Below are 123,876 nucleotides of genomic sequence, written 5' to 3' on the forward strand. Positions count from 1 at the left end.
GTGTGGGTAAGGCCTAGAGGAAAGTACCTGGGCTCTGAAGAGCACTGCTTGTTTAGAACTGAACATCACATCTGATGACTTAATGTCCAGAGGAGGCCCTGACCCTCTCAAGAGAGGACTCTCCTTCAGGAGGTTCTTCCAAAGGTCGCCTCTACCTTGCAAACCCACCCACGTACCCACGAGACATTTGCTTACTATCATCGACATCTTTTCACCTTTACAAGGAATGAAATCTTGCATCTTCCCCCCCCCCCCCCTCAAACTCTCCTCCCTTCCACTTCTTTGAAGGCTCAGTGGGATTCAGTCTCGGTAGATGTGTGGTCTGGCCCTGTTTGTCTAATCAGGTCTCCTCCGGCAACAGTCGCTGTTCCTCGTACGAAGGATGATTCCCCACAGAACAGCGTTTCCCACCTCAGGAACACGGATGTTTTGCATAAATGTCAGATTGAAGTCATTTCACAACCAGAAGCAGAGATAAAGTAACGCAGCCCTTTTTCTAGCTATTTTGACAGCATTTCTGTGCAAAGCGACATTAGTTTCCCCTGCTCGCTTCCCGTAACATCTCAGACACTGGCTGTCTCCCTATGCAACACGGTGCTAGCGGCCCAGGCAGCACGGCAGCTTGCCCTCACCCCCTGCCACCCCCGGGCTTCACCTCCACAACCTTCTGCAGCCATTTGTCCTACAGCTTCACCTTTTCCCCCATGGCCAAGGGTTCCCAGTGTGACCATTCCACCTCCCGATAGCAGACATCTCTCCAGCTGCGGCCGCCGACTATCAGCCACGAATCCCTCGACACTGACAGTCAGCCGCTCCGCAGCCTTCGGTGCCTTTCTGCATTTGGTGGTCTGGAGAGAAGACCCACCCCGATCCCCCAAAGGGATTTCAGCTTTCAGGGGCTGAAAATGCAATTCTTTCCAGCGGCTAAAGGAGACAGATGCTCCGCTTTCATCTCTGTGCGAATGCAGCCTTGTGAAAGAGATGAACCAATAACTAGTGTCCTTCAAACAGGAGGCAGAAGCCGAAGAAACCTCTGACCTGCCTCTTCTCTCACCTACTTGCACACTGAACAAAAGCTAAGAGATCCATGCAAGACTATCCGTCAGTAGGTGAGCGCTGGTATTTATTGTGCTGTAACGGACAGTGCTGGTTGAAAATGGACTAGGATTTTTGTTGTGAATCGAGTGTTGAGGCCATTCCTGTGTGTCTCCCAGAAGCGTGGAGCAGAGCTGAAGGAAGAAAGAAGGGGTGAGAGTCGGGGAACCGAGTGCAGAAATGTGCTTCAAACTGTATCAACAACACTGTACATGGGCACTTCTCAGGTGGCAAGGGATACAGTTCAAGTGCATAACTCATTAATTAAGCAGAGCAGCTAATCTTAGCACTAATGAACTCTAGCTCAGGTAATGTAACATTTAAAATTAACAAATTGGACAGAAGTCATTCACAGTAAAGATTTCCATTCCCGGGTTAGGTGAGAGCTATTGTTATGATTAGATTACTGCCAGCCAGGACCAAAACAGTACACCAGGGTAATAGGAAAATAATCATCCATATGGATCAGCTCCAGCTGTAACAAGACGCGCTGTGGATCTGAATGAGGCGCCGGGTGCAAATGTGAAATCTCACTACTGTATCAAAACAAACATCACTGCGTGGTACACGTAGAGCATAGCATGCCGTTTCGCCGGGGTGGTACCGACCACTGCTCGGTGGCTCGGGGCGGCGGAGAGCAGCGATGCAGCAGAAAGTCGCTTGTTCTTTTTCTCCCCCTCCCTCCTTTTAAAAGTCACGGGCTATCACAAGGGCACTGCAGTTCGATTCAAAATTCATCTTCGGAGCTGTCAGCTAAGAGCATGACTCGGTCTTGCATGCTGTTAAATTCCCTCTGCTAGGGGAAGAAAAGAAACATGGAAGAGCTCCACATGCAAAAAGGAAATGAAGAGCATTTGGATCCCCCCCATACTCTAACTGAGAGGTCCCAGGCGCTTCAACCCAGACAAACCATAACCATAACCAGGCTGCACTCTCTCTACAGCCAAAATGAGAGTGGGTGGGATTGGGGTTTTCCTTTGCGGTTGTCGTACCTTTCTTTTATGTCTCTTTGAGCCATTTCTCCTTCGGCGATTCATAATCTTAATGCTGTAGAGTGCTCCTAGGATAAAGAGAGCTCCGGCTATTCCGACTCCTACAGGAACCAGCATCCCCGACATGTATCCTGCCTATGCAGAAAAGAGAAGCAGAGCAGCACTCACAAGACCATCCTTTCAGAGCTGTTTTGCACCAGTCTAGGACTGCAATATATCCCTACGCTGCTTTCATCAAAGTTTATTGTATTTCAGTCCCTATCACCCGCCTGCATCAGATGAGCCCTGCTTCCAGGACTCCTAAGCAAGCCCCCAACCAGCCCCACTCCAGGACCAAGCTGGTAAGCACCACAGGAGCTTTCGCTCACCATCAGCTTTTGCTAACATATACTTCCTTACGATAGCTGAGACATCGCAGTGTTTGCCCGCCTTTAGGAGAGGGAGCGATTTTGGTGCAGTTGCAAGTGCTGGGATGGAATGTCTCTCAATACAGGTGTGCACGTAAAGGAAAACCTCAACTGCCAAGGGCAGGCAATCCCGAGCCACAGCAAAGACCTGTGAACACCCAAACAGCTTCACTACATGCTGGGTAGAGTACGCTGAGTGCTGCTCCGAGCTCCCCAGGTGCTGCCAGCATAAATCAAGACACAGGTATATGTCTGGCCACGTTCAACAGAGCTCAATCCGGACAGTCAAAAGCTGCCATTACGCTTTTCGGCACGAATCTGGACTAGCAGTGCGGTGCGGAGCGGTACGGTGACGAGTGCCTCGGCATCCCGCTGCCCGCAGCTCTCCGTGCCGCAGCCCTGGGGGCGGCAGGAGCAGGCAGAGCAGACGGGGTGTAAGAAAGACCCACCAGGCGAGAGGGCAGGCACCAGCCGGGGAGCGGGCAGAAGGGGCGAGGAGCTGTTTTTGGAGAAAAAAAAAAAAACCAAAAAACCAAACGGCTGCGACCTCCGTCGTGGGAGGTGGGTGGGAAAGGGACCCAACCTCCTCCTGGCCAGCTCTGATTGCCGGAGTATGTCTTCACCGTGGCCAAACTGCTAAATACGCCTCCAGTAAAGAGTATTACACTGCTCCCGTGCTCCCCAAACAGAGACACGTTGCATGGGGAAGCCAATGCCCTGGGACACTAATGTCACATCTCAGCACGGGGATGGCAGAAGCTGCTCCCGACACCTGCAGCTGGGTCTCCGAAGGAGCTGAAATGCCGAGCCAGGCTGTGCTCACTTTTTGCAGGAAGAAGCAGCAGTTTGCCCTCTCCCTGTCCAGCCCAGCCTCAGCCTCCTCGGCTTCGTACTCAAAATCTTTGAGCCAAACGCTTTCACTTTGCATGAGAAGGGGTCACTTGCATGAGCAGGACAATGACATAGAGGGAGGGCACACACACCTTCAGCTGTCCTTGAGGGAAGCACAGCAAACGTAAATCAGCTCTAATTCAATTGCGGTGATCTGTAGGTTTGCATTGCCCATTAAAAAATAATATAGATAGCATGACTAATTCAAAATTACACTTTTAAACATTTCAAATCCTTTGGAAAATAGTCCCGAGTGCTTGTTACTTTATATTTTACTGTTTTAAATTAAAATTAACTTAGGTTTTAAAGTGCCAGATTGCTTCAGCATCCTCTTCAGCACCCTTACCTAATTCAGGCTGGGGGACTCAGTGGAGTAAGGGAGGCAGGTACAGCCTGGCTCCCTCCCTCATTAGCGCTGCCTTTGTTCACTCTGCAGCAACAGAGTCCTCTGCTGTGGCACTACAGCTTTACCCTTTGCCATCTACACCCCCCAAAATAGATTTTACACCTGCCAAGGGACACATGTGCAATTCAGAGGACTATCAGACAGCTCTTAGCAAGCCTCAGTCCATTGCTTACAACTACTCATCTTCATCTGCATTCCCAAATTGCAACGCAGCTTAACAACACATGCTCACACCGTAATTGCTTTTCTGCCATAATCCACTGAGTCGGGGCAGGGGGAAAGCTATTCAGTGCACACTGCCCTGGCTTCATACACTTACCTGGAGAATAAAAATAACTGCTTTCATCTAGGGCAGATACAATGCTAACAAGGGCTGTTTTGCTCTCCCAAACCCCTCCAGATGCTGTTCGGTGCTTTAAATAGTAACACCTTTGTGCCTGGATCCCAAGGCTTAAGGGATGTTCAGCTGCATTGTGCAGGTTCCCTGAACGCCCTCCCAGAAAACCCGGCCCCGCTCAGCACACATGCTCAGAGGGGGGCTGCATGCCTTCACCCCAGTTCCCAAAAAAAGGAGGTTAGTAAGAACACAGCTAAGAGACTGTATCTCCGCGAGGCAATTAAGGTGCCTTAATTGGGTGACCTAATTAGCGCAGTGTGGGTTTTTCTATTTCTGGAACTTTGCTGCTGGCGTGGGTGGTGAGGAGAGACTGGAAACGGCTTTTTAGCTGCTGCCCAGCTGAGTTTCCGTATCAGAAATCACTGGTTTTAATACAGTGAACTCTCTACCCCGTCCGTGAGCCTTTATCACACCTGGCCAGCCCATGCCCTTTTACAGGCTTCCCCTAACAGCTGGACTGACGATTTCTACCCCAAAAGTCTGCAGTGTGAAGCAGATCCAGGACGTGTTCTCGCAGCCCTTCTGTGTCACACAGCCCAACTCACGAGAGCTTCTGCACTTGCACCTACCCCATTTCACAGGCAGCTCCGAAGCCACTTTTCTACCCCTTGCCCATGGGGAAGACGCAGCTTCTTTACAGATCCTAGGGATGCTTTTAATACACTCAATCCATGACCATGACTCTTCTGGCTCCACTGGACTTTGAGATAACCAACAAAGGACTTCAGAGGAACCTCATGTCTGTTATTCGGCATACCAAATGCAACATTTGCACAGTGTTTGCAGGAGACCGGACATAAATCTGTCACTGACCCATGCTCCCGGTCCCATGCTCCCCACAGCCTTCCCTCTCCCAGCAAAGCAGCCCTGACGGACACAGCAGGACACATCTCTCAGGGAAGGGGCCATCATGTGCCAGGATCCTCTTCTGGATGGAGGGATTGTAAAATAGAGGGGACAGGGCTCTGCCAAAAGCATATGACAGGGGCACATATGACTGATGCTGATAAACTCAACAAGGAAGAGGAGGAAATGGGGAGAGCAGGTTTATTTGCAAGTGATTTGGTTGGGGTGGGGGAGTGTTTTTTCGTTGGGCTTTTCTAAGGGAAACCGTGAACAAGGTGAACGATCTGCCTCCGCACATCTGCCGTTCCCCAGAGGAGGGAGATGGCTCAGGGCCGAGTCTCTCTTTTAAGGGGACACTAGCAGACCCTCAGTTATACCAATGGGTGTGCTGGGCACTGCCGTGCAGTCCAACATCTACCTGCAAGAGGTTCAGACTCTACAGAACACCTCTGCTGGAGACTGGAACGTGCCCCCCCCCTCCGCAACGGGGAAGGACAGAGGTAGCCAACAAGGTGCCAAGAGGAAAGAAGTGAAAGCTACGGCCTCAGTGAGAAGGTACCTGATGTCCCTGAGCTTGTGTTGTGCTGGCTGGGGTAGGTCTGGCATGAGCAGGTGACCCATGCACGTTACATTCACTCCAGGCACTCAACCAGTCTTGGTGTCTGCTTTTTACCTTCATCGGGAAAACCATTCTCTGTCCTTTCAGCGTTCGCTCTGGCTGAATCCCAGGCCAAGGTGCTCTGCTATGAGCATAGATCGTACTAGACATGCCTCCTTCCTATTGTAGGCAGAAAAGCAACTCAACACGGGCTGGGCAGGAACCCACCTTAAACCCTTCCACTCCCCAGTCCTGGAAAACAGATACCCAGACCCCATCTCTCTGTTCAGACTTGACGGTAAGGTGCTGCCGGAATTTGGTGGGGATCACATGGGAAGGCTGAGCTCATTGGGTGACAATCTGCTTAAGCTTAGAGATGTATTTTCACGGGCTGGAGTTTCCTATTAAGTCATTATTCCTTGTGGTGTTTTTTTTGTCTATTGACTCTGATCCTGTTCAAGAATTTCCAAGCCCTGTTGAGTCACAAATTGTTCTTGTCTTAAAACATTACTGTCACCTCATTTCTAGCTTCATGGCTTTGCCATCATGAACACAACATTTGGAAGGCTTCACAACCATTTCAAAAAGTTAATATTTGCTCTAGGGCAGCAGACCCTAAGAAGTCATCACTGCCTGTGGCTGGCACAACTCTTCATTTCGTGTACCACCACCCTGTAATGCTGGGGAGAAAAGATCAGGGTCTGTTATCTTTTCAGTCTTCCTGTGTTCGCTCTTTTTCTTTCCAGGAATTTGCAGCTCTTCTTGCACGTAGAGGCAGGAAAGGTCTTGTCCAGAGGTGCCGTCGGGGCACGCAGCCTTTCACCAGTGAGGATCACCAGATCCTCTTGATTTGGATCCAGAACCAAGCTTAGGACTTAGAGAAAAGGGGTGGAGGTAAGTTAGAGAGGGCAATAAAAAAAGTAACTCAGGTAGTCTGAAGAGCAGGTCATTTTCTAGTGCAGAGAAGTCTATCAAACACCTCTGACCCTCCTACTGCTCTTAGTTACTACTCATCAGGGATGTACTGTGGATTTACACCACTATATACAACAACAGTATCTGGTTCATTTGCCTCCCAGAGACAATTTTAAGCCCTTTCTCAACTGTCTTTGTAGAGATAAAGAACTGCACTGACAAGAGTTTATTTATTCCTGCAAGTAAAAATGTTTTTGCTTTTAAAGTAGTTGAAATACTGAGTCTCCTACCTTATCTTTCAGCTTCTCCATCCAGCTTCTCACTGAAAAATAAGACAAAAAAGCTGTAATCATGTTACTTATGTTATATTAATTAGTAATGAAGGATAATGATAGTATTAAAATAGACACTAATTAACTTGACAAGCTGATAACACTTTTCATTAGATTTCCTCTCTTCTCGTTCATGAAAGAGACCAAATGCAGCAGATCAACACCAGAAACTCTTCAAGTGAGTTGGCAGGCAAGAAGCTCTCTTTTGCCTGTGCAATTCACATCTTCAGAGCGATTAAAAAGGGAAGACGAAAAACAGTATTTCAGGTTGTGGGGTTTTACCCAGCCCTTCTCATACACACACTGGGATGTCTGACAAGGAGAAAACCTTACAGCATGGCTATCCCCTTCCACTGCCCTCCTCCACATAGGTATTCTTCCCTCTATTTGGCATAGCCTGTAATGATGCCTAAAAAAGTATTATTCCCTGTCTTTTATTCCCCTGCTTTTCTGGAAGCAGCTACTGCCTGCTCTGGGAAGTCACCAGAGGACTGGGATAGCACTGGAGGTGCTAAATTACTAAACCAAGTAAATTTATACTGCCATCACAGAGACTTTCATTTCCTAACAGTCAATATAAGTCCTATGAAATATGATACCCAAGAATTGAAAGTCTTTAATGGCATGTACTTTGGGATGAAATATTCAGCTAATCTCAAAGAACTGCAAGCGCTTTGCAGCGGGTGCACGACTCATTAACTCCACAGGTGACTGGATTTGTCTGCATTGCACCGAAGAGAAAATGCTCTGCCTTTGAGAGACCTGCTAATATTTTAACAAATTCCTGCTCATAGGAAAGAGGCATGTAAACAGTTAAATGTTGCTTTTTTCAGGGTTCGGCAACTGTGTTTTAAGCCCTAGTCAAGGATCCCCATTTCTCCAGGAGGACAACGTGACAGGCACAAGGGGACTCTTGGATGCACCATTGTCCTTCTGAGGGATAGTTCTCCCAGGATGCATTAAATCCCAAACGTAACACACCGTTTATGGAGTGAGACCCTATTTCCAAGCCTGCTTTCTTACAGAAGCTCCCTTCAAAGATTGCATTAGCAGTATTAGTCTGCACACGCACGTATAGCACTCAGGGTAACCACCCTTCTGAAATGAGAGCCTTATTGTGAGTGGGGAGGGTGCAGCAGTAGGGCCATCAGTAAATGACAGTTTTATGTGTCAGATACAATACAGAGAAGCACAGCAGCTAGGAAGTAGCAAGACTCAGACCAGACGTCAGCATCACTGAATTAAGCTGCATTATTTTAACAAGTTCAAAGTGATTTGAATAATCCCTTTTTAACTATTAGTAGCATAACACTTTCCAAACAGATGGATCCCAAATTACCTAGAAGTGAAAAAGTGTGAAACAGGCACAGGAGCATACACGCAAACTCACTTTTCTCTGACAGGTAGCTAAGGAAAAAAATTAGTTATCCAGGAGACAGACACCCACAGCACTAGAAGAGGACAAGAGGTCTTCTTTTATGAACTCTTCCCACCATTAGTCCTGACCTGCATGGACTAAGCTGTAATAAACTCAATTTATGAAGGTGCCATCGTCATCTTCCTCTGCCAGTCCAAGCCTGCATGCCTTCAATGTCACTCCCAGTGGAATACCAGAGAGGAAGGAAACACATGGTTCCCCTGGGCTAGGTTTCTCAGCTGGGTTTCTAGATGTAACACTAGAACAAATACTGGGTGTAAACATCACTTAGGCTTGCAAGGAGAGCCCCTGTGCTGCTGCCTTGCTGACAGGCACAGGAGAGACCAAACACTGGGAAGATTCTGCTTAAAAACACAAATATTGCAAACCAAAGGGATTCATCCCAAAATTCTTCCCAAAGAACCTTCTCATGGCTCTCACATTTAACGATGCTATCGTGTTTTACTCCAGGCTGCCAGAAGGAGTGGTGACAGTGACCCACAGTCACACAGTAACAGCCACAGCTTCAAAACCACGGTGCACATTTTGGGGCTTTGGACTGAGGTCCTCCATGCACATCCAGGCAGCTACAGGTGTACACGCAGTGCGTGCACACAGCCGGTTAAACACGCTATGATGCTCAGTTGGCCCTAACTCAAGCTAAGCACACAGCCTATTTTTACATGTCTTTCACAATAATTATACGGGATCGGTAATCTCATCAATAGTCGACCCACTTTCTTGCAGCTGAACAACGGTGTCTCTAAAGCAGCAATGAACTCCGGAGTATTTCTGACAAGTCAGAGGCAGGGACTGATCTAATAATATTCTACTACCTATTTTCAATGGACACAAATTCTGACTTCATTCCCTCCTGCTCCACAAAACAACAGCAGCATGTCCATTGGGACCCGCTGACTCTATAGTACAAATCTTTATTTGCTATTTATACAATTGCTTATTATTAAAACCAACCTTGTTTTCAGCCATGTAGAGCACATGTCAGATGCCTTCGTGAATCAACCCAAGCCACAGAAAAAACACCACAACGTGATTTCTCCCAGGCTGGGCACCTCTCCGAGAGACGCGCTAATGCAGTCGCAAGCTGGCTGACAGCCTCTGACCTGTGCTAGAGGAAAATAATGGTCCCAAATTCAGGAGGTTAGGGCAGCAGGAGGTCAAAAACCTGGCTGGCCCTTCAATGTCCTGGCAGGACTGCACCGACGTGCAGCAGCAGCGGGTCCAGCTCTCCTGGGCAGGAGTGGAGGGTGCGGAGCAGCCGCAGCCATGGTCCTGGACCCCCTGGTTCTGTCGGGCTGGGGCCATGACAAGTCAAGGAGCACCGGATTACCGTAAGTTACAAACACTTTTAATGTCACTAATGCAAAAAACTGTTTTAACACCTTTGAGGAGGTGACAAGCCCCTCTGTCATTAAAACTGAGCGCTTACTGCTCCAATTATTCACCCATATGTGGACACTACGGGGTGTGGGTAGGAGATAAAGCACTTTTTCAAGTTGGAATTGATATCTATGCTAAATAGCTACCGTCAATTAATTCTGGACTTCAGACTCTAATTATGCATCATTATCCATAATTAATATTCTGAACTTGGTCTTGGAAGAGGAACATTGTGGATGGCATCTTCTCATAAAAGTGCAACACTCTCTGAGAATACTAGATGACTTGCCAATAAGGCCAAGGAAATAATTAGAAACAAATACTCTAGTCCATGTATTTTTCATCATCCCCTTTTTTTTCCTTCCCTGATCACTGAATGTCCTGAACAAATGACAACAGTCTCTGGGTGTGAAATCACTAACACGTGTCTGCAGTGCTGGCTTGTCTTCCATGGCATTTTAAGGACGGTGACTAGTCCAAACTCTCAGCCTCGGCTTAACTTTGATCCCTTGGTTTCATGGGAAGCTAAGTTAGATGAGCACTTCTGAAAATTACATACGTAATCTGACATTTCCTCAGTGATTTATATAATGTCTGCATCACTGCAAATTAATTTTAAATAACATATAGCTTAAGATTAAGCAGGTCAGGAGCATAGAGGAGGAGCATGGCTGTCTGGCATTGGCGTCAGAGCAGCCCAGGATGAATTCAGACAGTTACAGATGCACCGTGCTATTTTTAGCCATTTTTACCCAGCTTTCCCCTTCAAAATGTGCAGCCAGCTATTAGGAAGCCACGATGCCGACTAAAGAAGTTAGGCTAATTTGCAGAGGTAAGCAGCAGCCTGTGGTGCCTGCCTGGCTCTTCCTTGGAAGAACCTGGTCCAAAGGGACAGTCAAAAAGTCCCGTGAGTGAAACCTTTCTGAAAGTTCAGATTTTGCCAGATGCAGGCTGAAGGCTCAGGAGAGGGGCAATAGGTGACATCTGAGGGTCTGTGGTACATGGCACTGGATGGCCCAACATCTCCTTTCACCACTGAACTCTTTAATGCTATAAATCCAAACTAATCCTCCTGGGAGATGGCTCTTGTGTTCCCATCCCTATCCTTTCCACTGTGTTCTACAGCTTTGCATCCCCTACAAGAATAGATTCAGCTAGCTTACCCAAGCTGCTCAATTGTTTTTTGCGGAGCTCCTCTTTACAGAGGGGGTGATCAGATATAATTTACAATGGAGAATCAAAGAGGAAGAGGTTTGGAAGCTGCTTGCAAGTTCAGCTGGAATGATCCTCTGACAACAAAGCGTTTGCGTGATTTCTGTCAGGGAAAAATCCAGTATTTGCTGCTTCTGACCAAAGAAAATTAAATTAATGTAGCATGACAGACCATATTCACTACAAGTCTAAACCGCAGTCTGACACTTTCCTCCTCGGGAAGAGTCTGACCTCTTGGTGCTCTGCTCAGGGATCTCGCAGCATCCTCAGCTTATGGCCCTGCAAAGTCTCGCTACAAACAACTCACCTGAAAGGAGAGGGGATGTTAACTGAGGGCAAAGATCTGGAAAAAGCACACAAAACATTTACTACACAGTAACTCCCACGGCTACTGTGCATCCCCACCACAGAAAAAAAGTGGGGCCACATGTACCATTATTAGAATCACAGAATATAGAGTGTCTCAAGTTGGGAGGGACCCATAAGGATCATCGAGTCCAACTTGCTCTGCTCTCCTTCCCTGAACCCTTACCGGTGGCCTTCACTCATGATGTCACTTCTTGTCGCTGTTCTGAGGACTGTCCATCTTCAGATAAGTTCTTTCTTATTAGCCAGGTCTCTTGAACCCCCTTTTGTTCTGGAAACTGCAGGGTATGGGCTGCCAGAGCCAGGCTCTTTCTTTAAGACTCACCATAACGCACCATCAAATCTCTCGCCAAAGGCTTTTCCCCGCTTCCCTCACCACCCCCCTCTGAAATCAGGAGCACAAGTCAAGTCCTCTGGGCTTCATGCTTTGCCAACTTTTAGTAATCCTAATTGCCTAATTATCCACTCCAATGCAATGATAAAGCTGCTTAATAATTCTGTTCACTTCTCATTCATTCTCTCCCTTCCCAGACAAGAAAATGCAAAGACTTTACCTTCTGGTGGAGATTTCAATCAATAATTCATGCCCTCCTGCCATCAGTTTCGTCTTGCCCTTCCCCTCTTGGATGCCCTGCTGCTTTATCTTGTCACTTTAATTTCATCTTACCAGCTCTTCTTAATCATATTCCTTTTTTTAATCATTGTCCAAAGCAATTGTGTTTTTCCATGGCAAAACCGGCACATAATCTGCCCAGTGCATCTTGCTGTATTTCCAAATCCAGCATTTACATCTTCATTCCGGAAGTTCATCTTGATACTGATGAAGGTACATCCAGCATCATCTCTTTTAATAATTCTCCACCACGACCACCAGACCAGTGGTGAAAATGTGGCACCTAAACTCCTATACACTCTCCAAAGGGCAGAGAAAAGGACTGAAGGATGGTTTTATGGTTAAGAACTAACCTGGAGCTCAGGTAACCTGACCTGACCAGTACATCTGCAATTCCTTAAATGCAATAGGCTGAGAGAGCTGCATCAAGCTTCATTCTGTGAAATCAGAAAATATCAGTCACCCCAATACGCTTAGGGCATGCAAAGATTTTGATCTAACAGCTACCGTTAATTGCTTTCACGTCTGTCTGAAATCAGAGACCTCCCTATCTCAGGAACCAGAGAAGCTGTTTAAGGACAAAGCCCCCACTGCAGCAGACGACTGTTCCCACCGCAAGTGATCTGTGTGTGGGACAAGATGCAGGTGGATGGAGCCAAGGAGCAAGGAGAGCAGCTCTTTTTACACACTGGCGGTGCCTGCCAGTTGGGTTTGTTCTGCCTTCCTCTGGCCAGGACAAGGTCTTCGTCCCCCCAATGGCTACGGTAGTTGTAAGGCAAGAAAAGGCCAGCTTGGCATATTTGCAAGAGTGTGGAAATTGTACATGAGGTTTTGTGTAGGTCACGGTACAGTGAAACGTGACTGCACCTTGCAGCTGAATTCAGCACAGCCTCTTCCATGCCTGCCCGCTACCCTGCTCTTCCCGTTCCCTGACATGAGATGGCTGGGGTCTGCTGTTGCTTCTGGTTGGGGCTGACAACCGGTGGCAGTCAGGAGGCGCAAACTTCGTCCTTGATGTTTAGACTTTGCTAGAGACCCCGCTGCCAGAGCAGCTACCTGTGTAAGCCTCTGCAGTGAGAAAATGGGATGTTACTGTCCTCCAAAGCACCTATTCAATCTCCTTTATGTACATCAGAGCAAGCCATTTGCTATAGCTCGTTTGCCTCTTCCCTCACTTACATGCGCAATTTCCAAGCTGTATTCCTCATTCCAGCAAAGGAGAGCTGGTTAAAGTGTAAAAAATAAAGAAAAGATCAATTACTTTAAATCAGTCTATATACTCCAAGCAATCTGCCCTATTACATTACAGATTTCATCCCTTTCTTTTGCAGGTGAGACTTTCCTTTAAATGAGACTAGTAAGAACAACTTTGCAGAAATGCTCTGTGCTTCATCTGCTCAGCTCTGACAAGTTAATGGCACAAGGCTGCATCGGCTCCTTTTCCTTAAAAAACGCAATTGCCAATTTACTTACTGGCACAAATAAATAATACAGAAAATAGCATTTGGTTAGAAGGCAGCATATTTTTAATACCAGAAGAAAAACTACTTGCTGGGAATTTTGATGAATGCATTTCCCCCCATGCCCAACTCAAGAAGACTTGAACAGCTGGATAATCAAACAAACATCAAAGTGACAATTACCATTTAGTTTTCAGAAAAAAAAAATTTTGTTGGGTGAACTTTGAATTAACAAAGTGAACTTTAACAGTTAGCAAGCAACTGTCTGGTTTATTAACTGTACCAACTACAACCTTTTCCCTGTCTGCCCAGCTACAACCCAAGCCTGGCTGCACACTGCTGCCTGCCATGACCTACCCAAAACTCTTCAGAGAGAAAGGGAGATGTGGAGGACAACTCGCCACGCTCACCCAGAAAACAGACGTTAAATGGGCTTCCAAACTCCTTCCCTGACCTTACCAATCCTTTTGACACTGCCTTCCCCATGGCATTAAGTCAGGTTTCTCCTTTTCCTTTTCCCTTGCACTTTTTAAGCCATTTTCCACTTTGATCTGCCCGCACCAAGTAGCCACCTGCTGAGGCTGGCAAAGGCACTGCCCTTGTGCCTTTGCATTTCTCTGTAAACGCAGTTCTTCTGCGGTGCCCTGGAAACACTTGTTGGCATAGACAAACTATTTGTTTCTCCCTAAGTGATCCCAGACAGGCGCAAGATGTTAAAACAAAGCCAAGGTAGAAAAACTCTCGCTATCCTAAGAGTAAAAGGCATCAGCAGGACGTTACAGTGAATTGGCTGTCACAATTTGTTGTATGATTAAACATTTACTGTATCACACTGTGTCCAAAAGCTGCATGCACTCTGGGTGAGGAAATGCAAACTTTGCTTATGGAAATGCCAGAGCACATGCTGGACCAGGTTCTCCACCACTCTGCCCTGGCACAGCTCCTAGAGCAACACACAGACTTATTTTTCCTCTGAAGAAGTCCTTCTCTTCTGCTGAATACAGACATCTCAGCAACTCTGATGCCTCACTTAGCAGGGAGGCTCCTGCACCAAATTGCCTGGATGTTTTCAAACAGAAAGTTTCACTTGGGAGAAGCGCAAAGCATAGAGACAAGATGGGTGAGGGTGAAGGAGGAAGCACGAAGGCGGTGAAGCCAGAGGACCTGGAACGGAGCACACACAATACTACTATTGACGTGTATTGTGATTTACTGCATACAGAAGCTGCCTAATTCCTGCTCTGACTGCGATACTATCTTCTGTCCCTCCCTCTGTAGTCCAGCCTCCATACCATTAGTCTTACTGAACCAAGGAGAGAAAGAGAAATACCTTAAAAACACCTAAAAAGACCTAAAATGCAATGGCCGCTCTACAACCTAAATGTGCCATGACTGCAAGATCTAATATCCTGAGGCTAAAAGCAAATACAGTGTGGCCTCATAGGCAATGGTGAAAATCTCCATTCAAAACCCCAGCGCCTGTGTTCCCTTGGCAGAGACAAAACAGACAGCAAACCCTGATTTGGGTCTCAAGGGCTTCCAAGCCTGCCAGAAGGTCTTCACGCTGCATTTCTTCTTCAGCTCCTCTCCAAGGGAAGCAGCACGCACAAAGCGGGGTAGTGCTTTCACGGCAGTTTTGGGTTCATCTTGTTGCTCTTTGGAGATTTTTAATCCATTGTCTGCGTTACGGGAGTCCAGGTTAATACCATTCACCTGGTCCTCGCAGTGAGCAATGAGGGCACTTGCACAAGTCCATCCCAGCCCAGTGTGATTTGGGCTGCGGGAGGGGGAGCCGCAGAGGGACTTCAGCTGGGTGGCAGAGTAAAACGTCTGTACTGTAAAATTTTACAAGAATTCAGAGCGCAGGGATTAGCACAAACTCTGGAAGAGATATATTAGTGCCCTGAGAAAAGCACTGAAGAAGCCCATGAAGGCTTTCTTTCATAGGACACATGGCTCTTCAATTGCTGCTTTTATGTAGTAATATTTAGACGGTGGTAGGTAAATAAACAGCACAAAAAAGCTGTCTTAAAAAGGTTATTAAAGCTGCAAAGTCAAGACTCATGAGTAAAGAAACGCTCCATTTTGCATGTTAGGCAGGATACCACTTCTAATTGCCCATTATTTTTTTCTCAGAGGTCTCCACTAAAAAAAGTATTGATGGTTTATTTTTCCCCTCTCTTTCTACACTGGAGCAGGTGAACTCCTTTAGCTAAAATTTTCTTTAAAAGTGTGGGGCAAGCACCATGGAAAAATTTCAGTCCAAACAGTTAAAATTTGGTAAAGATATCAAGAACTAGAATACGGCAGAATAGAAATCCAACAGATTTAACGTTTGGCATGGCTGTTATTGCCAGGCAAGCCACACACATGTGCAGATTTACAGGGCAATGCCTTATGGGGGAAGCATTACCCTTCCACCGTAAGCACATCTCAACCTTAACGATAGATTTTTTAAAAAGCTTTAAGGTACGTTGAGATCCTTCGTTCGCCGTTTCCTGATTTACAGCAGCTGAGGACGTGGCCTTAGAACATAAATTCTTCCTACCGTCAGCGGGCTCTGTGTTGTGTTTGCAATCTGCCCAAGTCATCTTGGGGACTAGAGAAAACAAACCGCGATAAATGACGGCGCGGAGCCGCTCTGCGGCGGTGGGGAAGCTGTGCCATCTGATGCCACCAACACCGGGAGCCAAGCTGCAGAATGGTTCAAGGATCTTTGTACTTACATTAAGCCAATCTTTTAGCTCTTTCTGGCAGCAAGTCCCCCTGAAATCGCCGGTGGTTTTGCCTGAGCTACAACTGTAGGATTTGACCCTGTATACTTGTAGAAAAAGAACACGAAATGGAAATCGGTCCCATGCTACCTTTTAATGCCCATTTTTCAACAAGCCTATTTTCCGCTCCATATCCCAGCACCCTTTCACATAATCTGGGAAAGACAGATACATTTTTGCAAATTAAAACTAAATGTCAAATCACTGTGATGAGGGGAGTGAAAAAGCCGGAGAGGCTGCAGATGGAGAATGCCTCACGCATCCCTCTGTTCTAACAGCATCTCATTTTTGCTGCAGCATGGCAGCAAAACAACGGTCCCTGTTATTTGACTAAATACCTTCCAAATCTCCAGCTGAAGCCACGTGATCTTCCCTTCTACAGAGAGGAGAGGGCATTTCTTCATGCAGCTACTCAACCCACTCGTTCAGCCCTCTCTAAATGCAAGCCACATAGACTTTCCTGCCCTCCTGACAGAGCCCGCATCCTTATCTACTTTAAAGAATCAGCAGCTAAACTGCAAAATTTCTTCCTGTACTTCAGTTTATGTCTGATATTAATCAGGTTCAGAAAAGATTCTCGGTTTGCTTTTTTCCTTCCATAAAGAGCAAATGTAATTTTCAGAATCATTTTTCCTGGGCATTCTGTATGAAGGTTTTGCCTGCAACAAGCAAGGCTGAAATAGGGTATTTTCCATTTTTGTATTCAAGAAAAATAATGTATTTTTCTTATTCCAGGTTTTGGCCTTTATTTTGGTTGGCAAGATGCACCACTCTTCATGAAATGACATAAAGATCAATAAAGTACTAAATGGTTGGAAATGAAAATGATGGAGTTGACCTTTAAAGGAAAAAAAAAGATATTGAACTCTCTTTTCAGCAAACAATTATTCTAGTAATTAAACCACAAAGCCCTGAGCATCAATTAGATGCTAGAAATAAAATCTGATTATCTCAGAGCCTCATTTTCATGCAAATACTTAGGAACATGAGCACTGTCCAGTGTTAGTCGCAAAAGGAAAATGCACATGCTTTTATTTGCTAACAGAAAAATTCTGACCCCACATTCCTCTTGCATCAAGAATGGAACATCGATTCCCACTGTGATTCAATGCTCTTGTGATAAAACACCAAATGGGGACTTAAGGTTCCTGATGCTGGTTCAATAGCTTTGCAATTGACTTCTTGTATAACCACAGGCAAGTAAATTAATCTCTGTTATTCCATTTCCCGTCCTTGCCATGGGAATATTAAGGGTATAATATATAATATTTAGTAGGTCTTTTCTGTTTCCGTTGTGAGTTGCTTGTGTCAGAGCCTCTTCCTACATATTTTAATAGCCCCTACTGTAACACCTCCATCTGGATGTGAAGCTAATACAGTACAAATATTAAATCACAGTAATTTGATCTTATTCAGAAACAAGTGCTCTTTAGGAGGTCATTATTTTAAGTATCAAAGTCTCTAGGGTGTTAAGGAAAAACAAATATATTCTCCTTTCCCTACCATTAGCATCCACTCAGACTGTATTACCTATTCTTGAAGGCAGAACATGCAGAAAATTTTTTAACAAATGTTTGCAAGGAGAAACAAATTGTCAAATAAATAAAGGACTAAAGAGGGAAGAATTCTGCTGCTCAGAAAGCTGCTCTGAGCATGTACTTGTGACAGAAATTGAACCTGATCTTACTCCTCCTCCAGGAAGGAACATGAAATGTGGGACAACAGACCACACTCAGCCTTTCCCTACGTGGGGAAACTCCACTAACTTCAGCAGAATTGCACCATTTCCACCAGAGGATGTGACCTGCCCAGGTGTGCTGCCCCATTATACACCTGTAGTGTCCACTGATACCTTCAATAACTTAAGGAAAATTGTGCATACTGCCAGGAGAAGCCCGGCTCCAGGGAGGAGGTGATACCCAACTGCTACTCATCACTCTGTGCCTGCCTGGACTTCGTACTCGGTGCTAATGAAGGGTCCATGACAAGATGCTGTTTCATTTAATTCACATAAGGCCTCACCTACTGTCCACTAAGGTCAACACGAAGCTGACCGAAGACTCAGACACACTATACGTTAAGCCCAAAATGGTCAATACCCATCTCAACTTATGGCAAAATTCACAACTGGGAAGGCTGAGAATCTGTGGAGCAAATCACCCTTATCCAGCTGGGGAAGAAGGAAGAAAAATGAAATAATTAGGCAGGTGAAGAAAGTAAATGGGTTTTCCCAAAACCTCTCCCAGCTACCTGCGATATTCACAGTAGACCTATGGGAATGGGCCCTAGGGAAATCACAAAGAGGGGAAAGGGAATGAGCAAAGGGCAAAGCAAACCAGTGGGGACAGAACGTGGAAATGGTAGGATCTTGCTAGTAGTACAGTAATTTTCCAGTGTGCTTACACTTCCCAGTGATTTATTCCTGCTGTCAACAAATGGCCTCTGTCACTGGCAGATTTTATCCCCTAAAGACCAGAAAAACTCCAGAAATTATGGCACTCTTTGGAAGGCAGGTCGCTGAGAAGGTTGCAGGAGAGCCGGGTACCCGGAGACTGCTGATTAGACTCTGAGCTCCAGGAAAGCGATGGCACAAAAATACTTCATGCCTGGAAGTGAGGCAGACAGGGAGGTAATGACACGCAGCATCACGCCAAGGCAGCGTGAATGATGCCTTCTACTTGCTGTAATGCATTTTGAATGAACACCCTAAATTTATAGCATATGAAGCGGGGGAGGGAAGTCCTCTGTGTACATCCCATGAAGTCATGTAAGACCAGGCTAAACTAGAAGCCAAGCGACAGGATCTGGTGCATCAGAAAGTGTTACTACAGCACTTACTAAAAGGAAATACAAATCAGAAATGTAATTCTCGTCGTACCAGGCTGCTTGGTGCCTACAGGAACCAGAGTGACCGTGGGCAATCATCCATCCACAGAACCAGGGTGATGGATCCATTCGCAGCAGAAATCGGCCCCTCCGGGGGGGGAACGTGCTCCGCTCCACACTGGTGGCAAGTCCCACATGGAGTCTGGCAGCTGTCTGAAAATGATTTCCCATGGAAAGGGGCTCAGGTTAAGGAACATTTGGAGGTGATTTTGGAGTTGAACAGTCACCTCCCAGGCAAAGGCTCTGTGTCTTATTGTATACTGTGCCCAACACTGCAGAAGAGCAGAATGCCTGGGATGGGATGAAGGTCAGCACTGCAAGTCCCTTTTTATTTTTTTTTTTGACATTGTGACATCTTGTAGCTCTTTTCTGACTGGACACTGCTCTCTCCACGGGACGCTACACTTTCGGTCTTTGGCCACAACATGGCCTCCACATGAATGTGGGTTCATCCCGTGCCAGTGGTGTGGTGTCAGATCAGATGCTGTGCAGCCTCCCCCGGTCAGAGACCTCTGTCTTCTGATTTATAACTCCAGTCCTTGGAAACTGTGCAATGGAAAAGGCAGCTCCTGAGACAGCAGAGCCCTGACTTGCTTGGAGAGTCAGTGCTTGACAGCAGCAAGATACATTCATAAAGTGCCACCATATTATAACAGAAATCACATCGCTGCTCCAACAGGCCAAGGCACAGAACAGTATCATAGGAGGACGCCGAAGGCTGGCTGAGCTTTCATTAGACCCAACTTTAACAGGCTCATTCAGGCCAAAAATGCTTGAATCATTCACGTCATATCACCACCTCCCCTTTAGAAGCTGTCTTTGGGCAGGAGGAGAGTTGCAGACACCACACTGGGCTTGGGGAGATGCACGTCCAGCCGGCTGGCTGGTCCACCCCACCACACCTCAGATGGACAGGATGGACAGTCCCTCTGGGCATGCACATATTCAGTGAGCCCCAACACACATCCAATAGAGGTCCTCCACTGCAACTAAAGCAGTTCTGTTTCCCAGCACCCTGATCCAAATCTTAGCTCAAGATAGCCAGTCACTTACGATGGACCACATTTGTCATCCACATCATAAGGCTGGAGTTAAATATAAGGGATTGTCCCAGTTTCGGCTGGGATGGAGTTAATTTTCTTTCCAGTAGCTTGCATAGTGTTATGTTTTGGGTTCAGTATGAGAAGAATGTTGATAACACACTGATGTTTTCAGTTGTTGCTAAGCAGTGTTTATACCAAGTCAAGGATTTTTCAGCTTCTGATACCCAGCCAGCAAGAAGGCTGGAGGGGCACAAGAAGTTGGGAGGGGACACAGCCAGGACAGCTGCCCCAAACTGGCCAAAGGGGTATTCCATACCATGTGATGTCATGCCCAGTATATAAACTGGGGGGAGCTGGCTCAGGGTGTGGATCACTGCTTGGGTTCTAACTGGGCATCGGTTGGCGAGTGGCGAGCAATTGCATTGTGCATCACTTATTTTGTATATTCCAATTCTTTTATTATTATTGTCATTTTATTATTATCATCATTATTAGTTTCTTCCTTTCTGTTCTATTAAACTATTCTTATCTCAACCCACAAGTTTTACCTTTTCACTTCTGATTCTCTCCCACATCCCACGGGGGGGGGGGGGGGAGTGAGTGAGCATCTGCGTGGTGCTTAGTTGTTGGCTGGGGTTAAACCACAACAGGGATTTGTGGTGAAGTGATAGCATATCCCGATTTGATCCATCACCCACTTTCCCGTGAGATCTACAAGCTCTGAACGAGCAGCAGGTACACCTCCCACTCCTCAACAGTAAGCTTGCAAGCTGTTTGGCTGATCCTACCAGCCAAACAGTCCAGGAACGGTGAAGCAATGGCATGCTGTGGGATGGTGTTACAGACATGGCAGTGTCTAGCTTTGCTTCTTCTGCACTATATTTTTACTGTTGCCCTTTGATAGAGTGCTTGAAAGCATCATACTGACGGCTGCACTGTTAGAGATTTAGGAATCCGTGCTTCCCTCCCATTTCTCAGGCCCGCAAGAGCCATGGCCAGCAGTGGAGTGAGCACAAGGAAAAGTGGGCAGCACTTCTCCATTAAGGCTTTTGACCATGCTGTGCCTTGCTGGTGAATGCAAACTCACAACTGTACCGAGAGGATGATGCAGTAAGGAAAAAGGACCTGCAACGGGGAGAAAACCCTGCCAGTGACAGCACGGGGGGCTATGGGGACATGGTGCTGAGAGGGAAGAGGCTGCTCTGATCGTTCCCAAGCACTTGTATGGTGAGGTCCCGCTCTCAGCTGGCTCCTAGGTGCTACCAAACTGCCAAAGAGCAGAAAGGGAGAAGATTTCTTCCTGCTCTCCTCCAGGCTGGGCTGGCCATAGGACAGGTCTCGGTGGTCAAGTCCACCAAGGCACTTAGGGATGTTCCCATCCAACACTAGGTGGATGTAATGAAAGATCTGGTCCCAAAAGCTGATAAGCCCTAAATACAGTCTCTCTAAGCTCATTTCTGAGACAAGCTGCAATTGTTCTGGCACTGCAAATGCGTACTTATACCAATATAAGCTGAGCAGAAATGACTGCATCATTTGAATGGCAGTGATTTATTCGCATCTCATACCAAAGGAAACGGCTGAGCCAGGCTCAAGTTAGCCAAGTCCCTCCTGCTTCAGTGCTTCACCTCTGCAGGCCATTCCCTCCTGATTTCATTACAGGAAGCTGGAGACTCACAACTGGGTGACAGGACAATGTCTCGGTAGGAACACAACAGAGAGAGCACTTTCTTCTCTATTGCTGTCACAAAGTCAGGCTGAAGCTCGTGCCAAGCTCTTAGGGACCCTTTCATAGTACAGAAGTCTATTCTCAGCCCTCTTCCTCCAGCAGCTTGTCTGTGTTAACAAACAACAACTCTGCCTAAGATTTGGCCAGTGCCGACTGCTGCATGCATCGCTTCCCACTGGCCCACCCTATACCCACGTCACCTTGCTCAATCCTGCCTTGGGCATCTAGGTCTGCAAAACAGACAGGGAAACGCATGGCTGCCGTGGAGATGTGACTAACTCAGAGCCACCGACCAGACAGGGCTGGCATGCAGGCAGGCAGTGTTCTCACCACAGTGAGATGAGCGGCAGTGCTTTCCATTTCACCGGCTTCAAACTAGCAGCCCAGGACATCTCGTGTTTGACTGAAAAGGCTGAAGTGGCTCTAAGCATTAGCTGCAGAAGCTGCTCAAGGTTTTCAGCAATGGCATGCCGGCAGAAGTGCACTTCAGTGCTCTCCTCCAGCTCCCTCCTCTGCGCTCAGCCTCCCCAAATCAGGGTAGCTGGAGCTGTCACAGGCAGCACAGGCAGAGATTGCTGCTTATGGCAGGCACTGTGCTGATGTCTGTCTGCAGATTAGTGTTAATGCTCTGGCAGCGCTCACGCCTTGTCAGTCCTGCCATATTTCACAGGCTGCCTGGTGCAGTGAACAAGCTTGAGTTGGGATAATTGAAAGCGGTGCCCACTGATTTATTCCACTACAAACACATTACATGCCATCTCCTGGGCCCTGAGCCTCGCTTACGAAAGGGAGGAACTCAAGAGTATGATGAGGAGTGAAAAAGAAACAGTCTGCCCCATTTTGAGGGGTTGGAGGGAGGTGAATCTCTAATTTGTGATATATCCTAATACAGAGGATCATAGTCTCGTACTCGGCACTGGAACATCTGTCTGTCCCCAAAGCTTAGCACATGCCTCTGCCCCACACTACTTATCAGACCCTTAAGATATTTGTAAAGCATCTCCCTGTTGCTGGTGTCCCAACACGTGTCTCTGAGTTGCATCCACCTTCCCCAATAGGTAATGAAAAGCCACATATAGGAGATGTTCATAACAGATGTGCTCAAACTGTCTCAGTGGTAGGATGCAAACCCAGAAACTATCTTAAAAGGAAAAGCAAAAGATGCTTGGCTTATTCAGCTACAACAAAGGCTGAAAGGGTGCAGCATTGCGCTCTACAAGCACCAGGACAGGAAGAAGAGCTATGGAGATGAGGTAGTTAAACGAAATAATCATGTTGCTCCAGGGACAAAGAGACCACAGAAACTTGCGACTGGAAAGTCAAAGGCTTCTCATTATCAGAGCAACAAGGCTCCTCTCATAACATTGGCCAAACCTCAAAGTAGCTCTGAGAAGGAGCTTGCTGGTGGAAGCGGATGGTACGGTACAGCTGTCCATCACAGAGAAGTGACTTGTTCACCAGCATCTCCAGTCAATGCGCTAGGACCTCTCCCTCCTACTGTTATGCATCAAAGCTTCTCAAAATTGCCTTTTGCCACCCCGCGGAGAGAAGCCCAGGCTGGGCTGCCCCTGTCACTGGATGGGGCAGGACAACAAGAAGGGATGTAGTTAAAACGCAGGATCAGGAACTATCTCATCTATCAATGCAATGGAAATCCACAATTGCAGCAGGCAGGGGAACTCAGAAGTATCACAGTGCTTTGTTCCAAAACAGCAGTTATGGGCTTCCTATCATACCAGGACTTTCCAGGCCTTAGATGAGATTCTCTTAGAAACCCATGAAACTATCCCATCACCACCAATGGGAGTCAAATCCAGCCTTGATCAAGCAAAATCTCTGCAATATGCCAGTGAATGGCGCTTGAGGATCATCTCCCTGACTACGATAACTAGGACAAACTGGGAAACTTAGTGCCAACCAAAATGGTGGCTCTGGCCGTCTTTTGCACTCTAAGAGTGACAAAGAGAAGATACTGTCCAGAAGGGATCCAGGCACCAGGAGCAATGCTAGGAAGTTACTTCGTGTCTCTGAGTCTCAGCTCCCCAAATGCAGAAGAGAGTTAATGAGATCAACCGCCTTTGAGAAGCATCTTGCACAAGACCTGTTCTGCAGAGGGAGCTGGACACTATTACTTGTAGAGCTCTCCCTGGAGCTGCACAATGAGGATAATTATTCAGCTCTTCTATTTCTAAAGAAGCCAGTGCTTCGCAAGCATTGGAAAATGATAATGTGTTGTTTGCCATAAATGCGGTAATTATATCTAAAACTCTTCATTAACATGGAAATGACAAATAACAAATTAGAATCAAGCATCTACAATTAGGCTCAAAAGCCATGGCAATTTGTTGTTCTTTGCAAGAAATCATTTTTCACATCATTTACTGTGAATGAGGTCTCATTATGTAATGATATTTAGCTCTTCCACTACTTTTCAGCTTTGCAGCTTTATTAATTGCACTCACAACAGTTCTCTAACATAAACAAGCAGTGTTATCTTCATCTATTGACTGGGAATCCAAACCTGAAAGCACCAACGGGATGTATTTACAGCCAGATGGAGGCAGGAAGACCCAAAGCCAGTGAAGAAAGCAGAGGCAAAATCTGCAAATATCTTCAGCATGGTTGTAATTCTGTTCCAGCTGAGTAGAGGAATTTGCATTTCATCACAAAGAGGTTCAGACCAGCGCTGAGTTCTTCTGCCAATCTCACCCAAAGTCCTATTTTGCTGTCATAACTAAAATTATCTCAAAGACAGTTCCCATTCAGTTAATAGCAAAGCTTCTTAATGAAACTTGGGCCATGAGGCAGTGAGTGTTCAAAGTCAGTGGGTATTTCTCAGTAATAATGACTCAGACACCTGATGGCGATCCAACCAAAATGGTTTCACTGAGTCTGTACTGGCTGAGCATAAAGCGAATTTGACAGACAAAAACTCTCCTAGGAGGCAGAACATGACGGTCTGAAACTGAGCTATCCAAATGAAGGAGCCACAAATATATTTGGTAGACAAAAGGTGCAGAAGGCAGCTCCCTTTGTAGCTTGTACAGGGGGAAACGGCTGATCTCGAACACTTTAACACTGAAAAGTCTCTGAAGGGAAATGCTTTGAAGGAGAGGAGGAATTTTGGTTACCGGCTAGACTGGCAACTTCAGGGTATGTGCCATGGTAGGACCTGGCTTTTTTTGTTCTTCATGAGGCCAAATTCAACCCCCTGACAAGCAGACCCGGTTCCACGGGGCCAGCGGTGTAAAACCGTACTGGTGGGACTCAGCACTGCGAAGCAAACTGGTACAGCGCCTCGCCATCACCTGGACCCTGCAACTCCTGGTTCCTCCTCAGATTTCATCTACGCCCTGGAGAGGTGCCCTGGCTTGAGAGAATAAACTCCAAACCAAGCTCCAGCCCTACCTCCATGTCCCTCTGGCCTTGTACCTTCAACCTAGGTCCTCATATATTAAGTTTAATTGCTGTGGAGTGGCTATTCCAGGGGCTGCAGAGAAGCAAAACCTCCCTTTTCTTTGCAATACCTATTAACAGTTATGGGTGAGGCTTTGCAGACACATTAATATCCCAAAATCTTGTTGAAGTTTGCTGCCACCCACTGAACCTTGTAAAATCAGCTTTATCTGCCAGACAGCTCTGCATGGTGCCGCAAGTGAAAGGGTTAATTTATCCTCAGATCATCTGTTGTCTGCATTTGCATTTATTTCACATATGGCACAGAGCACTGTTCCCGCTCAGCTGAGAAGGCTAGATTAATGTCTGCGTGACTTCAGTCTCCGTGGGGTTTGCTGCTGCCCTAAAGCATCTGCACCCGGTGCTGTGGCATTCTCCATCCCAATCCTTCCACTCAGAAATGAATGGATCTGGTGTTCCTCCAAGCAGATTAAGATAATCTGCAACAATTTACTTACACTGAAAAGGCATTACCCTGATTGGAACTGGTCAGAGACCATTCTCTGATTAGGACAGTGATATGATGGGGCTCTAAGAAGACATTTTGGAATATGAATATCTCTGAATAAACTCCTGATTTTGCTGCCATCATCTGTTCAAATAATGAAGAAATGATTTGACATGCGAGAACCTTCACAAAATTATCTGGATAAAGCTTCAGAGCTTAATCCACTTTCAAAGTAGCAGAAAATATTTATTATCTAAATGCTGATGGCCACCCTGTACTGCTCAGCTTCCAAAGCTGGCGAAATGGGCCAGAAAGTTTTCTGTTGACTTGACAAGGATTGTGTCATGTCCTCTAGGAAAACTCTGCAGAGACAGACACATAAAGAAGGCACTGACAAGCCCCAAGGAAGAGGACACTTTTTAAACTCATTTTTGTAGCAGCCTGATTGCACTGTGGTTTTAAAGGAGAGTAGATACACTGAAGAACTGAATTCACAGGCTTTCCAACCATGCACAACCTGATTTATTCTTGATGACCACCTCCCTAACATGACTCCATCCTTACATGCCAGCGGATCAATGCTGCAGGCGCTCTCCTCCTCCGTGGCCCCATGCACCAGGCAGGATTCATTCACCCCGTACTGACCGGCTGCTTCACGCCCTCCAGGTGAGACGGGCAACTTGGTCAGAGCTCAAAGGGAGCCGGCCCATGCCCACTTGGGGGCAGCCGCTCCTCCTGAGACCTCCAGGTTCTTGCCAGATGATGGGATGCCTGAGGGTACATAGTCCATCACACACAGAGTCGTTCGCACCCCAAGCAAATGGGTTGATGGGAGATTTTTGTCCAAACTCACGGCAGGTGACTCTCACCTCCAGGCTGGAAGGTTTGTAGCGCACGGCGTCACCCACAAGATAAGAAGATGCAACAAAGGTCAAAAAATACAAGACGCAGCAGCAGGAGAAGGCACTATGAAATATTTAGAGACCTTTGCCAGGATTTTATATCTCCCAGCGTGCAGATAAATCTCCATGTTATGCGTTGAAAGTAATCAGCCTGGAGAAAGACACGGGCATCTCATCAGAGTTCAAGCAGGGGGCTGGCTGCTTATCTTCCAACAGGTCTTGCAAAATCCTGCAAACAAGTCAGTGAGCAAGCTCTAATCTCAAAGGCAACGTTAACAGCCTTCCCTGAGAAGGAAATTGTTATCCAACAGCATATTTCAGAAATACACAAAGCCAAGAAAAGGTTGGGAACTAGAAGTTTCTTTTGGCTGTTTTGAAGGTATCACAGTCCATCAGTCAGGAGAGTGCTTTGCCTGAATAAGCGGCAATTTTGGTTTATAACTGCAAATATTCTTCACAGGGAATTCCCAGAGGAAAGGCTGCCTTTTCCACAGCACAAACAAAACCTCTACAGGCCACCTAAAATCTGCAATTCTTTGTAGGTACGGAAAACAATGAAACTGCAGAGCACTTCTGAAATTTAGTCCTAAACATGAAAGATAGATTACTGGCCTTATCCTATAATGTTGTAAATCGGTTGACAGATTTAGGCAATTATTGATCAAGCCTAATTAGGACTTTGATCAATGGACCAGAAGAACTGTTGACCCAAATGAGTTCATCACAACATCCTGATTTATAAATCTGTCCCTTGACAGCGAAATGCTATTTGTCCACATTTAGTTGAACTCGAAGGGATACAGAAGCTTAAGTTTAATTTTCAAAGTCCATTTCTAAGAGATAACAAACAGATCTTCCAAAGCCAAAGGAACAACAAACCACGCATTCCCGTATGAGCTGTTGGATCCATAACCCAGACAGCTTTGGCAATCCACAGCCAATTTGTGCATACAAGAAAATTTCCATTCCAGTATCTGTGAATAGCAAACAAGACCCTGCGAAACAGAGCAGAGCAAACCTATCTGGTGCCTTGCTGAAAATGCCATTACTTTCTATGCTATTGCACCAGCTTTTCTGCATTGAAGACCTGAGATAAGATCCTGCCTGTGCTGCAAGCAGGAAATTAACTCAGCCCAACAGCGACAACAACTGCAGGGCAGACCGGCCGCAAAGGAAAACGTGCCGAGACCTCAGCAAGGGAAGGGGATGACATAAACTTACGCTCACCTCTGTACTCAGCTGCGTGTCTTTGGTCCCTGAGTTAAATTATCAGCAAGGTCATACCTCTGATTTCAGTATACAAATGTTTTATGTGGAGCGTGGTGAACCTGAAAGACGCTGTGCAGATAAGCACCTTGGAAGGTACCTTTACTTACCGAGTCACATCTCCCTGCCGGTCCACAAAACCAGACAGTTTCTGGGGTTTCTGTCCCTGGCATATGGTTAAGAGCTGTGGGAGGAAGGTTGTGCCAAAGGATGAGAATGTAAGACTGTACAGGATCAGCGTAGCCCCGCATCCCATCTCTGAAGGCAGATGCTCACAGAAAAGCCTAAATGCAGGGCAAACACACAGCTGATACTTCCCTGCCTCATTCTCCAGCCTGCAGCAATTTACTGCTGATCCAGGGGTCACAGCTTTCTACAAACATGTAAAGAGAGACAGTATCTACCCGCAAGAACCTAAATGAATAAACAATCACAGAAGCATCGATATTGTCCCATCTATGAACACCAGGACTAAGGCACAGGATGGGTCAGTGATTTGCTCAAGGACACATTAAAGAAAAGCAGCACTGCCAGTGATTAAATAGATGAGGAGACCAGGCTCCGCTTACAACCAGTCTAGGTCTGGCTGGCTTAGTAAGGCTGACAGTGGCCAACAGCATTCGTCTAGGAAAAGCTTATAAACGGGACGATCAGACAGCGACGCTCCCCTTACACACCCTCCTGGCACCCGGTGCTTTGTGGCTCAGAGACCTGCGGAGCCAGGTGCAGGGCTGCTGCATTTGAAAGATACAGATGGATTTTTCCTCTGTGAAATTGCCTACCCAAATGGAAAAGCAAACACGCAAACTGTAAGCATCCTCAGCAACCTGTGGATAGGTGCTCTCCCATGGTTAGCAATGCACCGAGCGAAGTCTCCCGTAATTTATTATGAACCTGCCTCCTCCTTCCTCTTTCATGAGATGCTCCCCAGGTCTGGTATCGGGGGACAGTCACTCCATGTTTCCCTGCTCAACACCCTTGTGATTTTACCAGCCTTGGTCAAGGTCTGTGTAGTCATTCCTTGAATAGAATCCCATTTATCCTCTGGTTATTCTTTTTATTTTGTCCTTTTGGTTATTCTTTGGTTATCCGTCTTCTTCCACATACCTTTTCCAGCTCTCCTGTATCCTTTTCCAGATGGGCAGAGGAGCAGAATGGCACTGAGTACTTACGGTCAAAATGATGGTTGTTATTTTTCTCTCTGCAACTTTGTTCCCCCGCATCCCACCAGGCCAGTGTTCCTACTGTATCATCCTCCCCTTCCTCTCATAAGGATTTGGGGCAGAGGATTTGCTTTAATTTCTACTCTTCGCCAAGAATCCCGAGTTCACCATCCAAACTCACTCTCTTGTGGTGATAGGACTAACAATAAAAATAACTCTCAGCCTAAATTTCCCCCTGGAACTTGACTGTCCCTAGGATTTTCTCCAGGATCTCTTTCAGAAACATTATCTATGCTTTCCTACTCACTCAGACATAAATAAGTCCTATTTTCTTCCATGACTCAGCAGGGATATTTACTCTGAGCATTAACACCCACCCATCCCGAGCTTGGAGTGACAGTGCCTCTGGATCACTACCCAGGGCCTGGGACAGGGTAGGACGGGTCCAGTACTCATCACGTGGGAAACCTGTTGGTAAAGTCTGGTTTTAAGGCATGCAGAGCAGAGGAGGGAAGCAACCAAGCTGGCAGGCCATGAGGAGGGACTCCAGCACCCTCAGGATCACACCGGGTAGCCACAGACCTCTCCTGGCTCATCCCAGGGAGACAAGGACAAGGCGATTCTCCTGCCCACACATGCTGTGTAATAGATCTAGTGTCACTGTTGGCAGGAACTTGAAGCAGATTCAGAGTATATTAAGAATTAAGAGTCCCGGTGTTTTTTAAACCCTCATATTCATCTTCAGAGCCCACACAGTAGTGACTAATCAAACCTTAATAACTAATCATTGCTGCTGACAATTAGTACCGTTGAAGTGCGCTTTCCCGACAGCCGATGACTGATTCGGGGATGCCAGCTCTGGTTTGCAGGGATGGTGTCGCAGCGCTTGTGCTGGTCCATGTTTACGCACTGTCCCAGGAGATCCCACCGGCTGCAGTGACGGCTCCGGCAGACGTCCCCGGGGACAGGATCCCCTGCAGTGCCCTGGGAAGGAGCCATGCAGCTGCATCCCAAGCCCCGTGCTGCCCCTGAAGGCATTTCTGCGTGCTTGGTGCTGTCAGAGCCCTCCCGCAGCCAGGCCAGTACCTCCTCTTGGGCAGAGGTGATCCAGCATGGTTTGAGACATTAAACCTGGGCCAAACTTAACCACTGTGGCTTCTGCTCTGAGCTTGTCAGGATACAAAATCTGAGGTCAAACACAAGGGGCCAGTGATGCAGCCCTGCTAAGCATGAGGTAAAATGGTACATGGTCCCAGAGAAGGGTCTTCACAGACCTCATAGCAGCTCCAAGGCTGTGGCACCAGGGCCTCCACCAGAGCAGTCACCAGAACGATGCTCAGTTTTGCTAGCTGGGCTTCTGACTTTATCTGCTCCATTAAGATATGCACCTTAGCAAAAAACGTTCCTGGCTTGCCTCTGTCTAGTAGAAGTTAAATTAACCCTCTGCTTCTCCTGCTCCATGCCTGCGATTGTATTGGAGCATGCAACGTGTGGCTGAACAGAGTTGGCTCACCATGGGGACACTGCAAAATTGTGACTTAAGGAGTCATCACAAAATACCTGAGCCACACAGACCAGCCACAGGCACATTCCCAACTAATGGGAAACATAAGGTGCTCTGACCTAGCTCAGCTCGTCTCGCTGTGGCCAGGCGATGGCACATCACCTTGAGGTCACTGCAGACTAAGCCCACATACACAAGCAGCTACCGTGCTTCGGCTGATGCTCTGTAACTTGACATAAGCCTGTGGCACAAGACCGCACGAGTCTCCCAGGAAGGCTGCAATCATGAACTCATTTGCTGGCTACAATAAAGACAGCAAAGGGGACAGGAGTAGGCAGCTGCATTTTGTCTGGCAAAGAAATCCACCTCCAGCCCAGATATTACACAGCTGCACTCTTACAGGCAGTAGGTGTCTATTGGAGGACTATATCCTTGCCCGCTAAATCCCAAAACATCCTCTAAGTCAACAACATGTTATTTGTACTTAATAAAATCTAGCCTTCATAAACAGCTCTCACAGGAACATGTTCTGGCTATGGGAGAGCACATGTAACCAGAAAGCATTGCTTCATTGAGGCTATTAATTTGGTCTAATACTATACTCGACCCTCTACCCAACACTCTCTACAATCAAAAAATAGAAAGAGGCTGTATTTAACCAGTGCTTACAGATACAGAAAATAACAAAACCCAAGAGGAAAATATTCTCCTGACAGGATATTTATACCGCATCCTACCTTATCATTTTCCAGAACTTGTTTACAGACAGTTGCAAGAAAAGCCAGAACTGAGCAGGGCAAAGCAACCCCCCTTACTCACAGGAAGAAATAGCTTCTTTCTTGACTGGAAGGGCAGACGCTGAGACCTCTCCTTGGTCCTAAACCAAAGCACTGGGTTTGGGGACAGCTGTGTTGAAAGGTGTCATGGTTTAACCCCAGCCTGCAACTAAGCCCCACGCAGCTGCTCACTCACTTCCCCCCCAGTGGGATGGGGGAGAGAATTAGAAAGGTAAAAGTGAGAAAACTCATGGGCTGAGATAAAGACAGTTGAATAGGGAAAGCAAAAGCCGTGCACACAAAGTGAAACAAGGAATTCATTCCCCACTTCCCACGGGCAGGCAAGTGTTCAGCCATCTCCAGGAAAGCTCCATCATGTTTAACAGTGACTTGGGAAGACAAACGCCATCGCTCTGAACGTCCCCCCCCTTCCTTCTTCTTCCCCCAGCTTTATATGTTGAGTGTGACATCGTATGGTCTGGAATATCCCTTGGATCAGTTGGGGTCAGCTGTCCCAGCTGTGTCCCCTCCCAAATTCTTGTGCCCCCCAGCCTACTGCTGGTGGGGTGAGAAGCAGAAAAGGCCTCGGCTCTGTGTAAGCACTGCTCAGCAGTAATGAAAACATCCCTGTATTATTAAGACTGTTTCCAGCACAAATCCAAAACATAGCCTCATACTAGCTACTATGAGGAAAATTAACTCTATCCCAGCCAAAACCAGCACAAAAGGGAACAAAATCAGGACAACTCAAGGTGGGGCAGTCCCATGCCAGGTCAATGGAGTGATACGGGGAAGCCATCGAGGGGCCTTTGAAATCCTCCACCGGCGTTAGACCTGTCCTCAAGCGTGCAAAGAGAAATGCCAGCTCAACTTGCACGCCCAGCAAAAGCGCAGAAGGACCATCACGATGCCACGTGTGCCGGGGCTGCGTTTCTGACGGGGACCTCGGAGCAGCATCCAGATCCCCTCAGCACGGGCATCCATAAGCTGGTATGATGGACGCAACAGCACGTCCAACTTACGGGGATAGCGACAGGAGCGCAGTACGTGACACTGCTAAACAAAACGGGGGGTCCCCCGGGGACACACATTGTGGCTGCAGAACGGGTGGCCAGGAGGGCACAGCTCAGCCCCAGTGATTGCATCGAGCCCCTTGCTAAAAAACAAGTAGAAGGCTGAGCATCCACTCCTGAAAAACCAGGCTGTGCAAATACCTGAGGGAGAAAGCCAGCCTGAGCGGTCAGAGGGGAACAGGGGGGATGTGAGGAGAGCAATCTAGAAAAGGAATAAAACCAGAGAAACTCTTGGCCTTGCTTCACATTAATAAAGCCTCAAGCACAGATGGCATTGCTGGTATATTAAAATAAATGATAGGCTATCAGGGAACAGCCTTGCTGAAACCCGTTATTACATCCCAGGCTTGGATGACGCTGTGATTAGAGTTATTCAAAAACAAGGCAAAAAAAAAAAAAAAAAAAGAAAGTAAAAGTCTCCAGTAATTCTCACTGTATTGAGCCCTCTCTGTGATTAATGCTGATACCCACCATTTTTGCAAAACAATTGCTGGAGATTTGAGGTAATTATTTTATTGTCAGTCAAAATCTCAGCAATTTACTTATTTCCAATATATGTTCCTAACTCACTCTCAGGCAGACCAGGACTTGTACATATCAAGAGAGCATCCTTCCAAGAAGGAACTTGGATCTCCTTTGATCCTCAAGGGGTCTTAATTTGAGCAAACACCAGAAGGGAGATAGGTTTAGCATTAGTCATTTGTGGTTTGCACTGCCCAAGCAGAGAGAAAGCGTATCTACATTCTCATTAGAAAGGAATATTTTAAAACTATCTTCTCAATAAATTACCCTCTCTCTCCCTGCTACTCATCACAATGAGCTCTCTTCCTCTATTTTTCTCTTACTGGCTCTGCAATGGTGCCAACATTTTAACCCAAAATGTCAGCCTTTCATGCAAATCCCCAGAAGGACAGAGGTAATTCAAGGCCAATGAACCTTCACATTCCCTCTCTCCATTTTTTTTTTTTTGGAGGGCTTGAAATGTCATGAAAACAGACAGATCTTCTGCATCGCAGTATAGATCACTATTAGAAAATAAATGTGATTTCTCCAACATAAGAACGAGTCTCTTTTTACAAGGCAAAGGCCACCCAGACTAGCACATAAAGGAAAAATTAATAACTCTCACCCAGGGAAAGCTACTGCCCTGCCTGTGTTCTTAAATCAAGCTAAGTGATTATGAAAATCCAAAGGGAGAGAGGGCTGAAAACCATCTCCTCTGTCTAAATAGAGCCAAGTTTTCTGACACATTATATACTGAAGGATAGAAGAGGCAACGCACACTGAGATGCGATACGCACATACACTGAAACTGCAGACATGAGGGAAAAAAAGGATTACTGCAGATTAGAAAGACAGTGAAGACACTACGATTTATATTACAGTAGGGCTGACAAACAAGGGGACAGACAGACAGTGCCAAGGCAGCTGACAGTCTAGAAGGACGCCTGCTTCACCACGCTGTGCAGGAACCCAGATGGTGCTTAGTTAGCAGATGCAGTCCAGCCTTTGCAGCACGGAGCTCTGCGCAGGCTAATGGACCCTATCCTTTAACCCAGGCGAAAAACCAAGATAAATTATTTGGAGCAGCAAATGCCAAGCCGTGCTCCAAGGTAGACACGTCCTAACTCTGAAGGCTGTTGGAAACGGATGGATAGAGCCAGACAGCTGGAGAAGGTCAAAAACGCTCAGCCATGTGCTTGAGTTTTCCAACTTTGCTTTCTTGGACCAACAAGAGTAACTGGAGGTGCAGGCAGAAAGTCTGTTCGAAGAAGTCCTCCTGTGTTGGGAAAGCCCAGGAGCTTGGTGCTGCTGCAGGCTTGCCTTTCCATGCTCCCCAGCAAGCCGAGAAGGATTTCTCGGCTCATCTATGGTCTGCCAGGCAAATTGTAGGCAACTAGTGGCCCAGACTTCTGTTCCCTTCAGCAAAATTTCCCTAACACATTCCACACACAAACTTCAGCCAAGGCTTCCCTGCCCCAAGCTGAGGAGACAGCCATTTCCACCACAGAAGCCATCACTCCCTCCTTGCGGGTATTGCAGGAGATTTTTGCATGGCAGCGTAGCAAGGTCCAGGGCACGCAGGAGTGACAGCAGCCCTCAGGCTTGGGTTCATCCATGCCTCCCACCACCCATTAGAAACGTCCCCCGGTCAGCCAGACCTCAGCTAGGAGTTCTCATACTGACCATGTCAGCCATGGTGACCAATGTCCCCTCTCTCCTCCCACGAACCAGCAGACAATTTCTCCATGGCTTACACCACCTCATTCCAAACTGAAGAAAAAGAGGCAGAAATGCTGTGGATGGACAGGAACTCTTCATTCCCCCAGCAATAGCCAGTAACCCCACACCTTGTCTGATGGGATCCCGTCTTCTTTGTGGGCAGGGAGAGGGAAGGCAGAGCCAAACCCGAGCAAACGTCTCTAAATCCACCCCCAGCTCCTGGAGGTAGCACTTAAGGGCTGGTAACAAATGGGCTTAGCCAGTCTTCCTCTGACACAGGTTTAACTACATGTATAAACCTTGTGGAAGGGCTGCTACTTCAAAGTAATGTATCTGAGGATGTTATAGTGCTGCTGTTTCTTGATATACTCCACCAAAACTGTCAGGCTAAAGTACCAGCCCAAGTTTCCTGCTGGAGGTTTCCATGTAGAAAGGCTCCTGCTGTCTTCCCCTTCCTTATGACAAATTGCAAGCACACACATCTTTTTATCATGAGCAACAGCTTTATTTCACATGTTTCTGATAGCTGCTTGCTTTCAGAGCTGGGAATCACCAAAACACCCTCTGATCTTCTGTTTTACTCATCTCTATTCCCTTCTCTTGATCTTGATTTCTGCTTTGAGGACAAGAGTTGAGGTGCTTCCAAGAGGAAGAACATGGCTCCAATCCATTAGTGGTTCATGCTCCGTGGCTGGAAATTCCTCATCCTGGTTCCCAGTAGAACAGACACGCTGTCAGCTTCTCCCATTTAAAACTCACGGATCTTGTTCACAAGGGCACAGCAGTCTTGTGCTGGATGGAAAAAGGGAAAAGCAGGGTGGTAGGTCAGGACCACAGGGCTCAGACTTGTCCAAGTTTTGCATCTCCTGGAAGGTCCAAGGTCCCAGCGTGAGGCATAGAGCTGCTTCTCACCACGCCACGGAGCACCACGCTGCAGAGTGTGTGCAGGACTGGTCTGCAAAGCTCCTTATCTCAGCTGGCTTCAGAGCAGAAGTAGGAGCAAGTCAGGTCGAATAAAGAAGCAATATTGAAGAGGGGAAAGAGGCACAGTCCCCAAAATGCCTTGGGATAAAATTTGACGAAAAGAAAAAGCCATCTCCGATGTGAATTGTTCCCTCCTGGGAGCTGCTCTGTTGTTACAATAGCATATGCAACACCGAGCTGGCAGAGAGGATCGTTATTGTTTACAGGTATGTGGATGCAAAATTTCCTTTGACAAGGCAAACCTGATTAAATATGAGTCTGCTCCAGGATTAAGACGCAACCGTGAGCAATCTCTTACAACAGTTAAAAGAGAAGTCATTCCAAACAGAGTGCACATCTCTCACGAGGAACAGAAACTTGATTTAGGCACAGATTGATGATGGGAGCTTTACTACTGCTTGGGAGAGGGAAGGGGAGCTAGCAAGGAACATATGGAACTGTATAAATTATTTGGAGCACCCAGAAAGACAGGAAAAATAATCATCTATATTTCTGAGACTGCTCATTTCAGTCTGCAGCCATCTGGAACACAGACCTCGCGTGGCCAACACTTTGTGCAACAAAACTCCCATAAACACGTACAGGGCAAAGCTACAGAGGGCAGGATTGCTGCAGGCAGCTGCACTTTGAACACATTGGGAAGAAAAATTTGCTGGCTCCGCTCCTGATCCCGGCTCCTGCCAGTCTCTCTCACTTGGGATTTCTATGAACTCAGTCCCTTCTGTTGGGATGGTGACTTTTTGTGTCATCCTTTGCACCTTTTCCAGGGAGAAACGCAGGTGCGCGCATCCTTCCTCCAGGAAGAGAAAGGAAATGCCCAAGCCCATGCCCAAGCACTAATTTAATTCCCCTCCTTCAAATCCCTACTCTGCTAAAAGCTCCCTCATGAAACCAGTGGGGTCACTTGGCCTCTCTGTGTTTTTGCTTACCACCTGTAAAACATGGATACCCTTTCCAGGGTAATTAAGAAGATAAATACATTAAAGATTAAAAGGCACTCTGATGTTCCAATAACACGAGCTGTAAGAGTACTTAAAATAGATCCATTCTGGGCAGCAATTAAAGAACATATTACTAACTTCTGAGTCTCAGCTTCTGCCTTCCTAATGCTGGTTATTTTTGCCCATAAAAGCATTAATCCTATCTTCCTGTAAAAATGACATTTCAAATATTCATCATCTTCTACCACTCTGCTACTCTGCCTTACCATCATTAACCAGTGGCATGCATTGTATGGTTTATGTAGTATAATTTGCGACCACAGAGCTGCAATACATCTAGAGCCATTTTCTTTATAATTGCTCAGAGCTGCAAATATTTTATATCCATTAAAAAAAATCACATTCCAAAAGCATGTTTATTAAGCAAGTCCTTTGTCATTACCTAAGTGAGAGAGTTATATGACCTTCCATTATTGTAAGAACTAAGATCCTACACACAAAAATACATGAAACACAGACATGGTATATATCTTGGAAACTACGTGTCGAGAATTACATTGTCACACTTCATAACTTCTTTCTATACTGCCATTTTATTTCTTTTTATCTTTAATTCCCATCTACAGGAATGGTCCAAACTCCACTGTGTACAATAACTATGCTGTGGTACCAGGCAACTTGGGTGACTTCTTATAAGTTACAGCATAATCACGTAGCCCTGTAATACAGTATTACCGTTGCCATAAACAGGTGGATATAAACAACACACCAATGGTCAGTTAAAGAAATGTAGACCTGAACAAAATGGGTTTAGGGTAAACAAGAGAACAAAAAATAGTATCTAACATACATAAAAGCCACCATATATAGTAAATTCAGATGTAATATGGAACTGCAGATCAAGAAAGAGCGAGCAAGGTGCAAAAGCTTGCTAGCAAACATACAAAAATCACTTCAAGTGGACCCTAACGTGAGAAGGAAGAAACCATCAACATGAACATCCTATTCCTCCTGGCAAAGAACTCCAGATGTTGATAACCCCCCCTAATGAACTCACCACAAACCCCTGAATGAAACCACCAACCTCAGGACCCACAGAAGCACGGGAAGGGCAAGCTTAACACCAGGATAAAGCACAGAAACTAAGTGTGTGTGTAACAATCCTAACAGCATTATTATTTCTTTTCTTTTAATAATTAGATCTGGACTAATAAAGATTAGACTCTTAAGATTTCAATTATATTAGCAACAAATTCTTAGTTTTATAAATATATGAGGTGTGTCTCCTCTTTGCCCATAAAACAAGATTTTGAGCATAACAATGGAGTTTCCTCTGTTAAGGTTTATGGTTCAAATCAGTCTCTCCTCTGTTTACTGCTGTTTTCTCATATTAGTGGTGGCCTCAGATAAGCAACTGGTGGTGTCGGTCAACATCTTAAAGAACCAAAGCCCACCATAACAACCTCTGCTTAGACAACTTGAGCCATATATTCAGACCATCATAACCCTTTATGCCTCAAGATGAAAATGTCATGGTCACTCCAAACAACTCCATACGTTTTGAATGCACAAAGCAAACTACTGCATGCTCCAAAGCAGCAAAAATAAAGGCTTAGTAAATGCCCTAGACCTCCTGCTGTTACCTTACTATGGATAGAAGGAGTTCTTCATCTTGGGACATGAATGATAGGCAAGTACTATGGCATTAGCAAATAGCTTGGGAGGCTGGGGACATTTTCATGCTCTACCACAAAGTTCCCACACCAGTTCAACCTGAGTTGTTATGTCTTGGCTCATGGTTTGTAAAATAAGGATTCTCAGAGACTCAGGGAGAATAAATACTCTTAAGAAGTGAGAGAAGAGCACAGTCACAGTAGCCACCACCAACGGAGAACTAGAGGGCCTTGATCTCCATGGAGGTGTACAACAAAGACCATCTACTTTAACATTCACGAGGAATAGCTAAAGGACCCAGAAACCGTTCATTAGGTTTGAACCCACCTAAACCAACTGCAGTTCTCCTTGTACTGCATAAACACAAAAGAGGTAGAAGGGAAAAAGTATGCATTTTTATTCATTCCCAGAAAGCCCAAGCTTCCTGCCCCTCTGACGCTCTCCAACCAGTTAGTGTTCACCTACGACACACCACCTACACACAAATCAAGAAACAAGTAGAGAAAGGTCAAAGTCATCTCACACATAATGCAGAGAAGTCCCAAAGTACTGCCATGTCCTTCACTGGCAACCTCTGGAGACAAAGTGTTTGGACAGGGCACCAAAAGAGACCCTTTATATTCAGACGTTTCTTCTCCAGAGCTGCAGGCCATTGGAACAACTTTTGGAGGATCAAATTCTATTTCATAAAGGCACAGATGACATCATCTTCTGCTTTACTTTTTTGTCTAAATATTGCTGGTTAGAGAGTCAGCTGATGGACTGTAAAACTGACAGCCTCATTATTGGCGCTTATAAATTGCCTTTGCTCAGCTGGAGTTAATGTAGGACCATCTGACTTCCCAGAATTGACATTTTTAATGATTCTGTTTCTCCAGCAATTTCTCATTGACCACTACAAAAATCCAAACTGTCTCTTGCTCTGCCAAGCTGTTTGTGGATCAAGTTACTTGCCCTCTAGGGATTTGCCGTGTGTCAGCCACGAGACTGAGCAAACTCAGTAATAACTGACCTGAGAATAGCTACTCTAATACTTCTGGGCTCTTCTGTATTTTAGCACTAAATGTCAAAATTCTGAAAGCCAGAGGACAGACGCATCCCCAGGAGAAGGACATATGTGCAAAGTATTTTAAAAATGGAAAATGCCAGCTGTAAAAGTTTGGTGCTTAGATGGTGTACCCTCATCTTGTACTCTGTTGGGTACCGTTATCTTTCTCCAGGTCTTCCTTTCCTATGCCGTATCCCAGGTCAAGCAGAGCAACTTCTCCTTCTACACCATGTTTCACTCGCACAAGATGGGAAATTCTTCACACCTCAGCGCCATTTGGTGAAGGAAGGGAACGCGCAGATGCGCGCTGTGGGCTGAGGCAGGCGTGAGCACAGTGCCCTGACCCAGCTGCATTCAGAACTGCAGGTCCCTCTGCCAGGGCCTGCACGTGGGGACATCCAGCGGTTACGAAGCCATCTTAAAATTAAAGTCAAGTTAACTTTAGTTTTAGAAGAAAAGCACTTTAAGGAAATGGATCTCAAAGAGGTAGCTTTAGAAGAAAAGCACTTGGAGAAAAAAGGGGTTCAAAGAGAGAGAGTCCATGCACACGTCCAGCAGATCTAAAGCTTTACAAGCCCTTCACGGGGAGTCTGGTTTCTCCAGGCGCTCCAGCAGAACAATGTGGGCAGCTCTTCTGGCCTCCTGCCAGGTTTGGGGGATTTCTTCTGTTCTTAACAATCCACTGCCTCCTGACACAAGCTGTACACTTTTTCCACCCTTCCTGTTCTCCCTAATACACCCCATAAAGAAATACGTAACCAGGACCAGGTATGAACACAGGTATGGACACAGCAGTAGCCCAGCGTGTGCCCACATACCCAGGGCTGGGGAACTGGAGCAGAAACTCCCACCTGCCACCAACTGGGAAGAGGGGAAGGGCTACAATACTGCAGCAGCATCTCAGGGAAAAGGACCCCAGCACCACCACGGAGATGCAACAGCATCTCCCATTGCCCATGCACACCCAGCAAATGAACGCTTCGAACACCTGGCTCCTTGCTTGGCCTCGGATTTTTAGTGTGAGCTTATGCATGTCCTTGGTTTTCTTCATGCCTCTAAAACATAAATAATTTCCCTTCCTCTTAGAAGCACTGTGGGCATCAGCACATTGTAGATGGGGAAGGAAACAACATCAAAGAGCCATTAAGGATGTCTAGACAGAAAAAGAATAAAAGGCTGTTTACATAAGGGTTTAGCTGGTGGAATAAAAGGGGTGAGTCATAAGCAGAGGAATTGATCCCACCATGTCCCCTCTTTTCTTGCTGAAGTCCCATCTAACTCCTAAAGATGAACTCAGCTCAGCCACCGCCTCATCCTCTCCCTCACAGCTGCTTGCACAGACTGCAACAGCTTAAAAATAAAAGGCAATCCAAACCATTTGGATCTGGTGACACATAACCCAGCCAGGCACTTCCAGAGAATGCAGAAATTCATGTCTGCCCAGTCCTTCAGGTGCCCGGACTCAGCGCTCTGCAGCTGACCCAACTTGATAGACTTCACAGAGGGCTCCTCCAATTTGCATGAGGGTCAATAAAACATAAGTTAGGGAGAAAAATCCTGCTTTTTGCCACACAGCCCATTTATTCCAAGTCTGAAATTTTTGGAAAGATGACCTTTCCAGGGTCTAAGAAAGAGAGAAGGTGGTGGAGGATGAAGGCTGCAGGATGATGCATTATTAAACATCAGAAATTGAAACAGACCCATATGTTCAGAAGCTGATCTCTGGAAGAGAAACTGCAAAGTGCATCCTCCAGCATGGCTCTATGCTAGAGCAAGAACCCCTCATAAGAGGTCCAATTACACAAGGAATGTTAAAGGTACATATTGTTTCACAGCCAAGGCCTGCTTATTTTTTGTGCAGGATTATTAAGCCTTTCCAGCCAGAGAGGTTTACTGCACACCGGGGACAGCTTCAGCCTCTGGTCACTGTTTTCTCACCTGCCTCATTTACCAATAGGTATCTCCTACCCTGAGCCTCTTCCTCCAGCATTGAAGGTGGCAGGGCTGGAAATGCAGCCATGACTCCAGTTCAGACCTGCATCAGCTATGAACAGAGCTGTGCCTGATGACTTTTGCAGAACAATCTCCTCCATAGCCCCAAAGTTCATGGCAACAGACTATGTCATATACAACAGCACCTTCAGCACCCTGTTCTGGGAATAGGACTCCCGTCAGAGCCCTCCGAGGACACAACCCAGATGACGTGGCATCAGCCACCCTAGCTGGGATGGTTAAATCTACCATGATCCTTGAAGAGATATCAGTGCCATCTTGGTGTGTGGGGAAACACCTCGGAGCTTGCAAAACGCTGCCGCTCTTGAACACACTACAAAGCACTGGCACCCTTAGCCAGTATTGACTGATACAGCAAAGCTCTGCCAAGCCATCCATCCTCGTACTTACAATCCTGAACCAGACAAGTAGCTTTAGATGGTTAACAGCTTAATGCTACCTTCTTACTATTGCTAGCAGTCATACAGAGCTCAGCAAGCCAGCCCACTGCACCCCTGAGTGCAGCAAATATGCTGCTCCTCTCTCATTTTCTCTCAAGACACCACAAAGATCCTGCACCAAGGAACGGATTGAGGTAAGAACACAAAGCTGCTGATGCAACTCCCATCATAACCTTATGTTTCTTACACACTTTTCCTCTGAGCACTGTCATGTACCTCTTTAATCCAGCTTGCCAATGCCAACCCAGAAAGCCTTAAAGACTTAGAATTATTCCCCTCACACAGCTCCTGTCCAACCCGATGGGATAACAGGACACATGAAACAGATCTGACATGGCAACCATCCAGTACTATGTTTTTCAAGCAAGAGTTAGTGGGACAGGGAGATATCAGACCCGATGCAAACTCAATTTGCCCTCAAAGAACAACCCTCCCACAGAGTTCTTGAAAGATGCTCTTTGACTCAATTCAAAGGAAGCTAACAACGCTAAAGCAGGCTAGAAACAGCACTACAGGGGGAGAACCGCCAGGTTGAATCAGAATTAAACATCATGGGGAAGTGATAGTTCTTATAACACAATATATAAAAGAGTTTTGGGGTTTCTTTATTTGATAAGCTTCTCAAAACAGCTAGTTCTCTAATAGTCACACACAGAGACCTTCTGTATAGATGTGGTTCAGCTCCCACCAATTCACCTGAAAGGTTCCCACTGCTTTTTGATGGGGCTTGGCTTGGAAACTGAGTGTGCTGGGAAATGATCCCAGTGCCCTTAGCCAAGCTGGCCAAGTTCCCTTCCAAACTCTACCTTGTCCCACACCAGCTTTGACTTGCATCAGATGGACATCACACATACAGACACTGATAAGATATTTGTAGGTGGAATAAATTAGTCCAGTCATTAAACACAGGGCCTATATGTACAGTGAGAATAAACTGCATAAAGCTTTACAGAGGCTTTGCAAGTTTGTCTTGCTTAACACTGCCAGCATAGGGTCCCATACCTGGAACATACACCCCTTAAAAATGCCAGAAAAGTGGCACTTTGAAAAAAGCTGCTGAAGTAGCAAACAGGCTGATGAGCATCAACCCAACTACCCTGCTCGCTTTGTCCTCACAGGATTTATATCCCTGCACGAACCCATCTCAGGCAAGGGGAACTGAAATTTCCCCAGGAATCTCACCTGAGAAGTTATTTATTTGTCCACCCTTGGAGCAAGACAACACTAAACTCTGGGAATGAAGGAGCAGGTCTGGAGTATTCAGAGCAGCTCTCCCCAGAATGAAAACTCAGGTCACGCTGCCTGAGACCCATCCCAGTTCAACCAGTTGTCACTGGTGGATGGGGTTTCCTCAGAAATGAACCTGCTCTGCGTTTAGCTTGAGAGCCAACCCGTGAGACTTCCCAGCACGAGGGACGGTCCCACGCAAAGTGAAGAGCAGAAGACATGTCCTCTGTAAGGCTAAAGGAAGAAGGGGCTTTTTCTCTTACCCAGACCCTGGTTCTGCTGCTCCCACTCGATGGTGTCAGGAACCTGGTAGGACACCCCGGCCAGCTGGGCCACAGGGTTTTCCAGGCCAGCTATGGGCTCCTGGGAGGTCTCGCCTGGAAGCGTGAAACCTGGCAGCTCTGTGTCACCCTCCATGCTTTCATCCATCAAGTCTATGTCTTTGTCCTCCTCATCTTCCTCTTCCTCCTCTTCTTCTTCCTCCTCCTCTTCATCCTCTTCCTCTTCCTCACCCTCTGGCCAGGGAGACACAAAAGCAACATTAGGAAAGATCCCACAAGACAGAAGGTTCATACATGTCTGTAAGTGAGCACCAAGACAGCCAACTGATACCACTTCTCCAAAGGCAGACCTCGTACCTGTTTTCTAACAGGAAAGACTCCCAAAGGGGTTAATTTGGAAGCTGCCAAGTAACAATGAGATGTTGTCTTAGACTGTCAAATGCATTAATGGGAAATACTGTTATATTGCTTCCTAATAGCGGAATACAAGCAAGCATGTATATGTGTACAAATACCTGAGTATATATAACTATAGTCCTCTTCGCTCAACTAATTTCAGCTCAAGTGAGAACTATTTCCCTGATTTCCAATCTTGGAGGCAGCAATAAGTTGGTTCTATTTTTAACTTTTATTAAGCCTTTCACAGCTCTGGAAAGGACACGCACCGCTTTCCTGCCCAATTAGACTGATACGGTCCCCCCTCCAGAAAAAGCATCTCGCTTCGATGCGTGCTGGCAGATCAGCTCTTGGGTGCAGGAGAATAGTGGTGATGGCAGCGATCCTCAGCAGGTTTATACCAGCAGTCCCATCACAATGGATTTACACCAGACATAGATATGACCAAGGAAGACTTAACTAAGCACTGGAAAGATGGCAGCACAGCCAACGCTTCACGTGAGAGCAGATAAATGTGACGCCAAGGAAATCCTTGCAGATTCTCCACTAGAGCAGATACCCATCTTATTCCAAAGCTGACTGTACTGTTAACACATGGAGAGGTAAATATTTAAGCCGTATGTCATTGCTAGAATCTAAAATGGCAACACAAGAATGACCATACAGGATCAAACCAATGGTCCTTTCTGCAGACATCCTATTTCTGACCACAAGTAGCTGCAAATGCTGAAGAAAGACTAGGGCAGGGCACACACAGAGCCAGTCTTCCCACAGTCTCTCTTCCCAGCTTTTAGTTATCAAAGACTCAAGGAATTCCTGAGCCAGAATTTGTATCCAAGCTGTTTAATAGCTACTAATGGATCCACCCACCATGAAAAGATAGTATCTGGAATAATGACATGATGGTTAGTTTTTCAAAGCTGGAAACTAAAACATAATATTTATGCACTTTATCTAATTTACATGAAGCTCTGCTCAGCCTTGTAGAAAAACTCCCTCCTGAGGTACTCAGCCTGGGATAGCCCATCACCCTGCATCTGAGCAGCTGGTTTAGCCACAGGTCTAAGACCATGTTAAAAACTAACCATCTAGCAAAATCAACACCTGTTATCTAGATATCCCTTTATTTCTGTTGGAGTTGTACCTCATATAGGTTACAGACACTGCAATAAGATGGAGCAGCTGAGGTAGGACACCTGCACATATCATACCTGCTATAAGTAAAGCAGGTGATGCTTCACTCTTCTCTCTGCCGTGGGATGCAATGGCACTCCAGCACAGCTGTTCAACAAAATACTCAAGAAACAAACTGGGGAACTTTGGGGAAGCTGTTTAGTTGGTGGCTATCCAACTTGAATTAAACTGGGGAAGCTGGCCTCCTTCCTTTGGCCTCTATTCCAGATTGGAATACCTAGAGAAATCAGTGCACATTATAAAAACATGGCATTCACTGTGCTGTTACATGGCATCTCCTTTCCTTCTAATTCAAGGACTTGCTTTAAAACACTGCATGTTTTTTCCAGCTCACCAGACAAGACAATCCTGCTTGCCACCTTTCAATTCTAGCCCTGCATTTCATACAAATGAGCTGTTGTTTGAATTTAGCTGCATCATCCTGCTACAGCGTGGCTTTCAGTACCTGGAAAGGAATGAGCACTCCTGCAAAAATTATACCACACAGAGCATCTAATGGAGCTTACAGGAATGTAGCTGGCTCCTTAAATTCCCATTATGTTTTATAGGCAGTTTCTGTCTTATAATGGGCCCGTCATTTCAAATCAACGTAAGAATTTTCTCTATCAAACCACATGTTTTCATACAAAATACACAGCTTCTGTAAACCTGAGAATGGCACCTGGAGAGTGCTTGCAGGAAATCTGCAAAGACAAGTTAATGTAGGTCTTTTGCCTCTGCTGAGAGCAACACAGCTATAAACATTTCCAAACTTTAATAGCAAAGACACTAAACAGCTAGCACACCAGAGAAGAGGAACATGAAGAGAGGTTTTCCCTAGATGCACTGGGTGAAAAAGCAGCCAAGAGAAAACAGGGATCTGATTTTTATGGCTGAAAAACTAGTTTGGGACAAGGTTTTTAGAAGCTTCTTGTGATTTTAGCAAGCCAAATCGAAGACACCTGCCAGGATCTAGTTTGAAGCAGCAGATAGCCATCTCTGTACCTCCGAGGTCTAGCAGGCAGCCAAGCTGAACACCCAAATTGAAAGTGCTGAGACTACTTATCACATCTGATCATCACCAAAGTACATCAATCATCACGCAGCCACAGCATAAAGCTGTGAATAATGTAGTCCTTGTAGCACAACTGCTGCAATGGGGAAAAGAAAAGGCTCTTAACTTTTTTCCTCCTCCTCTCTAGCTCATTCCTACTTCTGAAAACAGCTTTTTAAGCCCCCATCCCAAAATGCCAACAGCTTGCCTTGCTGCAAGGTGCAGTGCAGAGCACCACTTGGTGGTCACAAGGAGGAAGCTACACTTTAAAAAAATCACAGACTTCACAAATGTTGGATTTCAGAAGCAGAGGTGCAAGAGGAGTCCAGCAGCCGTGGGCAGGCTGCACATAATGCTTGGTAGTCTCATAAGATGGAAAATGGAAGCGAGCACGCCGGAATGTTCACACAGCTGAACCTCAAGCTGGAGTTTTGTGCTTCACATAAGAGCCTTTTACAAAAAATCACATTTTCCCTCCTAAATTGGCACTTTTTGGCCTTTCGGAGGCCTCAGCAGTAGCTTGAAAGAAAAGAAACAGAAGAGACTGAAAGTAGCAAGGACTGAAAGTGCAAAGCCCAGCAGATTCAGAAGGTATTCGGATTTTCACGTGCATTTGCAGACCATTGTGAACTATTTTGTGTATCATAGAATCATTTAGGTTGAAAAGAACCTTAAGATCATCGAGTCCAACGGTAAACCTCACACTGCCAACTCCACCACTAAACCATGTCCCTAAGCACCACGTCTACACATCTTTTAAATATCTCCAGGGATGGTGCCTCAACCACTTCCCTGGGCAGCCTGTTCCAAAGCTTGACAACCCTTTCAATAAAGAAATTTTGCCTAATATTCAATCTAAACCTCCCCTGGTGCAACTTGAGGCTGTTTCCTCTCATCCTATCACTTTTTACCCGGGAAGAGAGACCGACCCCCACCTTGCTACAGCCTCCTTTCAGGTAGTTGTAGAGAGCGATAAGGTCTCCCCCCCTCAGCCTCCTGTTCTGCAGACTAAACAACCCCAGCTCCCTCAAACTGTATATACTCTTCAGTTTTGGCTAAGGTTCATCTGACAAAAAAGGATAAAAACATATGATGAAATGCTAGTGCCTTATGGTCAAGGCACTAGCCTCCAACCAAAAAAAAATGCAAGTAGAAATTTTGCTTGGCCACAGACGTGAATCTAGGAACACTTCTGAACGCCTGACAGTGGTCAAAAGTGCCCCTTGCTCGCTGAAGCACAGGTACACAGCACCTATAGCAGTTTCAGCTATGAGCCATCCTTGCTCTATAGATCTTCTTATGTTACATATAAGCTGATCCTGTTATTCTATTTGCACGCACCGAATCCTAGCTCTTGCTTGTGATGTGCCACGTGGACCTGTCAAGGAGGGATGGTATCCTGTCTTCTCTCCCAGTAACACCAGGAGATTTCAGCACTGAAAACCACTTTTAGCCCAAGCAGACGTTCGTATTTTCTACTGCAGTTAGGGTAATGCAACAGTAGTCTAGGGCAGTTAAAGTCTCATCGCCAAGAGTGAAGAAATCCAAAATCTGCCACTCTTGGACAGACTAAATAAGCACTGTATTCTGTAAAGCAGGCTCTGCTTTGCCTTCATTGAAACAGGAAAGCAAAAAAACCCAAGAAAATTAACACTTTCCTGCTGTGACTACTGTACAACCTAAGAAAGACAGAGCAGCAGGAATCCCCAGGAAAATGAGATTCTCAGTTCACGTGTCAAAGATTTTAGTTTTGAAGGACTTGACAACCTTGTAACAGGCATTCAGATTTTCAGATTTGGAGGAGCTATAGGAAAGCACCAAGAAAACAAGTCTAAGACAAAATAACAAATTTTTAGCAGAGTTTTGGGGGGTTCCCAGCTTTATTAGTAGTCACCAGAAACCGCAATGATTGGGCTTTATCATGGGACTCTGTAGTGATCCATTAGCAACACTGGTGATATCCACAGGATGGGATTTGCTATTTCAAGGTGGTAAAATCTCCCTATGCTTGCTTCAAAAAAAGGTTTTTCACTACAAAACTGTACATATCCATGATAACTTTCATGGCTCAGCAGAGAAATACGAGACCACCTCACACCTCCTTCCTGAGGCATTTCCCTGACCCAGCAGGAACCTGGGTTCCTGAAGCAGCCGGACAACAGCCATCATCCCGCAAGTAAAAACTTCAGCCCGCGATGGGAGCAGGGCCCTCGCAAATCAACTGCAAAGAGGGACCTTGGCCCCTCTGGACCACGCCATGCTGCAGAAAAAAGGACGACAGGGTCAGCTCTTCCTCCTGGCAACTCAAAGTACCAACAACCCATTCCTCATAGATGACTTTAGTCAGGCTTCATGCTTCTCTACGGGCTTCACGCAGCTGCAGAAAGCCACGCTCCTCCCGAGCAGGAGGAAATCTGAATTACTCGCAGCGTTGCTATGAGATGGGTGCAATCACTGCCGTCAGCAACGTGCTACAAACAGGCTGCGACGGCAATGAAGAAAGGGGTTTTGGTATAACGGTATGTCGTAAGCTGGAGCTGAAGCCACTGTTGTCATAACCTTGCTCAAGGCAATGGAGTTAGTTCGGGGCCTCTGTTTGCAGTTGAAGAAACCTTCACTGAAGCAGGATGTTTCTATCTTTAGATATTTTCCATTAATGTTTGCAAACGTTTTTACTCCTCAGAAGATTCAAGAAACCATCATTTGTCAGGTTTAGCACACAAGAGAAACATCTTGCTGTGCCCTGAGCAGCAAGGTGATAGATTCACTCACAGTCACAAACTGAATTCAAATTGAAAAAAAAAAAAACCAAACCCAAACTAAAAAGGAGGTTGCAGGACAAAACCTGGAGTTTTCATTTTCTCTGTCCTTTCCCTTTCCAGCCTCCCTCACATCAAACTCAGAGGACAATGATGTCTAGACAGTAACGCAGAGCATTGTTATATTTCACGATCGTCTAAGCTGTGATTTTATACGGTACCCAGCACTGTAGGGTCTGAGTGCCAAGTAAGTCGTGATTAACCAGCAGCCAGTGCTAATTGGTTTCCAGTGGTGAGCCCGCTCTTCGCATGACTTCAGGGAGATGCAGCATGCCAAGACCTCTCCTGTACGAGCACTGAGCGACGGCTGCAGAGAGCGCCGATCTAGAACCCACCTGCATAACGTGCCCATGAAGGAAAGGAGAGCACCATGGAGCACGATGACCCCTGCCTGCGCTATGACACACACTGGGGGGACACACTACTGAGAAAAAAATCTACTTTTCAAGAAGTTTCTTTTCCTCCTGTGTGTACTGGAGCCACTCACAAAGGAGCAGCGCAGCAGGGGCACACCGAAGTGTCTCATCCACCCTGCATCCCGTGGCTTATCTTCTACTCCCATCCACTTCACACCCATACGGCAGCACTGGTCCTCGGTCACCCATGTGCACATACAGTATAGGAAGCAGAGGAGTGTAAATAATGACAGGATTAGGGATGGGGGGTCTATGACTACCTTCTCGTGCCAGAACAGGAAGAAGAGGCATTAAGAAGTCTCTGCCAAATGCTTTCTCCCCGTGAGGTTCATTTTCTGCATTGCTTTTATGATCACAGCTGACTGTCAAGGCAGGAAGACCTTTCTAGGACAACCCTCTTTTACTACTAATCTGCTGCTTTCATGTGACCAGCAATAATGTCACCATCCGACATCTTCAAAATGCTGCCAAGAACAATCGCTTGGGACAGCTTGGAAGGAGATGGCTGGTAGGAACGTAGATGGGCTCTCCTCACGTGCAGACAGCTTTCTGGGCAGAGTACTGTACCGTGATGGGTCGCGGTACCCGAGCAAGCAGTGGGTGTAGAAGCTATGCAAAATCATCAGGGTAAAACCCTCATACTGATGAGTTCAGCTAAACCCAGCCATGTTCACTGCAAAACTATCTGGGGTATTTGCAGACTCCGTTGCATGAATGAAATCTTAAATGCTTTGCTCTGGAAGGGGACCCAAATCAAGCATGGCCTCTCATGTGAAGTATCAGCATCTGGCCCATTGCACAGAGCCGAGGAAAGGGACTATTGGGAAGAATACATCTGTTGGGTGGGATCTTACCACACAAAGCAAGGTGACCTAACCCTACCCATATCAGTTTCAAGAGAAGAGGAAATTCCATGTCCAAAGCTTTTCTGTAACAGAAGAAAATCCTTGCTCCACCTAGGAGAGGGAAAGTACCTCTGGCAGCAGAGCTGAGCTGATGCTTTTTTTGGGAGCCTCTGCTTGCCAAAGCCCAAGCGCTGCAGAAACCGTGTCCCAGCAGAGGGCTCTTCGACATTGCAAAGACAGCACAAGGAGAGATTTGGATTCTGATCCTAACCTACTTCCTCCCTCCCTGCCAAATCTGAGGGGATTCACACTTGCTTTTTCAGTCCTGGCTCATGGCTCGTCACAGGGGATACGAGGCACCGAAGAGCTTTTGAAAAAAAAAAAAGACAAAAAAAGGGCAAAAGATATTCAGCAGGGACCACGGGTCTGATTCTGTATTAAGACCAGAAACAATCATTCCTAAGAGCTGCATTTCCAGCAGCATTCACCACAAAATTGCTTTCACACTGAGCCAGGGTAGAGAGTCAGTTTAGCAACACAAGGCTATTTTAAAGGCAAAAAACCAGAATGCTGCAGAATAGACAGTATGGACTATACCAAGTTTGCTCTCTCGTTTGCTGCAGAACAGCTCTTCTAATCTGAGGTATGCAGTTGTTGAACTAACCAGTATAAAAATCAAGACAAAAAAGAGGTGATTTAAGAAGTGAGGGCATTCAAGTCAGTCCAGATTTAACAATCATGACCTGTAAGTAGACAGGGCAGAACAAGAGAGATGAAGGCAGTTCACTTCTCTCAACAAAATGCTTTCACATGGAAAAGGGCTGTGGGCATGTGTCCTGGTTTCAGCTGGGATAGAGTTAATTTTCTTTCCAGTAGCTGGTACAGTGTTATGTTTTGGGTTCAGCATGAGAATAATGTTGATAACACACTGATGTTTTCAGTTGTTGCTAAGCAGTGTTTATACCAAGTCAAGGATTTTTCAGCTTCTCATGCCCAGCCAGCAAGAAGGCTGGAGGGGCATGAGGAGTTGGGAGGGGACACAGCCAGGGCAGCTGACCCCAACTGGCCAAAGGGGTATTCCATACCATGTGATGTCATGCCCAGTATATAAACTGGGGGGAGTTGGCCAGGGGTGGGTGGATTGCTGCTCAGGAACTGACTGGGCATCGGTTGGCAAGTGGCGAGCAATTGCATTGTGCATCACTTGTTTTGTATGTTCCAATGCTTTTGTTATTATTATTGTAATTTTATTATTATCATTATTATTTTCTTCCTTTCTGTCCCATTAAACTGTCTTTATCTCAACCCACAAGTTTTCCTTTTTTTCCCCTGGTTCTCTCCCCTATGCCACTGGGTGGGGGAAGAGAGTGAGCAACTGCGTGGTGCTTAGTTGCTGGCTGGGGTTAAACCACAACAGCATGGCGTTTTTTCCAATCACAAAAAAATAAACCCTTGCAGAGATGTTAATTCTATTTTTTCTTGCAAAAACCTGTTTGATGGTGTCTCTTCAGACCTATCCAATTCAACCACACTGCCTGGGAAAGGAAGAACCAACAGCCCAAGAGTTAAGAAAACATTTGATTTAAGCTTCATTTGCTAGACAAACCCAGCATGGATCCATCACAGATGACGTCGATTAGGGGAGGGTGGATCTGTTATTATGGGCAACAGCCTCCAGGGTACCGAGGTTTTAACTCAAGTCCTATCAGATGCCAAAAGGGAAGATGACTGCAAGCCCACTCAGCTCATCTCTAGTCAGAGCTCATGCTTCTTTCTAAGTCCTTGATCACCCTCCTGCAGCCTTCACTGTCCTTTGTCAAGGGCAGTGCTTCTCCCCAGGGTATTTTCACGAAGAGGTTCAGAACAACACTGCTGGCCTGTCCTTGCACCCACATGGCCTGAAGTATTGATGTCAGCCAGGAGGAAACACACCATGAGATCTCCGCCCATGTTTAAGGATAGCTTGTTATTTAAAAAAATAGTCTATGACTCCTCCCAGAAGAAAAGGTAAGAAGCCAGTGCTCTAGTCACTACATACTGTGTCAGATCGACAAGAGGGACAGCATCCCACCTGCACAAGGCAGGAATCAGAAATGAAAGAGCTAAACCAATTTGCAGGGTGGTTTGCCTTGGTCCCGATGCCCAAAGCACCCCAGAGAAGCCCCATGAGCAACGCTATCCCACCCACACCGAAGGACCCCAGCCATCTGCAGCTCCAGAAGAAAACGCTCCTTGCAGAGCCTTCAGAAGAAACTGCCACATACCTGCTTATCTGAATCCCCCTCGCTAGAGCTGCAAGGGTGAACTGCTTAATCCCCAGATTAAAACAAACAACAACTCATTAAAAACTTTCACCTACACAGTCCAATTATTTTTCAGTAACAACTGCAGGGGTTTTCTGCTGTTTTGTTTAAGCTTGAAGATAAGCATGGGAAAGCTACAACATTAAAGTGATATTTAAGTAAACTCTAATTTTTTGGACGAATGAGAAGTCAGATACAATTAAAAAATTCAAGCATGGCCTGGCCAGAACAGAAACCAATGTGGGTCAGACTAAGAAATGTCATCTAACTTGCTGGAGGCAGAACAGTGCCAGAATATCACAAAGAACCAAGTTACTTAGAGCAATTTCATTCCCCTCCCCAAAAACCAAGAGTAAAACAACTGTGCAGCTCACCTCCACCCAGAGAGCAGCTGGGCAGGCACACACCACTTCCCAGACATCTGGGAAAGACGACGCAATGATGCTTTAAGCCATTCCAAGAGATTCTTGCAAGAGTTGCTGTTAAAGACCATAAAGCACAGCAGATAAGGTATTTGAGAGATAAAGCCCTAGAGCACATCATTTGGTATAGCCAGCCACTTGAGAGATGGTGTGGTTTTAGTTTTGTTAGAGTTGCTAGCGCATCCGTAGCAGAGCAGGGTGGCTGGATCACATTCTGCCTCCCTTCGCAGGGAAGCACTGGCAAGGCTGAGCTCAGCACATTGGCTGCATGCAGCAAGAGTTTCCTCCTCTTCTTAGCAAGCCTTTAATTAGCCTAACACCCTCTTAGCTGTTCACCCACAAGCTCCTAACTCATTAAGGGCTTGATCACCCTCCTCACCCCTCCTTCAACTCCCAGGTGGATTTCATTAAACAAAACAAGTCACCACCAGATTAAGCAGCAGAGATGTTGTCTTCAGTCAAACACTTTCAGGAAAAGAAATTCAAAAAGCTTGGGTTTGATGCAAAATTGTCACACCTTTTTTTTTTTTTTAAACAGTTTTCTGCTACAAAAGAGGAGAATCAAGGATGAACTACCATCTACTGTGAAGAACATGGAGGTCAACCTGCACCAGAGGGATAGCAGTTCCCATTTCAGTGGTAGCAATAAATTGGAAGGAAGACAAAAGTGTGTACCAAGAACATTTAATAATTAATTCATTTTGCTTGTGCTTTGTTTTAAATCTTCTGTTCCTTGCCAATTTAGCTGATATCCAAAGACCCAGTGAGGAATTATAGTATCAGGCTAGTTAACCATGCTGGGCTAAGTGCCTGTCTTATTTACACCCCTGCAACCTCATTTAAATTTTTAATGGGGTTGCAGAGATTTAATGAGGCAGCTCTTAATCCATACAGTCAGGTCCAAATAGCAAGCCCAGTCAGAGCCTTGATTTCCAGCAAAAATACTCTTCACATCCAAAAAAAGAAGGATCCTTGTACTGTGACACAGCTCAGAAGAAAAATGCAGGGAGAATTTGAAGGGTCTTTTATAAAGTTATGTAAATGGCTACAAGTTCTGAAGTATTTTCTGAAAAAAAGTAAACCACTGCCTTCACTTCTGAAGTATGGCATGCAGCTTAGATGACTGCACAAGAAGAACAAGATGCAGGGGAATCAGGGGAAAGAGGCAAAGAATGGAGAAGAGGACTAGGAGAGCTCATCTTACTGAAATTAGTTAAGCTATGGTTTTCTTCAAACGGTAAACTTGAGTACACAGGTCAGCAAAGAGCAATAGGAACTGTTTAAACCCAAAGACTAGAGGATATTGTTAAAATATCATTAATATGTTAAGGTCAGAAAGTCTAAAGCTTCATACTGGTGCTGTTCTGGAACAGCCTTTAACACAGCAGATGAAGCAAACAGAGTGAAGCCCACAGCCAAGCTTCAGAGGGGAGGTGTCCCATGACTGCAGGACACTGGATTTGCTGATCCCAAGGACAGTGCCAGCCACATTTTAGCATCATTGAGGGGCTTCTCTATAGTCAAATACTGCATTATGTGGGGACACACCAGCTACCCAGGCAGAGTACTGGAAAGGGCGCTGTGCTGTCCTCGGCAGCAGATACCTGACTGCCTTTCCAACCCCTCCATCCTAAAGCCCAGGATCCCACCAGCTGCTTGTTGAGAGCCAGGCTGATTAATCAGGAACACTTCACAGTCAAGATCTCCTCCCTCTAGAGCAGCTGAGTTTAAGTTGCCCATTTTCACAGAGCTATTGACTGTTCCTGACACTGTACAACAGGTAGAGCATCTCCCGCTTTCACAAAAGCTCTAAGCACCCTCCACATCCAGCAACCTACATGACAGCCAAACTGTGTAAGCAGCTCACCCCCAGCAGCAACAGCTTGAAGCAAGCTTAGATGACCAAGCAGGAACCAGCCTTAGGGCTTACACAGTGTTGCAGAGGAGTTTTGGATGGGGGTGGGGGGGTAAGGGGTACACAAAAAAAAATAGGCACATCAGAAACACCAACGCATAACGCTTTTTATTTCTCATCAAAACACCTATGGGAGAGTAGCAAGGGCCAGATTATTTGTGGTGATTTTGAGATGAAGGGAAGAACAAGTAAACAGTCTCTAAATCCCATGTTAACACTGAAGCAGGCCAAGGTAGAGCTTACTGAGCTGCAGGGAGTGGGTAGCATTGAGCTTAAACTGTTTTTCTGATGAGCTTGGACACAGTAAGGGCAGTATGTGGGGTCTATCAGCTGAAGGGCTCCTATGGACTTGTGGTTTGAAACACAGGTACATCAAGAGACAGCTGTTACTGCTGCATCTGGGCAGCCCTGGAAGCTAACACAGTGACATCTGCCTTACCTGTCAGAAAAGATTAATCTTAGCATGGTTTGATGAATGCCGAGACATCTTCCCCTTCTATCCCATGTACCTTGCTCCACAATCACCATCTCCAGCCATTTCAGCCAAATTTTTGCTGTCCAGGCAGGGTGGTGGCACACAGGAAAAACCAAACCTTGAGTCTGCATTGACAAATACAGACCCACCCTCACCGACAGCCACAGGCCATGGTGCTGTAAGCTGTTCAAACTGAACCGGCTTGTGACCCAGGCTGTGGTGGGGGAGGCATCACTCTCGGCAGCAGGCTGGTTCTGTACCAGCTGCTCATTTAGGATTAGCACATAAGGATAACGTGATCTTCAAGGTCCTCGTAGAAAGTGCACTAACCGATCTTCTGCTTAGCCTCAGTGCATCCCTGGATCGCATCCCATATGGAACAGTGACAGGAGCTACTTGAGGACCAGCCAGGGGGACCCAGCTCCAGTCATGCTCTGTCCATCAGGTTTCAACTAAAAACTCCAAGGATCTTGCACAAGAGGGAACACGGCAATCTACTCACCACTTTGGAAAGTTATACCTGCCAAATGCTGCCATGCTTGAGGTGTGCAACCATCTCTGCCAATACCTACCATGGCAGACATTACAGCAAAGGAATCTAGTTCAAAAGGAATGTGGTTTCTTTCAAAAGAGCCACCTTTCAAAACGTGTTGGGGGCCTTGCACAGTGGTCCTGAGTGGGCAAGCTGAACTAGATCATCTCTCTTTGGGCCTAGAAACCCTCCATAGAAAGCTGCAGTCTTTAGCTTGCTAGAGAGACACCCAGATTCTAGGCACAGGAGCAAAATGCATAATTTAGTCTCCCAGACAAGTAAGCCTCATCCTCTGCTGTGTCCTGTCCCCACGTCCTATAATCCCGTTATAGGATTTCTCTGGCTAGGAAGGGCAAGTAGAACCAGTCTCACTACAGATTCAAGGTAGGAGAATATTTGTTAGCCAGCTAATCTCTCCAGAGTCTGCTAGAGAGGAGGATAAGCTCATCTAGAGACATAGTCAAAGCACCTCATGTTTGTCTGTGCAATTTGATTTTTAAAACAGTTTTGCATCCAAGCCAGGTAGGTGAATATACTGATGCAATTAACCACAGGCAGTTTGGCACAGATGGTCCCCAAGAAACAGAGCTAGCTGAACAGCAGGGGTTTATATTTAATGATGAGCCAGGCCCTCAGTGAAGCAAGTCAGCAAGACCCCACAGAAGGCAGCAGAGACGAGCCGACCTCACTCAGCTCCCTGCACTTCTTCCACCGGTGAGCGAGGCACAGCCTCCCCACAAAGGGCCAGGATCCCTCAGTAGGGACTCCAACATACACCTGCAACAACAGTGATGTCTGACCTTGCATCCCCCAAAAGTTTGAGCACCCTGAGCTGGAGCTCAGTGTACCTTTATAGGAAAGCACTCCCAAGCACCTTGTATCTGGCACCATCTAGATATTCTGAGTGTAAGCACTAGGAGCTGTAGTTTTGGGGGAGCAGAAAGCACGCTTCCAAACACCACTCCACCATGAGTATGTGGTACCCCCTAATTGCCATTACACAGAGAAAGAGATATTAGAAATCAGAGTCACAGCTCAAAAGCTTCCTTTGTGCTTAATTGGGGCAGTAGCATCCCCAGGCAGAAAGCCTATTCCCAAGTGGTATTTGTCCCATTTTACACCATGTGGATTGGTGATCCCTAACACCAGGAAAAAGTCTGGCTCACTGCACTAAGGTCTAGGCTGATCAGCAGAGATTTAGACCACAAAAGCTGTGCCAGTTGTCAAAACCACACAGCACACCAGAGAGCACCATGTCCCTTGGATGACAGGCACCTACAGAGCCATACCCTGGAGCCAAGAAACCCACAGCTTTCTAGCTGAAGTCATCATTTAGGAAAGCTGGTCCTAGCTACAGCCTACATTTGCCCTTAGAGGAGCTCAGAGCATATTCAAGAGCAGAGAGAACAGGCCTGTGGTTGCATAAGAGAGCTCAGTAGGAACCCAGGAAAGTTGCAGCAGTCCTATGTCAGAGCAGAGAGATTTTTTTAAATGCCTATGCAGAAAGTCTCATTAAATACAGACCAATGCTCAGTTGAAACAGAAATCTCTTATCTTCCTGTGCAGAAAACCAGGCTTCTAAAGGAGATCCCAGAGGGCTCAGAAACAGTTTAGCCTCCTGAATCATACTGCTCTGGCTAAGCAGAGACCTTATTTCCCAGCCTGAAAGATCAGGTTTTCCCCGCTTCTTCCCCTGCCACCACTCTCCCCTCAGCAGCACCACATCCTTGCTTTGCCAGATATATGCAACATTCATCCTGGCAAGGGGCGAGTGCTGTAGCTGAGAGCTGATGGCAGGCTTCAAAGCAAGCAGCAAGCCTGACAGAGGGCAGGAGCTGCGGCACCTCGCACATGCAGTGGGGAGGGCTCCCCGCTTCTCCTGCCCTCTAAACTTAACAGGAATGAGAGTTATTGCTTCATGCAGAGAAAAGATGCTGATTAGCTGTTGTCTATGGCACCCCACCTCTAATCAGAAGAAAAATACCATCTGGCATGCCACCCCTGGAGGGCTGCCAACCTTTGCAGTAAAATACAAATGCAAGAGAAGGTCAAGATAAAGGAAGGGGAGCGAAACAGGCAGAAAGATTAATCCCTGCCAGGTGGTGCCAGTCCAGACACTGGAGTACAAAACTGGACAGATGAGCAAGCAGATAAGAGTTTAAGTAGGAAAAAAGAGCAAGAAGCAGGAGTGAAACAATTCTCTGCAGGAAAATCATGGATGAGCTGAAGACATAGCAGATCTGAGCTGCAGACCAACTCCAGAGTTGGATTTACCTCACCTAAACCTCTCCTGATGGGTGTTTGCCCCAGTGGAATTTGCATCACTGGTTTTCAACTGTCTGAAGACAATCAGGGAGCAGAGACTCCAAGACTGCCAGTGGGCAAAAGCACTTTAAGAGAAGGAAGCCCAGGGGGGTGAGGCAAATCTGGAAGAGCCAGTGATGGGACAGCAGCTTAGCAGGTAGCTTTGAGTTGGAAGACCATCTCAAAGGGGATGCATCCTTTTTCTCTCCCAGCAGTGTCACACAGGGAGCGTAAATAGGGTATGCCTTGTTCTGGCAAGGTTTCAGCCAGCTGGATGCTGGGGTAGCCATCTCATGCTGACCATCCCCCTGCATTGCATGCAGCGAGGATTTCAGCAGCACAGTGGCAAGGGCTCTCCAGCTGTCTGGATACATTCCCACGAGCATTACCTGGTACAGAGGCTCAGCAATGGATGCACACACCAGCAGTTGGAGGTACACAGAGCCAGACTCTACTGGAACAGCAATACCACGGCTGGTCCCCCTCCAAGGGAAAGCCCCATCCCTTCCACCACAGCCACTTGAATTTCAGGCATCCTCCATGACACTGTTCATTGCTTGCTTCCTGTACCTCCTGGAGGAGGACAGGTTGTTCAACAACTTTATTAGGAACACTAACATATGCACATAGCTGTGTGCCAAACAGACAAACTGGGGACTCAGTGTCAAGGCAAGTGTGCTGCTCCACATGAAACTGCCTGCCTCTTAGCCTTGGGATCAGTGGTACCTTCTGACTCCAGGCGGTCCAGACCATAGGTCACAGCTGTACTGATCCTCCTCACAGATGGAAGAGCTGTCCGTCTGACAGAAGATGTCATTGATGCCGGAGTTACCAGGACCACGGTTCTGCTGGATGGCTCCTCTGTCTGTCCAGACTGGGTAGCAGACAATCCACCAGGAGCTGGAACAACCTTCTCACTGGTGACCAGGACCACATCTGTGAGATCTACAGAAGACAGGAAGCAGCAACAGGTTGACACAACAATATCAAAACCCCCACCATTTAAGAACAAACTCCTTAATGAAAACTTAATTGAGTGGAAGAAGTGATTAAACTCTTGCCTCTTTCAAGATGTGTCAAGTGACTCTGCTGTAATGAAAGCTTCTCCTCCAGGACAGCCAGCACAGGAGGTTCCCCTTAATAAAAACTCAGCTAGGTTTTCCTTCCATTGCTTTGAGGACTGCTAGTCACCACCCCATAGCCAGATCAGAGCACTAAGACACTAGTTGAGATCTGAACCGAGTGACAGATCTAATTGCTTATTGCAAAGATAAAAGTTAGTTGAATTTATAATTAAATCCCAGAAGCAAATTAATTAGTGGAAACTGCCAGAAGAGCCTTCTCACCCCTACGAAGAGACCTTAATTTAAGGGATACAACGCAAATAGGTTTTTTCTTCTTATGCCCTGCAATATAAGAATTACCAGAAAAGCTGCCCAGCAGCCATTTCATTACAGTGGTACCTGCTACTACAGAAATAAACTCAAGCTCAAAGTCAGCTTTGTGCCAAGGGAAGCCTTGCTACACTCCTGTCAACAAGACGGGCTCCTACACATACCTGACAAGGTGACGTCAAGCCAGTAGGCAGCAGCTAGATGAACACAACTGCTTAAAGCATTTCTGTATGAGCTACATCAACCTGATAAGAACTCACCATTCCTTAATGAAAGTGAATAGCAATGCAGGCTTGCCAGACTCTTGCAAGAGGGTGTCTATCCCACCACCACTTCTCCTATGTTACCCTGATGAAACATTTTCACCCTTCGGACTGAGCATCAGCAATCTGTGACTGCCTTTAGTTCCTCCATAAAATAAAAACTGGCTTAAACATCTATGGCTAAAAGTCAGCTCACTAGCAAGCATAGATGTGTGTGGGTTGTTTGGGGGCAATTTTTTTTTTTTAATCTCTACTCCACTGTTATTTAGGGCAAAACCCCATATGCTGGCATATTTCAGCATGGTAGATCTGGCAGCAAGGGCAGAAAGCAGTGGCAGCCCAGGGCTAGAGGCAGCCTGCAGAATGCTAGAAAAAAGTCACTTAGAATACAGATGCTGTGTGTTGAGACTTCAGTGTCCAAGCATTGATATTGATTTCTGATGTTACCATCTCATCTTGTGTGGAAATGAACCCGCAGTCCTTGAAGCGGAACCCCACCTTCTACATCTGGAATGTTCGCCATAGAGGAAGCACCAGTTGCCACCAGTATCTGGGTGGTACTAGGAGCAGTCAGCATCTGGGTGTCCTCCCCGCTGTTTTCCTGCGGCAGGCTTGCCGCTCCTGTTCCCTGGGTAGCACCAGGCACCAGTGTCACAACTGGCAGAGCAGCATCAGCCTCCTGGGCCACTGTTGTCACCTCCTGAGTAACACCTACAGCAAGAACACATGTCAGGACCAACTCACGGGACAGCTGACAGCAAAAGAGCAGACATTTGAAGGAATATAACTCCATGCATTAACATTTCCAGAGCCACGGAGCAAGCAGCAGGTCCAGCCAAGTATCATCAGAGCAGCACAGCATAGAGACAGATGTGAGAATGGGTGTAACAGGAATGAAAGCAGCAGAATCAGTCCTCATTTTCTTAATTGGCCCTGAGGGACATGTAGACCCACTGGGGAGCAATGCCAAGTGAGTACAGCACTGCAAGGCCTGTGGTGTGAAATACCATTTGGAGCATATGAGGCTGCTAGAGCAGTTCTTTTAGCGACCGGCTCTCATGGCTACGAGACTTCAGCTTTGTAGAAGGGTTTATTTTTGTTGCACAAATCTTATTGATAGTGTTGTTTCCCCAACATCTGGGAAACAGCAGAGAAGGAACCTGCTGACAAGTCAAGTGCTTATAAATTAATCTAGAAATTAATCAGTCAGGTTTCAGCACCAGCATGCAATTAGCTTCCCTTCTTTTACAGAAAAAGCTAGATCTTTTGGATTCAGTGAGGGGAAGTTGTCCTCTTGCCTCTGTAGCTCAAGAGGCAAGATTAAAAATGCCCAGTAATCAAAACAAAGTCCTAAACCCCAGCTCATGGGCCTCATCAGCATAGGAACATGTCATTGCCCAACACCTGACCAGACTTATTTTAGCATTCAGCCTATACTTTAAACACCGAGTAGAAACATTGTCATTAGGCTGAAGGTGCCATCTCTGCAGGTAAGTACAGTACAGGGTGACACCATCAGCCTGTGACAGGTTGTGTAGGAGGAAGATTTCTGCCTGCTAGTAACAGAGTTGGCACAAACACTGGACAGTCAGAGCCTGGCCACAGCTTCCACTCCAGGGTGGGGAGACAACACCAGGAGCTTTTGTTAAAGGACAGCATAGAGCTCTGGACAGATCTTTTGATCTGAGCATCTTTGTCAAGTTGTGGAAGATGTCAGTTACTCACAGGCTACCAGCACAGCTCGCCTATTCCTGGATTTAGGAAGCATTTATAGCCATCTATCATCTCTGCATCTTCTGCAGTGACTGCAAGTGTCCACAGCTAGCAGTTGAGAGCCAGGTGATCCCAGAAGCTAATTAATTTAACCCCCTCCAGGAATTATTCCCCCCTCCTTGTTTTGCAGGGCTTCAGACTGAGCTAGTGCAAGAACCACCTTTGGGTCCTTGTACTTGCCATATCAAAGGGACACTTGGGGGAGTGTTATCCTCCTTGAAATAAAGTGTTTAACCAGTGGGTCAGAGGCTGGGCTCCCTCCCTAGTCACAGGAGAGGCATACCAGAGGGTTATTCAAAGCAGATTTACATATCTCTGGTCAAGGCAAGATGCCTGCAACCAGGCTACAGCTGTCCCCCTCAACCACTATATGAGCACCAAAACTGAAGCCCCTGCTTTGGTAGTACACCACACATGCAGAATGTTAACAAACCAAGTTGTTTTTTTTTTAACTAGCACCAAGTCTCTGCTGATGAAACTCCAATTCGAGACCTCCATACTCAAGTACACCCTTCAACCCCAGGCTCAGCTTCCCTGCTTGCTACTACAGCCACCCTCTCTCATCCCAAGGAGCAGAAGAGGCAGCTCACCACAGTTGCTTCACATAACAGCCAGGACAGGGTACCACCCAACAGACTGGGCCTGCCCGCACACAGGGACATCGTGTGTAGGAACAGCCAAGGCTAGGCAGTACTTTATGGATGTGAATTACCCGTGTAGGCTGTTACCCCTCCACAAAGATCCATAGCCTTTCCTGGCAGGAAGAGGTGTCCCACCTCTACTGCAGGTATTAAGATAACACCTTTCTCCACTTTATCTCCCTGAAAGGAAGCACACATTCCCAAGACCATCCCTCCTAAACCTACACTTAGAGGCAAGTGTCCTTAACAGGCAAGTTTTACCTTTCCATGAGCTTTCCAGAGTAGGAGAGAGATCGGACTGTGTATCTGTCACCACAGCAGCCTCCGGCTGTGATGACGGAATGCTTTTTCCCTCCTCCGCTGTGACTGCATTTACGTTTCCCAGCACGTCGAGATCTGCCGTGTCTACACCCGTCAGGTTCGCAGCGTGGAGAGCATCACCGCTGCCTGTGGAAGGGGCCGGCAGCTCCTCCCCTTGCACCAGCACCGTGCGGTTGGTGTCCTTGGCAAGCTCGGGAGTTGGTGGAAGGGACGCTGGGGATGGCAGCACCCTTGTCGCATCCTCTTCCTCCCCCACACCTCCCTGCGGGGTCTGCGACGGTTCTGTTGCCCCCAGGTCCTCCGTCACCTCCTCACAAGACGTGCTTCCCGCTTGACTCGTGGCCCCCGGTTTTGTGTCATCCCAGTCGGGCGGCACAGCGTCCGTAGGGTGGACGGTGCCGGTGCCAGCCACGGTGGGCAGCTCCCCTCGCCCGACGCCTGTCCCTGCTTCCAGGCGGAGGGAAGCCTCGGTCACCACGAGGGGACGTTTTGCAGCCACGGATGCTCGCGCAGCCAGGGACCTCAGAGGGCTCCCCGGGCGAGCTCTTGGCGTTCCCACCTCGGAGGACACGCCATGAGCCTGGGGAGTCGGGATGACAGGGTGGTCGCTTGCCGCTTCCCAGCTGGGAGAGCTGGGGTACGGCGTGGGCTGGGGTGCAGCTGAGGGGTGAGAGCTGCTCTCTGCCTCCTCCTCCTCCTCAGCTGTCCCAGAAAGGGGGTTTGCTGAGAGGCCGGCAGAGCTGTGCTCTCCTTCAACACCACCCTCCGTGGCGGTCTCGCGGATGGGGCCACCGACAGACTCCTCCTGGACAGCAGGGTTCAGCGTGGTCACGGCTGTGGTCAGCATGGCCTTGAACGTGTCGTCCTCATCCAGCCCTGACTTTGTGGGACCAGCCTCCTCCTCATCTCCAGCGGCCATCGCCGCAGCAGAGGTGTGAGCACCCAGGCCCTGGCTGCCTGGGGTGACGTGACTCAGGCTTGCAGGCGGCGTTTCTCCTTCTGCAGTGAAAGCAGCATTTAAGGGTGTCCCGGATGGCTTCGCCGACACTCCACATGGCTCTTCAGAGACACTCTGCTCAGAAGGGCCCAGGTTATTTTTCAAGTTCAGCACGCTTGTCCTTTCATCTTCTACCCCATTCCCTGCCCAGGGGCCATGCTGGACCTTTGTCATGTCCCTCTCCTCCAGTGGCTGAGATGCAAGACATGGTGGACTGGAGGACAAGAGCAGGATGCTGCAGGTGACCACACAGATGCCAAATCCTATTGAGCTACTCATAGCTGAGACGTGCCCAGAAGCCTGCAAGGCTGACAAGTCCAAAGTGAAAGACCTAGAAAAGGAAAAAGGAACCAAGATTACACATACCCATAACCACCTATTGACCCAGGGCCTTAAATAACTGGGTGACAAGTTCCAGGCATGCTTGTCTATGGCCAGTTCTGAGCAGACCCCTCCTACGCATCCCAAGCAACAGATCCCTCCGTCTATTTTACTGTTCCTAGCCTACCCAACCTGAAGTCTCATGCCAGACAAAACCCAGTCTTGATCTGAAGCCCAAGACAGACCTTGCCACGCTCTCACCCCAGTGGTAGAGTGCTGTGCTCTACCCAGCAGGCATCAGACTTGCAAGCATATGATGAGGATCAATCTGTTTGTCCTTTACCAAGTCCAGGACTGATGCTTCTCGGGGCTAATCAGACTGAAGTCTCAGGCCTGTTATGGCAATCCCCGTTCTGTGCATTGACACAGAAGGAAACCAAGAAACTCGCACAGAGAACAAGGTGGGTCAATAGGGCACAACACAGGACCGGAGCCAAAACGGGAGGCTTTGGGGCTGCATTAGTGCCATGTCCTGTATGAGCTCCTTGGCCCCGCAGAGAAAGGTTCCAGCCCAGACAAACACTGTGCTAATGCAGCAGTGCTGCTATGCTGCACTGCACCATGGAGGCACTTCCAGAAAGTTTCATGTATATAAGCATTGTGTGCTCTGAGAGTTTCCAAGAGAGCACTGAACCAGTAGCCCAGCAGTGATCCAGCCAGCTGACAGCTTGCTTTTGGCAGGTTCCGTTGCCTCTAGTAACACAGCTCAGGCTGCCGGACAGATGGAGGACCTCACAGCAGCAGCCGCCTGCTCCCAGCCACCTCGCTCCAGGCAGGTGCCTCTCAGTCCTGGGCTTGCTGTACCATCACTCAACAGCAGAAGACCATCCCAGCCAAGGCCCCACTCACCACGCGCAGGACAGCTGGTCACGCAAGCCTCATGCACACAGCAAACAGCCCTCCATCGCACAGCAGATCTGGTAAGGTCCTCCTCCCAGTTCCAGGAGGCAGCGGCACAGTCAAGCCCGACTGCAAGAAGCCTCCAACCATCAACAACTTCACTTGCTTTGGCAGGTATGTTCTCAGTTTCACAAGTGAACTGCTCTTACCTTCAAGCCGCAGGAGTAATGAATATTAGTAAGAGGTTGGGGTTGTCAGAGCCACCCCTCAGTCTTCCAAAGAAGAGCAAAGATCACCCTCTGCAGTCTTGCTCATGGGCACCAGCATGAGATCCCCCACTCCTTGTTTCCCCACGCAAACAGCATGTAGATAAGTATTACTTGCATTTGTACACACACCGTGCAGCAGCAAGCTGCCTAGCACTGCTTTGTTACACAAGGGTGTATCGCTCCTCCGTGTCTTTTCATGCACCCATGTGACACTGTGCAAGAGGTAACCGCTGTTACAGGGAGAGGGATCTCAGTAATTCCACATTTGTGCTAGTCCATCTAACTCAAAAGACCCTCTACGTCCTGCTGCTCATGTACATTTGTCTCCTTTTGGAAAGCGTTATGTGCCCAGTCAGCTAAACACAACCAAGACATCAGAAAGCTTATATTATATCTGGTCTGGTCACACACAACTATGCATTTCCACTGTAAAACACACCTCTTATTCCAGCCAGGAGAGAAAGATTTCTCTAGCTGAAGACCCTTATGATCTGCAGGGCTGTCTGTAGCACAGAAGACAATCTCAGCATCACCAGCTTAGAGACACAAGTCAGAGTCAAGTGCTGCAGGCTCCATTATATGGTTGAGCCTTCAGGGCACACCGAGTCACTTTTTCCACTCTCCCTGCAGCCCTGGCCCTCAGCAGTTTTTGCTGCTAGAATAATTCCCTGTCACAGGCCACACACATGCACCAGGTGCTCAGGGACAAACAGAAGCCACCGAGAAGCCGTTCACCAGCAACAACATAGATACCTTCCACTTTATTTTTAGCATCTCCTTTCTCTGGAGGATGGGTGGCCACCTGTCTATCTCCTCCACCTTCCCGGAAAAAAAAGTAGTTAAAAACTGACAGTATTCATCCATTCTTCCAGGCTAATCCTTTATGCACTTTTGTAATTAAGAAGCACTAAGAGTATATTATGCAAGTTAAATTGCTAGTGCCCAATGACATGCATTTGCCTTGCCATGCTGATGAACAGAAATTATGTTCACCTCACACCCCTTTAGCAAGTGTCAGTTAAGACCAGACTTATTATAACATCAAGAAGTTTGTTTTGGTTTGGTTTTGGGTTTTTTTTGTTTTTTTTTTAAAAGAACAGTTTGGTTCTAAACACTAGCTCCTCTAGAAGTCAGGAGTCTTTTTAGGCTACACAAGTAGTTTTAGCAATGGTTAAACCTAAACAGAACTCCAGCTGCACTTGAAAGACAGCCATAGCATTTCTCTTGCAGTCATATACATTATGCATATGTATATACATTTGTAGGTTTCTAGCTCTAGATTCCCAAATAGCCCAAGACACTCAGGAGGTGGTTAGCAGAAATACCAAAACATTAATATCTCTTCCTAACAAGCTTACTCCATCTTTACGAGGATCCAGAGTGTCAGTGAATAAGAGGCAAAGCTGCTCCCTGCTGGCTTTTAGACAACCATTAATTACAACATTAAAAAAGTATTATGAGCCTTTCCTCCTCCTGGCTAGTAGATAACATGGCAGTAAGTGCTACCCCGATACAAGAGTTCCCAGGGTACTTTGGGCAGCCTCATACTCTTTCCCCCAGTCTGAAAAGCACTATTGGTTGTAGTCTTACATTTGTAAAGGGCAAAAATAATGTTGGACACTTATTTGCTCAGGAAATCCACAAGATCTAAGCTAACCTAGACTTCTACGTTCAATGAAAGTCGGAGATAGTGGCATGGAGCTTGTTGCAGGATAATGGCACAAGTTCACGCTTCAAAGAAGATTAGTCGGAGCTTAAGATCTACTTAGCTTTAGGAAGAGGCTGGATTAGGCAGTGTATGAACAGCAGTGACCTGGCTATCTTCTTAAGCAGAGTTTGACACCTTGCTGTAGCATTTCCACTTAATGCAAAAGTGATACAGGTTTTAGCAGGTAGCCTGCTGCAGAGCAGTTTGTTACTGAAGCTGCATTGGGCTATACATTTATCCTCCCATCTGGCTATTTTTATAGTCAGTCTGCTCTACAGCCTTAGCCAAGCGATAAAAGCAAGCTGGAGCATACCGCTCTGACCGAGCACCTCCCCTGTAGTAAGCTTAAGCTTTTTCACTACTAGCTTGAAGCTGTAAAATAACTCAGTATTTCATGCCGCAGGAACTCCTTGTCCCCAGATTTCACCTGGCATTCTCCAAGCCAAAGCCCTGGAGGACTGCTGCCAAGTATGGGCCAGGCTCTCGGTGGAAAACTAATCCTTGCTTCAAATAGGAAGCACACACAGAGGGCAAGAGACAACACCAGCTACTTCCCCTGCACTTAATAACAACAAATCCCAAGAGATGCAGTTCCCCTAGCTGCAAAGGCAGCACAACTGCAGACAGCCAAGGAGTTTTATCTTTAGCATAGAAAAAAAATAAGTTTTCTTTTAACACCTGGTAGGCTGGAAAGAAGCACAAAGGACTTCCAGGCTAAAAACAGCTGCCAAAACCAGGCATCTCCAAAAGCTGCCCATCAGAACAGGAACCATTTACTATTGTGGACAAGTCACCTCACTGAGGGACAATAAAGACAAATCGGTCACCAGCTGAAGCAGTCTTGCAGACTCAGTTTGATCTTTCTGAACCAGGCTGCTTCCTTGCTCCTTACAATCAGCACTAGCAATAGTTATTAAAACATTAACCCCCTCTGAATTTGAGAGACCTGTTTGAAGAGTCAGTTCTTGGGAAGTCTGACAAAAGCCAGCTCAGAAGGAACCCCAGCCTGTTACGGTCACTCCAACAGGGCAGGCTTGAAGGGGACAAGCACAGAGCAGACCAGATTTCTCTCATTCTACAGCAGTTCCTTACATGGACCAGTGGTCTGTGGACACATGCTGCAAAGGATGAAACTCTCTCCTCTGCCTCAGTTGTATGCAGCTACTCCCTAGGATGGTTTTTTAGGGTTTCACCCAGCCAGCTTACTTGGGAAAACCCCCAAGAAAACCCTTCGCTGTTATTTTCTGCCTTTAGCAAGTTCTGGCAGGTGTTTTTCCAGAATTGTTGAAACATTAAAAAAAGCATTGAGCTTTTGACTCACTTGAATTAATAACCCTGTTCTAACAATCCCTCTCCCACACAGAGAGGACCCTTGCACTCTGAAGCTGAAGTGGCTGCATGCATCATGTAGCAGAGAGCACAGGAGATTAACAGGTCAGCTTCAGACAAATCACTGCCTAGCCTTTGCAGAAAACGGCTTTTCACACCTCCAAGTATAAGCTTGGTTATGCCAAGCTTTGACTGGCTGAACAGTCCTGGATGCACTCGGCTTTCCAATTCATCTGCTGATTAGTAAGGGAAGTAGACAAAGATGCTGCAAATCTTTTAATGTGAAGATTTAGCCAAAACATACAAGTCCAGCAACTGCCAGCAATCAAATGCTGTGTTACTGTATGCTATTCAAGTGTTATTGCTCACGCTGAATACAAAAGCCAGCAGATAATACACTGCAGAACTCCAACTCCTACTTTTGCACACAAGCTGAGAAATACCTTCATTTCACCTTACATTATGTCCTTGCCCAGTTCAACCAAGTGAATTGTAGAGCTGATGCTCTTACAGCACATACTCCAGATAAACAGACCTCGACCAGTTAAGCCATCAGCTCACAGTGAAATCCCAACAGTGACACGACTCTATGCCAGCCACCAATACAGCCCAAGTCAGATAAGAAAAACTATGTAGACACAACCACATATCAGAGGGGCACACCTTCCTCTACCCTTGAGGACAGATCCTTACAAGCAAATAAATGAGATATTAATATTCTGTAAGGGCAACTTCCTACCAGTCCTACCCTAGTGAAGCTCCTTAATACATAATACATCACCTCCACTTCCAGCGTTGGTGTTCCAGCAGTAGTTCTTTGAGAAGCTAGAGACATGACATGTTTTAGGCATTATTCCCCCAACCACTAAGCAATCGCTTGCTTTGTTCAGAGCGGCACAGACCACCTATGGAAATCCCTACTCAGATTTGCAAGTAAAAGCCGCATAGTTCTTCATGGCTTCTGACCCGTGCCAGGTCCGCGGCACCACAGAAGTCAGAGGTCTACCAAATTCCTGCGGGATTAAAAAGACGGGGAGGAGGGGGGGGCTTAAGAATGAGGCCAAAGGGTGCAGCAGTTTTCAAACACCAGAAGGATGGAAATACTGCTCTCCAGACTGACTGGGAGCAGAGAGGTAGCGTTCAGATTCCGAGAAACGCTCAGAAATTTCAGCGCCTCACCTAACGCAGACAGCAACACCTCGCAGTAGATCTCCTGGAGGATCACGAGTCTCCGCAGGTGGAGGTTTAAAATCAGATTAAACACACCTCGTCAGGCCCTTTTAGCTCGGGTAGAACCCGCTTGTTGGCAAGGGAATGGGATTAGGGACCGCTCAAGGCTTGATTACACTCAGCACGCCAGCTTGCGGGGCACAGATCCATCCCTCCCGTCCTCCTTAGTCATATTTACAGGTGAAGCTTAAACACCCAGAAGCGCATCCCTTTCCCTCCAGCCTCCCACCGCGCCAAGGCACCAAGTACAACCAACCACCCGGCGATTTCTCCAGCCCAGGCCCGCAGCAGGACAGAGGGACAGCGGTCTGTGTGTCTGTGTGTGTGTCCCCCAAGGATTTTTCCGAAGAAGGACCATCCCCCGGGGCTCAAAGGACCAAGCCCGCTACGCCGGGAACAAAGAGCCGCACCGAGGATGCGCTGCCCCGCGGGCAGCCGAAGCATCGTTACCAAGAAAAAAAAATAAATTAAATTAAATATGAATAAACACGGGGCAAAAACGGCTTGGAGGGGGGGTGGGGGGGTGTCTGTCCGTCTCCCCTCACCACCCAGGGTCGCAGCCCCCCCCCCCCCGGCCTCACCTACCTGCCGGTACCTCGGCGATGCGCCGTGCTCGCCCCCAGCCCCGTGTGTGTGTGTGTCCCCCCCCTCCGGGCGGACGGGCGGAACGGGCCGGCCCCCCGACACCGCCCCGCCGGGGCGGTGTCGGGGGGCCGGCCCGTTCCGCCCGTCCGCCCGGTTCCCGCCTTCTCGTACCGGGGTTTTGTACTCCACACCCCCCCCGCCATCCCTTAGGAGAGGTGCCTGGCAGCCGGGGTTTTCCTTCACTCTTCCAAAAGGAAGGGTTTTTTTTAAATTTTTTATTTTTTTTTTTTTTAAAGCATCCAAGTCAGAGCCTCAGCCCAGGCACCCAACCCTTCCTCACAAGGCAGGATCCGAGTCGAACCCGGCCGGCTGCCTCGCTTTGCTTACAAGAAGATGCAAAAGCAAGGCCTACAGCAGCGTTAGTAGTTTTCCATCTATTACAGATTCTCCTCCAGTGTTTTCAGCTGCAGAGGTCACCTTCCCCTAATACTCTCTCTGCAAAGCAGGAGGACTTCTTAAATAGTATCCCACCCACATTAGGAGAGCTTATTTCAGTATTTTGTTGTTGTTGCTTTGTTTTAAGCACCTATTTGGCTAGGCAGAAAGAAAAGGAAAGAATTTTACTCCTGATTTCCTTCTCCCACCTGTTTTTCTTTTTTCCACCAGGAACCCCACAGCCAATCTAACAGAAACCCTTTACACCATCAGGTCCCAGAGTACATATCAACTCATTTCATCAAACAGCAGCTCACAAACCCATACCTTGCCTCCAAAAACCAAAAGGCGAGACCAGCTCCTCTTCCTCTCGCCTCCCCCTTCAGCCTGGTGTCAGGGGCACCACAAGGTCTCAGCTGCACACACAGGGTTTTATACGCCGTCCTGGGCAATGACTCATTCAGAGCGGTGCTGCAGCAGGTGCAAAGCATTGGCGGTGGGCAGGGACAGGTGAGAAGAGACCAGAAATAATGCTCTTTCGAAGGAGGGAATGACTGCAGCAGAGAGATTTGGGGGGAAATTGCTAGGAGGGAGGAGAGGGATGATATAGGAGAGGGAGAAGAGAGTCAAAATTGTGACTTGGCTATGAATGTGTTCTGCTACATGAAGCAAATCAGTGAATCCCTCTGTACTTCTAGTTATAATCCTAGAATGGTTTGGGTTGGAAGGGACCTTAAAGACCATCTAGTTCCAACCCCCATGCCATGGGCAGGGACACCTTCCACTAGACCAGGTTGCTCAAAACCCCATCCAACCTGGCCTTGAACGCTCCCAGGGATGGGGCATTCACAACTTCTCTGGGCAACCTGTTCCAGTGTCTCACCACCCTCACAGTGAAGAATTTTTTCCTAGTAGCTAATCTAATTCTACCCTCTTTCAGTTTAAAACTGTCACCCCTTGTCCTATCACTACACTCCCTGATGAAGAGTCCCTCCCCATCTTTCCTGTCGGCCCCCTTTAGGTACAGAAAGGCTGCTATAAGGTCTCCCCAGAGCCTTCTCTTCCCCAGGCTGAACAACCCCAACTCTCTCCGCCTGTCCTCATAGGAGAGGTGCTCCAGCCCTCTCATCATCTTCGTGGCCCTCCTCTGGACCTGCTCCAACAGGTCCATGTCCTTCTAATGTTGGGGACCCCAGAGCTGAACGCAGTACTGCAGGGGGGTCTCACCAGAGCGGAGCAGAGGGGCACAATCCCCTCCCTCGACCTCCTGGTCAAATTTCTTTTGATGCAGCCCAGGGTACGGTTGGCTTTCTGGGCTGTGAGCGCACATTGCTGGCTCATATTCAGTTTTTTCATCCGATAATACCCCCAGGTCCTTCTCCGCATGGCTGCTCTCAATGCACTCATGGCCCAGCCTGTATTTGTGCTTGGGATTGCCCCGACCCATGTGCAGGACCTTGCACTTGGCCTTCTATAAAATGAAGCTCTATAACTATCTATAAAATGAAGCTCCTTTTTTTTCAGAGAAAGTGAGATTTAACCTGTTGGTATGTGCCGAACGCTCAGCTCTTTAAGTAAATAACAGAACTGATTGAAGAAAACTGAGATATTCCTTATCAAGAAATTGTTCATTATTTTTTTGTTTGTTGTGCTACTGGATGTAACGTTTATATTAGTGGCTTTCTCTTGGCTAGACTCACCCCAATGTTTTACCTATCTAATTTTAGAGAAATAGAGTGTTTTCTGCTGGGTTTCAACCAAACTGGAAACAGCCCAATTCATTTTGGTAGCATTTTGTATCCAATATTAAAACTTTTTTAAAAGACAGATTTGTTGTAGGTCAGGGCAATTTCTTTCAGGGTAATGTTGCTAACCTCTGCATAAGTTGAAAATAAAGTGTAAAAATGCCTGTATCAGCGATAAAGACAGTCATTGCCAAAAGACATCAGAAAGAACTTCAGAGGTAGGCTGGGCGGAACAAACGGTCAGACAAAACGATGAGAATAGTCCCTTCTGGCTTTGCACCTGTAAATTGTAAAATCTGGGAAATTATTCAGGAATCGGTATTTCTAGTGCTGCAGCATCTTTCTAAAACAAATACAAATACGTGAAGAGAAAGGATGTCTGCTCTCTCCTGTAAGGGAGACAGAGCTGGGGAGGAAAGGAAGAGGTAAGAGCTGCATTTTTGTGGCCATTTTAAACACCATTAACTCCCAGGTTAGGGACCCAAAACTCTCCGTAGGTTCATTTTCTGTTCCGCCCGTTTCATTTTGGCCGAGGGCTCTGACTGAGAAGAGAGGATGGCTCAGCTGTGGAGGAGGTGCCACCTCTGTAGTTAACAGTGTAGACGGATTTTACAGCAAACCGAAATCAATGAGGGCTTATTTTCCAATGCAGCACTGCACGTTGTGGCGGCTCAGGGATTGATTCCCAAGCCGCTCAGTCATCCGTGTGTGGGGAGAGGGACAGGACAGCAAAGATCCCCCCCCCGCCAGAAATGAGAGCCGTTGGCGATGAGTCTGCCAGGCTCGAGCCAGAGGCTTGGCTTCAGCGGCTTACAAAATTTACCCCTAACAGTTGACATGGGATTCAGAATGAGGGATATTGTTTTCCAACCCTTTTTCTATCTGACCTCTAAAATTGTCAGGAAAAGTTATTTAAAATGTAAAGCATGTGTAATTGATGCTCTACTGTTCTCTAAGGCATGTAGAACACTTAATAGATTGGAGATTTTCACTTCCCCCTTGTCTTTGACTGACTCTGAACCAGGATTGGCACTGTATACTCTCAAGGTTAAATATTTCACTGATAATCACTGTAATCAAAATAGCTAGTTATCTATGTTTTTTTCCCCTGCCTGAAATTGCAAATTCCTCATACACTGCAAGTTTCTCTACCCCGCATAACTTGCCAAAATCACAGGCTTCTGCGTTATCAACAAAAAAAATCTGCAGACTGAAAGAAGGAGGCATGATGAAAGAGGCAGAAATCAGAATCACCAGACACCACTGTTTTTTTATTCATTTCTATGGTTTATTAATTGGAATACTAATTTTTAACTCAGTTCAGTATGCCACAGAGCATATACATAACCCAGCAAAACCGTCCCCACTTCCACTGCAGGTTAAGAAACATCCGTTCCTTTCCCTTCTAACCAATGCTTTGGCTCAAGACATTTCAGTGCAACCCTCTGTTGGTCTCATCCTTCAAAGACTTCTCACACCTCAGGTGAAATTCAGAGATTAAATTCAGATGTAAGTTGGTTTATTCTTCCATGCGGGTAGCGTAGCTGGTAAGGAGCATGGGACTCGTGTCCCATTCCCAGCTCTGACTTGCTAGATGACTTTCAAAACTGAACTCCACCGCTCTCTGCTTTCATTTCCTCTTCTGTAAAATGGAAATAACACCACCTAATTTATGTAAGAGTCCCTTATAAGATCTGTGTATAACAGCAGACTCTGTTGTATAAAGTAATAATACAATACAGTGGATTTCTTTAAAAGGTAATATTCCTGTTGCAGCCTTATTGCACAACGCAAAAAGTACAAACGTGTCCTAATTAAGAGACTGGGTCACTTATAAATTTACATGAAGACACATTTTGTATGTATAAACTGAAGTAAAAAATCATTGTCCTGACATCAGAATACTGCATCTGATAATGCTACTCCTGGCATCAGTGATGAGATGATATCAGCTATCCTAAGTATGTCAGGACATGCCACAGAAGGTAAAGGCAATTTTAAAATAGTTACCATTAATTTCGCTGCTGAATGACTTTCCCAAATTGAATATTGGGGACATCCAGCACACAAATCAGTGCACATCTCCATCACACAATTCACCTTTACATCAGCTGGTAGCATCTGTTTTAAGGGCAGCTGCTCTTCCCATTAAACAGCAGTCATTGGAATGGAGTAACAATGAGTCTAAATCAGGGAAAGTGAGAACAGCATCCCCTGTTACAGGGAGGGAAGTATGTTTAAAATGAGTCCACTTTGAAAAAGGTAACAGGAAGTTTATGGCCAATCAATTATTTCAAATGCGATCACCTTACAGATGAACAGATTTCTTTTTCCTCCAACTGCAAACCCGATAAATGCCGTCTGCAATTAAAACTCAATCAAGAGAATCAACTTGGATTTCTTTCTTCCGTGTTCCTCACCGCTGGCACCAACAGAAAAGCTGTGCAAGGCCGAGTGGTGCCAGTGCAGCCCTGCTGCTGGCTGTGATTTATAGTAATTAGTCCTACAATGAGGCACAGGATCCAGCTTCTGCTTTCACAGCTCTCGTCATTCTGCAGTGCTCACAGAGCAGGAAAGCCGTAAAAAACTTATTTTTGTCACTAAAGTCAGCAGATGTAACTTGGAGAGCACACAGCGACCAGATCTGCTGAGTAGGAAAGTGCCATTTTTACACAGTCACTTTTCAGAGTAGAACCAGGCTTTTGCTGACTGGTCCAAGGTCATAGGAATCAGTTGCAGTTGCTCTGGGAATACAGCCCAGGAGGACCAATACTCACCTCCATAACTGAATCGCAGTACAGCCCTCGCTCTTCTTCACATCCTTTAACAAAATCAATGCAGTTAACATCCAAGTACACCTCATATTACAATTTTCCCAGAAATAAAGTGCTGAGGAAGCCATCCCCATGCATATTGGAGTCTCAGCTAAAACGTGAACCATCTGTCAATTCCCTGTAGCGCTTGGATATTTTTTTCCCCCGTCCTACATACTCCACTACAAAATTAGGCTGGCAATAAAAAAAAGCACTTGACACACCACCTCAGAGCAAGCGGACCCTAAGCGCTGTCCTGACATTAAACCCTCAGCTTCTTGAACATCTTAAATGTAGTTGTTCACATAATACCCAGAGGGACTTTGAAAACTTCAGCTTTCTTTTGCTTCTCAAAACTTGAGGTTAAACCAAACCCCTGAATCCACAGGTTTTAAAGAAGTGCACTTTGAGTACTGCCACTCCAGCACTCACAGTATAGCCCTTTACGAAACCAGCACAGAGGGGCCAAAAGCCCCCACCACAGGGACGAACGGGGTCTTTGCCGTGGGTAACACGCGCTATCAGGACGCCTGGGCGGGAGGTGGACTCTGTTTAGAGCGAAACAGCGATGCTCTCCATTCAGACGCCACCAGTGTCTTCATTATTCCCCTTTGGGGGAATTTTTAGGGCAGTACAGGCAATTTTTTGAATGGTTATGAGCAGAGAAATACAGATTTTTGTGTTGGAAATATTCACCTTGATCAAGCTGAAATCCTACAGCAAGAACCAAGTCCAGCTGTTAACAGAACCCCAAGCAGTAGAAAGACCATGGGTGTTCCTCCTCTTTCTCCTTTTGGAGAGCTGCTAAGTGGATGCCCTTGAATCTGTGTGCTGGAAAAAGGCGAGGAGACACTCTGTGAGCTCCAAAAGCTACAACAGATCTCTGAGCAATTGATCTTTTATTATGTCTAAAGCTGGCCCTAAGTATGCAGCTATCTGATTTTGTGAGAAAAAAAATGGGTACGTGCCTCAGTTAGCCTGTATATAGGGATTAAGGAGGCTTAAAAGCAAGTACATGGACAAAGCCATCCAACGTAGGGACACAAAAGACTGACTTTATTTCATGACCAAGAAAAAATAATAATGCTTTGCTGTTCAAATATGCATAGGGTTCAGCTGAAATCCGAGTCTCTGCAGGGGTCCGGATTGGCATTTTGGCATTAAAGGGAACAGAATATTAGCTGGGCATGGTGCCTCCTTGCTGTACCCATTCGGGCCTGCAGTGTTTATGCTGCAGGACACATTCTTTTATGTTTTCAATGTTTGCAAGTGCACTGCGGGGATTAATTCAACTGAGAGCTGCCGTATTTCAGGACTCGTACAGAAAAGTCATTTTCTTTATGAAAAATGTTCCCTTTTAACCCGCCGGGATAGTTCTGTAGCTGCCACCTCGAGGCACCAGCATCGCTTTCACCACCACTCCTTACAGATGAGCGCACGGTGCTCCTCTGTGATAATAACGCATCTGCATGAGATTCAAAAAGATTTTTTGCTGCCAGTGGCTTGAATACCAACAGGGTCTTTAAAAAAAAACAAAAAAAGAAAAAAAGAAAAGGACTGCGTTAGCCAAAAGAAACTGTCCTATAAATTTGACATAAATTGGAGAGTTTTCACTGATTTCAGTGGGCTACTCTTCATTCCTTGTATTTTTATACAGTTATGGTGACCTCTTCCTTGCTTGTCAGAGGATACCACTGCTCCCAAGAGTTACAGGAACCAGCTGCATTTGGGGAATAATTTTTTATTGTGTTAGGGAGATCCTGCTTCTTACTCCCCTCAACCTTCTGCTTACTAGCTGGCTTAATTGTCCTACCATCTCCTTAGACTGTGAATAATTATCTTCATTTATATTGTTATCTTGAATGTATTTATAGTCTGATTCTTACGGGTTAGCATCACCATCTGTTTCTTCAACAGTTACATATTCGGGAGAGCACGAGCACTTTTCACATTATGCAAGCAGCTTCCTTGATTAAACCAGCACGGCGTGGATGGATTTTGTTATGAAACCCTGGCACATTTCTAAGTCTCTGGCTTCTATTATCAATAACTTCTAGGCTCTGGAAAGACCATCCATTAAATTAAGCCACTTTTAAGCTGCAGCTTGCATTTCAGAACTCCTGTTAACTGTGATTGATTAATGTAATTTAAGAAAAGATTTCCAATGGACTATAAAGACAGTGATGTGATTAGCAGTAAACACTGATCTTTCCTAACCCAGCGATAAAACGTTTAGGAGGAAGCGATGGGCTATGTATTTCAAGTAGGGCCAGTGATTTTTGTAAAACATAACCAAGTCATTATTTTTACATAAAAAGTTGAATTTAAAACTTAAGCATAACATTGTAAACATGTAATTATGGCATAGGAAGATATTGGAAACAGGTGAGATTTGGGGATGAAACAGGTGTTGAAAACATTGTGCTTAGACTTTACATTAATAATACATTATCTAAACTTTTACTGCAATTTTCAGACTTCAAGTATTTCAAGAGCAACAACATGAAGTATATTATATTATGTCTTTATAAGACCCCTGACAGAGTGATATTCAGGAGCATTTTACAGAGTTTAACAGAATGAGTATTCACACATCAGCGAGAGCATATTCTCATCAGGCACAGTAACCGCGCAGCTGTCCTTGAAAGAACCAGCGATGGCAGACAGCACTCCAGGTAGTAACTTGGGGAATTCCAGGATCGTTTCCCTGACAGAAAGCCCAAGCAGAGAAAAGCTTCTCAAACACAATTCCCAGCTCAGTCAGGTGTAATTCTAACTGAGCACGTATTCTTGGTACACTGGGGTATTGCTCAAACATGGCAGAGTTAAGGCTCTGTTGTGAGAATGACATTTAAACATATTTTCAGGCATCATGTTTGCATATGCTTTAAAGTTCAGCTGCATTTCCATATTCTGGAAGGGCATAAAATACTAACCATAAAAAAATAATTTAAAAAAACATTAAGAACATAAAACCACACAAAATCATAAGGCAATTTGAACTCTGTGTCAGAACGTTTAATTGCTACAGGCTTTTGTTTGTTTATTTTTTCATGTGTCGGCATCCTCCGCTGCTGCCTTGGCAATGATTCCTCCTCCTCCAGAACCCACTGGTTGTGTGCTGGTCCCGTCACTGTTTCTGCGTCTCACATCACCACGACAGCCTTGTTCTTGCTCTCCAGTTTTCCTCTCCAAGGAGAGGTAGCTGACAGGATGGGAAGCTGGTGATGGATCTTATGAAGAGTGCATAGGCTCATATTGAGTCATGGGATAGTATCTGAAGGAGATACGGGATTTATGAGGGATGTAAGGGCTTTGCGAGGAGCCTACCCCTAGTTCGTCACTGCAGAGTTCCCCTTCTTCACACCTTTCTCGCATTCCCTCTGCACTGCCTGGATTCCTCGCATGTCCCCCAGGTATACAGAGCCCTTCTAGGACGATGGCCCATCTGCTTCAGCTCCTCCAGTCTGCACTCCTCCTCTGCACACACATGGACCTTCTCTTCTCAGCTCCACACTCTTGACCCCACCTTGTGACCCCGCTGACTTTAGGGAGACCAGAAGGGGGGAAGGCGACAAGGCTGTGACAGAAACAGGAGAGAAAGCAGTTAGGTAGAGCCACTAGTCCCAACGGCGGGCTACTGCAGGGGTTTGCTCAGGCGACAGAGCAGATGGTGGCAGCGACAGCTTTTGGCGTCTCACATCACTCCCACTCATCGTCCGACTTTCCCACACACCTCCACCTTCACAGACCTTAAATAGAAAGTGTGGATGTGGGACAAACAGCACTGCCACAGAGTACGTGAAAAGCATAGCATCTGCAAAGGGCTACAGCGGCTCACAGCTCAGGGAGTTTGGGTTCAGTGGCAACAGAGCACATCAGTGTCACGACAGCCTACCTTGAAATCCTCTTGTTTCATTAGCACCCTTGTCCTCCTGCATGTATGCACTCAGGCTCTTTGGCTTGCCTGTCTGGCAAAGAGCAAATGTCTAGACCCAGCTCACCAGTTAATAGCTTTTTCAGTATTTATTTTGCTTCCCTGGAGAAGAAATGGGTCCCACGCACCGAGTTGATATAAATACCCTGTGACAGATCTGGGGATGTGATCAGGGCTGTAGTTACACTCCTGGGCGTGCATAAAAAATGCTTGAAGAGCAGCTGATTTTACAGGTGTGGTTATTGTGGGGAAAGGAGAAGGGGAAGATTCATAGGGACAAAGGAGCTGGTTGTTGGGAGTGGGATAAGCATTACCTTAGCAATCTCTTTCTCATGTGATCCCAAATTTTCATTACACTAGCCACTATCTGTTATAAACTCCCTTTTCCCAGCTAGGGGATCAAGTCACAGGGAGACACATATCACAACCAATATTCATTAGAACACCTTTTATTGATTAAGCTCCTACTGCTAATAGAGTCCAGCTTTTATTATTAATAGTAGATAACTGATCACACACTTCGCTCATGCACGCACGCATGCTCTCTCTGTTTTCCAGCTGGAGCAACAGTTGGAAGGCCAAGCCCAGCTATCTACCCGGAGACAGAGCCTCGTCCTGATGCGCCAATGGCTTCTAGGTGGGTGTTTGCCAAGTCCCTCAAAGGGTGCCTTGTTTCATCCGGTGTATATATAATCCTCTTGTCTCTGTCAGCATAGTGCAGCCACTGCCTTTGCGGATGCAGTCAGAATTAGACAACCCAATGCTGATGCTGGGGGCCTTGCACAGATGCAGCAAACTCTTGGTGTCCCGAGTTTATTACTGGCAGATTCAGCAGGATTGCTAGCCTGTGGGGCTTACTAATTCTTGAAGGACTTTCATGTGCTGCCTTTCAGCACGTACTTTTCCTCTCTTCAGTCTGCTTTTGGATAGCTGTCTGTCCATCCACACCCAGAGGTACCTGCAGAACCCATTCCCACAAACTCATGCTAAGGGGCTTTCATGACACAGCTATTACAGACCAGAAATGTCAATACCATCTAAGTAAGGCTGTGTACTTCCGACACTTTGAATAACTTACTTGTTTACAAGTGGTGACTGACCTCACCTGTAGCAGAGCTGGCATTTAGCTACAACGCAGTAATGAAGATTATTTAGAAAAACTTAACATTTCCTAACCTTGATGGGGTTAAAACCGCAGCACTGAGTCAAAAAGTCCTTCACTGTAGTATGTGGGCACATACACACTTGCACACAAATGCAGCTTTTTCTTTGCTCCAAAACCGAGTTAAGATCTTGGTTTTGACAGCCTGTTATTTCATGAGGGCTTGAGATAACACAGCATTCCCACAAACTTTGCAAAATGCGTCTTGTCATGTGGCTCCGTGACTATGAAAGACCGAACAGCTGTACCTCTCCCCCTTCAAAAAGACAGATGAAGGCAGCTGTACTGGCACAATGACACGCTTTCATGAAAATGGCTAAAACTGAACTAATTCAAACCAGATTTTTAGCACTCGTGTCCTCCCAGTTGACTCCCAACATAGCTGTTCTTCTACCCCTCTGATCATCAGACATGGGTCTGGAAAGCACGGGTTACCATGGGGGGGGGGGGTATCATTTCTATCCTGACCGTATTTGCGACCTCCTGACTTCACTCCTAACCAGCACTCTCTTGGAGCAGTGAGGAGATGAGGCTTTTTTGCCCCTCCTGAGACATTTTATTTCTGTTCAAGAAGGATGCTGTACCCTAAGGATACCTACGCATTCAGCCTCATAGCCAACGGCTCTCCCATTAAATGTCGCGGCAGCCAGAGCGGGCACCGCAGGGCCCGCGGTGGGTTTACGCCTTCGCGAGGGCTTTGCGAGGACACGAGAGATGGTTTGGTGCGTGGCGGGATGGCGCGGACAGCCGACGCCTGGCCCCTCAGAAACGAGCTCTGCGCTACGAATTGACGCGTCCCCACGGCACGCGTGGTTCTACGCTTGACCAGCTCTCGGCACCAAGGCGTCGCTGCCATCTTGCTCGGGTAGGAGAAGCCCCCGGGCTGGGTCTCCTCACAGGAGGGAGCCCGCCCTCACACCCAGCACCCCCCTCCCCAGCCGCCCCCGTCCCGCCTTCGCGCCGGCCGCGCCTCAGGGGGCCTGATCCAGCCCTTCTCCCTCGTAGAGGCCCTACCCGCCGCCGGACCGGAGCTGAGGGAATGTCGCGCCGTACCGCGCACGAAGACGACGCCGGGGGGGCTCCCGATCTCCTCAACCAGCCGTAGGGCGGGCGGCGGGCGGCGGCGAGGCGCGGGGAGGGCGGCGGAGCGGCGGGTGTGCGGACAGGCGCCGAGGGCAGCCTGCCGCGCCGGCTGTGAGGAAGGCCCCATCGAGCCGCGCCGCGTGTGAGGAAGGCCCCATCGAGCCGAGCCGGGTGTGAGGAAGGCTCCGTCGCGCCGCCGCTGAGGGGAAGGGAAGGGAAGGGAGGCCGCGATGCCGCTCTACGAGGGCCTGGGCAGCGGCGGGGAGAAGACCGCCGTGGTGATAGACCTGGGCGAGGCCTTCACCAAGTGAGTGGCCCCGCGCTCCCCGCCCCGCCTGCCCCCTTTCTGTCGCGACAGGCTTCGCCCTGGAGCCAGTGTCGCGGCTTGCGGGGCGGGCCTGCCGTCGGGATGAATAATTGTGTGTGGTTGTGGTTCCCCCCACCCCCTTCTTATGGTGATCTGCGTGGTACAAAGCCGACAATAACAAGCCTTATTTTTTAGTCTCGTGTTTTAGATTAAAATAAAAAAGAAAGGTGTAACTCGAGGTGGAAGGAGAAATGCTCAGTATTTAGTAATTTATGTCGTGGGCCAAAAATGCTTCTGCCCACCCCGTATCAAAATACCCCGTTGTGTTAGAAACCCCCAGTGTCCCAGGTACGTGCAGCCCTTGTGGAAAAGGGAGTGTTTAAGCAATCTGGCCCCGCGTCTAGGGTTAAAATATGCTGGAAGGGCTCCCTGGGTTTCAGTGGCCTGTTCGGAGAGGCAGCTTGCACACAGAAAAAAAGATTATATTGCAGGAAAAGCACCTCTGCAGATGTATGCCGCTCTTCTTAGGCTAGGCCTACATCTGCAGTTGTGCCCATGTGGGTGCATTTATGTGTTTGAAGCCTTAGGGATGTCTCTGCTTCTCTAAAGAGGCAGGAGTTGTTGGGTTCGTATTTGTATTTCGGTGAAACTTGGTTTTGTATTAAGTTGTACTTGCTTTTTTTTTTTCAAGTGGCTGAGTAATTGCAGACCAGCAGGCAGGCTTTGTTACCTGGAAATGGCTGCAGTGTGGTTATGGAGAAGGTTTAACAAAGCCTTTACGGTTGGAAAAAAGTGATTCCACAAGTGGCTTTTTGTGGATTCATGTCGTGTTGCCAATTGTAGGCTTTTCCCATATTTGAATCGCTTGTGAGGTTTTATCCCATGGGCATTGTTTGTCTAATAAAATGCTCTCATGGAAAAGCGTTTCCTCTGAATAGTGTGTTTTTAGGGTCTGTTTCCAGCCTTCATTCTTGTAGAAGAGATAACAATTACATGAGAGACATCTGTCCTTTTCCAAGTAAGGCTGAAATTAACCAAAACTTCACAAGTTGTCAGGATGACAGGCAAGGACAACTGCATACACACACTGGGACCGCACAAGTCTTTGTTTGAGAGACCAAAGAAAAAAGATTTAAGTTCTGAATTATGTCTTATTTTATGATTTTTTTTCTGAAATGATTTGAAGAAACACACTGACAGCTGCCAAATACCAAAATAAAGAATTAATTGACCTTTTGCATTAAAAGTACTCGAAGTCCAGCAGCTTTATAGTTTTCTACTAGTGTTTTCTACTGTAGTTTTCTTCTGAGCTTTGTACTTCATGGGGGTGGCAGCGGTGAAACAAATGTCAAGCACTGAGTTTCTTAAAATCAGACCTTGAATTTCTTTTGTTTTTAATTTGTCTTCAGTCCATGATTCTTGTGTCTTTTAAGGTGCAATCGCTTTATGAAAACCAGATGAGTTTCTGAAAAGTTTGTTTTGGGGTTGCTACTATTTTTATTATGTTGCATCTAAGTTGGATGCAGAGCCCTCACGTTTTGTCAGGAGGCCTGGAGTAGTAACCAGTCATCTTGAGGCAGTAATACCTTAAATCACCCAGGATGCTTGTGAAGGAAATGCATTTCAAAGCTGGAAATAGGAAAAAAAAGTGTCAGTGGAACATTGCTGGTCAGCAGTGAAATAGGCCGCAGGACCTGCGTGATTGTGATCGTCTTGTGTTTGTCTTTTGTTTCTTCTAAATAAACGTCACAGAAGACAAGGATTTAAAGAGGGCATGATAACTTAAACTTGCTTGTGTTTACTGAGAGCTTCAGTGAAAACTGTGGGCCCATATGGAAGGCACAGAAAAGTATTTATTTGGAAATTTAATAGGCAGTAAGGAAGGCTGCAGGTGGATGATTGTAAACAGAAAACTACTCAGTGGAACGTAGGAGGCACATCAGAACTGAGCGTTGCAGTTGTTACAGAAGTGAAGAAAACTTGGTTTGTTTCATGCAGCTGAGAGGGAGTCAATAAAAAGATGTAAAATCTTTCTCATTCAAAATTGCTAGATAAAAAAGCTATACGTGAAACACCTCTTCGCAGTCACTAAAATATCCCTAATTAATTACTCTTTGATGATTTCTAGGCCCAGTATATTAAATAGTGACTTCAAATGATAAGTTTTTCAACATTTTCCTTTAGGTGTGGTTTTGCAGGAGAAACAGGACCAAGATGCATTATTCCTAGTGAAATAAAGAAACCCGATGTCGCAAAGGTAAACTATTTTACCTGAACTGTTTTACCTTTATAATGTTTGGTACGTTATGGTATAGAAAGAATTCGCAGATATGTTTGCTGTCCATCATAAGCTATTTTTCATTAACTTGTAACTGCTGCTATTAAAAGATTGTAACTAGATACAAGTAAGCGTGATACCAGTGCTGATGTTAACTGGTACACATCACCCATGCAGCTTATGTTTGGGGCATTTCTTGAGAAATTTCTTTGCCTAGCTACGCTTTTTTTTTCCTTATAGTAGAGGACGGCAGCTTTGGAAAACTAATGTTGAGATAAGTTACCAGTTCAAAAAATTAACATGAATAAACTCTGAAGTTTAGTTATAGGTTGAGTTTACGAGATGCATTGTTAAGGACATAGAGCAAATCAGACAAGAGTATTCATTTATATGTGTCAAATTATATATGTTCAGATAGAATATATTATCATATCCATATTATATATATATTTCTTTATATATAATGTATATATTTCTTTATGTATAATCACTGCCTAGTATTTAAGCTGACTGGATATTTTTACTTTACAGCCTATCAAAGTTGTTCAGTGTAATATTAATACAGAAGAGCTATATTCATATCTGAAGGAATTTATCCATATGCTGTATTTCAGGTAAGAGATTGTCCTGGTGTCTGCTGGGATAGAGTTAATTTTCTTTCTGTTAGGTGGTACAGTGTTATGTTTTGGGTTCAGTATGAGGGGAATGTTGATAACACACTGATGTTTTCAGTTGTTGCTAAGCAGTGTTTATACCAAGTCAAGGATTTTTCAGCTTCTCATGCCCAGCCAGCAAGAAGACTGGAGGGGCACGAGGGGTTGGGAGGGGACACAGCCAGAACAGCTGAGCCCAACTGGCCAAAGGGATATTCCATACCATGTGACGTCATGCCCAGTATATAAACTGGGGGAGTTGGCCTGGGGAGGGATGGCTGCTCAGGAACTGACTGGGCATTGGTCGGCGAGTGGCAGGCAATTGCATTGTGCATCACTTGTTTTGTGTATTGGAATTCTTTTATTATCATTATTAGTTTCTTCCTTTCTGTTCTATTAAACTGTTCTTATCTCAACCCACAAGTTTTACCTTTTTTTCCCCTGATTCTCTTCCCCCATCCCACCAGGTGGGGGGAAGTGAGTCAGTGGCTGTGTAGTGTTTAGTTGCTGGCTGGGGTTAAACCACGACAGAGATACTTGGATGTTAGTTACTCAAGCCTTCTGTGGTTCTTTTCTGAGTACATTGAGAGGTGTTAGAAGTGTGACTGAAGACTGCTGAATAGTTGAATAAGAAAACAGAAACAGGATTTTGCAGGTGTCTGCCTGGCTGTCTTCTTGCAGGAGAAATTCAGTGGTGCTGAGATTCAAGTTATGTTACAAAGAGTTAGTGTCCTGCAGCATCAGTTCCTCCCTAGAAGTAAAAAGTATTTGATGAGTTGCCTTTTAATTGTGGTGCTCATAAAGGACTAGGTAAGGGAAAGTCATTACCTAAGGAGTTGTACTGATTTTGGGAGGGCTGAAGCTCATCTTATATTGGTGCAGAACTCCTTCCACATGATAGGGGTTTGGAAGGAGGAATCTTAACCTGTGGAATATTTTTACCTCAGTGATACATCTTTGTATTGTATTTTTAGCACCATTAGTGAATAACGAAGTTGGACTTAGTCTTTTCTCTTTACTTCCAATCCTTATTTTTACACATGAAAAATCATCACTTGACACAGGGAAACCAGTACTGAATTTCTGTGCCTCAGATCATCCGATGTGGGTTGTTGTTTTTTTTTTCCCCTGTCCTTGATCACTGCTTTGTAATTGAAATCAGGACAATTCCATCTTCTTTCACTGAAATCAGGACAACTGTATCGTCATTCTTCCTCTTTTATGGACACACTGTATGACACCGGACAAGCCATTAATAGCTATTATGCAGCCTATTTTTGTATTCTTTATATTGATTTAGAAATGTATAATGGATATTCAGAACTACAGCCCGCTGACAGCTCTATAACTTGTTTTCTGTAACTCAGTTTCCTAACTTTATTTTAGGAAAGTGGTTTTTTTTTAAACTTGGGAAAAAGACTTTGGGATCTGCTGTAGAAAATGCTATCTAGATCCAAATCTTTAAGATTTTTGAGGAGAATGGAATATGAAAATAAGGTAGGTCTCATAATACGTGCTTAAACTTAACAGTTTTGTTTTACATGTCTTGCCTTTTTTAGACATCTGCTGGTGAATCCCAGAGACCGTCGTGTTGTGATCATAGAGTCTGTCTTGTGCCCTACACACTTCAGAGACACCCTCACAAGAGTCCTTTTCAAGCATTTTGAGGTACGTGTTTTACATAACTACTGTATATGCTCAGCGTAGCACTTGCCGTTAGAACTTTTACTAACAGTCATTACCAGATGTAGACAAAGAAATGAAAGTAATGCCAAAAGAATGAGAGAGGCATAAAGAAGATGAAAAAAAGCTGATGGTTGTCTGGGGAAGTAGGGTTTGGAGACTGGACTAAAGGCTATTTTTATTCCATTCTCACTCTTCATGAGGCCACAAAACAGGACCTATCAACAAGAATCCAAAAGGTTTCTCAGGGTTGTACGAAAATACAGCTCACATCACACTGTTCCAGACAGATCCAATAATCCCCATTGAGCACTGCCTGAAGCCAGAATTTATATTTAAACACTTGTTAGTGCTCTGTCAGCAAATCTCATCACTTCTACCACAGTCAATATCTTTGGCTAGCACATGATCTAATGTCTGGCTGTACTCATTTAGATAAGAGCTTACCTGAAATTTATTATCTTCTCTGCTTAATCAGTCTTTTTGAAGAAATGTCTGAACCTAATTCTTGCTTAGTTCTAACAAAATGGTTTGGAGGTGAATCTGTACTTCTTCAATTCAGATAGAACAAAGGTCAAAGTTCTTCTATAAAAAGTGGTGAAACCAGTTTGTCTGCAGTACTTCTTCACTGTGCTTCCACAACACATTTTTACCAACTAATCTTAAACTTCTGCATAATGCTTTCCTGCTATTGATAAAATTTCCTGATGACTTGAAATTGCTGGAAGATTTGAGTGATTTGGGTTTTTTTTTTTCCTAATCCCCTTACAGGAAAAAAAATATGTCTCAGATGAAGCAGTCCCATGCAAAATTGGTTGTCAAAAATGACTCAGAAAGTCATATTTTGATGGAGAGAAAGGCACACTTTTATGGGTTTTCTGGCACCTTTGTTCACATCTTCAAGACTTTATACAAAATTTCAAGTAGCTGTGTTTTAGTTTCTTTAATTTCTTTTCAATGACAATCAGAAACCTGATCTATGACTTAAGAAGAGTTCTATAGGTAACACTTGCTTTTCTTACAAGCCCATTCCAAGATTCATTATTACTGAGGTAACTGGTATGTACCACAAATAAGATGAACACAGAATTCAGAATCCTCTTGTATTTTGTTCATTACTACACTACTGTAAAAACTAAGTTAGAAATGGATACCTCAAGATACAGTTGTCTGAGTTTTGCTTTTAATATGACATTCGAGAAAAGCATCAGTGCTTTGGGTGGTTTGTTTCTTTTTGCCCCCTTCTGTCAATTGTTCTTTTGGTTTTCATATAGGTACCTTCAGTTTTGTTTGCTCCAAGTCATCTAATGTCTCTCCTGACACTTGGGATCAATTCTGCCATGGTGCTAGACTGTGGATATAGAGAAAGCTTGGTGCTGCCTGTATCCTTTAATAATACTCAAACAAAATTCTCAGCAAGAAGGCTGTCATGATGAGGTGGTATTTTTATAGATTTCAAGTGTGCTAAAAAGTAATAGGAACAGATCAGCCAGTCTGGCTTTTGACTGTAAGATATCATGACTTGGGGAACCTCTTCACAGGTGACGTGCTAATGCTGTGTTCCCTTGAAACTTGGGAAGGGTGGTTCATAACTTCAGGCTTTATATACTAGAAATTAGTTTTGGAGAAAAGCAGTTAAAAAGTGTTTCCAATAGCTACTGCAAGAGATTGTTGAGGGGAAGAAGCATTTAGTTCCAGTACAATTCCAGCAGACTGAAAACTCATAACAAAAAAAGGAGAATTTCCTGATCTTCATATAGATATATGAGGGAATTCCGATTCTGAGCTGCTGGGGTTCTCTTCCTCTGGGAGGAAAGGCTATCCACAAGTAAGTTCAGAGTTATACGTTCGAGGTTACCAGTGATTTGTGAAAGTTCATCTTTGACTAATGAGCAAAGATTCCTGTTGAACATGACTTAAATCAACTGTTGCTGTGACAGCATCCTATTTTTAAGGTTACCACTGTTTGGCTTTTGTTGATGTAGTAAAAGCTGTGGAAACTAGATCTGCATCTAGTTTATATTTAGACAAATGTAACTGAAGGGAATAAATGCTGTCCCTTAAGCATAATATAGAGAATCAGCCTGAGTTAATAGCTATCTTTAACTAACTCCATGTGCAATGTTTTAGGGAGCTGGAATATCAGTTGTTGGAGCAGTGCACAGTTGATACAGGATTAGCCAAAGGACAAAGCCTTCCATCTGTGATGGGTAAGGTGTGTTTGACATAGCATATGTGCTGTGAACTTGCACTAGGGAAAGTGGATTAATACTAGCAGTGAATAAAATGCGTTTAGTATTCACTGCATCTTTTGTGATCTACCTTTGTGATTTCTTTCTCCGTATTTAACAAGTATATTATTTTTATGATAAGCCACTCATAGCAGCAGGTTTGAATGAAGGCTGAGATAAGAGTTCTGAGTAATTTTTCAGTCTGTTTTGAGAGAAGACAAACTTTTTATTTCTGTTCTTAATATTTTCCTCCTTAGAAATCTTTAAAAGCTGCTGTCAAAGTGAAACTTTAATGTACTAAATGTAAATCAAACTTAGTATCATTCTTAAATTCTCTTTCTACTTAAAAAGCTTTTGTTCTAAGTTATTTTTTTATTTCAGGCTCAGTTCCAGAAGACATAGTAGAGGATATAAAAGGTAAAATTTTCTGCTTCATGAAATTCTAGTTTATTAAGTTGTGCAGTAGAGTATGATAATAACAAGTGTGCAATACTTTACATTTAGGAATTTATTTTATCTTCTCTGTTTACCATATTTCTTACCTACTGGAAGAACTTGCAGTGTTCTTCCTCTTTGAAAGCAAAACCAAAACCATTTTGAACTCCTCATTCAGGTTTAGCCTATGTGTTGTTAAGGTGTAGCTCGTAGATACATTTGGTAGACTAGCACAGAAAAGGTATTACACTGTTGTACATATCCTATGATCAGCAGGTCAGGTGTACTGGTTTCGGCTGGGACACCAAAGGGATATTCCACACCACAGGATGTCATGCTCAGTACATAAACCGGGGGAGTTGGCTGGAGGGGCAGATCGCTGCTTGGGGACTGGCTAGACAGTGGTCAGCAGGCAGTGAGCAGTTGCATTGCACATCACTTATCTTTTCTTGGGTTTTACTTCTATCTCTTTTCATTATCTCCTTTTTCATTACTACTACTACTATTATTAATAATAATAATTTTATTCCAGTTATTAAACTGTTCTTATCTCTACCCACGAGTTTTAATTTTTTTTTTCCCGATGCTCTTCCCCGTCCCACCGGGGCAGGGGGGAGGAGTGAGCGAGCAGCTGTGTGGTACTTAGTTGCCAGCTGGGTTTAAACCACCACATCAGGTTAACTTCATGTTGCATTTTTTAACTACTGACATTTTGTTTGCTGCATATGAATGTGTACAATGTGAACTCTGCATGGGACTTAGAGTTAGCAGATCTAATGTTCCAAACCTGTTACCATAGATGTGTTTTGGTTGCAAATGCAGCATTTAAGCAGTCTTAACATCATGACATAAGAATGTTTTGGGTTAATTTTGTTTCTAAATTAACTAGGAAGGCTCAATTTGCCTTAAAGTCAGTTTTGGGGGAGGGGGGGGGGAGTATGTATAAAAGACATTTTGGCATGTTAATCAGGTAGGCAAGATGAGTCAAGGACTACACTTGCACCAGAAAAAATAGAGTCTATCTTTGGGCAGAACTTGGATTAATTCCTATGTAACGTTTAATGTGCAACAGATTTAAAAACATATAATCGTAGAAAATAGCAACTAGTATATATCTCTTGGGCCAAATTAGCAAGAAATCCATCAGTCAAATGCAAAATAACTTAAATGCAGGTGGTGCTTTGTCAAATGGAAGTTGCTTTTCTAGTTCCTGGACTTGAATGCAATTTTCTGATCAGCTCTGGGTTTTATGCAGTCTTTTGGAACCAGATATATGCTAGGGTTGAAATAATGCTGGCCTGTGCATTGAGGGGTTGTTTCTTTGTGACAGCCCTTTATGAAGATACTAATTTGTGCCAGATACAAATAAATAAGTATATAATAAGACTAACAGCTAGGATACAAAGGAAATTGTGCTCTGTCAGTGTTGCCTGGAGAAAAAAAAAATCCTCTGGAGTTCTTAAGAGTGCTGAAGAGTTGCAGTAGGCAAAACATTGCTGAGCAGTCTCTCATTTGAAGCCATGGTGCAAAACCTGCAGTGGTGTGTTTGACAGCAGAATACTGACAGCAGAACCCCTGGCACCTTGTGGTAACCGAAGGCACGATTAGTAGCATCCACCTGTCTTTAAATCTTATGTAGCTTGTCTGAGAGAGAAATCTTGCCTGTCCTAGCATAGTTTCCATATTAGCTTCTTTTAAACTCATGGTCTAGATAGCATCTGAACTATGCTGAAGTGTGGAGACTGTTCTTCTTTGCATTTATTTGATAATGTCTTGGACCAGCAGGGGCCTAAAGTGTGTATTCTTTTCTAAATTAAGCAAAATTATTGTCTTTATTACTGATGAAAGGATTCAACAAAGTGTCTCTTCTGCCCCTTTTGTTTCTTTTGTGAAGTCCGCACTTGTTTTGTGAGTGATCTCCAACGTGGACTGAAAATCCAGGCAGCCAAATTCAACATTGATGGCAGTGCTGAGGTGGGTGGAGAATGGAGCTTATCCTAGTCTTTTTGGCCTGGATGTAGCCTTTTTGGCATCTAAAATAATGCACTTATGTTTTTTTTCCTAGCGTCCTTCACCACCTCCAGATGTGGACTATCCTTTAGATGGAGAAAAGATTCTCCATGTAGTTGGCTCCATCAGGTGAGAAATACCATAGGAGGATATATTTTCAACTGTAAAAGCACATAACTTTTTGTAAAATTGAGCTGTAATGAAACACTTGCATATGCTTTTAATGTCTCTCAAATAAAGGCTTTGTGCTGGGCACAGAGCAAGCCCATAATGAGAGGTGTCAGCTTCTCTAGAGAGCTCACAGTTGAGGATGAGAGCAAACAGATTGGAGGGATGGGGGAAGCAGAAATACGGAGTATTAATGCATGATGATGAGACACGTTTAGCAAAGTGAACGGGGCATTGTCTCCTCCCTGTTGGCACCGCCTGGCGCGTGGACTGTGTGATAGAAGAAGTAGCGATGAAGTGTTGTCAGCAGGAAGTCTGTAGTTATTTCCAGCTCTGCTGTTCCTGAGTGTTAGCTCATAGTGTAGTATTGCTTCTCATTAACACTCATTTCCTGTCTTTTCAACAGAGACTCTGTTGTCGAAATACTGTTTGAACAGGATAATGAAGAGACATCTGTTGCCACTTTGATCTTAGATTCACTCATTCAGGTATCTTTATATTAGAAACAATTTATTGAATGCCTCCAGCCTTAGAGAACCTGCTGTTATGAATGATTCTAGAGTAACACCCTTCCGACTGCAGGTTGCAATTGGTTGAAAGCGTTTAGCACAGCATGACTCCTAGGGTTCTGCCACATGATGAGTTTCTGTGAGGTAGTAAGTCACCATGTGTCATCCACTCTGTAATTCTTTTCTTACTCTTTGGTATACTGCAATGTGTCTAGGACAGTTTTCTAAGAAATGTGGCGCTCACACCTCAGCAAAAGTAATAAACTAGCTTGCCTTTATTTCGGTGTGGGGCTCTACATATGTAATGATGGAGGAGTAGCTAATGCTTGGTAGTGTAGGAATTACACTGCTTAAACTGAAATGACACAAGTATTCTGTTTCTTCCTTTTTCAAGGTGTTTCGCTCCTTTATGAGTCCTGCAGACTGCTGATTTACCTAAGATAGAATAAAATTAATTTGGACATCTGTATTACAGGCAGTATATTAGATTTATTGCAGGAAATTTTCTTGGCATATACAAATGCTTCATTTCCTCTTACATTTAGGAAGAAAATGCACTAGAAAACCACTTTAAATGGAAATTTTCATTATGTGGTGGGTGTATGTATGTTAATTAAAGCTGACTTTCTGTAGTTATTGATGCCATTTAAATTAGTTTGCTGAGACGTAATTTGTTGGAGAGCCATAGGCTTGGATGACATGACAAATGTTTCAATTAGAACTCCTTATGAAAACAAATTGTTTAGCAATATCTGTGCCTGGACCCCTCACCTCTGTACCTCTAGGCATTTACCTTGCATCACTCTTTGGCAGGAGGAAAGACAAATGTTAAATTTACAAGTGTTAAATAGTGTCCAGTTACTTCCTCTGGACAAGAGGACCACAGCAGTCTGAAATTTTTTCAAAGGGATAGCGCAGATCTGTTTGTGAAGGGCAGAACTGACAAAGCTTGGTCTTCTCATGCCTTTGTGTCTTCTGGTTGGATTATCTGATGCCTAAGGCAAGCTCCAGCAGGAACCTTTTCTGCCACTGAGACTTTTGCAGCGCCTTTCTCCCACATGGAGCTAAAAAGTCAGCATCATATGTAACAGTTTTCCGTCTCCGAGAGCACTGGTTGAGGCTTCACCTCTCTCTGGCACATCTTCTCCCAGAGCTCATGGGCTTTATTGTCACTGATAATTCTGTCCTCTGTTGTCTTGTCCTGTCTCAGCTGAAAGGCTTTACAGGGACTCACAGCGTGCCCATAAAAGCCTGAACTGGGCAGTTCCTTAAGCCTGGTTTTCTTGGGAAGTGTGGGGAAAAAATTATGTCGGTTATGTTTCAGCTAAGCATGAGAAAACAGCAATTGAAGTGCATAGAAAGACTGAGTGAATTTCTGACAGGCCTTTGAATGCTTGTTCATGCAACTTCAGTTAAAATTTTTTTATTCCTGTTTGCATTAGTGTCCAATAGACACCAGGAAGCAGTTGGCAGAGAACTTGGTAGTTATTGGTGGCACGGCTATGTTGCCAGGATTCCTTCACAGGCTCATGGCTGAAATCAGATACCTGATAGAGAAACCAAAATACAAAGAAGCACTTGCCACTAAAACCTTCAGAATTCACACTCCACCTGCCAAACCCAACTGTGTGGCCTGGCTGGGAGGTAAGAATGAAAACAACCGTTAAGCAAAGGTACAAAGTGAAAAACAAATCTCCCAAGTGGGATTTGTAATGAATAAATAGCGGTAAAAACAAGGTGAACTGCTGAAATCAAGCTCTCTTTGAGCTCTGTGGAATTGTTATGCCCTCCTGGAAGAAGCTGTGTGGAGTAAAGCTCCCTCAGTGACATTTGGTGGGCAGAATGGCACTGCAGGTTATGGGAGCTTTAAACAGGCGACAGGCAATTTGAAACAGAGATGTGGAAGTTGTAATGTTGACTCAAGTGCAGTACAGGGCTACCGCCATATGGTGGCACCAGTAAAGTAATTAGGCAGAGCAGAGACCTGCTGCGTGTAGGAAGATCTGCTTATTGAAAAAACAGGTTTAATTACTGACTGAGGAGCTGTGAGCTATGGAGAGGCCGGAGGCTGTTGACTCCCTGTGCTGTTCGCAAGTGCCAATAACAAATACAGCAACTCTGCAATGGATTTTGGCTGCTGTTAGGGAAAAAGAAGGGCTTTCTGTTGCTAGCAACTCTTTCAAGGAAGGTTCTGAAGTTGATAAGAATTCATGCTTTTCTAAGCTTTCTGTTAATAAGCTGAGCCAATCTGGTATCTATGAGGAACTAACTTAACTGTAAAGGTAGATTTTAGTTCCATATGCTTTGAAATGTAAATGTTTACAAAATTTTAGTTTTAAAACCTTTTGAGTCTACTTTTAGGATTAGAAAACAAGAATGATTTATATGCACCAAGTTCTCTGATACTTTTCTTCACTGGCAGTGCTAGTCAGCTGCTGTGGTCTGAATCTTCTCACAGCTTGCATAAACTTCTTATGGGTATTGTGTGACACTCTTTTTGAGGAGAGTAGATTTCCTTCAACACAAGGTGGTTTGTTTGAAGTGCTTAAAAGTCAAAACTTATAGGAAATTTTGTCATAAGAAGCAGGTCAGCTAAGCCAGTTTTGTTCTCAGCAGAGACTAGATGATTCTTTATTTTCAGTTACTTTCAAGGGACATAAATTGAAGCGGTCTCGGACTAGCTGGGCTACTGAAAAGGAATGGCTAGATCCTTTCATTCCTTCAATTTTTGGGACAGAGCTGAAAAAGAATAGTTGTGATTCTTGATGAGAAGAAGTAGAAAAAGAAATTCAATACATCAAATTAATGCAACATTATTTTTTTTCCCCCAATAATGTAGGAGCCATTTTTGGAGCACTTCAGGACATACTTGGGAGCCGGTCTGTGTCCAAAGAATATTACAGCCAGACAGGCCGCATACCTGACTGGTGTTGTCTTAATAATCCTCCGCTGGAAATGATGTTTGATGTTGGAAAAGCACCCCCGCCGTTAATGAAGAGGGCTTTTTCTACTGAGAAATAAGCACCTAAATGCTACACAAGGATTCTACTCATCTATTTCAAGTAGATATATATGCATTGGCTTTTTTTTTTATTAAGTAATTTGTGGGTAACACTATTAAATATGAACCATGTGGATGTTTTGGGGGGAGTGTGGTAGTAGGTACTAACACTATTTAAAACCACATCCAGTTACAGTTTAAAAACTTAACTCTGGCAACCACTATGCTATTTTGTCCACTTCTGAAGAAATTCTGTACCGTCATGAGTTGCAGCATACCAAGTTGTTTGTTATTTATATGTATAGTAAATGGCACTGCTGAGAGAATTTGTTTTAAGATATTTTGTTTTTAAATATGCTTAGAAGAATGAAGGACAGTCTACTATGGGAAACATCTATGGAAGCTTTTTTGCCAAATTCTGTATTAAACTGTTCCACCCTTGAATCACATGTGAGGAAATTATTTGGGGCTGTTTAGCAAAGGTGCTTGAGCAGTATTTCATGGTCCTGTTTTGAGAGTTTTAGCAGATAACTCTTCTGCCTGTAATTCTCAAATAGTGCTGAGCTAACAACTCTCCCAGTATCTCTGCTCCAAGAAAGAATTCAACTGTGTGAGAATTATAAACAGGGGTGTGAGGAAACCTCAAATCTCTGACTGAAGTGACAAGTTCAGAAGTCACTTCTTTGCCTTCCTTCTCCCCATCAGAAATATTAAACTTCATTGTCCCGCAACAGTATGTATTAAATGAAAACGCAATACAAAGTTCTCTGCTTAAGAAGAAAAATGTGCATTTGGATATTAGCACTATATTTAGGGATTGTTGACTAGTTAATAGGCTCTTAGCAATGCTGTAACTTTACATATTGAAGGAGAAGGAGCACTCCCGTGGGAAAACAAACACATACACTTTCATTCTGCTGCTAGTGCTGCTGGTTTTGGTTTGACATGATTCTCACTATCCTTCCATAATACTGCTGTGAATTAACTTTGCACACAGAACTGTGGCTCCTGGTGGGCACTCCAGCCAGTGCCAGTGCATCTCAGCAGCATCGCATCTTGAGAGAGGGGTTTCCCCTGGCCTCAACTACTGCTAAACTTGCTGCCAATGTGCCAAACTTGACTTGCTGGCTAAATGGTCACTCTGCTGGTATCTGTTGGGTACTGAGGTTTAAATCCTACTCTAAGGAGTAATTGTTTATCTCGGATTTGGGGAGATACATACATATAAAATTATTGGGGGTGGTGGAGTCTTTTATTGCCACAAACATGTTTTTTGTGACTGATTGCCCTGTGCTGTCTGCTAACTGCCTGATGTGCTTCCTGAAGCACGTTTCTTGAAGTTAAGCATACATTTAAAGAAACGTTCTTGTGGTGAAACTTAACACAGGGCAATGTGCTACAGCATTTAGGTAAACTTCTGCATGATTTTGTTGTTCTGTTTTGTATATGCTTTACCTTAACATATGGTGTTAGTTGGCACATGGTAGACTATAGTCCCTTTTTATCTTAATGGTTTTCAAATTAAAAAAAAAAACAAACAACCACAAAATATGGGAATCGCTGCTTAAAGTGTTAGAGTCGGTCATAGGCGAGACTTTGCTGGTTGGTAACAGTGGTCTGATAGTATTAACATGGATGATTTATCTCTCAAGGTGCTGGTGGGTGTATTTTTAAGTTGCCGCCTTCTTACTTCAAATGAGCTGCGTGGCTGTTACACAGAAACCATAGAAAAATAGGCAGGCGTGGCTGTGAGTAGTTGTTAATCGTTGTTTTATAGTCCTGGGACGAGGTTGATCTTTTAGAGATCATTTCTCAGTCCTCAAAGCAGGATAGGGCCTGACCAGTGCCTCTTTGCACAGATGTGAGAGTCTCCAGTCCAAGCACTTTCTGGGTTTCCAGGTCAAACAAGTTGCAATTACCACCATGCACAAGAGCTTTTCTGAGGCAGCCTGAGGATGAGAATGGTATGCAGTGACACAGAAACAGGTTCTTCAAAACGTACTGCGTTGTGTTCTGTCTGTCAGGTCTGGACTTGGAAAAATGGATTAAACGCTATAGCCAGATACCTCTATTCCCATTGCGTCTGGTATTTTGCATTCTTTTACATCTTAGGGTTCTTCTCTTGCTTGATTGCTTCTGTAAGCCTACGATTAATGGTTTAATATGCTTGGGGATGTTCATTCCCCAGCAGATTCCTCAAATACCAGCATTCCCCTTGGTTTTTTTGAGTGTTCAGGACTTTCACTCTGTGCTTGTTCCCCCTTACCAATTCTTTTTTATCTCCCCTGCAGCGAGACCAAGGACAGCAGGGTTGCATGCAAGTCGAGAGTGCCCCCTCAAGCCAGGCCCTGCTATGCAGTACGCTGCTCAGCTGCACTGCCCCGCCATAGCCTTTCTCCCAAGGCATAACACCTACGGGGCTGGGCAGGAGAATCAAGGATCCAGCCGCTTCTGGCAAGAAAACCTGTGGGTGAGGTCTGGTTCTCCTCACAGGGCAGAACAAAGGAGGAGCGATGGAGTGCAATAGTGCACGAGGTTGACCCCTCTGGAGCAGTTTTTGGCAAGGATTGGGGATATCGGTAGTTTTCTGAGTGGCTTCAGAAAGTATGTATGATTGCAACAGTTATGCTTAATAAAGCAAAATGGATAAAACTACAGGTTTTGGAGGCCAGCCTGCTACATCCCTGTTCTTAACTTGTTCCCAATCTGTGATGCGATTACAGGTTCGTTAAATAGACGCTATTTCATTGCAAAGTGCAGAGAGCTGTCATTAGGCCTGGGTAAAGAACATTCAGACCTGAGCTCTGCTGCTCATTTTCATTTATAATGTGAATAACTGGGATGCAGCTCCGTGACCTAGATTGTGTCTTGCCTCAGTAAGAAGTGAGCCAGAGCCTACCGAGGCTTGCTCCTGAAAGAAGAGTTTGCCATCGGCATGAGTCCCATGGAGCTGGGAGGGATTACTCATGCCCCTAAGTAGTTCTCGGGGAAGGATATGCAGGGGAGATTAAACTCCTACAGAGCCTGTGTTCGTGGTGGTGCAATGATGTCATTTTCTGAACTGCAGCAGACTGCGGCTGAGGAATTCAGAGTATTCTTAGCCCTTCCCTTTTCAGTATTTCTGTACTGCTGTGCTTGTGTACTCTGGGACCTTTCACAAGCCCGGCATGTTCTGCCACCTCGTCTTCGTTCTGCCCACTCTAATCTTCTCCTGTGGGCTTTCTGCATCGCTGAACAGCTTCCACAGCTGCTCTTTCACACTGCACGACCAGAAATCCTAACTCCTATGTTCCTGGCAGGTTTAAGTGCAGTCCCATGACCTGTTCAGGACAGAAACAGGATTCTTATTTCATCAAAGAGGTGCGGAATGACTTATTACCTGCTTTTCAGAATTACTAGCCGTGGAAAGCCCTTAGAGATCACACCTTAAATGTGTTATTGTGTAGAGAAGGATTTGGCTTATTTTTTTTTCAGCTGAAATGTTGTTGTAGTTCTCTCCCTGGCATGACAGGGATCCGTGGATCCTTGCAGGAGACAAATTTGCAGTGAACTCAACTGTTTTATCAGGAAGGACAGTGACAGACACAAACCCCTGCAGTAACTGGAGGTTTTCCTCTGAAGCTCCTGATTCTGAACCGGATGCCGTTCCTGAAGGTTGGTGTTAGCCAGCTGCAAACAACTCCAGCCGAGCTGACTCCTGCTGACAGGAGGAATATTTTGGAATGTTCATGAGCATGGCCCATGGCAGTCTGCCTCGTGTCCGTGCTGTGTCTGTGGGAGCTGATCTCTGGGGCAGGGGGCTTTAACTCATTCCCCTCATCTCCCTTTTCATAGAATATCTCAAGTTGGAAGGGACCCATAAGGATCATCGAGTTCAACTCCCTGCTCCTCGCAGGACTACATAAACTAAATCATATAATTAAGAGCATCATCCAGATGCTCCTTGAACTCTGACAGGCTTGGTGCTGTGACCACTTCCCTGGGGAGCCTGTTCCGGTGACCGACCACCCTCTTAGGGAAGAACCTTTTCCTAATGTGCAATCTGAATTTCCCCTGACGCAGCTTCAGCCCGTTTCCTCATGTCCTGTCCTGGTCACCGGAGAGAGGAGATCAGCACATCCCCCTCATCTGACCCTCTTGAGGAAGTTGTAGGCTGCGATGAGGTCACCCCTCGGTGATGAGGTCACCCCTCGGTGATGAGGTCACCCCTCAGCCTTCTCTTCTCCGAGCTGAACAAGCCACCTGACCTCAGCCGCTCCTCCTAAGTCTTGCCCTCCAGGCCATTCACCATCTTGGTCACCTTCCTCTGGACACGCTGTAATCGTCCGACGTCCTTCTTACACCGAGGTGCCCACGACTGCACCCAGCGCTGGAGGTGGGGCCGCACCAGTGCGGGGTGGACTGGGACAGCGCCCTCCCTCCACCGGCCAGCGATGCTGTGCTGGGTGCGCCCCAGGCAGCGGTCGGCCCTTCGGGCTGCCGGGGCACACCGTTGACTCGTATTCAACTTTGCCATCAACCCAAACCCCCAGGTCTCCTTCGGCGGGGCTGTTCCCCAGCCTCTCGTCCCCCGGTTTCACATATAACCGGGATTACCCCGTCCCGGGTGGAGAATCCCGCGCTTGCTCTTGTTAAATTTTGTACGGCTGGTGATTGCCCAGCTCTCTAGACCCTCCAGATCTCTCTGTAAGGCCTCTCTACCCTCGAGGGAGTCTGCAGCTTCTCCTGCTTTATTAATGTACATTCAGTTCCTGCAACCAGATAATTCATAAAAACACAAAACTTTTTTTTTTTTTTTCCAGCAGCACAGTGTTTCTTACAGTCACTACCAAAATTATGCAGGTCTATGGCTGCACCAGGGACGTTCGCTTCAGGAGTCTCTCTGGTCCCTCCGGAGCTCGGCCGGGCGGGGGTGAGTTCCCCTCAGTATCGCGGAGCTGGAAGGGGCAGATCAAAAATTGGGGAGGAATGCCCAAAAGCGAGGCGCCCAACGTGGGGCTCGAACCCACGACCCTGGGATTAAGAGTCCCATGCTCTACCGACTGAGCTAGCCGGGCACTTGCTGTGGGCTTCCCGCCACGTGCCCTTCACCATATGACGAGCGACTGTCAGCCCCGCCCCGCCCCGCCGGCCCCGGGAAGCGCTAAGAGAACGGCGGACGGCGCCGATTGGCCGGTGCGAGGGCCAATGGGAACGCGTGTTGTTGGGCCGTCGGGAGCGTGAGCGCGGCCCGGGCAGGAGTTGTGTGTGCGGGGGGGGGGGAGAGCTCCGTCCGGCCGTGGCTGAGGGCGCCGCCGCCGCCATGAGCTCCATCGGTACCGGGGTGAGTACGGCCCGGCCCCTGGGGTCCGGCGGTGAGGGGCGGCCTGTCGGTTCGGCCTCCTCGGGGCCCGGGCCGGAGCCGCAGCCGCTGCTGAGTCACTGCGGCCCGTTAGGGCGAGGAAACGGCGGGGAGCGGGGCCGGGGCGGCCGGGAGTGCCGCTGTGTGCCCGCTCTGTTCCGCACTCGGGGATACGGTACAGGCCCGGGGGGGGGGGGGTCTGGGCGAGCCGCCTCGGTGGCCCTGGGGCCGGCCGTCACCTAGGGCCTGCCGCCTGCGAGCCCCGGCCTGCTGCCGCCTCCCACCGCGGGCGTGGGCTCCTTCGGGGGGGTGGGGGGCCGACTGCGTCCTTGGGTTTGGCCTCGGGTCCCCCGGCAGGAGGTGGTGGAGATCCTGCGCTCTCCTGCCTCTGGTCCTCAGCCATAGCTCTGCACTCTGTGCGGTGCTGGGCCTGCGGGGAGGGAGCCCGCCCCTGGGCTTTTAAGTACTTCAGATGTATTCCTGTTAATAAACACCCATGATTTCAAAAATTATGAAATAAATTTGAAAAGCACGCAGAACGTTCTTGTAGGTTTTGAGGTTTGTGTAATGCACAGTGATTTCAGACCTGTGCAATGTCTGGATTGGTGGGGTTTGAAGCGTGGGTATATCCAGCGCTGGTGCGATGACTTCTTGTAGTTGTTAGTGTTCGCTTGCATCATTTGTTCGTGTGTCTTATGTAAGGGGCCAGCCTGCTTCTGGTGTTTCATAGCCATCGGGTGTCATGTGGGTGACAGTCTTGCATTTTTAAATAACTAGACTGCTGAAAATACTGGGATATAACTTTTTTTTTTCCTGAGTAGTGTGTTTTCTTCTTCAGTACGACCTGTCAGCTTCCACATTTTCTCCAGATGGCAGAGTATTTCAAGTTGAATATGCTATGAAAGCTGTGGAGAATAGTAGGTAAGATACAAATATCTGCATCTCTATGTTTGTTGGCCTCTTTTAAAGCAGTGTGGTTGGACTAGACAAGCATGATGGCATTGTGGATAGAATTGTGGTGTTAAAATTAGTTCCCAGCAACTGTGTTCCTAGATTCATTTTAGGAGACTTCCAATTAAGTGTAAAAGTAGTATAATCACTTTCGCTTACTAGAAGTCACTTTTCATGTTTGCTAGGAATCACTTTTGCTTGCTAGAAACAGATACGTTGTGGAGAGTGCACAGGAAGGGAGTAAACTTACTCATGTGTGTTAAGGGCAATAAAAATTCTATGCTTTGGGGCAAAATCTGATTGCAGGTCTCATTACTGCGTGTGAGGTGCTTAGCTGTTACGGTAGTAGAGCTGCTGTAGCAGTATCTAAAAGCCTATTTTATGGATGTGAATTGAGGCACTGAAAGACTGACATGCTCAGGGCCTCATAAATTTGTAACAACTTTATATGTATTCCTCAAGAAACTGAGGACATCCGAGTTCTGCTAAAGCTACATCAGCTTCTCTGCGAGTATCTGTCTTCCCTCGAGTATACACAAAGGAATGCTGTAAAGCGGAAATCCCAGCCGCGCACTAGTGGCAGCAAGAGGATTGATTAGCAAGGCATGGACTGGATCACCCAAGTGTCTGATCGTAGCCACACGCTGCCAAATAAGGATCAGTGAAAGTATTTTGTGTTGTGGTTCATGCCATGGTTGGTAATTTATGCCTCATGATGCACTTTTTGAGGGTTAGAGAAAAAGTTGTTGCATTTCCTAGATTAACAGTGAATTTACCAAAAGGAGACATTTAACACTCCGTGGTTTTCATACTAGTATCCTTCAGCTTGGTGACAGGGCAGCAGCTGTGCCATCACTCCAAACAATGTCACCTCTGCATATAGTCTGTTCAAAACTATTTGGGTAGGAACTTTTGGCACCCCCCTCCTCCTTTATTTAAGAAAATGTTTGTAGGTTCAGTGAGCTTTGGCTTTTTCCCCCCCTTGTCTTTAATGCTAAAGTGGAGCTGTAAGAAATCTACTACTGGGGAAATTCTGTCATTGTTTCTTGTATTTGGTTAATTCTCTGTTACATATTTTACACTACAGTTCTGTTTCTGTGTGAGAAACTTACATTTATCTTGTCTTTCAGTACAGCAATTGGGATAAGATGCAAAGATGGTGTTGTCTTTGGAGTAGAAAAACTAGTTTTGTCCAAGCTTTATGAAGAGGGTTCCAATAAACGTCTCTTTAATGTCGATCGACATGTTGGAATGGTGAGGTGCTATTTAATATTTGTTTTTCATAAATTGAAAGGGACCCCCCTCAAAAGTAGAAATCTATGAATTGAAGAATCAATGAGAAGTGGATTAAGAAAGCAATGTTAATGTTTCTGTGTACAGAGTCAGAAATGCCAGTGTGGTTTTTTTTACTGTTTTCTGTAATTTATTCTTGATTGCACACATGTATATAAGTAAACCGCAAATTTAAAATGGAAGATATACATATTTTGAGGCTGTTTTTAAATTTTTTTAAATGCTTTTCAGCATTCCAGTTGTTCAAACTTGAATGTAAATATAAACACAAGTGTTAAAGTGATACTTTTTTACACAGTTAACAAATAAGGTGTGTTAAGGGGAAAAGGTGCTGCATACAAGATTCTCTTCTCAACAGTGTGGGAATCAGCTGAATTCTTTAAAGACTTGTGTATGGATTACTGGCTAATCCATAGTAGTGATATCGGGATGATATCAAGTGGTTGTTAACTGTGTGACAGAAATGCCTGAAACTAGCTGTCGAATCTATATTATATGAAGTATTGTTTGGGTTAGTGTAGTCATGGCAAATCATAAGACACTATTTAACATGAAGATAATTTTGGTTATTGATTTTCCTAGAGAAAAAATTCTTTTCTGTATTAATACATAATCATATTGACATGTTTCAAGCTTGCTAGCAGATGGCTAGTTGGATTGAATTCGCTTGTAGTGGTACACAGAATTCAGTAAAGATCTCGGTTGAGTCACATAATTGGACTTTTGTTCATTAATTTTATTAAGTTATTGCAAGGTTTGTTTGGCCTAGCTGATGACAGTTCTCATTTCAGGCAGTAGCAGGACTTCTGGCAGATGCTCGTTCTTTGGCAGACATAGCTAGAGAAGAGGCTTCTAACTTTAGATCCAACTATGGCTATGATATTCCACTGAAGGTAAGAAATGGGTGCAGTTCACTTGGATTTTTTGGCTTTCTCGGTCTTGACACGGATAATTAAATTTTATTACTTGAGATTTACTTATTTCTGTAAAGAAGCATTTCCAATGTTCTTTTTCTTTTTCTGCTTAGCATCTTGCGGACAGAGTGGCTATGTATGTGCATGCGTACACACTATACAGTGCTGTCAGACCTTTTGGTTGCAGGTAAGTCTTTCAAACATACCCATATTTGCAAGGATCCTTTGTTTCACAGTTGCTGGAATTATTTAGGTTGTCTAAAGTCTTTTTTTAAACTTGGAATTAGTAACCTATAAATCATCTCGTAAACAGATTTCCTTTCCTTTTTTTGCGTGTGTAAAACCTTAGGTGAAGAACTCAGATTTGCGTAAGAGTATGCCAAGCCTCTATACAGGTTGCCAGTTTGTCCTCAAATTTTGAAGTTGAGGAGTTGATGCTATTAAATCTGTTGCAGTGGCGAAAGCAGAACTTTCCTCTGCAATCATCCTGCTTGCCCTGGCAGCTAAAGAGTAGGTTACAGCTACTGTGCAATTATAGTACAAAGGGACTAATAAAGGGAGATCTGCTGTCTAGTTACAGATAAGTAAAATGTTTCTGGCAGCTTGCAGGTGCTGGGCTCTCATGATAACACTAAACTGTTCAGACAAATTGCTTAATATAACGTAGCAGGACAGTAGGAGTTTTGCTACAGGAAGAACATAGGGAACCTGAGGTGGTGTAGTCTCTGTAATTCTGTGTGGGCTGGTAGAAGAAATGTTTCTAATTCTACTTTTCTCATCCAGTTTCATGTTGGGGTCCTATGATGACGATGATGGTGCACAACTGTACATGATTGATCCATCAGGAGTTTCATACGTGAGTGTGTCAAAAATAATTCCATCTTGGCCTAAGTTCCCCTTTTAAAAGTTGCTTGTTGGGAAAATAGTAAGTGTCGTTCCAAAAGAGCTGTTAATTTTTTCTCTTTTTGCCTGGGAAGATCTCTAGTGAATCACAGCTTAAAATGAACAGAGCTGGGTTTTGCTCGTTTGCGTGTTCTTGTTAAACACACGTTGTTTATTTCTTGGAAGTACAGTCTCCGAGAAACTAATTTAAAGCTTGTCTCTCAGAAATTTTGGAGTTCATTCCACCTGGCTATATCCAATGAAAAGTCCCATGCGCTGCCCCAAAAGGGCAAGTTTTGTAGTGATAGCCCATTCACTACGTACTTTGGGTAAGAGAGAGCTTCAGATGAGAGGGCTGCTACTCTGACACTGGCTGCTAACAAGAAGTCAAATCAAAATAGATACTTTTGTTAATTGTTGTTAGTGCTGCCTCTTCAGCTGTGTATTACACACAGGATGATACACAGTCACACTGTTCTGATTTTTTTCATTTTCTTTCAATATATCCAATACCATAACTGTTGAGGGAAATAGAAGTGCTTAATTTTTATGTGCTTATACTTCAACGTATTTTCATGGTAGGTGGGTTTGGGGTTTTTTTGATCCTGTATAACTATAGCATTCTAGTTTTCTCTTCGATTTACCATAACAATAAAAAAAATTACCTATTGCAACAAATTGAGCAGAAACACCGTCCAGGAACTACTGAGCACTTCTCTTTTCTATCAACAGTGGTAGTATTTAATCTTCTAATTAGGTTCTATTCAACAATTTGGGAATGTGCCCCAAGAGAGAACAATACCAAGGTTTACTGTGTATAGCCTTCTCACTGTGTGAGTAGGGTGGGGGTTGTCATATGCTAAGTGACAGTAAGAACTGTAGAGGGCTTAGTATTTAATGAAATTTGTATATTTTTTGTTTCTTTTTTTTTTTTTTTTCAGGGTTATTGGGGGTGTGCCATTGGTAAAGCCAGGCAGGCTGCAAAAACAGAGATAGAAAAGCTTCAGGTATGATGTTACAGTTTGGTTGTGCTGTTTCAAGACAAATGCTTCTAGCTTATTACGTTACCTTTTTGGATGCCTAGAATATGTAAAGTACAGGAGAAGCAGATGGAGTATTTTCTTGTACACTGTAGGAGATGTTTTAGCCTCTATAATAGAAGTATTTCTCAAGTCTTGCCCCTGGCAATGGGTAATCCGTAGGGAGTGCACATGTTTAAAATGGGAAGCATAAACATATGCTCCCATGCATGCCAGCAAGCAAAGTCATTGAGCGTATATGAAAGTGTAACTAAGTTTTTCATTCTGAATTGCAACCTTAGGGCAGCATTGTACAGGTTGGTATATGTATTTCTTCCAAAGGTTTTAGATGATCCTTGTATTTTAAAAGTTGAAAAAAGCTCGTCTTGTTAAGGACAATGAGTGGAACTGCAGAATGCTGAACCACTGGAATGTTATGACTCTGAAAATGTAATGGAGAAAAATAAAATCCTTGCCAGGTAAGATAGTGTTCGTAGCTTGCTGTTACTGAGTGTAATACACCCTTCAAAACATCTTTACATGTCTGATGAAAAGGACTTAGTGCTTTGAACACTAGGAAGAGTACAACTACACAGCACACCATCACTGATACCAAAAAGAGCTCTTTCTGTTCAGCATTTCCTGCTTGCACAATATTATACCTTCTGAAGCGTTACAGGAAAGTTCTGTGAGTGCACACCAAGAAGTTGTTTTGTAGCCTTCTGAAGAAGCCTGCAAGCAGTTGCCAGTGTAAAACTTATCTGGGGGGAGAAGACTACTGAAATGTGCTGAATTGTGCCTTAAGCTGATTTACAATTATGTTAGAATCCTAAAAGACATCTGTCCTTCTCTTGTGTTTTAATGTCTGACCCCCTTGGAACTGGAGACAGTTAACATGGGACAACCCTGGTCTGTCTCATGTAATTATTCTTTAGTACTCTGCTAGCATCTTATTTATGGTTTTGGTCTGCAGAAGTAGATCACAGCTGTTTGTGGAAAGGTTCACAGTTAATATGGTTGTCACGCTTTCAAGAACAGTCTGTTGATGGTGCTGTAGCATCATAGCTGAAAAATGACATGAAAAATTACCATGTTCCTAGGCTTGCTTCATTCAGTCTTGAATCTGGTCAGATGCTTGAATACCAAATCAGAGGTAGGAAGCCTACAACATCATCTGATCTTGATACAGGAATCTTGGCATCTGAAAAAGCGTAATTTCAATTGCCATGTGTGCAAATTGGCAGAAAGATAATGTTGGGTAATACATAATCTACCTCAAAAATTTCATTTTCTGTGCAGTACTGGGATTTTCAAAAACTTGTTTTACTGAGTGAGTTTTTGTACAGCTAATAAGGGTGTGTATTGCTTGAATTTTACAGTAGAGCTGGTAAAATTTAGTACCTGAGAACAGTGGTGTGCCATATGGCCTAACTGCATTTATTTAATGGCTTGTTTGCAGAATGTCTTCAGTAATGCGTATGATCTTGTCACAGTAATGTGAAGCAAGTCCAGTCTTGCATGCCGATGCTTTTTGTTAACCGTAGACTGGGCAGGTTTCCAGATCAGAGTTAATTTTGAAGAGATGAATTTGTCAAAACTGAAATGGGAAAAAGATAGAAGTGCAAAAGCTTTTGTGGGGTGATACTGCCTACATTAGCCTGTCAACTAAGACTTGTTCCTGTGGAAGAGATGACTACAGGTGTAAAGTAAGAGGCATGCAGATAGTCAGAACTTTAAACCTGCCTTACAGGTACTGCAGAGCAGATACTGTATCTGGCTGGGGGGCACAGTATGTGAAACCCTCATATGTAGCTGAGGGTGCAAGCAGAAAACATTGCATTGATCTGTTGCATCTTATACAAATGTCTGATAATCTTCAGCTGTGGGAAAGCTTGTAGTCATGTGGAGAGTACTTGAATGTCTTGGTCTCTTCTGCAGTGCTTCTCATGCAGCTCTGATGCTACGTACAACTCTTTGATATATGGACATAATCATAATTAATTCCTGTGATAAACTGTTAGTGTTTACTCTTATTGTCTGCAGAATTAACACACCTGGGATGGGAAAAGGATAATGGCAAAAAATAAATTTACTTCACTTTTCTTTTTTGTAAATATGCATGACAGTAGCAGACCAGTGAGTTTTCCTATTTGACTACTAACTTCATATGCATCAATACGCACAGCAATTTAAATGTTTGTGCGACCCAAGTTATATTTGCACGTGGCAGCCAGTGCTGTGTGTGTTACGGATCGAGTGTCACAAATGAACACTGGGGCAATGGGTCTCTGTCTGTTCAGGAAGCTCCTTGGGATAGGACTGTGATGGCATGTCTGTCTAACCAGGCATGGGCATTTCTTCTCTGGCCCATTGCTTCCCTGGGGGTGTGCTTCACCCCAGAGAGTGCTGTGACACTCACCATGAACAAAGGACTGTTGTTGTCTTAATTCCTTTACTAGCTAGTCTCAAAACTAGCTTCTGTACTATGGCTTTGAAAACATTTTGAGAATTGGACAGAGATGGTAAAATACAATAATTAATGGATTACATTCTGAGCTCAGTGTAAATAAAGGGGAAAGAAAGAAAGAAACAACTTATTTTGAACTTGAAAATCATTTTATGCTAGGGAAAGTGTCAGTATAATGTGTAATGCATTGAACTGTATTTTGTAACTGATGTCCCATTGGTTCCAATGAATAATGACAGGTGCCTTTTTGCGAGTGCAGTATCAAAGGCTGATGTCTATCTGGTTTGTGCAAATGAAACCTTGAGAAAAGAAATGAGGCTAATCTTGTTTCAACCCTGCATTAATGAAATACAGTAGAATGTATTACTACTTCATACTCCAGAAGAGTTGACTGGCAAAAAATTTGACCTATAAACCATAAGTTTATTATGTCATGGAAACTGGCATGAGACTTTGTTTTGATTAACTGTGAGACTGTTGAAAGACTGTGATATAACAGTGAGAAAATAGAAAATGAGATGCTGGTAACAACCAGCTGCATGCCTGAGCAAGGTAACACTGGAACAATATTCTCCATGTAGGGCATTGCTTAAAAGTCAGAATTGCTTGCAGAAAATATTGGTAAGACCGAAAGTATTACTATACTACCTAGAAAGAATATGAATATTATACATGAAAATACAGTGCCTCCTCTGTATTGTACATGTGGTTATTTTATGTCAGTTGATCATAAAGCATCTAAGAACAAGTCAAGCTTTTACGATGCTAAGGTTTATCTGTTCAGCTCCTAAGCTTCTAGCTGATGAGTGCTTTAAACTTTCAGTTGTAAAATTCTTCACTGGAAGAATTACTTGCATATAGCAGGCTGAAAGACTTATCGTAGAGAATAAATTTAGTTCTTCTCTTAACTTTTTGTCACTTTTGTCACTAGTGAACAGTAAGCTGATTAGGCATGCGTACAGCCACTCATGTTCTGGCCTTGTGGAAATGGAAACCAGTATATTCTCTTAAGCTGTGTATTTTTTTTTGTCTACAGATGAAGGAAATGACCTGCCGTGATGTTGTTAAAGAGGTTGCGAAAATGTAAGTCTCCAACCTGTTTTTCCAGCTCAACAAAAATCTGTACTGGTGAGCTTGCTATAGTTTCAAACTGAAACTATTCCTTTTAAACTGGGTACCAGGTTTCATTTCTACTAGATGAGTGCTCATGCTGACTGTAGTATCTTCTGCTTTTAATATTTTTTTTTCTTCTTGTGGGATGAGGTATGCTACTCAGTACTGAAAACTTGTAGCACCCGTGGATTAAAGGTTACACTGTCTGAATACAGTCACTGGTTTTAAAATACATAAATCAGGTGACAGATGGGGGAAACTCCTTGGTGTCCTGATTCTGAAGAAAGAGCTGTACGCCTTGCTACACAGAGTGAACAATGAACTGGTGCTTCGGACATTAAGTAGCAGTCCAGAAATGGAGCTGAGGTCTTTGACCCAGCCTTCCTATTTGCCTAAAAAAAGACTCAAGTGCTTAGGAAAGAAGCTAAGTATAACTCTTTGTTTAAAGATGTGTATAGGGTATAGCTGGTCTCATTTAAATGATAAAGCTTGATACCACATGAAAAGACTGGAAATATTTGCTATTTACTGATGCAATTTAGCAGAACACATCAATTATATGATCGCCTGTAGTCACTAATGCTATCCCAATCCCACAAACTCTATGTGAGGATAGCGTATTTACAGGAAAAAAAAAAAAAGGTACCATTCAGTAAGTCATGTACTAGAGAAGGGAAAAAAGGTACCAGGAAGAGAGAAGACTTTCTGCTAGGTAGAGCGTGAATTGGCCAGTAGTAAGCTATCTTGAAAATACTTTGTGAATTAGTATCTTTTCAAACAAATACAAGTATCCTTTCAGGTATCTACAACGCTTCATTTTAATGCACGTGTTCTGTGCTTGTCACAAAATTAATAACCTGCAGCTGCAAAATGGTAATCTCCAGTATTTTATGGCTATGGCTTAGAAGGATATAAAGAAGTAATAAATATGCTTCTGTCATTGGTGTTGCAGCATGTGAGTTTATTTCAGAGTTTGTGTCCGAGGCTGTCATGGCAGCAGCTAGAGGAAAGAATTTGTGGGATCTCTCTTGTTGAAACCTAGCAAGGACCTCAAAGCAGTTCTAAAATGGCACATATAAGTCACAGATTTTCAAATAATGAAAAGACTTCTGTTCTTTAATTCTGCCTCACCTCAAAACTTAACAGCAGCTCTAGATATAGTTCTGTTTTTCAGCTCAAATTCAGCTCCTTAGTAGCATTTAGCAAGGTCGCAAAGATTTTAATCATTTTTTAACCCTAAAATACTAGCCAGAGTCCAGAGTAATGATTTCTTCAAGAGCTTGTAGTGGTATGCTTTATTGCAAAAGGCTTGTAACCAGCTGAACACATTAAGAAAGGCCTCTAGATCATCTTAGGCAATGATCAGTAAGTCCAGTCTAACAGTGGCTGAAGGGTATCAGAAGAACATAAGCATATAGTGACATTTCCCAGGACACCAATGTTAACTTTGTTCTTTATATTTGTTTCGCAATACTTTTATCAAACTTTAATTGGAAGTACTTAGTGTGGTGCTGAAGGTATCCTTCCTTCCCCCACTATCTCCAAGTTTTCTATGTTGGCTAGATATAGCTGGTATTTTTCAGCTTTTGTCTTACTAACGCTTTCTGAAACAAACTAAGGAATACAACCTTCTCAACAAGTGAATCCACAAGTTATTGTATGTTCTACTATTGTTTTGAGTGTATGTCTGAACTCAGGGGTGTTATGGTTTGTTTACGTGTTGTGCCACTGAGGACTGAATACTATGATGCAGTCAAATCAGTATTGCTATTATAGTGTAACATTTATCCCACGGACTAAGGAGTGATTTTACTATTCTGGATGGTACTGCATATGCTGTCATACCACTTGTAGCTTAAGTGCTGACTACCATCACGTTTGCCATAAGCATGGCAGTCTATATGGAGATCTATGTACAGGCTTCTAATTAGACACAAGATATTACAGTTCAGGGATTTAGTCTTAAGTGTAAACTGAAATAAGATTTACAGAAGAAACACAGGACACTCCTAACTGTATTATAACTGATCTAGTGGAAGCAGGCAATGATGACATAGTCTTGGTTTTGCACTACTTGAATCTTAATGATTGTTCTATTTAGGTGTCCTGGTTTTGGCTGGGATAGAGTTAATTTTCTTTCTAGTGGCTGGTGTAGTGTTATTTTTTGGGTTCAGTATGAGAAAAATGCTTATAACACTGATGTTTTCAGTTATTGCTAAGTAGTGTTCATACTAAGTCAAGGATTTTTCAGCTTCTCATGCCCAGTCAGCAAGGCGGCTGGAGGGGCACAAGAAGTTGGGAGGGGACACAGCCAGGGCAGCTGACCCCAACTGGCCAAAGGAGTATTCCATACCGTGTGAGGTCATGCCCAGTGTATAAACTGGGGGGAGTTGGCCAGGGGTGGGTGGATCGCTGCTTGGGAACTACCTGGGCATTGGTCGGTGAGTGGTGAGCGACTGCATTGTGCATCACTTGTTTTGTATATTCCAATGCTTTTATTATTATTGTCATTTTATTATTGTTATCATTATTAGTTTTTTCCTTTCTGTTCTGTTAAACTGTTCTTAACTCATAAGTTTTACCTTTTTCCTTCCAATTCTCTCCCCCATCCCACTGGGGCGGGTGGGGAAGTGAGTGAGTAGCTGTGTGGTGCTTAGTTGCTGGCTGGGGTTAAACCATGACATTAGGATAACTGGAACATCTCAACCTGCATCTTAACTGTAATCATTTAATGTGTTGTTATACTAGCAATTAAGCCTGGAAAATTCTCTCATGGTTTTTTTTTGTGTGTGTGTGTGGGCAGGAGAGAAAGCATGGGGAGAGTACTTCAACAGAAGAAATCTGTGAAAGGAAGAAAGTATATTTAGCCTATTGATCAATCTGTTCTAATCTGTACTTTCTCTGTTCCTTCCAGAATCTACATAGTTCATGATGAAGTAAAGGATAAAGCTTTTGAGCTGGAACTCAGCTGGGTTGGAGAAAGTAATGCACTTCTGTAATTTCTATAAACACTATAAAAAATTTATAACTTTCTGTAACTAAAGTAAAACATTGATTCTTAACTTCACTCTGTATGTTAAGGTCTTTGTGTGAATTCTACTTAAGATGTACTCTTTTTATTGGCAGTAACCAATGGAAAACATGAAATTGTTCCCAAAGACATCAGGGAAGAAGCAGAGAAATATGCCAAGGTAAGGTCTGATTCTGGTGTCATCTCAGTGCTCCACTTGACAGGCAAGTCTAGAGCACAGGGAACTAACTGAAGGTTAGGCTTCTACTGTTATGATGACTGGAAAATGTGTAGTTACATGTATCTCTTCAGGGTTAGCTGATGTTATTCTGAAGGGAGAAGAGCGAAGTTTACGGCATAATCCAGTGTTAGTTTTCTTTCAAGAACAGTGTAATTCAGCAGGCTTGCACAGGTGGCGTGCTTCTTCAGAAGTAAATGTATTAACTTTTCAACAGTGGGTATGAGTCAGTAGGAGAGGTAGTAAGTCATGTTGCCTAGAACAGTTTTTAAAGATAACCAGCTGGAGAAAGTTAGAATTCCAGCATTTAACAGCTTTGCTTTTGTTCTAAAAGTAATGATGGTGCTCAGTATTACCGCCTAAAGTTATGAACTAGCCTGCTGAATACAACAAGGCTTTGGACAGATTGAGAGGATTGTGAAACTACAGCAAAACTCATTTTGCTTATTATAGGCTGAATTATAAAACAACTGTTAAGGTATTTTTTTAATTAAACTTTTTTTTAAAATAGGAATCTTTGAAAGAGGAAGATGAATCAGACGATGACAATATGTAACACATTGTTACTTCAAGACAAGTTCAACTTTTCTTAACTTAGAACAGGTTTGTTTATAATGTATTAAGCATGGGATGCTACTATGTATTTGCTGGAAGAAACTGAGTGACCAACTTGCACTAATAAATTTTCCATTTTACTGTCCATTAGCTTTTATTTCAAAAGAGTATAGGCCAGCATCATTAAGAAGCAACTGTACTCTGCATCAAAACAGACATTAAGAAGGAAAGATATTATCAGGCTGGTGTTGCTGCTGCTTACTACAGCACTCCATCTGACTCAGGCCAGGTACAGAAAAACAATCTGCTTAAAAATTTGACAAGTCTTTTGTTTATACTGCAGAGTTTAATATTAAAAACTAGTACTTGGTTAAGCAGTATCATGATTTGCAGTTCCTTCGTAGTGACAGTCTGTGATGTCTCTTAGCAGAAAAGGTAAGAACAGACCTAAGTGTAAAACAGCTGTTTACAGTTTTAAGGTAATGTGCACAGCTGATGGCTCCAAACAGCCTATATAACAAGCAAGAGTTCATGAAAAGGAATTCTAATCAGAAGTATTAAACCTAGGCTTATCTGAGGAGTAGGAGAAATTAAAAACAAATTCAGTTTAAAATAGTGCTTGTGTTAAGTTCTAAAGCTGAGATCTATTAAGCAATGTATCTGGAATTAATGCTTGAAGAGCTAAACTATTTCTAAACAGCTTCATTCAGGTTTAGTTTCTGAAACAGCTCTATCACTTGTTGACCTTCCTAGGAGCTGAAAACAAGCTTTCCTGCTTTCTTTCCCCACTTCCTAGGAAAAAAGACTGTCTATTCTAGTCACTTCAAAGTCTTGAAAGACAAGGTAACAAACCATTCTGTTCACCACCTTAAAACTCAGTTAAAATTGAAGTCTTGTTTGTACATGCAGTTAAAATTCTATTGGTCATCTTAATCTGAAATGCATATTTTTCTGATGAATCAAACTCCTCAGCTTTAGTACTACATGCTAATGATCACCAGCCCTTAAAACAAAAGCTTTCCCTTACAGGTTTGTGGATTTTTTTTTATACAGTTTTTTTCCTTTTGAAAAAAACACCTGGCCTTCTACAGTCTCTTTTCTAATGGGATTACAAGATACAAGTTCTACCTCCGTGTTGTGACAAGGGAAAGTCACTAGAGATAGATGGGTCTGTCTTGGTACTTGGTGACTGGCTCAGGTTTAAGCCTTAGCTGCAGTCTAGCTACCTAACTCTTGCCTCTCCAGCTGAGCATAGCTTTCAAAGGCTGCTGGAACTCTCTCCATCAGGCCTGCCTGAGCCAACATTAACCATCACTGTGACAGGCAGCCTCTTCCAGTGTCTCCTCCTGAGGCAATAGTATAGCTGTTACACTGAGTCAGCCTATAGTTCTGTGTTGCATTTCTCCAAACTGAATCTCCTACTGAAGTTTACTGCTGATTCAGCTGTTTGAGTCATTAGTGACTGCCAATCAGGAAACTCTTCAGCACTCTAAACATTAGCTGAGGGCTGACCTTTCCATCCTGCAGAGAGTCTACTTGATTCTCTTTGTCTTTATTCTACACCTGAAGTGTTGCTGACAAACTGCTAAATGGAGGTTAAAAGCCATCCATCCAATCCTTTCAGTGACAGCCATTCAGAATTAGGGATGGGAAGTATAAACAGTTACAGAAGTCAGGCTTCAGAGTTAAATGAGAAGAGCAAGAATAGTTGTATATATTTACAAGATAAAGTGGAAGGAAGATGTTCCACAGTATGTCAGAAGATACAGGCAGGAACAGAACCACCTGCTTGCTTATTCAGTATTTCCAAGTTGCCATGGTCTCTAATAAGTAGCTATCTAAAAAGCTCCTTTGAAGAGCATGCTCTGATTTTTTGTTTGTTGTGGAAAGGGGTAAAGTCCAGTGAGAAACAATTCAAGAGTATGTGCATTTTGCGGTGGATAGTAGTACATAACAGAGTGCTGCATAGCAGTCTTCCCTGTCATGGCAACATGTAGTTAAACAATACCAAGGTGACTATTACTGTCAAGTTCTTTTCCAAATTAAGTTATCAGAATGTAGGCTCAACCTGTTTATGAGACTTGATCTTTACCTGTGGTAAGGAAAAAAAATCCTATTACTTTCATTTCCATTAACTGCACATGGAGAAAGAGGAGAAATGAACATTAGAATGGGGGGAAAAAATTGCATTGATTCAGGAGGGGGCACAAGGAGGAAAAAAGCAGGAAAATACTGAATAAGCTATTTTAGTATAGAAATTTCCCTTACCTTTACAAACAGAAAGCTAGCAGGCTTCTATTTAATCTGAAATTAAGCATTGCTACCTTTTAACAATAAGGCCCAGAGAACACTGGAAAAGATTTCTAGTCCAGAAGGACTCTCATTTCAGCAGAAAGACTACTGCAAACTCCCCATTACAGCTATTTTTGTAGCCTTAACCTAGTTGCAGTTCCAACTGGGATAGCCAATGAGACAAACCACATTGCATTTAACAAGTAACTTACTAATTTGAAGCTAGTTACTTAAGAATACTTAATTATACATTTGTGCAGTAGCCATCATAATGTTTCACTAAGTTAGTCCACACGTGATAGGCTAAATGCCAACTTTAATGAATTTTGCTACTGAGAATTAGTATTTACTTGTTCCTGCGTCAAACAGTGGAAGTCGAGCAGGGGAAAAAATCTTCCAAAAAGAAGGAAGTGGTTTACACAGCTACTCATGGCAACACTGACCACATAAAGACTTAGAAATGCAGTGGGACATGACAGCATTGTTAAACTTTGATTAAATGTTGAAGACCATGTTTGTTTTTCTAAATCTATAGAGCTGTCTGAGGCAACTAATTTGGTGAAAGCTAAGCTCCAGAAGGGCTCAAGCTGGATCTGAGATTATCATTTAAGTGAGGACCAGATCTGTTACAGAACAATAGAAAAGAATATTAAATCTCAAGAAAAAAAAAAAGCGCTTACTTCTAGCAGAGGCTCTATTGTAAGTACAGGACTAGGGGGGAAAAAAAAATAATCTAGTTGTATTGTAGATACTCCCTTACCCTGCAGTCTTAAACAATATCTAGGAGGAAGAGTTTGGTTTAAGCCCAGAGGCCAACAACTGATCAGGTAGCTAAACCACAAGACTTGAAAGCTTCCACCAGTCAGTCTCCTGTAGCTTCAGCTGTGGGGCATGTCTGGAAAAAGTGTGTATGCTCAGAGTCTGCAGAGGTGATGCTCTAGAAGAGCTGTTCCTTGAAACAAAGAATATCACATGCACCTACTTAAGTCTTATTACTTTTGAGTAAGCTCACTCTGAGATTAGTGAGTCTCTTAACATGCCAAGGGACTAGGGCAGCCCAGTTTGGCTGACTTGATTCAGAGCTCCATGCAACATATGCAGGCTCAATATGATGGCCCTAACAGCAGCAGTCTGTGACAGTGACCTCTGAAGGCTCCCAGAACCAGCCTTCAGCAGCAGAGGCAGCCTGCTTTCCTACAGCAGTAGGGCTTGGATCCCCTTCCCTAAAACTAGCTTTTATAATTGGCCTGAAAATGTTCAATTATAACTTAAGAGTAACATTGAAACGTGAAAATTAATTGCAAGACTAACAAATGGGCAGGGTAAAAGTTTCTGTATCAGAGATCTGAGCAAAAGGTGATTCTTCACAGTCTCATTTGGATTGTTTCTGCCTAAAGCTCTGGGAAGTTTCAGTTCTGAAGATCTCAGAAAAAGCGTAATTAGCCCATACCAAGCAGCACTTCTTGCTTCAGGCTTGACAAGTAACCTACTTAGTCCAGACTGTAGCCATTTATGGGAATACATAATAGAGCAGAAAGTCAAATACCCACTTGGAATGCGTAACTGCAGTTCTTGCCATGCTGAAACGTTTTACGTTCTGAGTTTTAATGGCATGTGCTGTTGCTTAAGAACCACAGCACAGGCTTTAACAGAACACCAGAAAATAAGACTATATAGACCACCTCATCTCTTAGCTTAAAGTCATCTCTCCACCGAGTATTTTAGAAATACATAGATCCAACAATTACACAAGAGTAGGTTGTACAGTAAGATGCTTCCTCTTCCTTTAAGTCTCATACATCCACTGACTGTTACTCAGCACCTGATGAATCACTACTCTGATATTTAATAGGACTGGATGTGTCACATTCCCTGTTATAATTAGTCAGCAAGTCCACATACAGAAGCCTTGTTAAAGAGAATTAAGAAAGGCGCTATGGTGAACTGCAGATGAAAAAATAAATAAATAAAAAAAAGCTCCAGTATCTAGTTTACTTACATACATCTCCATGACTGCACCAGGACAGATTTCAGAATATCCTACTGGGCTTGCAGAGTTCAAAAATCAAGATTAGGCTACTGCATCAGGATAATCGATTTTTACTGTTTGTGCTACCTTTACATGGCTGTAAAAATAACTGCTTTGGATAATATCTTCAGTACAACTGACTAGTACTGCTGATGAAATTATGGTAACATTGAGCTGTTGGAAGCTCACAGAAGAACAGCTCATAGCAATAACCCATATGTAAAATTTCCTGTGTGGCAGATATCCCTAAGGCTAGCTCCAAAAGAAATACTACAGATCTGTATTTGGTGCTGACTCTCAGAAAGGAAACATTTCAAACAATTTGTCTGATGCAGATCTGAAGTATGCCAAGCATCAGCTCATTTGTTACTTCCTTCTCATCACCAAAAATAGCTTGATGGCCTGAGGTTAAATGCTCCACACGCTCAAAGTGTGACTGTCCATACAGACGCAATGCTGTTTGGGATGCTATCTGGCTATATAGTCCAAGTCATCCTTAAGGAAGGAGATTTGGAATAACTGCATATGCTGTTTTGCAAGTCTCTTCCCTAAGATAAAACTGTAACCATAGAAGGGAACATAAAACAGTGAATTCAACAATGCATCCTAAGCATTTATCAGCTGGAAGATAATCATGACCTTAAAGTGCAGTTTCATGATTCTGAAGAGAAAAATAGTATTAGTTGTCATGACAATTTGGAGACCGTAACAGCACCAAAAATACAGTACGGAGACTGTTCTCTCCCCCTCATTTTCTTCCTTCAGTTGCATATGCCTGTAAGAAAAGGACTAGCTTTTCTTCCACCCACCAGTTTTTCAAGTTACATGCAGCAAGGAAGTTACTTTTACTGAAGAATTGAGAGCTATTTTGAGACACCAACTGCTTTGTAACTTTACATCATAGAAGATCCTGCTACCTATTATGCCTAATTATGCAGAGTTGCAGAAGAGGTAAGAGTATAGCCTTACTGTTTGTCCAGTAAATACATTCTAGTATTTTGAGAACATGGGATCTACAACCAAGCTTAAACCAAGTCTCCCGTTTCCAGATGGACTAAGCAACCACCACGCAGTGTTCTTTCATCTTCAGTACATTGCTATTAAAGGACTCTGAAACAGTTGTTTAAAAATGGTTCTTACAAGTTGCTGTGCCAACCAAAAATGGACAACTAGAATAAAGCAGGCAGCAGCATTATAGTCCAAGCACATGCATATAATCAGATACAGGAAAAACTGAAATCCCCTGAAGTCTCCCCTAAAGACAGTGTAAGAACTACCCATTGAAAATACCATTTTAGGTGATGTGGTAAGACAAGCCAAGTAAGACTTTAGAAAGAACATGGCGTGCTTTACTGCTGCATAAAGTTAGATATCATTCGGTATATGTATTGTCTACATATCCAAAATACATTAAGATTCCAATTTCAGCAGATTAATAGTAGGCTCAATTACAGTAAATTCACCCAGAAGCCAATACATTCCAGACATGCACACACACACACATGAAAAACCCCAAACCCCACCCAAGTGATGTCTAAGTAAGTTTTTGGAATTGAAATTTACTTTGTTTGCAGGGCTTTTAGAAAAGAAGGAAATCTGCTAATTTCATTATTTCGGGGAAGGACAGAGACCTATTAGATTAGACTATATTAACAGGTGCCAAGAGCAGGGAAGTGCTCGATGACTTTAACAGAATGCTTACATAAAGCTCCATTTCAGCTCTAATTCTAGGTGTTTCCACAGTCTACAAAGCACACCACTTGAGAGGCTATTTTTCCCAACACTTTTCTATATACCTCGGGAATAGAAACAAATCTGAAATACTGTTTTAGGAGGCAGAATAAAAATGTAGCTTAATGTGTTTCCTGTCAGTCAGTTGAACAAGCAACTACTTTCCCCAGTCAAAACCTTGTTTCTGTGCTCATACCAGTTTGTCCCGCATTGCACTGCTTGCAAGGAGGAGATCACTGCCACACTAATAAAAGATCTTTCATTGATCCAGAATAATTAAACTCTCCAAAAAGACATGTGTTTTGTTTTATTTCAGAGTTCTGGATGTCACACAACACAGCTCATTTCACTGGTTCTGTTTACAGCTGTAGTGGTGTAACTAATGGGGTGACAGACTACACAAACGCACCGCAGGGGAAAGCATATCCCTGAAGGTACACACCTCCTGCTAACAGTAGTCTTGCAATTAATTCACAGGTTAAGTGTGCATTACATAGTGTTGATTGGTCAACTAACTCCCTGGCCACTTGGAAATCAGCTACCTGTAATAATATCCTCCAAACAATATACACAAATAAAAAGTGTATTTTGAAAAAGGCAACTAGGTAGGAAAAAATTCAGCATTTAATCACTGGCTGAACTGTAGATTCTCACCAACAGCAGCTACTTATAGCTAAAAACATTTAATTCAAAAGATTGAGGGCAATAATACTTTTAAAAAAGAATCGATACTGACCAACTGCAGTCTCGCTAGCTGAGGCAGAAAAGTAAGTGATTGAAGTAATCTGGACAAGCAAAAGCCCTAGAAGAAAGGCCACGTAACCACTGCCTTCACAAGCTTTCTTTTGCTGAGCAACCATGCTTTGCAGAAGCAGTGCTTGCTACTTTGTGCTAGCCTGCATGGTGTTGGTATAGTCCCAATGCAATTGGATCATGTTGCTCTACCACCTGTATCTGTAACAAGCCGTCATTGTAATCAACACCTTATCAGTAGTGACAAGCTGGAGTGACACCTATGTTGGCAGATGGACCATGTCCAAGGATTCACCATCAGTATCAGAACCCTATTTATCTCTACAGGTATGGAAAGATATATTTTAGTAAAAATCCAAACTAAGCAAGCCACTTACCAGTGTCTGAAAAAGCATGTGTATGTGAGGACATAGCTCTTACCAGCTTTATTTCCTTCCTGTACTTTTTAACGTGGCTACTTCTGCAGCATGGAGTCTTATCTGGGCTGGCGGGGGGGGGAAAGCCTTCCCAAGATACAAACTAGCAACAGATAGCATAAGCGAGGAAGATTCTTTAGGTTGGCCATGACAGATCACTCAAAACTACTGAAAAAAAGAAGAAAACCCTGAATCTACTAACACAGGTATTGAGAAATTAATCCAGAGTTAGTTCTCTTTGCTGAAGTGAAACAACAGCCTATTTATTTCAGCTCTCCAATGTCAGCAGCAATCAACAGCTTAGATACGGATAGCATGAGACACCTATTCAGTATACATTCACTCCCAGTCTGGTATCACAAAAGGCTGAAAAAGTAACCACACTGTTGCTCCAAAGTAGCATCAGAAGTTAAATATTTAAGGAGGAATACCTTCTATTTCAGAAGCTTAACTTACTCAGAAGAATGCAGCAAGGTTCTTCAAATACAACCTCACTTAAAAGTTAAAACTTTAAAGAGATTTTCTCCTGTTAGTTTTCATAGCAATGAAATATGTCATTGCCACTCCCAAAACCACATGTTTTTTGCATTCAAGTTGTACCCTGTATGTTTGATTTAGATGGGAGGTTACTCAAGCAGTAGTATTTATAAACAAGATTTGACTCTGTTAAGAAGAATACAGACTATTTAGAGATTCCGATGCAAGTTTCAAAGTTTTCAACTTACGTTTATTTCAGGAACACTAAAACTTATTTTCTCTGTAGACTGGTGACTGACTGTATTTACACAGAAAACCACTCCCCCAATCCTGTAGAAAAAACTCATCTCTTCTCACCTTGAAAGATCAAAACTTCCACAGATAAAATGTTTACATCGCTAATAATGTCTACAGCTCGGAAGCCAGGAAAAAAGCTGCATGCTGTGGAGATAATTTGGAAGCCAGTTAAAAAGTACATAGAGTTTTAAAAATTAAATTTTACAATACTGGAATGGCCAATGCACTAACATAGCCCGTATGTGTACATGCATAGGATACATTTCTAGTGCTAACTAGTGTCTTGTGCCTGTCACAAAAAAAGTTATTAATAAAGCCTCAAACAGAAGGTTTGATTACTAACGACAGGTAGGTCTAATCCTTCACCTTTACTGCTGGCATTCAGAGACAAACTGTTACTTTGAAAAATATGTAAGGGTGCTTTCCTACCCAGAACAGTAATGAAACTCTCATTTGCTGTCAAGCATCTGCTTCAAGTTTTGAAAGACAGACTGATCACTTGGTTGTAGATGATGACAACCAAAGTCCTTTGCCACACCCAAATTAAAGCTGCTGTACAAATCTTCAGCTTCTCCTGTAGTACTGTGCGCTATTGTTTTGCAACACTGCACAACTTCCCCAATGTAGTTGTAATAGCCTCACTATTGTCACCAATGTGAGCTTGCAGTCCTTAGAAATAATACAAGAAATTAATTGGATTTGTAATCAAATTCCGTATCTTGCATCCCTTTGCTAGGCAGCAGAAGAGAAATTAAACACCTATATTTGGATAATTTAACAGCACATGACAAAACATGCAAAAACTGGCTTTAGACTCCAATCTTAAGTAAACCCTGGCAACGGGCACCCTTCCTCCATAGTTGCTAAATTAGCTAACATTACTATTTGATACAAATATGTTAGCAATCATAATAGAAAATTACATACCAGAAAGAATAAAAATAGTCTCTTACAATACAGCTCTTACTCTGTCCAAACACAAGATTACCAAATCAGTCTTAAAAAAAAAAGGATCATTTTACGTTTGGAATTAAAAGATTGCACGATACGTGCCAAAACACCCCCACACAGCTAACAGGCTAGGATGAAAGCAGCAGTTTTATCAGTTGAGAACTAAACCCTCTTCTCTTGGTGCTAGGCTGCTAATAACACAGATCAGGTAATGCATCACTGCACACATTTTGTAACACATGGGACCGTAGTTAAGATCTGCAGCCACAAAGCACAACAAAGTCTGGACATAGTTTATTCAGTAAAAATGGGACTACTTCTCCCTGGAGATCTCTGAAGCTGCTAACAAGAGCTACTCTGACAAGCGGAGCACATCATTTCACTAGCATTACTGGAAAAAGCAACTACAAAGTGAATATTATTGTTAGCCACAGAGCTGACACGAAACACAATCTGATATTTTTTTCCCTCACACAAATATTTATGACAGAGTACTCTATGTTGTAAATATTTTCATGATTATTCATATCCAGAAGAGATACTGCACTGCTGCAAAACATACCCGTACCAGATTCAAGAAGCCACTACTAAACTCTGCAGTGGATATAATGAACTAATTCAGGCTTCCCAAGGGTTGCTAAACTTTGTGTCTTCGCCAGCAGCAACACTGACAAGGAAATTATGAGAAACAGCATGCACAGTTATGTCTGAATAACTAAATATCCATTTTTCCAAAAATGGGGACAGGAATATGCCAGAGCTGGGGAAACTGTAGGTAAGCATTTAGCATTAACAGGTGTTCTTGTTTGGGTTTTTTTTTGTTCTCTCTCACACACAGACGACAATAAATACAAAGAAACTTATTGCCGATAGTTGACAGTAAAGCACAATTTTCTCCATGACTAGGGAAGAAGGTTTGACCTTTCATTTTTACAATCCAGCTATTACTGACTGAACTTTTCTCTTGTCAACTTCACATTTGTCAGGGTTTTTTTTCCTTCATACCTACACTAACTACTTCACAACTTCCTACCACACTCTTGTCTGAGCAGTTTGCAATCACTTCGATAGTAAAGCTTTGTGGGAAGCATGCACATGACCTTTATTTGAGCAGAAATACAGCAGTTCCACACAGACAGAGGTTCTGAACTGCAAGGCAGATGCTTGCTCAACCACTGCTGGAAAAGTATTACCTATTTAGTTACAGAATAGAAAGACCAAGGGGAAGAGCATTTAAAAAAAAGGAGAACTAAACACTTGAGACAAAAATAAAAAGCTAAAAGTCTCCTGAACATCTGCAAAGTCTGACAGTAGCATAATACATCATTACATACAAAGAAACTCAGTGGAACATGAATCAATATTTTTACTATTTCTAGAATATTTTGGCTGCGATTTATGAGTATTCTGAGTTCTTTTATCTACGTGTAAATGCAGCATGTCAAGAGCAATATGCGACTACTGAACAGAATTAAAACATCTTACTTATCCCAGAAATCTCTCTTCTCATTATTTTGCCTCTCTTCTCAAGGAAGCCACATGACACATTCAACAGCTTTATTTGGCTGCTACTTATTCCGCTCTTCTTATGAAGAACACTGCAAGATAGAGACATTCCTCTACTTGCCTTTTCCTATTGAGTGCCATATACATGGAAGACTTTGGGCAAAACTTCTGTATATTCTGCAACTAATACACCAGAGATTTTAAAATACATCATTATTTTTTCTAATTTACTTACAGCCATCACCTAAGCTCTAGAATTACACATGACCAAAGATCAGTGTCATGCTTAGAGTGCCTTTGATGCTTTTGTGTTTTGAAATTAAGAAGCCTTGTGCTAATTTGCACAAGCTAAGACCAAAATGCATATCCCCAGGTCAATCTCCTGTACTGCATCTACAAGACCTTTGGTACTAACAAAGTACACATAACACAAGTACTGCTGCTTTGAACAACAATGTTAAAAGTTTTTCTATCTTATAGCATGTCTATCTGCAGAGAGATTAGATACTAAAAGGACTTACTGTGATTGTTTGACTCTAGAGCTTCTAAAAGTGTTAACTTTGTAAAGTTAACAGAGTGGCTTATGATAAAGTGGCTCACAACAGAAAAGTCTGCTGCTCATTTCTTCCACTCATTTTAACTGTTTCCCTATAAGGGATCGCACTGGGGGATGGGGCACAGCCACAGGATCCAGTATAGGCAAGCTGTCTTGAAATCTCAGGGCTAGTTAACACTGACATACATTTTGGATGCACAATTTCAATATCATGGCGTAACTCTTGAGTCCTGAAGTTCCTGTTCCAGTGAAAGGTTATTTTAAACCAAACTTAGACCCTTTTCTCCGGCTTGCCAAAAGCACAGCTTTTTCATTCCATTATACTAGACATCATCCCTAAGTTGTGTGAGAACGCTTACCCTGTTTGTTGGGCTGCCTAGCTAGGCGTTCTTAGGTGCTTTAAATGCCATAAAAGAACAAGTCACCTCTCCTGCTGACTGGCTATAGGGAGTCCTTTTCCTCACAACAGCTAGACGGGTGATGTGCCATGAACTTCCTAAGCATGCCAGCTGTAACAGATACATCCACAGGCAGGATTTTTCTGCTAGAAATCAGAAACAAGACTGATTAGTTTTGTCACAAACTATTATTTATTGAATGGTACTATACTTAGTACAGAGATACAAATCATGCCTCAAAAAAAGCTCACAATCTAAGTCATGATTTGGCCAATACATTCCACAGAGAAATTAGAAGTTCACATTCAGTGAATTTTTTAAGTTTTGTTAACATTTGGGTTAGATTTAATATATTCTAAACAACAGTTTGCTCTTCAGTTTATCCACTGCATAAAGTGGAACTACAGCACAGAATCAAAGTTCCCTCAGCACTAAATGCCTCAAAACTTTATCCATTTTGTATACATCCTCAAGCATCTTTGTATTTACAACCCAGACCCAAACACCAGAACTCTAGAGCTACCCTCCCCCCCATGTTAGACATCTCCTGCAGTCAGTTCTAAACATGGCTCCTTTGCATTATGCCTTACTAAACCTTCAGAGCTTATCTATAATATACACCACTGCTCATTAAACTCCCTAGAAAACCATCC

The 123,876-nt window shown here is 44.5% G+C and overlaps 3 protein-coding genes and 1 non-coding gene across 4 annotated transcripts; 2 read left to right on the forward strand and 2 right to left on the reverse strand.

Annotated features, from left to right (window-relative positions):
- Positions 1–1,127: 1,127 nt before the first annotated feature.
- ARMH4 (armadillo like helical domain containing 4) lies at positions 1,128–69,646 on the reverse strand. Its single transcript, XM_075031033.1, has 9 exons — positions 69,585–69,646; positions 62,186–63,573; positions 60,009–60,221; positions 58,580–58,798; positions 43,182–43,433; positions 6,838–6,869; positions 5,708–5,812; positions 2,088–2,222; positions 1,128–1,891 (listed from the first exon to the last, which is right to left on the reverse strand). Exons 2-9 carry the CDS (start codon positions 63,519–63,521, stop codon positions 1,823–1,825), a joined length of 2,361 nt encoding a protein of 786 aa, XP_074887134.1. The 5' UTR covers positions 63,522–63,573; positions 69,585–69,646; the 3' UTR covers positions 1,128–1,822.
- An 11,245-nt stretch (positions 69,647–80,891) lies between these two features.
- Positions 80,892–94,478, forward strand: ACTR10 (actin related protein 10). The gene is made up of 13 exons (XM_075029551.1): positions 80,892–81,066; positions 83,251–83,323; positions 83,876–83,958; positions 85,557–85,665; positions 86,955–87,062; positions 87,441–87,508; positions 87,811–87,890; positions 88,293–88,328; positions 90,241–90,320; positions 90,412–90,485; positions 90,931–91,012; positions 92,476–92,677; positions 93,873–94,478. Exons 1-13 carry the CDS (start codon positions 80,990–80,992, stop codon positions 94,052–94,054), a joined length of 1,254 nt encoding a protein of 417 aa, XP_074885652.1. The 5' UTR covers positions 80,892–80,989; the 3' UTR covers positions 94,055–94,478.
- Positions 94,479–99,018: 4,540 nt separating this feature from the next.
- On the reverse strand, positions 99,019–99,091 carry TRNAK-CUU (transfer RNA lysine (anticodon CUU)). Its single transcript has one exon. It is a non-coding gene; the product is annotated as a tRNA-Lys (tRNA).
- A 109-nt stretch (positions 99,092–99,200) lies between these two features.
- PSMA3 (proteasome 20S subunit alpha 3) lies at positions 99,201–111,962 on the forward strand. The gene is made up of 11 exons (XM_075029552.1): positions 99,201–99,357; positions 100,214–100,296; positions 101,457–101,580; positions 102,411–102,512; positions 102,647–102,720; positions 103,317–103,389; positions 104,357–104,422; positions 107,938–107,984; positions 110,929–110,996; positions 111,141–111,205; positions 111,774–111,962. The coding sequence occupies exons 1-11, from the start codon at positions 99,337–99,339 to the stop codon at positions 111,816–111,818; spliced, it is 768 nt and encodes a 255-aa protein (XP_074885653.1). The 5' UTR covers positions 99,201–99,336; the 3' UTR covers positions 111,819–111,962.
- The last annotated feature ends 11,914 nt before the right edge of the window (positions 111,963–123,876 follow it).

Source organism: Buteo buteo, chromosome 6 (genome assembly GCF_964188355.1).
Source record: "Buteo buteo chromosome 6, bButBut1.hap1.1, whole genome shotgun sequence".
Lineage (NCBI taxonomy): Eukaryota > Metazoa > Chordata > Aves > Accipitriformes > Accipitridae > Buteo > Buteo buteo.

Bases quoted from the DNA above. Each gene is read 5' to 3' on its own strand.
- ARMH4 (XM_075031033.1), bottom strand. From the start codon at position 63,521: ATGAGTAGCTCAATAGGATTTGGCATCTGTGTGGTCACCTGCAGCATC. The intron at 60,222-62,185 runs GTAAAACTTGCC...TTCTTGCTGTAG, and splicing joins TCTGGAAAGCTCATGGAAAG to GTGTTACTCAGGAGGTGACA. The intron at 6,870-43,181 runs GTAAGAGAAAAA...CTTATTTTTCAG, and splicing joins GCAGCAGAACCAGGGTCTGG to TGAGAAGCTGGATGGAGAAG.
- ACTR10 (XM_075029551.1), top strand. From the start codon at position 80,990: ATGCCGCTCTACGAGGGCCTGGGCAGCGGCGGGGAGAAGACCGCCGTG. The intron at 90,486-90,930 runs GTGAGAAATACC...TCTTTTCAACAG, and splicing joins CATGTAGTTGGCTCCATCAG to AGACTCTGTTGTCGAAATAC. The intron at 92,678-93,872 runs GTAAGAATGAAA...CCAATAATGTAG, and splicing joins CTGTGTGGCCTGGCTGGGAG to GAGCCATTTTTGGAGCACTT.
- PSMA3 (XM_075029552.1), top strand. From the start codon at position 99,337: ATGAGCTCCATCGGTACCGGG. The intron at 102,513-102,646 runs GTAAGAAATGGG...TTTTCTGCTTAG, and splicing joins GCTATGATATTCCACTGAAG to CATCTTGCGGACAGAGTGGC. The intron at 102,721-103,316 runs GTAAGTCTTTCA...TTTCTCATCCAG, and splicing joins GTCAGACCTTTTGGTTGCAG to TTTCATGTTGGGGTCCTATG.